Below are 107,437 nucleotides of genomic sequence, written 5' to 3' on the forward strand. Positions count from 1 at the left end.
AACAAAACCAAGGAGATTGTCGTCGATTTCAGAAGGAAAATTCAGCCCAGTCACACTCCACTTTGCATCAACAACTCAGCAGTGGAGCAGGTGAAAAAGATCAAGTTCCTGGGGGTGCATATAACGGACACCTTAAACTGGTCCACAAACATTACATCTCTGGCAAAACGGGCACAGCAGCGGTTGTACTTCCTCCGCAGGTTGAGAAGTTTACACCTCCACCCTCCCATCCTCGCCACCTTCTACAGAAGCACAATTGAGTCGGTCATGACCACCTGCATCTCTACGTGGTGCGGCAGCTGTACAGCTGCGGACTGGAAGTGCCTTCAGAGAGTGGTGAGGACAGCGGAAAAAATCATTGGGACTTCTCTTCCTTCAATCATGGACATGGGGTACAAGCGCTGTCTGATTAGAGCTAAGGGCATTACCAGAGCCCCCACACACCCACAATTCGGACTGTTTATACGGCTTAACTCTGGGTGGAGGTACCGCAGCATGAAGAGCGGGACAACCAGGTTCTGCAACAGCTTCATCCCCAGGCCATAAGATTACTGAACAATCAACAAAACCGAGGCTAGAACTTTTAAAATATCGACACTTTTTAAAAAAAACTTTTTATATATATTTATTTTACAGAACCATGCACATGAGGAATTTTTATGGACGCATCTAGCACTTTTACTTTTACTATTTACCTGATTGGAGAGTCAAATGCAACGAAATTTCGTTCAAGGTGCACTGTGTCTAGGTGTATATCTGAATGACAATAAAGTTTTCATTCATTCATTCATTCATTCATTCATTCATTCATTCATTCATTCATTCATTCATTCATTAAATAACAAGAACGCTGTTTCAAGGGAACAAACTTGCCACATTTCTAGCATCAATTCAATGAATTTACTGAACGATAGTTTGGAGGATGAGAAATGTGGATTTGCAACAAAAGATAAAGTATGTTGTTCGTTTGAAGGCGTATTGCAATCCACACCGGCATTTCGGACATCTGGCTTCTGTATCCTCAACTAATCATGGCACATTCATTTCTAACGTGATTGATGCAGTGAAGAAAAGGAAGCCAGTTGCTTGGATTGGTCTAAACGACAGCATCCAGGTACAGTTAACGATGATACCTTCACCTGCAGGTCGTCATGACACTGGCCGAACCTGCATTTGTTGTCTTTTCCCTGATCATCCACTGACCAATGCAGATGTGTCTGCTCTGCTATTTACATCCTGTTCTTTACTGCTGTGTCCTTGTCTCTGATCAACACCTTCCACATTTCCCTTCATTCTGTCTGACCCCCTCTGCAGTCCTTCCCCAGTTAATCCTTCCTCAAATAAACAGAATTAATTTTGTTCTCATAATGTGGAAAGAACATGGGACAAGCCAGGTGTGCACAGTGATGTCATAGAGCAGTTGTCAAGGCATCTGAAAATTGAAAGATTAGACATTATAATATATTCAAATAAAACGCATGAGCCAACCTAAGCTGAAATTAAGACAGTTCAAGGTGCGAGCAATCTTTTTGAACTAACTCATCACAGAACTTTGCAATCAATGCTTAAAGAAACCAGACGGATCAAAACATGGGAGACACTTGGCAAACCAAATATATGAAAGCAACAGCAACAATATTGGACGTTACTCAAGGAGTTAGTTGTTGAAATGATAAGATTTGCACATATAGATTAGAACCCATGGTCTTTTAGTAATAATTCTATGGAGGAAACACCTTGTGCCTTCGTCTCCATGGTGGGGGGGGGGGGGAGAAAAGAGAGGGAGGGGAGAAGGAGGGGTAAGAGAGGGAGAGAGGGAGAGGGGGAGAGGAAGAGAGTAAAATGTAAAAACTACTGATTACATACTGATTATATAAAGTACATATAGTATGTATCAATAAGCTGGAGGAAGTTCAAACATAGCCCGGGTACTTTATGGTGGGCTTATAGATGTGACATGCACACACGCGTACGGTAGTCCTGCATCATCTCCCATCATCGGAGACACGATCGGTGGTAAAATAGGCGCAGGAAAATGAAACAGCATTCCCGGTGATGAAACACGAGAGTTTGGCACAGATGAAGGCGGTGTGGCCATAGGCACAGGGACTGGATCAGAAATGGATGGTCGTGTTGGTATCGTTGGGCCAATGTCCCTTGATGAGGATGGAAGTCAGACCTCTCACTTCTGAGGTCTGAGGTCCCCACCTGCTTTAAAAGGGCATCAATTATACCGGTGCCCAAGAAGAGTAAGGTGACGTGCCTCAATGACTATCGACCAGTGGCACTAACGCCGGTGGTGATGAAGTGCTTTGAGAGGTTGATCATGGAGCAAATCAACTCCTACATCGACAAAAACCTGGACCCACTGCAGTTCGTGTACCGCCACAACAGGTCAACGGTGGATGCGATCTCGCTGGCCCTCCATTCCGCACTGGACCACTTGGACAACAAAAACTCATATGTCAGGCTGTTATTCATTGATTACAGCTCGGCATTTAACACAATCATCCCCTCCAAACTGGTTACCAAACTCGCAGAACTGGGTCTCTGCGCATCCCTCTGCAACTGGATCCTTGACTTCCTCGTCCACAGACCACAGTCTGTTCGTATTGGTGGAAATGTGTCAGCCTCGATAACAATCAGCACGGGAGCACCTCAAGGCTGCGTGCTCAGCCCCCTGCTGTACTCACTATATACCCATGACTGCGTAGCGAACAACAGTGCGAACTCCATCATCAAGTTCGCTGACGACACCACTATTGTGGGGCGTATCACTGATGGGGATGAGTCAGAATACAGAAGAGAGATCGAGCAACTGTCCATATGGTGCCAGTGCAATAACCTGGCCCTCAACACCAGCAAAACCAAGGAACTGATTGTGGACTTTGGAAGGAGTAGGAGGGGGACCCACAGCCCTATTTATATCAACGGGTCGATGGTTGAAAGGGTCAAGAACTTCAAATTCCTGGGCGTGCACATCTCTGAAGATCTTTCCTGGTCCGAGAAAACTAACGCAATTATCAAAAAAGCTCAGCAGCGCCTCTACTTCCTGAGAAGATTACGGAGAGTCGGATTGTCAAGGAAGACTCTCTCTAACTTCTACAGGTGCACAGTCGAGAGCATACTGACCGGTTGCATCGTGGCTTGGTTCGGCAATTTGAGCGCCCTGGAGAGGAAAAGACTACAAAAAGTAGTAAACACTGCCCAGTCCATCATCGGCTCTGACCTTCCTTCCATCGAGGGGATTTATCGCAGTCGCTGCCTCAAAAAGGCAGGCAGTATCATCAAAGACCCACACCATCCTGGCCACACACTCATCTCCCTGCTACCTTCAGGTAGAAGGTACAGGAGCCTGAAGACTGCAACAACCAGGTTCAGGAATAGCTACTTCCCCACAGCCATCAGGCTATTAAACCTGGCTCGGACAAAACTCTGATTATTAATAACCACTTTCTGTTATTTGCACTTTACCATTTTATTTATTCATGTGTGTATATATTTATATCATGGTATATGGACACATTTATCTGTTTTGTAGTAAATGCCTACTATTTTCTGTGTGCTTAAGCAAAGCAAGAATTTCATTGTCCTATACAGGGACACATGACAATAAACTCACTTGAACTTGAACTTGAACTTTAAACAAGAAACATTGAGAAATATATTTTGGCAAATAATAAAATGTCCTGACAGCTTAAACACCCACTCCCTTTCAAAGATATTGTAAATTTGCTGAAGTTGATTATGTCCAATTAGCAGCTGACAATTATCCCATTCCTTAGCTTGCATCTGAGTAAAATTTATTTCAAAACGCATTTATGGTTTACGATTATTTAAATGGTAAATTTAGCTTCAGTAGCATTTTCTTTTTGCATGTTAAAACCCACCTGAGAACCATGGGCGATTTTGCAATTTTACTGATGGATTTTTCACTTTTAAAACTTTTTATATAACAAATGAATAAAGAAAAAACATCAATAATGCCTTACTTTTGATGAAATGCAGTGAGAAAACGCGATAATTCCCGATATTTTGTATCTTTATATCTGCACGGCGAATGTCCGCTAACCACTTCTGCTGTTGTTGCCCCTTCAGCTCTCTCTTCTCTTTACCTTTGTTTTTCTTAATCTTTGGAACTCTAAAGTAGGATAGCTGTGTCTCACGGTCACCCCGACTTGCACAGTTATTTACAGCGCAAAAGTTAACCGTTTTAGCGGTTTTTAACAGGTTTGAAAGTACGCGTTTCTAGCATTAATAACATGTACTGGAAGTGATGTATGTACCCCAGTTGGATTTTGTGGCTCCGTGCGTGGAGACCTATGACCCAGCGACCATTCGTGCAATCACCCTATACCCACAGGAAGGGTTTTACAAATGGATTGATGGATCTCCGTTGATTTTCCAAAACAGGGATATCAAACAACTCAGCAATGGCACACTCCATGAAAACTGTGTGCAATTTAATCATTGTATGAGTAACGCTGGCAGAAATGTACAAAGTCCCCAATCCACGATGATGTTTTGGTACGAGACCCTTCTTCGGACTGAATGTGGGATGAGAAGGAAGTTGGAAAAGGGGCGATACAGGACAAAGCATGTCAAGGATTAGGCAAAGGAGGTTTTGATAGGCAGATGGTTAGAACAAAGGCCAGAGATAAGAAAGGATATATCTGGTGACCATAAAGTTTGATGAGGCCAGAACTGTATATATTGCATATATGGATTTCAGCAAAGCATTGGACAAGGTTCTGCTTAGGGTAGACTGATTTGGAATGTTAGATTGCATGGGATCCAAGCAGAGATAGCAAAATGGATAGAAAATTGGGGTGGGAGATTGCAACCTTCACATGGTCCACCCTGTTTCAACTAATGCAATCAACCTGATGTGCACAAACACATAGATCAAATAGAACAAGTTGACCTACAACTTTAGACCGGGCATGCCATACTCAAGAAGAAGATAGAAAATTGACTTATTTTGGTGGCTCGGTGGCGCAGCGGTAGAGTTCCTGCCTTACAGTGGCTGTGGCGCCAGAGACCCGTGTTCAATCCCGACTACGGGTGCTGCCTGTACGGAGTTTGTATGTTTTGCCCATGACCACGCCAAGTGGGTTTTCTTCAAGAAGTTCGGTTTCCTCCCACACCCCTGGCTAAATTGGACCAATCAGGGCTTCAAAATGGGGTTAAGTTTCAGGGCTTGCTGGGATATTTGGTCAAATTGGGAATGCTCTCTGCCGAGCTTGAACAAGCTGCGAGAGGTGCGAGAAAGACTGGAGCTTAGATACAATTCATATGCAAAAGGGCAGGGAAGCTGCAAGCCTTGTCAATCCGATACATAGAAACATAGAAAATAGGTGCAGCAGTAGGCCATTCGGCCCTACGAGCCTGCACCGCCATTCAATATGATCATGGCTGATCATCCAACTCAGTATCCCGTACCTGCCTTCTATCCATACCCCCTGATCCCTTTAGCCACAAAGGTCACATCTAACTCCCTCTTAAATATAGCCAATGAACTGGCCTCAACTACCCTCTGTGGCAGAGAGTTCCAGAGATTCACCACTCTCTGTGTGAAAAATCTTTTTCTCATCTCGGTCTTAAAGGATTTCCCCCTTATCCTTAAGCTGTGACCCCTTGTCCTGGACTTCCCCAACATTGGGAACAATCTTCCTGCATCTAGCCTGTCCAACCCCTTAAGAATTTTGTAAGTTTCTATAAGATCCCCCCTCAATCTCCTAAATTCTAGCGAGTATAAGCCGAGTCTATCCAGTCTTTCCTCATATGAAAGTCCTGACATCCCAGGAATCAGTCTGGTGAACTTTCTCTGCACTCCCTCTATGGCAATAATGTCCTTCCTCAGATTTGGAGATCAAAACTGTACGCAACACTCCAGGTGTGGTCTAACCAAGACCCTGTACAACTGCAGCAGAACCTCCCTGCTCCTATACTGAAATCCTTTTGCTATGAAAGCTAACATACCATTCGCTTTCTTCACTGCCTGCTGCACCTGCATGCCATTCAATATGGGAGGCAGCGGGACTCGGAGCTGAGGCAGCGGGACTCGGAGCTGAGGCAGCGGTGGCCTGACTCGCTGAGGCAGCGGGACTCGGAGCTGAGGCAGCGGTGGCCCGACTCGCTGAGGCGGCGTTCCAGCTTTAGGCAGCGGCCTGACTCGGAGCTGAGGCTGTGGCGGGCCGACTCGGAGCAGAGACGGCATTCCGGCTTTCGGCAGCGGCGACATCACCACGGATGTCCGCTGGACTGGAGGGCGGCATCTTCGGCCTGGATCGCCTCAGCGCAGAGGGAGAACAAGGAGGGAAGAGACAGAGACTAAGACTTTTGCCTCCATTACAGTGAAGAGGTGCTTGGTGAACTCACTGTGGTGGATGTTAATTTGTGTTTATTGTATGTTTTGTTATTTATTATTATTGTGTATGACTGCAGGCAACGAAATTTCATTCAGACCGAAAGGTCTGAATGACAATAAAGGAATCAATCAAATCAAATCAAATCAATGCCTACTTTCAATGACTGGTGTACCATGACACCCAGGTCTCGTTGCATCTCCCCTTTTCCTAATCAGCCACCATTTAGATAATAGTCTGATTTCCTGTTTTTGCCATCAAAGTGGATAACCTCACATTTATCCACATTATACTGCATCTGCCAAGCATTTGCCCACTCACCCAGCCTATCCAAGTCACCTTGCCGTCTCCTAGCATCCTCCTCACAGCTAACACTGCCTCCCAGCTTAGTGTCATCCGCAAACTTGGAGATGTTGCCTTCAATTCCCTCATCCAGATCATTAATATATATTGTAAATAGCTGGGGTCCCAGCACTGAGCCTTGTGGTACCCCACTAGTCACTGCCAGCCATTGTGAAAAGGACCCGTTTACTCCTACTCTTTGCTTCCTGTTTGCCAGCCAGTTCTCTATCCACATCAATACTGAACCCCCAATACCGTGTGCTTTAAGTTTGTATACTAATCTCTTATGTGGGACCTTGTCGAAATCCTTCTGAAAGTCCAGATACAACACATCCACTGGTTCTCCCCTATCCACTCTACTAGTTACATCCTCGAAAAATTCTATAAGATTCGTCAGACATGATTTACCTTTCATAAATCCATGCTGACTTTGTCCAATGATTTCACCACTTTCCAAATGTGGTGCCATCCCATCTTTAATAACTGACTCTAGCAGTTTCCCCACTACTGATGTTAGACTAACTGGTCTGTAATTCCCCGTTTTCTCGCTCCCTCCCTTCTTCAAAAGTGGGGTTATGTTAGCTACCCTCCTATCCTCAGGAACTACTCCAGAATCTAAAGAGTTTTGAAAAATTATCACTAATGCATCCACTATTTCTGGAGCTACTCCCTTAAGTACTCTGGGATGCAGCCTATCTGGCCCTGGCGATTTATCGGCCTTTAATCCATTCAATTTACCCAACACCACTTCCCGACTAACCTGGATTTCACTCAGTTCCTCCATCTCCTTTGACCCGAGGTCCCCTGCTATTTCCGGCAGATTATTTATGTCTTCCTTAGTGAAGACGGAACCAAAGTAGTTATTCAATTGGTCCGCCATATCCTTGCTCCCCATGATCAATTCACCTGTTTCTGATTGCAAGGGACCTACATTTGTTTTAACTAATCTCTTTCTCTTCACATATCTATAAAAACGTTTGCAGTCCGTTTTTAGGTTCCCTGACAGTTTTCTTTCATAATCTATTTTCCCTTTCCTAATTAAGCCCTTTGTCCTCCCCTGCTGGTCTCTGAATTTCTCCCAGTCCTCAGGTAGGCTGCTTTTTCTGGCTAATTTGTACGCTTCATCTTTTGCTTTGATACTATCCCTGATTTCCTTGTTATCCATGGATGCCCTACCTTCCCTGATTTATTATTTTGCTAAACTGGGATGAACAATTTTTGTAGTTCATCCATGCAGTCTTTAAATGCCTTCCATTGCATATCCACCGTCAACCCTTTTAGAATTGATTGCCAGTCAATCTTGGCCAATTCACATCTCATACCCTCAAAGTTACCTTTCTTTAAGTTCAGAACCATTGTTTCTGAATTAACAATGTCACTCTCCATCCTAATGAAGAACTCAACCATATTATGGTCACTCTTGCCCAAGGGGGCACGCACAACAAGACTGCTAACTAACCCTTCCTCATTACTCAATACCCAGTATAGAATAACCTATACCAAAAGCATAGAATGGATTGGATGGTTGCAAACTAGATATACATTTTGTAAATAGGTTTATATAATGTTGCAGAATCTGACTGCTGCATAGGTGCTAAACCTTGTCTGAAAGTTCTGTAAATCTGGGCACATGTTTCAATAGTTTACTTCATCTCGAAGTCCGATGTGAATACTGAGCTGTTGTATTATTGGGTTAGGGAAACATCTGTTATGGATGGGGCTAATCAATACCTGTTATTGGGCGATTGTAAGACAACCCCCTGTGTGGTTTGGCCCTCAGGTTCGCAGGGCAAATAAAAGGCCGTGATCACGAGGCTCAGGGTAGGTTAATTGGTTTGGTATGTGTAAAAATTGTCCCTAATGTGTGTTTAGGATAGTGTTAATGTGCGGGGATCATCTTTGGTGTGGACTCGGTGGCCCGAAGGGCCCGTTTCCACGCGATATCTTTAAACTAAACTAAACTAAGGCAAGAAGGAAGTGGAGGATGATGGTGAAAGATTATCTTCTGGAGAACTTCTGGAGTGTCTTTGTCTGCGCGAGGCCTAGAAGGCTTGAACAGACAGGCGCAGGATCTAACCCGCGGTGGGGAGAGGCACAATGTTTGATCTGTGATGCGCTTTTTGTTCCTAAACCATGCAGTGAAGCATCCCGAATAAAAGCTTTCTACAGTGCATCTGTAGAAATTGTTGAGAGATGGAGAGGACATGCCAAACGTCCTACGTTTTATAAGGACGTAGAGGCTCTGGGTGTGCTTTCTTGGCCATTGCTTCAATATGGGTGGTCCAGGAGAAGTTATCAATGATATTGACTCTGAGGAATTTGAAGCTTTCAACCATCTCACTTGAGCACCGTCAATGCACACCAGGGTACTAGTACCGCTCTGCTTCCTGAGCTCGATCACTATCTCCTTTGACTTGCTGACATTGGAATGTTGTTGTCTCAACACCAGGTCATGAGGTTCTCAATCTCCTTCCTGTACTCCGCTCATTATTATTTGATATCCGGCCCACAATGATGGTGTTGTCAGCAAATTTGTAAATTGAATTGGATTTGTACATGGCCCCACAGTTGTGGGTGTACAAGGAATAAAGAAGGGGGTTGAGAATGCCCCCGTGTTGAGGATTGTTGTGGATGATGATTTGTGCCCTATCCTCACTGATTGGGATCTGTTGGGCAGGAAGTCAAGAATCAAGTCCAGTCATAGAAACATAGAAATTAGGTGCAGGAGTGAGCCATTTGGCCCTTCGAGCCTGCACCACCATTCAACATGATCATGGCTGATCATCCAACTCACTATCCTGTACCTGCCTTCTCTCCATACCCCCTGATCCCTTTAGCCACAAGGACGATGGTGTTAAAGGCAGAGCTGTAGTCTATGAATAGGATTCTAACGTAAGTGTTTCTCTTATCCAGGTGTCCCATGGATTGCGTATAGGGCCACGGAGATGGCATCATCCATGAACTTGTAGTGGCGGTAAGTGAATTGTAGTGGGTCAAGGCTGCTTGGAAGACTGGGTTTAATGTGTTCCCTAACTAACCTCTCAAAGCACTTCATGATGATGGATGTCAAGGCCACTGGATGCAGTCATTAAGGCATGAGATCATGCTTTTCCTGGGCACCGGTGTGACGGTGGTCTTTTTGAAACAGATGGGTACCTCAGTACAGAGAAGGGAGAGATTAAAGTGGTTCATTAATACACTGAAGATTCTGGAGTAACTCAGTGGATCAGGCAGCATCTCTGGATGGAAGGAATGGGGGATGTTTCAGGTCGAGATCCTTCTTCTGACTGACTGACTACACCCACTAGCTGGTCCCACGTGGCCACTAAATTCATGAGTTCAAAAGTGATAGGAGCAGAATTAGGCCATTTTGCTCATCAAGTCAACTCTGTCATTCAATCATGGCTGATCTACCTTTCCTTCTCAACCCCATTCTTCTGCCTTCTCCCCATAACACCTGGCACGCATACTAACCAAGAATCTATCTATATTTCCCTCAAAAATATCCATGGATAAACTCCACAGCTTTCTGTGGCAATGAATTTCACAGATTCACCACACTCTCAGTAAAGAAATTCTTCCTCATCTCCTTCCTAAAGGAACATCCTTTAATTCTGAGGCTATGACCACTGGGCAGACTCTCCCACTAGTGGAAACAGCCTCTCCACACCTGCTCTATCCAAGCCAATTACTCTGGCTTGTCCAACCTATCCATCCAAACTACCTGTCCAGGAACTCTGTCTGGACCAGTTGCTTTCTCTTCAAGAAGGCCGATCTAACCTTTGCTACAATGACCCTGAAAAGAGGCATACTTGCATCTGAAGGAATGGGTTTCATCGGCCATTGACCTTCTGCTCAAAGCGAGCTTAGAAAGTTCTTCATGTAGGTCCATATTATCTCCAGGAATGTTACCTGACTTCGCTTTGCCAGTTCAAAATATTCAAACATTGTCACATTTGGCGTTTGTCCGAGTGATTATACCGTTGTAAGTTTATAAGTTCGTCCAGTGATGCCCTGTGACACCCGTCCAAAGGAGCTTCACTGAAGAGTTGGGTTTATACAACATTCCGACAACTTCAATTACGGAGACTCCCCACGGAATACGATATTGGCAGCACAGTCCTCACACTGCCACAGACCTGCATTTGATCCTGACTTCAGCTGCAGTCTGTGAGAAGTTTGGACAATCTCACTGTGATCTCGTGTGTTTCCTCCGCATGCTCCAGTTTCTTCTCACATCCCAAAGTTGTGCGGATATGCAGGTTAATTATAAAATTGCTTCTCATTTGCAGGCAGTGGATGAGAAAGTGAGATAACATGGAACAAGTGTGAATGGATATTGATGGTCAGTGTAGAGTCAGTGGGCCAATGGTACTGTTTTCAGTGTGTATGTCTAAAACTAAATCTTAAATGAACAGTGACATTCTTTGTCTTCTGACAATCCACAGCCCTCTGAGTGAGAGCATCTGGAAGATTCTCCTTCTGCAAAGGAAAGTTTTTCTTCTCATAATAGCCAAATGTCGACACCATCCCAGTACCAGGCTTCATAATTGCATGTTCCAGCTGCAGATTAACTTTCTACATCTGGTGAACCAACACGCCTGCACCCCTCCACACACCAACATTTACTAGCTTCTCACCACTTGAAATGGTCTGTTTTGCTATTTCTCCCATCAAACAGCACAACCTCCCATTATCCTACAGTACGCTCCAAGTATAACATTTACACAACCATTTACACAACCTAATTCAGGAGACTTGTCTGTGACCACAACAATCACTGTGGGTACAGGTTTGTTGTTTACATGGAGAAGATTTATGATATAAGTTGCATCCAATACAAAGGAACAACACGTAGCAAAGATGACAGTCACAGTCTGTTCCTTGAAACCTCAGAGACTCGCCCTCTGAGTGCCGTGGTTCAGGACACTTCCTCCCACCGTGTCCTGTTCATGACAAATGCTGTCCCTCCTGGTATCTCTTCTCTCTCTCTCTCTCTCTCCCCCAAGCCCCACATTTTGTACACATTTACCTTTTGAACGAACAAAGCAGAAAGCGGTGGAGAAACTCAGGCAACACCTGTGGAGGAAATAGACAGACAACGTTCGGGATGGGACCCTTGTGCAGACTGATTGGAGTCGGGGGAGAAAGCTGGAAGAGGGAGATGGACATGGGGGAATGTCTGGCAAGTGATAGGTGGATAGATGTGATACATAGAAATTAGGTGCAGGAGTAGGCCATTCGGCCCTTCGAGCCTGCACCGCCATTCAATATGATCATGGCTGATCATCCAACTCAGTATCCCGTACCTGCCTTCTATCCATACCCTCTGATCCCCTTAGCCACAAGGGCCACATCTAACTCCCTCTTAAATATAGCCAATGAACTGGCCTCGACTACCCTCTGTGGCAGGGAGTTCCAGAGATTCACCACTCTCTGTGTGAAAAAAGTTCTTCTCATCTGATAGGGTGTGATTGGCAGATGGTCTCAGAAGGAGTGAAATGTAAAGCCAGAGGGAGGGATATGGTGGAAGAGGACATGGGGGTGAGGAAAGAGATGATAAAAGAAATATGGGACTAGGGGATGGGAGAGGAGCATACAGGAGGGATGGGAGGGGAAAGGAGCGAAATGGTGCAAGATGGAGGGAGAACTGTAAAAACATTAGTGTGAAAGGGACATGGGAAAGAAGGGGTGAGGATGGTGATGTGGGTATTACTTGAAGATTGGATAATTAAATGGTCATGCCATTGGGTTTGTAAGAGGCCAAGGACAGAAATGTTGATATATGAATGAGAAGAGGTATTCAAACGGTTGGCCACCAGCCCATGGCAGACAGAGTGTGTGATTGGCTGAGACAGTCACCTGGCCTATCCTTATCTTGCTGATGTACAGGGGGCCACATCACGAGCACCAAATGCAATTGACAAGATTGTAGGCCATGAATATTAATCTCTGATTTACCTGGAAGGGTTGCTGAAGTTCCGGGATGGAACTGAGTTAGGAAGTTTAGGGACAGGTGTTACATCTTGTGTGGTTACAGGGCAAATGGCCTCCTTCTGGGTAGATTTGTATTATTCTATGATCCTACCAGAGGTTGCCGATGAAGCTGAAAGTACAATGGGTCCAAGAGACCACTTGCTCTGCCTTCAGAGTGTGAAGTGTTTGGGAAACAAGAGAAAATTCAGAGAAATAAAGGACCATTTGGCCCATCAGTCCCACCCCACTGGAGATTCTGTTGATTCTTTCCCACATCATGTTCCTGCAGGGATCTCCCTCAGCTGTGCCTGGAAATGCACCAAGCACCAAGCAGTCCATTATCTCCCCATCCTTCCATGCACCTTCTGAGCAGACCTTACTACAGCTCCTTGTAGAAGAATGGCCAAGATGCTAACTTGATCCAGTTCCTTGCAAATGGATTACAAACTTTCCCGAGCCAGTGATGGAGGGGAATCTTAACTCGGTGATGGAAAACGGAGAAGAAACAGACCAGGGTGAGTAGAGGAGTGAGTGAGGTGTTCTGGGTCAATAATGTTACTTTTGAAGTATTTGCCTGTTGTTACATTTTAATTGTTCATGTTGATAATATTCATTAAATCCTAATATCATAAACACATAAAGGGACCATAAATACTTTCTACAGTTTCCATCCCTCAGTGTTCAGATACAGTGCCACATTCTACAGTCACACTTGGAGCTCACAAGACATTTATGTGACTTCCAGTTCATTTTGTTCCGTGTCAGTCGGTGATTGGTCAACAGGAGTTTTATGTAGATTGCTGCAGCCAATTGAGTTTGATTCCAATGGTTCCAAAAGCCTCCAAGATGCCAGAACTACACGTATATAAGGATGCAACAGCATTGGAAACCTCATCGACACAGAGAGCTGGGAGAGAGAGAGGTGTGAACGGCAGCAGGATATGCCCACCTTCACTGTGAAACTTGAGACTAATGATGAATTGTTTTCTTGTGTTTCAGGTTCGAGGAAGGAAACATGATGTTGGTGTGGGTTTTGGTGCTGACCGCACTGCTTGCCAGTGATGTGGCAGGTAAGGTCCATTGATTTCAGGAGCTTTAGAAATATATTGGTGTGAGGAATTAATTCACAGGCACTGTGTTGGGACTGTGGAACATGGGAATTTGTGGACTTTGGGACTGGTCGGGATGTGGTAGGAAATGTCTCTTGTCTGGGATACTCATCTCAGAGCTGCTGAGTTGGAAGGTGAGTTGGAGACTCTCCTCCACATCAGGAGACAGAGATTTCTCCACGGTGACGCTTCACAGGAAGACAGAGTTGCAGGAAGAGGGATATGTGTCTCTGTCATAAACCCAGGGGATGCAGAGGAGAAGGTTCTGCAGGCACTGATCCAATGCAATGGATGCATTGTACTTGCCCACTGTGAGGGTGAGGATGGAGGCTTGAGGGAGGATGGCCAGAGTGTTGGCAATGGTACAAGAGGAGTGAGTCCTGGGGGTGGGGAGTGAAAGAGACAGAGGAAGGTTGGAGTTAAGAGTGATTTGATAATCAGACTGACATGCAATAAACATTGCAGTTGCTGGAAATCTGGAAGGATACAATCTTGTTTGTTTCAATGAGATAATATCATTCTAATGAAATATTGTGTATAATTTAAATAATACTGAGTGTGTCTTAAATGGCTCTATCTCGGTTATGCCAACCATTGCTTTTCTCCTGTCTTACCTGTGAATGTATTCTCCCAATCACCTGACCGACCAAAGTTGACCCGTGCCACACAGCTTTGTAGCTTGCTCACCCTAGTTGTCTTGATTTGTCCAAGACCAGTGGGAATTTTAACATAAAACCTCATGACAAAGATCAATGTACCTGAAGGCCCTTCAACCAAAACATTATTAATTAACGCTTTCTCATTGCACAATACTGGAGATTTTTTAGTCCCTTAACGGAATGATCTAGAAAGCCACCAGGAATACTCAGTGCATACGTCTCTCCATATTTACTGTTAATTTGTGTTACCTAATCATTCTGAAGATCATAATCCCTTATATAATTGTTATTACTGTTCCTAAATGTGCCTCTAAATTCCTGATATGTTCCCTAGACTACCAGACCACTGGTGGTTGACCACGAGCAAATCCAACCAATGTCTTCTGCCCATTGTCGTTTCTCAGTTCAACCCAAACTGATGCTGTGTCTCCATTTTCTGAACTAAGATCCTTTCTCTCCACTGACTTTATCCCGTCATTTATTGTCAGGGCCACCTCTCCTTTTTCACTTTGCCTCTCCCTATACGGAGTTTAACCTAATAATTAATTCCAAAACTTGGTCACGTTGCAAGCACAAGAGAATGACACCCATTGACTTATGTTTGTGGCACAAATATGTCCAAGGAAGGTGGACTGAGGGAGGGGATCAGGGGGAGGGGAGATGAGGAAAGAAGATTGCACAAGAAATTATGTCTGTGATCACAGCGAATGTGTCTGTGGGTGGTCAAAGTAATGTTATTTCTGTGTGGCGTGTGTGTGGCCTGTGACCAGTGGCGGAGTCTTGGGGGTAGAAAACTAATATTATTCAAGTGCTGGGGTCATTACGGATCAAAGAGTCCTCGGATACGATGACATAGCTCAGTGAGTGGTACAGGTGGACAAGGTGGTGAAGAAGGTGTTTGTCACGCTTTCCCTCATCAAAGATTAAAGGAGTTGGGGTCCATGTTACAGCTGGATAAGGTGTTGGGTGAGATCCCACAAGGAATTTATGTTGCCAGGTCTGGTGGGCTTGAGTTATAAGGGATGGGATTATAAATTAATGTGGTGCATTGATAGAACATAAATATCACAGTGTAGGGGAGGGCATGTTATTCACTATGAGGGTGCCAGAGTAAGTGGTACAGGCAGGTACATTTACAATGTATCAAGGATACTTGGATAGAAAAAAGATGAGAGGATATGGGCCAAATGCAGACAAACGGGACTCGCTGCGGAAGGCCCTTTGGTCGGTGAGTTGGTTTAAATCCAAATTCTCTTTAACTGACAGAGACAACCAATTCCTTGGGACCGGAGGAGACTCAGCATCACCTTGAAAAACGCTTCGTAAAGAGAGGACCGTGTGATGAAGACTGGTTTTATTTTGTTCCCTTAAAAACTTGTCATCGTTATTTCCCTCTCAAAAAGACATGGTCAGATGCTGAGGTAAGTCCCTGAAACCAGTGGTTGCTCTGGGAGGCCTGGGGAACATTGCTCTCTGCTGGTTCATTCCCATGAACTCACAACACAGCCTCTCATTGAATTGTCTGCGATGAGTCCCTGTGTTCCTGGGTGTGCTTCACTGCAGCCGTGGGCTCCGGTTTCTATCACTCGGTCCAGTGGGTGAAATATTGGGGATTTGGCGGAAATTCCACATCTAGGAGTTAACACGGAGCTGGGGTTGACATCAGAGAGATTAAAGAACAAGAACTCTGATTCAAGTGGACAATGTTGCCCAATTTCAAATGTCTAGTCGGGTGATTTATTTGGAGGCTTGTGAGAGGATAAAACTCTGCAACAGATAAACTATTTTGTTTGTTTAAAGGTGATGTGCAATGCCCAAACGCCTTTTGCAAATCTGATTACCATTGACTCGGTAGCACACCACGAATTCATTGGCGATGTGATTATTTCAGCGAGAGACGATTACGATTACGCTTGGATTGGCCTAAACGACTTAAGCGAGGTACAGTTAACGATGACACTTTACCTTACAGGACGTCACCACACTGGCCAGACCTGCATTTGTTGTCCTTCCCTGATCATCCGCTGCCCTTTTCAGAGGGCAGGTTACAGTCAAGACATTGAGGGATCTCTGATGTCACATCGTTGTTCAGAGATAGAGTTACACATGACGCCCTGCAGAGCAACAGGGTGCGGCAGTGTAATGGTTAAGTACATTGAATTTGGATCCAAGTAAATAAACTGCAATCACTCTGGAGAAACAAGTTACCATCAGTAATGGGGACTGAAACTACCGGACTGTTGTAAACACTCCTCTGATTCACTGTTATTCTTCGGGGTAATAAATCTGCCCTCCTTTCCCAGTCTGGCCTCACCACGACTCCAGAGATTCATCAATGTGTTGACTCTTACCTGCCGTCTGAAATGGTCAGAGGATGATCAGGGAAGGACAATAAATGCAGGTCCGGCCACTGTCACCACGTCTTGTGAACAAATAAGATCCCACAAGTTCATGTGTCTGTTTCTGCTCCACATTAGCCTTCTCTCACACCAGCACTGGGGCTTTCCTTTCCTCTCATCAGCTGATATAATCAGTATTATAAAGGGATTAATACTGTACCAATGTATAAATATAAAATATTAATTTACATAATACAAGAAAATGGGAGCAGGAGGAGGCCACTCGGCCCGCCAGACTGCCCCGCCCTTCAATACGACCATGCCTGACCAGTGTCGGCCTCAACATTTCCCTTCATTCTGCCCGATCCTCTCTGCATTCCCTTTCCCATTAATCCTTCTCCTGAAACTGAATTATTTTTTTCCCCAAAATGTGGAAAGGACATGGGGCAAGGCTGGTGTGCTGAGCGATGTCACAGAACAGCTGTGAAGAAATGTGACAACGACAATTTAGAGATTTGGGGATATGAAATTGAAATCAATCACATCAGTTCTCTAAAGCTGAACAGAAGACAGTTCAGGCCAATCCTTACAATTTAATTATCACGTTTTTTTTCAATCAAAAATTAATAGAATCTATCCAATCAATACATTGAGAATATTTTGACCAAACAATGATAGCAACGGCAGACTTTGTTCAATGTTTCATAATTTCTTATAACAGAGAAGTCAGTTCAGCCCATCGAGTCCACGCAAAATCCCAGTACAATCCCATCAACCCCATCCATTCAGTCATTTAATAGTAAGATTAAACGAGAACTTACCAGTTTGAAGTTTGATCTTTATTTTATGAGGAGTTACGTCAAGGGATTATGTGCCCTCCACGCCCACCCTCTATCATAAAGGTCAACTGGTATTCTAGTTCCTCTTATATTACTATGTTTATTTCATCTACTGTTGTCTGTGATTTCACACCGCTGCTTTGAAGAATGTTGCGCATGCGTGCTGGCGGGGTCTTCACGTATTTACTTCGGAGTCACGTGAGTGACTACGTGAAGATTTTAAAGATCTGTGATTTCATGCCGTGGATCGAGTCCGTGCTTCACTCACTGCCGTAGTTGTCCAAGGGAGGAAGTATGTTATCGTATTCAAACATGAATCAGAAATTCAAACAATAATGAATTTATTTTAACAAAAATAATAATGATCCCTTGAACTTGGGATAAATCATATTACAGAATTTAAAATTGTTTCTGCAAACACCGCAGGTTTGGTGATCAGTTTATTAAAGTTGGAAGGTCTACTCCCTAGACCATCCTGCTGTAGCCAGGATATGGTCCATAGGCACTTCCATATCTCTAGCTGCCAATGTCGCTGCAGCCCTGGTGGAATGAGATTTTAAAATGTCAGTATTCACCCCAGCAGCTCCCAAAACCTGTCTGAGCACTCTAGAGATGGTCTGCACTGATACCCTGCTATGAAGCTGTTTATGGCTGATCCATAATCCCAATTTACTGCCTCTTATGTTTATAGTGGTCTCTAAATATAGCAGAAGGTGTGTCATAACACACAGTCGGGTATCTGAAGGGTATGCCCGAAATTCCAAATTAAGTCCTGATGATCCTGGCCTGTTTTGCTTTACCAACTCCAAGATACAAAGATTTATCTTGTTTCTTGATATTATCATGTTATCCAGCCTCAGTTTATGTAGGGACTGGACCCTTTGAGCTGAGACCAGTGCCATCAGCATGACTGTTTTAAGAGTCAGCTTCTCCAGGGACAGGGACATTGCTGGTGACCAACTCCTGAGCAATGTTAGAACAACGCTGACATCCCATATCTGGGAATACCTTGCTCTAGGAGGGTTTGTGTTGTATATACCCCTCATAAGTTTAGAAACTAGAGGGTGAGATCCCATGGAATACTGTCCTAGTCCCTACCACAAGTATGCTGACAGGGCACTCCTAGCGCAATTGATAGCGCTGTAGCTCAGACCTTCATCGAAATGAAGGCTGGCCAGGAATTCTAGGATATTGGTAACTGTAGCTGTGTTGTACGTTATACCAGTCCTTGTGCAATACAACTACCATTTCCTTATATATGAGAGGTATTGCTTCTTCGTTGATTCCCGGTAGGCCGCCGTGATCATGTTCATAGTTCTATCCGTCAGCCCCAGATCCAGGAGTGGTCTCTTTAATTCTGCAAATCAACAGATTGATCCTGTCATGGCATGGGTGACTCTCGCCTATTACAGGATGGACCAATAGATCTGTTCATTTGGCGACGGACATACATGGTTCCGAGACCATGTCGAGAACCACAGGGAACCATAGCTGAGTAGGCCAATCGGGTACCACCAAAATACCTGACGCAGAGTCTAATTGTATTTTGTGTAGAACCCGACTGATGAAGCAGAAGGGGGGAAAAGCATAGAAAAACAATTTCCCCCAGTCCAGCGAGAAAGCGTCCATCGCTGCTGCCCCAGGGTCTGGTTCCCAAGCAACATATGTTGGCAACTGGTGATTAAGTCTAGATGCAAAGAGATCGATATCTGGTGTTCCATATCGCATTACAATATCAGCAAATACTTTGTGGTCCAACATCCATTCAGTGTTGTCATTAAATTTCCGTGACCTGGTGTCTGCCACTGTATTAAGCTTACCTGGTAGGTAAGTCGCTGATGGCCAAATATTTCTGTTGATACACCACTGCCAGATTGTATTAGCCAGATTGTCACATGATATGGATTTTATTCCACACATATGATTAATATATGCCACTACTGTGGTATTATCAATTTGTAGGCGGACATGCAGATGGTGCATTGTTGAGCAATAAGCTTTTAGCCCATAAAACGCACCCAACTCTCTAAATAGTTTATACCCAGTGTTTGTAGTAACGATGATTCCTGTGTATTGAGAAAGTTGCCTCCAGCAACTTAATCACTTCCTGGCTTCAACTGGCTGCTACGACAACTTCCAGTCAGGATTTCGACCTCTTCATAGCACCGAGACCACCCTTATTAAAGTTGTAAACGACGTCCGTCTTAACACAGACTCTGGCAAAGTTTCAATATTAATGCTATTAGACCTCAGTGCTGCATTCGACACTGTTGATCACTCAATACTTTTGGACAGGTTGGAAAAATGGGTGGGGCTCTCAGGCACAGTCTTAAGTTGGTTCAGGTCATATCTACAAGATAGGAACTATTTTGTTTCCATTGGTGACTTTGTATCAGAACCAACCAACGTGACATGTGGAGTCCCGCAAGGTTCGATCTTAGGGCCCTCTTTATTCAACACCTACATGCTCCCACTAGGGCAAATCATGCAAAATAATAATATTGACCACCACTGCTATGCCAATGACACTCAAATCTATGTAGCGCTATCACCAAATGACTATCGCCCCATAGATCTGCTGTGCCAGTGCATTGAGCAAGTCAAAGACTGGATGTGCCAAAATTTTCTCCAACTAAATAAGGACAAAACGGAGATAATTGTTTTTGGTGCTAAAAAAGAAAGGCTTAAAGTAACCCAACACCTTCACTCTCTGTCCCTGAAAACTTCAAACAAAGCCAGAAATCTTGGGGTCATTATGGATTCAGATTTAAATTTCGACAGTCACATCAAATCAGTAACAAAATCGGCCTACTATCCACCTCAAAAACGTAGCAAGATTAAGAGGACTCATGTCAGCTCAAGACTTAGAAAAACTTGTACATGCCTTTATTACTAGTAGGCTAGATTATTGTAACGGTCTCCTTGCAGGTCTTCCGAAAAAAACTGTCAGGCAGCTACAGCTTGTTCAGAACGCTGTTGCTAGAGTTCTAACAAAGACCAAAAAATTTGAACACATTACACCAATTCTTAAATCCTTACATTGGCTCCCTGTATGTCAGAGAATTGATTTTAAAATCCTGTTGCTCACCTATAAATCACTACATGGTTTAGGACCAAAGTATATCACTGACATGCTTCCACTATATAAGCCTTCTAGACCGCTAAGACCTTCTGAAACCAATCTGTTAGTGATTCCCAGAGTAAATACAAAACATGGGAAAGCAGGATTTAGTTACTATGCAACAAATAGCTGGAATAAACTTCCTGGAGATTTAAGACTTGCCTCAACTTTGACCACTTTTAAAACAAGACTGAAAACTTTTATGTTTACTTTAGCTTTCAGCTAAATCTTAACTACATTGCACTTTCAACTTTTGCACTTTTTATAATGCATTTTTAATTTTGCCTTTCTTTTCTTTTAGTTCTTCTTTTTATCTCATTTTATTATTTCATTTTATTGTATGACATGTTTTTATGTGAAGCACTTTGAGTCTGCCTCGTGTATGAAATGTGCTATATAAATAAAGTTGCCTTGCCTTGCCTTGCCTTGCCTTGTATTCCATCTACCACCACTACTGGGTATGGTATTAGTAGCTCCCCAGCCGTGAGTGCTGGCATCAGTTTGTAATATGAATGATGGGTTACTGATAATGATGGGGCTGGAACTATGCCAAATATTTTGCTTCCTCCATTGTAACTCCAAAATTGCTTTGTAAATTTTGATAATGCAAAGGTCCAAACTGTGTTGCTGGAAATGCTGGTTCAAGTTTCCCAATTACCCTTGCTACCTGTCGAATGGATGATTGACTGATGACAACCAGGTTGTTACAGGTCTCCATTAAGTCTGCTGCTTTATTCTTTGGCAATGTTACAGACATGTGGATAGAGTCAATTGTGAAGCCCAGATAATCCATAGTTGTGGATGGCGTCAACTTCGATTTATCTGGATGGATGATAAACTCCAGTTTTTCAAACAAAAGTTTGGTAGCTAAAACAGCTCATTTAGCTAGTTCCAGGGTTTTCCCCACAATTAATATATCATCAAGATATGCCATGACAATATGTTTTTGTTTCCGGAGTAGTGCCAAAGCTGGTTTTAATATCTTGGTAAATAGTCTTGGGGCTGATGTTAAATCATTAGGCAACGCTTTATACAGTCAGTGTTGCCCCATCCAGTTAAACTTTAGGTATCGGCGATGATCCCTCCATGTCTCCCAAAACATGTGTAATATTCCCCCTGTTAGTACAGGTCATACACCTTTATGTTCTGGAAGGAACCAGATCCACCTACTTACCAATTGCTTGGCAGTAACAGATGTTTCAATTTTGAAATGAATATACTTTACAAAAGTATTCAGTTTGTCAAGTCAATGATGATGTGGCATCCACCATCTTTTTTGTTTTTTGTGAATATGTTGGATACAAATTCTACAGAGTCATGTTCTGATCTCTCTCTTACTCCTTTGGCATATAACCTCCCCAGCTCTGTCCTTCCAGTTTTTCCTGTTGTGAGAGCACAAAATCTCGGCAAGGCACATGTTGAACTGGGGGCATGTCTTTTTGGATAAATTCAATGTCATATCCCTGAATACTTTGTAGTATATAAGGGTCAGTAGTAATAGACCTCCATGCCTCCCAAAACAGGTGTAACCTACCCCCTGTTAGTACAGAACCTACACGTTTTATGTTCTGGAAGTAACCAGACCCACCTACCTCCATGGTTACCGGTGGAACACTCACTTCTTCTGTTTCTGCCTCTTCTGGGGAAGAGGCACTGGAGTGCGGGGTTGTCGCATCTTCCATGAGGGTCGCTCTGGGCCTTGGCCTAAAAAAGGCCTTTGTGGTTGTTGTGCGGCCCTCATGCTTTCACCAGCGTCCTGGTGTCGTTTCCTGCTGGTGGACGCATTGGGGTGCTGCCGTCTGGGATAAGTGGTCTTGCTCGTTGATGATGATGCCCTCATGAGCCCGACGGCTTTAGCCTCCTCGTCAAGCTCTTTGACCTGTTTGGATAAATTATCTCCAAATAGCAATATTTGTGGTTGTGTAGTAGCAGTCTTACACAACCCAGCAAATTTGGGGTTTAATGCAGGTCTAATTGTGCTCTTCCTTAGGCAATTCATTTCATATTGCGTATTACAGAGCAACGCCAGTGTCTTGTTGAGTGTCCGTCATCTCCGTTCTATCCACGGAATGAGCAAATGTCGTTATGCCCGATGTTAGAAGTTTCAATATCTTCTGCATCTTAACCTCCTGGGTTCTGATGCCGGCTCCAATGTAACCCCAGATAGCACTATTCACTGCAGGGACATTTAATGAGACACAGTTCTCAGGTGGCATGTATTTTGCTGTTGTCTCATTGACTACCTGCTCCTGTAGTGGATGAAAGGACAAGTAGTCGATGCTGGCTGCCAGCATAGGTTGTAACGGCTGTCCTGTTTGCGCTGGCACCGCAAATTTTGTGACTACCCCCAGCAGCTCTTGTGGATCCTGCACTCCCAGCACACTGCCGGTTTCTTCAGCCATACCACCTTCTTCGGAGCCAGCCCAGCCCTGGCCCGTAATGCTCCCCCCTGTCGAGGAAGATGCATTATACAGCCCTGGGTAAGGTGCTGTAATGGGTTTCCTAAGACTCCCATGGTGACCATACTCCATCTCATGGAGCATGTCACGTTGGAGCATTTGCTCCATCAACCGCTCCATGCGGGAAATGCGGTCACCTCCACTACTCCCCGGCAGCGAGTCCTCCTGGCCCGACTCATCCGAGTCAACCGGCCGGACCGACTTCTGCTTGGCTTTCCCACCAGTCCACTGCGCTGGTTCGGGCAGTGCAGCTCACGGTGCTGGTCCCAGCTGAGCAGGATTAACGTTGGTGACTGCGGTCCAGGTGCCGCTGGTCGCTGTTGGCTGCCGGAACTTTTGTGGTCCCCCCCAGCCAGTCGAGATGCGGCCCGTTTTGACTTCTTGCCCTTGTCCATGGTTTACTGCAACAGAAAACACAAGGGCAAAATACACAACCTCAGGTTAGTAACTTACCTGCAGGTCCCGTTTTTAAACTTGCCGCGGGAGAACTCTTCACCCCGCCTGTCGCTGTGCAATGCGTGAGATGATATGTCGCGTATGCATGTTGGCGGGGTCTTCACGTAGTCATTCACGTGACTCCGAAGTAAAATTGTAGGCTACTTCCTCTCACATAAACCGGAGCACTCGCTGGAACACCACTCCATGCGGGAAATGCACGTCACAGGGAGAAGGTGCAAACTCACACGGAAAACACTGGAGGTCAGTACACTCATCATAAATGTATCTTTGACAGAAATGTTACTATGCTGCCAGTTAATTTCAGACACGCTATTGAACGGGAGGTTACTTACTGTTTCACAGAGAGAGTGAACCAAGCCCATGGGTCCTGTGCTCTGCAGAACTGGACTGACTGCCCAGCAGTGAGAGGAGGATATATGGGATGTAATGCAGGAGTCAGGGGAACAGGCACTGAGTGTAACTGTGCAGGAGGAAAGTACAAGGGGGTAACAATGGAGTTAGTCGAAGGTACAGTGTGACACGGCACATAAAGAAAGAATTGCACACAGACATGAAACATAGAAACATAGAAACATAGAAATTAGGTGCAGGAGTAGGCCATTCGGCCCTTCGAGCCTGCACCGCCATTCAATATGATCATGGCTGATCATCCAACTCAGTATCCCGTACCTGCCTTCTCTCCATACCCTCTGATCCCCTTAGCCACAAGGGCCACATCTAACTCCCTCTTAAATATAGCCAATGAACTGGCCTCGACTACCCTCTGTGGCAGAGAGTTCCAGAGATTCACCACTCTCTGTGTGAAAAAAGTTCTTCTCATCTCGGTTTTAAAGGATTTCCCCCTTATCCTTAAGCTGTGACCCCTTGTCCTGGACTTCCCCAACATCGGGAGCAATCTTCCTGCATCTAGCCTGTCCAACCCCTTAAGAATTTTATAAGTTTCTATAAGATCCCCTCTCAATCTCCTAAATTCTAGAGAGTATAAACCAAGTCTATCCAGTCTTTCTTCATAAGACAGTCCTCACATCCCAGGAATCAGTCTGGTGAACCTTCTCTGCACTCCCTCTATGGCAATAATGTCCTTCCTCAGATTTGGAGACCAAAACTGTACGCAATACTCCAGGTGTGGTCTCACCAAGACCCTGTACAACTGCAGGAGGGAAAGGAATGTCCTGAGATTCATTCAATACGAATTAAAATTATACACAAAAACATTATGCTCAACCTCTGTCCTTCTCTGGGAGATCCTACTTTGTATTTGTGTTCAATTACCATCTTTTCCCTCTTTTTACCATTAGTTGTCATCTGTGACCTTACTTTCAGAACATGTCACTTATATCCCAATGATTCTGTTAATTTTGTGAGATTTCCCAACCCTGCCCGTCCATAGTTTAAACTCCCATCCACTGCAATACTTGTCCGGGCTACTCGTATTCTGCTCTCACTCCGGCTCAGATACAGCTCCTCCCTGTACTGTTATGTGGCAGCTTACTCAGCATTCCAACAGCAATGAGCAATGATTTATAACCACAGGAAGGGACTGACAGATGGGTCGACGGATCTCGATTCAAAGACTATATGTCGTATTTTAAGAGGACACGACCCGGCAATCAAACTGGCCATGGAAACTGTGTGCTAATGGAAAATGACGGTAAGTGTAACTATGACAGAAATATAGAAACAGTGAACTGCATATGCTGGTCAATACACGAAAGGACACATAGTGGGGGTGGGGGATGGGGGTGGAGGAGGGGGGTGGGGGAGGGGGTTGATAGGCAAATGATTGGAACAAAGACCAGAAATATGAAAGGAAATGTGAACAGGTTTGAATGTGGATCGTAAAGCCAGAAGGAGGGAAGTAGCATAAGGTGTAAGCTGGGGAGGAATCTGGGGATGGGGAGGGGAGTGATTTGAAGGGGCGGGAGAGTGGTTTGAAAGTGCAAAACTACAATTGGAGAATTCAGTGTTCATATCTTTGTGTTGTTAGCTCCCCAAAGTAAATATGAGTTGCTGTTCCTCCAATTGCATGTGACCTGATTCTGGCAATGGAGCAGACATACGACACAAATGTCAATGAAAGAATAGGAAAGGGAGTTGAAATGAAATGGTTAACAACCAACAGTTACAGAAGGAATTGGCGGACCAAGCATAAGTGCTCAGTGAAACAGTTGCCAAGTTTACGCTTGGTCTCACTGATGTACAGAGTCCACATTGGGAATACCGGATGCAGTAGATGAGATTGGAAGAAGTGCACATGAAACCTTTGACTCACCATGGAAGGACTGCTGGGGTCCCTGGATAGAGGTGAGGGCGGAGGTGAGGGCGGAGGTATCGGGACAGGTGTTGAGTGAGAAGATGTGAGTGAACCATGTGAGTTGCCTCTGGCTACACCTTTCACTTGAACAAAGTGAGAGGAGTCTAAAGAGAAGTTGTTGAGGGTGAGGCCAAGTTCCACCAGGTGGAGAAGAGTGTTAATAGTTTAGTTGAGTTTATTATCATATGTACCGAGGTACAGTGAAAAGCAATCAAAATGTGTAGAAAGAAACTGTAGATGCTGGTTGAAACCAAAGAACTCAAAAACCTGCAGTAATTCATTTGGTCAGGCAGCAGGGTCTCAACCCGAAACCAGTATTGCTTTTCCCCAGAAATGGTGCTTGATCTGCTGAGGTACTTCAGCTTTTTGTTTCTATCTTCAGTGAAAAGCACGTTTGATGCGTGCTATCTAGTCAAGGAAAGACTACGCATGATTACAATCATGACAACCACAGTGTACAGATACAGGATAAAAGGAATAACATTTAGTAGAAGAAAGTCCAGAAAAGTCCGACTAAAGATAAATCGAATTGTCTCCAATGAGGTAGATGGTATATAATGAACGCTCTCTAGTTGGTGATAGAATGATTCAGTTGCCCAATAACAGTTGGGAAAAAGCCGTCCCTGAAACTGGAGGTGTGCGTTTTTGCTCTTCTGTACTGTTTGCCTGATGGGAGAGGGGAGAGGGGAGAAGAGGGAGTGTCCGGGGTGAGACTCATCCTTGGTTATGTTGGTGGCCTTGCCGAGGCAGTGTAGATGGATTCAATGGAAGGGAGGTTGGTTTGTGTGATGGTCTGGGCTGTGTCAACAATTATCTGCAATTTATTGCGGTCCTGGATGGAGTAGTTCCCAAACCATCCTATGATGCATCCTTAGGAAATGGCACATCTGTAGATGTTGATGATAGTTGTTGGGGACATGCCTAACTTCCTAAGCCTCCTAAGGAAGTAAAGATGTTGATGTGCTTTCTTGGCCATTGCTTCGATATGGCTGGTCCTCGACAAGTTGTAGGTGATATTTCCTGATATTGCCTTTTCGCCTCTGACCATTTCCCAATTATTTGTACGTCAAATCCTCCCCTCTCAACTGTACCCACCTATCACTTGCAGAGTTTGTTCTGCCACAACCCCCCCCCCCCCCCCCCCACCTCTCTTCCAGCTTTCTTCCACCTAATCAGTCTGAAGAAGGGTCCCGACCCAAAATGCCACTCATCCGTGGCTTCTAGCAATGCTGCCCAACCCATGGAGTCACTATCATCACATTATATCTTGATACAGAGGTTTATTCTGGTTAGCATTTTAGCCATGTAAGAATGGGTTACTCATTTGCAATGTAATATAATATGTATATTTATTGTAATAAACCCACTTTCATCTGGGATAATCATTAAAAAAATGTGATGTTTTTGTTTAACCCAAGTTATGCTTGATCGGTTCTCTGTTGGTGGAAGAAACGGAGGGCCTTGAGACCTTCCTGGTTTGGGAGTGGGGCGTAGAGGGACTGGGCGTCCGTGGTGTAGTTGAGGCAACGGAGGCCTGGAAATTGAAAGTCATTAAATAATTGAGGGGCGTGTGAGGTGTGTTGGACGTAGGTGGGCAGAGTATGGACATGGGGAAATGGGAAGGAATCAAGGTGGTGTGGAGATGAGTTCAGTTGGGTGAAGCTGGCAGAGATGATGGGTCTGCTGGGGCAAACCTGTTTGTGGATATTGGGGGGAGATAGAAGCAGGCAGTGTAATGGCAGATTATTATATCGTTCAAGGAATCTTTCCTCTAGCCACTATGATTGTAGACAGGGGTAAGGAGATAATTTCGATATGCATGAGAGCTCTCCATGATACATTAAAAGCTGTCCAAAGATAAATCTTCAAAACACAGTCTCTTGATTAATAGTTTCTTTATTGTCGTAGTAAAAACAGTAAGATATTCATCCAAACTTCTTCTTGTTTAAGTACATTTTGATCTTACTCGTAGTCAAAATCGTGGATGGTTGAACTCGTGCATGTTTGAAAGTTGTGCCTACACCCCCATGCTTCCTACAAACTAAAACTAAAACTACCAGCCCGTCTGCGCGAGGATCCCAGCCTCAAACACACCTCCAGCTACGTAATGAATCCCACCCACGTAATTACAGGCAGACAAAATTTAAAGGTAACTGGTTATAGTTATAACATACCGAGTTAAGCTAAATGGCTACTACAGGCAGTACGAGGCTGGGGAATGAGAAAATTACAGGCTGTGAAGGGGGGATCACCAGAGGCAATTAGATCAGAAACAGTTTGCGAGATGATATTTTACTGGAAGTTAATTTCAGACACGGTATCAACAGACCTGCTGTTACAAAGAGGGAGTGAACCAACCCCATGAGTCCTGTGCTCTGCAGAACTGCACTCCTGCAGTGAGAGGAGGATATATGGGATATAATGCAGGCATCAGGGGAACAGACACCAAGTGTAACTGCACAGGAAGAATGTACAATGGGATATCACTGGAGCTAGAGGAAGGTACAGTGTGACATGGTACATAAAGAAAGAACTGGACAGTATAGTGAAAGGAATATCCTGAGATTCATTTCAATTGAATTAAAATTAAACGTGTAAACATTATGCTCAACCTCTATATATCCTGGTTGGAGTGGACATGCTGTACTGTGAACCGTTCCATGTCACTGTTTGATAAAAGACTGCGAGGCAGTGGAGCAGTGAACTGATCACAAAACAGAGCAGCAGTGAAGATCCAACGGGCTGAGGCTTGTTCTGAACGAGAGAGAAGATTGAGGGGTGACTAGCCAGGGCCGATCTCACTGTGAAGGATTTGTAGGGGAGCACAGATATACTTAAGGGAGAGGTAGATGGAGATAGGAACAGACAGATGTGTTGATGGGGTCAGACGAAGGGAGGGGGGAGGCTTGTGTGGAGCAGCAACAATAGCACGAATCCATCGGCCAAGTGGTTCTGTGCTCCACATGCAAGGGAACACCTTAATTCTAAAAACACTGGATGTAACTGTAAAGGTTAGTTTTTACTTCAAAAAGATAACAACACAAAGATTAGTAAAAATGCATTAAAATCTTTATTTCGCCCAGACAGGTGAGACAGTAAACTCTTATAGTAGCAATGTTACAAAATGTTGAGATTTTAAAAATCAAGTCTACAATTTATCCCATCAGATAATGCATAAAAAGAAGTCTCATTTGACACCATTTTCATATCTTCAGTATTAAAAAAGTTATGGCCATTTTCATACTCGGAAATTAGCATCTTGTTCCCCATTGCTTTTCCATTGACAACACAAAAGCTGTGATCGAGGACAGTCAAAAGCCCATCTTTCTTAAAAATTAAGAGAACTAAATGAAATTTTCAGTTATTATAGATTGAAGCATTCTGAAACAAATGAAAACCATCTTACTTGGATGACCTGAAATTAACGCATATAATTAGTTAATTATCTAATTGTAGCTAATTACAAAATTGACCGTTGTGACGGAAATAGTAGTAAACACCCAGACTGCCTTGAAAATTAAAAAATGTGATATTCCCAAGACCAGAACTTTAATATTATTGTAGTATATGCTGTGTCCGTAACAGATAGGTAAATAAATTACAATTTCTAGCAATAGACCAAGTCTTTATGGAGAAGATCAGTTGCTAGCTGGTACATTGGCATATCATAATCAGTAGCATCATCATACTCCTCAGATTGTAACCAATAAGCAACTGTGTACACCTTGGTTTTCCTCAACTTTTCAACTTTGGCATTGTAAACTACAAGTTTTTGCTCTTCAAACTACGCTTGACATGCCTTTCTGCCCATTACTTTCCCATTACGAAGGTACTATAGATTCCATATCTTAAGAAAAGGATAATTTTTTTAAATCGCCTAAGAATCCAAATAACAAACTAATCCCATTCACACAAGAATTCACAATGATACATGATTTTTAAATCTCACTGTCATGAACCTATGTGCCAGATGGAAGGAATTTAATGTTTAATTCCCATAAATTAATCTAGAAACATCCACCCAATATAATCAAAATTATTATTTTTTGCACAATACATGTGGCTAAAACTGTTGTGTATATTTAGTATAAAGTATTGACTATGGATAGACAATACACAAAATATAGACAATTTAGATGCTCTTATGACATGATTGTCCAAAAAAAATTAGCATTTAAATCATCTTGCGAGTGGTTGTTTCTGGAACTCGATCAGTTGGAACGTTGCCGCCGCAATGCGTTTTAACCCCATTTCGGCAGGAAAGACACTGCCGGTTCGTATGGGACACAAATAACATTTTTGCAACGTAAAATTAGATTAAAGCCATCCAAAGAAGCAAAATTATATGTAAAATACATGACTTACCCTTTGTTTTGTCCTGTTTTTGCGATCCCGTCACGTTATAGGCGTTGAGGGCGTTCAAAGTCGCCTTTTATTTTAATCCAATTATTAAATTGTCCAACAATTTTTACATTAACCGGGAACGGAATTCCGATCGATTTTTCTTCATCAGCTAGCAGTCCGAGGAAATTCCTCTCCGACAAGAAATACAAACCTGCATTTTAATTCCGCACCCCCCCCCCCCCTCTCAAAGGCACTAAAGTCGCACACACGGCCAGTGGCAGAACTGCAGCACAGCTCAAGGTAGGTTTTGTAACATCGCTACTTATAGTATGTAAGATACAGACTATGAGTCACACAAAGAGGTAATGTTCAATCAGATATATGTATACCCCAATAATCAGCAATTCAGCAATTCTTTATTTTCCAGAGCATTGTACAGCCTCTTGCCTGTTAGGATTGACAGGTTCTTCCAATAGAGGAAAGGTTTGCCCATATATGGTTAAGCTGAAGAAGGTATTTTTTTGGCTGATTCAAGCATTCGTTTTTTCACCTTGTTGACGCACATTACAATCTTGTAGAGTAAAGGGTACGAGCCAAATGTCTGAACATTCTCTTGATTGTTTATATCATAGAGAAAACATCCATGTATTTGTGCTGTTATCTCGCTAGTGTTATGGAAGAAGGGCGAAAACATTTTTGTTATGATGCTGCAGGCTTGCTGGTGTAATAGGAGAAAGCTGAAAGCATCCATTTTATTGCTTCTAAATCTACAGCTGAATCCATTTTGTAACTTTTAAATCTTTAAACTTTTTCTTCCTCTTTATCATTTATGATAACATTATCAATCCTCGGTAGGTACATAATGGTTGCAAGCAGTTAACAATAAAAATCAGAGCAATGATTAATAAAATGATAGAGCCATAATGTAACACAGTACCCCAGAGTCCACCAAACCAATTTAATGGCCAGCAGCTCACATTTTCTTCATTGTCCTATGAATGTCACAGCCAACCTTATGGATTTTCTCAATTTCATGGGAAATGTGGGTGTTCGAGGATTCATCAGGGTTCTAGTCACAACACTGATCTTATTATAATACAGGTGCCTCTTTGTTGATCTTAATGATCAATACTTATTTTATAGTAAGAAAGTTTTTTTAATAATCTCTCTCTGTTGCTGCTGCTACTGCTCCTCAGACACAGGTCAATTCATTAACGCTTCAAAACGTAAGCTACATTCCACATTCCCTCCCTTCCTTATCAGCATGCATAAGGAAGTATATATAGTGTACAGGAAGTGACTCCCTTTATTTACAATGCAAACTCACCGTTCAAGAGTCCGGGAACATTAATGGCTCACAGACTCTGACTCAAATAGATGTAACATTTAGACCAAACGGAAAACAGAAAATGCTGGTAACTATCAGCAGGTCAGGCAGCATCTGTGGAGAGAGGAACTGAGAAAAAAATTCCAACAACGACCTCCTTGTTTCCTCGCCACACATGCCACCTGACCTATTGAGTATTTCCAGCATTTTCTTTCAGATAATTAGCATCTGCAGCATTTTGCTTGTGGACTAACAGGTAAATGCTTTTCTCTTTTCCTGCTAAACATAGGATATTGGTATCATGCGGAATGTGGCGAAGGACATGGTTTTGTTTGTTCCTACACACCGAGCATACAGTAGAAGACTCCAGAATCATCCCCTCATCCTTTCAGCAGTGGATCCAATGCTTTGATTTCTTTGTAGCCGCTCTCACTGTCTGTGGTGACTGTACTCACTGAGCTTCTCAGCCAATAATAAAGAGAACTGCATCATAAGCTGTGTGTTTGGTGCTGTGTGAGTCCAGTTTATCGCTGCCTTCCTGTCCCACTGTTGCTTCCTCCCCACCTCTGCACTCAGTGCTGCGCTGAGGAGAAGGCGGCACAGACTTTACACAATGAACTCTTGTCCTTCGGCCGCACCTGGTGTGTTGGGTCCCGGACACCGCACCTGGGAGAGAAATAAAGGCTGTGGAGAGGGAGTTAGTGGAATAGTTGCAGGGAGAGAGCTTTCACAGTCTTGTGGGTGAGCTGCAGAAGATGAACTGGGACCAGAAATTCCTCAGCACATCTGTAAGAAAACCACTGATGTCTGTTTATAAATCAGTTCAACCGGGTGTTGGGCAATTTCCCCACAATTCTAGCTGTCTTGGCAGGTGTCGGGACATGATGTGAAGGAAGTCAAGCCTTGCCCAACTCTCCAGTCAATGTCGTGAGGGAGAGAGTGAGAGAGATGGTGGGAGAAACTCAACATTACACCACTCTCACCCACTTGGTATATTCACTCCACTCACTCTTATTTCCCATTTCATTGCATTTTAGACATACATTAAAAAACAAGAGGGTAACTAAGGAGAAGGCAGGACCAAACTTGGATAAAGGAGGAACTTAATGCTTGGAATTAGAAGATGTAAGAGAATTACTAAATGAGGTGTTTGCACCAATATTCCAAGAAGAATGTCCTGGAGATCAGTGTGGGGTACACTGATACACAAGAGTATTTTATTATCAAGAAGGAGGGGGCACTGTGTTGTTTGCAGAAGATTAACGAGCTGTGGGATTTGGGAATATAACCGGGTCAACACTGACCTCACCGACATTTGCGCTATAGTTTATTTATAAGGACAAGGAAGTTCACGTCTGCATGCGGGATGTCCCCGGTAATCTCAGGCTTGTTGCGGGAAGTCAGTCCTGGTCTTGAAGGAGGAGGCACTGCAGTCTTGTGCTTTTCCCTCCGTTTCTGCCCTACCTCAGGTCGGACCTTTTGCCTCAATTGTGATGCTTGCCACATTTACTTAGTCTTGGCCTGAGAAACAACACTGGCTGACTAGGGCTTTTCCTGGCAGTTCAGTGTTGACCACAACTTGTGTCAGTGGGCTCGGATTTGTCCCAGTGGCTAAGCCTCCCTCCAAACCTGCAAAAGGGGAGCATATCTTACTAACGATTGATTTAGTCATCTGTGCAGTTGACAAGAGGGTAATTAATGAGGGTAGAGCAGTGAAGGTTGTGTACTTGGACTTCAGGAAGATATTTGATAAGGATCCTCAAGGTCAGCTGATCCAGAAGATTAAGATGCATGAGATCCACAGTAACTTTGTAGTCTCATAGTTTAGAGTGGTAGTCAAATCAGACATATGGTACGCTTACTTTCACAAGTCTGTTCTTTGAGTTTCTGAATCAGGTAGCCATGTTGCAGCTTTTATAGCCACTGATTTGGCTGCATTTGGAGTAATGCGGCAGTTGCCATAGCAGGAAGGATGAAGAGGCTTTGGAATGAATGCAGAAGAGGTTTACCAGAATGCTGCCTGGACAAAAGGCTTTTAGCTATAAAGAGAGGATTGACAAACTTGGATTGTTTCTCTCGAGCATTGCAAGTTTAGGTGGGCCTAATAGAGGACAACAAAATGGTGTGAGGCACAGTCAGAATCAGGGAAACAAGGTATGGACAACAAATGCTGGTCTTGCCAAAGACATGTTAATAAATAACCATAAGTAAACCACAACAAGCTTTGAATTGGCCCAGTCATGTTCACCCTTGGACTACCCAACACAAACCTCCACTTTAAACCACTGGCCCAATTCTCGACTGCTTTTCAATGTAATCCAGCATTATGGAACTGTACCTCACGGGTTGGGAGACTGCTGGGGCCCAGGAAGGACAGAGATGCACAGCTGAAGAATGCCCACTGAACAAACACTGTTACAAACTCCTGCAAGAATACCTGTGGCCTAGATATCAACTCCTTCATGCAAGGAAACAACCTTGTGAACCTTCTCTGTCCTGCCTCCAGTTCAAGCAGATCGTTCCTGATAACCTGAGCCTGTAACTGTTCATGTACTCCAGGAACACTTTCACCAGCAACCTGTAAAAGTGCAGGACTTCCCTACTTAGACTCCATACCTCTCACAATAAAGGCCAACATCCCATCAGCTTCCCAATTCCTTGCGGTACCTGCATGCTAATTCTGCATTTCATGTCCTCCACTCCGTGAACCCTTTATAACACAACATTCAGTTCTCTCATCCACTGATCTACTGCATCCGCTGCTCTAGATGTCAGCTGATTTACATCGGGGAGACTAAGCGGAGTTTGGGCGATCGTTTCGCCGAACACCTCCGCTCAGTCCGCAATAACCAACCTGACCTCCCGGTGGCTCAGCACTTCAACTCCCCCTCCCATTCCCAATCCGACCTCTCTGTCCTGGGTCTCCTCCATTGCCAGAGTGAGCAACAGCGGAAATTGGAGGAACAGCACCTCATATTCCGTCTGGGGACCTTGCGTCCGGATGGCATTAACATTGAATTCTCCCAATTTTGCTAGCCCTTGCTGTCTCCTCCCCTTCCTTAACCCTCTAGCTGTCTCCTCCCATCCTCCCATCCGCCCGTCCTCGGGCTCCTCCTCCTCCCCTTTTTCCTTCCTTCTCCCCCCCACCCCCCATCAGTCTGAAGAAGGGTTTCGGCCCGAAACGTCGCCTATTTCCTTCGCTCCATAGATGCTGCTGCACCCGCTGAGTTTCTCCAGCAATTTTGTGTACATTCAGTGCTCTCACTCTATTTAACATAGAAACATAGAAAATAGGTGCAGGAGTAGGCCATTTGGCCTTTCGAGCCTGCACCGCCATTTAATATGATCATGGCTGATCATCCAACTCAGTATCCCATACCTGCCTTCTCTCCATACCCCCTGATCCCTTTAGCCACAAGGGCCACATCTAATTCCCTCTTAAATATAGCCAATGAACTGCCCTCAAATACCTTCCGTGGCAGAGAACTCTACAGAGTCACCACTCTGTGTAAAAAATGATTTTCTCATCTCGGTCCTAAAAGGCTTCTCTCTTATCCTTAAACTGTGACCCCTTGTTCTGGACTTCCCCAACATCGGGAATAATCTTCCTGCATCTAGCCTGTCCAACCCCTTAAGAATTTTGTAAGTTTCTATAAGATCCCCCCTCAATCTTCTAAATTCTAGCCTGTACAAGCCGAGTCTATCCAGTCTTTCTTCATATGAAAGTCCTGACATCCCAGGAATCAATCAGTCTGGTGAACCTTCTCTGTACTCCCTCTATGGCAAGATGTCTTTCCTCAGATTAGGAGACCAAAACTGTACGCAATACTCCAGGTGTGGTCTCACCAAGACCCTGTACAACTGCAGTAGAAACTCCCTGCTCTTATACTAAAATCCTTTTGCTATGAATGCTAACATACCATTCGCTTTCTTCACTGCCTGCTGCACCTGCATGCCTACTTTTAATGACTAGTGTACCATGACACCCAGGTCTCGTTGCATCTCCCCTTTTCCTAATCGGCCACCATTCAGATAAAAGTCTATTCCTGTTTTTGCCACCAAAGTGGATAACCTCACATTTATCTACATTATACTGCATTTGCCATGCATTTGCCCACTCACCCAACCTATCCAAGTCACCTTGCAGCCTCCTAGCATCCTCCTCACAGCTAACACTGCCCCCAGCTTCATGACATCCGCAAACTTGGAGATATTGCATTCAATTCCCTCATCCAGATCATTAATATATATTGTAAATAGCTGGGGTCCCAGCACTGAGCCTTGCGATACCCCACTAGTCACTGCCTGCCATTCTGACCCGTTTACTCCTACTCTTTGCTTCCTGTCTGCCAGCCAGTTCTCTATCCACATCAATACTGAACCCCCAATACCGTGTGCTTTAAGTTTGCATACTAATCTCTTATGTGGGACCTTGTCGAAAGCCTTCTGAAAGTCCAGATATAACACATCCACTGGTTCTCCCTTATCCACTCTACTAGTTACATCCTCGAAAAATTCTATAAGATTCGTCAGACATGATTTACCTTTCATAAATCCATGCTGACTTTGTCCAATGAATTCACCACTTTCCAAATGTGCTGCTATCCCATCTTTAATAACGGACTCCAGCATTTTCCCCACTACCGATGCTAGACTAACTGGTCTGTAATTCCCCGTATTCTCTCTCCCTCCCTTTTTAAAAAGTGGGGTTACGTTAGCTACCCTCCAATCCTCAGGAACTACTCCAGAATCTAAAGAGTTTTGAAACATTATCACTAATGCATCCACTATATCTGAGATTAGCTTCGGGAAAATTGGACACCGAATAGTGGTAAGTGAAGACGACCTCCTTCGATCTCCTTCGACCTCCCTTAGACTATGTTGAAGACTATCTACGACTACCTTTGATTACCTTTGACTACCCTCAATTACCTTTGATTACCAATGAATAACATGCCGACCTACTAGGACCTACTATGACTAAACCTACAAGTAATAAAGGGTATCAATTTTTTACCATGGCGACCTTTTTTTACTCGCAGGCATTTTTCAACATGTTGAAATATACGTTGCGACCTAGCTGAGGCCTTAAGTACATGGGGACTACTCTCCAGCATGAAGGAGAGTTAAAAAGACCTCATAGGACATCGTGTCGACCATGAGCGAGTATGAGTCGAGGGCAAACCTGCACGAACTCGCGGATTAGGTCACCCAAGTGGGGCAGGCCCTTTACAAAGACCTCCTAGGACCACCTAGGACCTCGTGTCGACCATGCTGCGAGTATGAGATGAGGACAAACTCTCCTGAACTGCGGATTAGGTCGCCGTAGTGGGACAGCTCCTTCATTCCTGCCTCCCATCTTGAATGGTGGCAAATCATTTACCAGCCTCCATTCTCCCGGGACCTTTCCTGTATTCAATGATGACTTGTAAATTTCAACCAGGTCTCCCACAAGTTCCTGACGAGAGGAGAAATATTAATTGTCCTGTAACTCTCCTTGAGATCACCTGCAATCTTTTCTAATTTCCAGAGAGTTTATTCCAATATTCCACCATCTCTCTTCACTGGACACTTCCCTAATTCTAAACATCCATCCGGTAAATCAATACTGCACAGACTCCAAAGCAAACATTTCCTGCCTTCGATATGGAGATCAAAACACACCCGAAACTCCAAATGTCCTCTCACTGAAACACTGTGGAATATCAGCAAAACATCTTTGTTTTTGTCTCCAAACACCTCACAAGAGTATAGGAGCAGGGAGGTTCTACTGCAGTTGTACAGGGCCTTGGTGAGACCACACCTGGAGTATTGCGTACAGTTTTGGTCTCCAAATCTGAGGAAGGACATTATAGCCATAGAGGGAGTGCAGAGAAGGTTCACCAGACTGATTCCTGGGATGTCAGGACTTTCATATGAAGAAAGACTGGATAGACTTGGCTTATACTCGCTAGAATTTAGGAGATTGAGAGGGGATCTTATAGAAACGTACAAAATTCTTATGGGGTTGGACAGGCTAGATGCAGGAAGATTGTTCCCGATGTTGGGGAAGTCCAGGACAAGGGGTCACAGCTTAAGGATAAGGGGGAAATCCTTTAGGACCGAGATGAGAAGAAACTTTTTCACACAGAGAGTTGTGAATCTCTGGTACTCTCTGCCACAGAGGGTAGTTGAGGCCAGTTCATTGGCTATATTTAAGAGGGAGTTAGATGTGGCCCTTGTGGCTAAAGGAATCAGGGGGTATGGAGAGAAGGCAGGTACGGGATACTGAGTTGGATGATCAGCCATGATCATATTGAATGGCGGTGCAGGCTCGAAGGGCCGAATGGCCTACTCCTGCACCTATTTTCTATGTATCTATGTATCTAAGAACAGACATGGTGTTATTTGACTTCATAATTGCTTGTTCCAGCTGCAGATTAACTTTCTACATCTGGTGAACCAACACGCCTGCACCCCTCCACACAACAAGATTTACTGGCTTCTCACCACGTGAAATGTTCTGTTTTGCTATTTCTCCCATCAAAAAGCACAACCTCCCATTATCCTACAGTACGCTCCAAATATAACATTTACACAACCATTGTAACCTAATTCAGGAGACTTGTCTGTGACCACAACAATCACTGTGGGTACAGGTCTATTGGTTACATGGAGAAGATTAATGATATAAGTTGCATCCAATACAAAGAAACAACACATAGCAAAGATGACAGTCTCAGTCTGTTCCTTGAAACCTCAGAGACTCGCCCTCCGAGTGAATTGTGGTTCAGGACACTTTCTCCCACCGTGTCCTGTTCATAACTACTGTTGTCCCTCCTGGTATGTCGCGCTCTCTTTCTCCTCCCCAATCCCACATTTTATACACATTTACCCTTTGAACTTGAACAAAAACTCAGGCAACACATGTGGAGGGTTTCGTGTTCGTTTTCTAGGTCTGCACAAAACTTGAGAGTCTTCAATTTACAACAGAAGCCTTGAATACTTTACTCAATGCTGGCAGCAAGGCGCCAAAAATGACTGTACACATAGGATCTGACTGCACACTCACACTGTCTACAGGCAGAATCAACTATATACAAAACATCTTCCTTTGTACTGTGCAGTGCCACCTGCTGCATGGGAGGAGCAATGGGGCATCCCACCCCACACAGTGCACCGAACATCACAGAGGGAATAGACAGACAACGTTAGGGATGGGACCCTTGTGTAGACTGATTGTATTTGGGGGAGAAAGCTGGAAAAGAGAAATGGACATGGGGAAATGTCTGGCAAGTGATAGGTGGATACAGGTCTATTGGTTACATGGAGAAGATTTATGATATAAGTTGCATCCAATACAAAGAAACAACACGTAGCAAAGGTGACAGTCACAGTCTGTTCCTTGAAACCTCAGAGATTCACACTCTGAGTGACCGTGCTGACTGCCACCATCACTTAGAAATATTTCATAAATGTCACTCAGAAGACGAGTCTCCGAGGAACAGACTGTGACTCATCTTTGCTACATGTTGTTTCTTTGTATTGGATGCAACTTATCTCATAAATCTTCTCCATGTCTTCAAATCTTCACCATCAGTCACATCTGGCTTCACCCCTTTATTCTTTCCATCGATACCATTCACTCCACAATGTCAACCAATCCTTCTCTGCAGAGATGCTGCCTGACACGCTGAGATACTCCAGCATTTTGTGTCTCCCCATCACAACTCCTTGGTTCACTTACCTCTCCCCACACAACCTGCCTCCTACCCAAGGACATTGTCTTGAAATTGCATGTGATGCATTCAGGATATTGCCAACCAGTTCAGTGGCAGCCCACTCCCCACCCTGAAGATACCCCGACTCCACCACAGGCAAACTATGGCTATAGTGTGTGTCATCCGCAAAATGCACTCGGTGGTGTAAACGATGAGAAACTGTTTCCGGTGTCTGGTCACAGAGACTACAGGGGAACAATGTTGTGGAAATCTGGCTCCTTCACAAACTTCTCAATGTGTGGAAATGATTGTCCAATGAATCAGAGGTGAGGTGACAAAATGATTTCCCTCAGCGAGTGTCTCCCAGCTGGCTAAGGTGATGAGGTAACAAATGCTGCTGCACTTCGTTCCGTGTTTTCTAGTTTCCAAGCTCGGCCAGGCAGTAGGAGCATGGACTAGAGTTGCAACACCTGTCCTTATACCTCCTCCCTCGACTCTGTCCTGTAAACCCGACAGTCCTTTCAGGTGAGGCAGAGATTCACTTGCATCTCTTCCAACCTCATCTACTGTTTCCATTGTTCAAGTTGTCACTCTTATACATCGGCAAGACCAAGTGTAGACTGGGCAATTGTTTTGCTGCACACCTTCGCTTAATCTGCCCTGACCTACCTGATCTCCTGGTTGCCAAACATTTTAATTCTCCTTTTCATTCCCACACAGACCTTTCTTGCCTTGGCCTCCTCCATTGTCAGAGTGAGGCCAAATGCAAATTGGAGGTTCCAGCTCCAGAGATTGCAGACTCTGCTCCCATTGTGTGAGGTCCATGGAATGGGGAGGGCTGGATTTATCTCTGACGGCACAGGGTTGTTGTCCAGCCCACACAGGGAGTTCCAGCCCAGGGTGAGCCCAGGCACTTCAGTCTGGGACAGTCCAAACCCCCGTGAATATTGGGGGCTTCAGGTTTGGACGGGAGGAGACCGATTTGTTGATTGGACGGGAATTTTAAGGGAAGCTGGTCGGTGATTGGTCTCAACCAAAAGAGATAGCGGTTGATTGGCTCTACTTCCCTTATGAAAGGATAGAACAACCTTGGCTATTTTCAAGTTCTCAGTGGTCTCAGCTTTAGTTGGTGAAGATACAAGGTACAAAGATCTTCTTAAATCACCTATAATTTCCTATGATGCCACTTCCATAAAAAGTGTTGGGGCTTGTAAAGTTCGATTCGCTACAAACAGATAACAACACAATAAAGTTACTAATATGGTAACGTCTTTATTTCACCCAGGCGGGTGTGGGAGGTAACTCTAAATATGAACACACAGACACAGAGTTCCTCATGTTCCACACATAGATGCAAAGCACATGCGTATGCTTATACGCGAACCAGTCTGCAATTCAGCAATTCTTTATCTTACAGAACATTGTACGGCCTCTTGCTTTGTCCATATGTGGTAATATTAAAGATTGTTAGTTTCTCCCAATCTTAGAGGAAAAGTTATTTTTTCATATACTTTTGCTCGAAGGAGCTACTCTTTATCTCTGCAGATTCAAACAGTCTTGTTTTTTGACCTTGTTTATTCATTTATTCATCAACTGTTCATTACAATCTTGTTGAATATTCAGAGTAAAGGGTAAGGACCCAGTATCCTGTACATTTAGATCATAGGGCAAAGCATCCAGTGTTTGTGCACTTTATTCTTGTTGAATATGGAGAGAAAATGGCAAAGCACCCATTTTCTATACCTAAACTAAAAGCGGAGTCTATTTTGTAACCTTACCTAACTTCTTCAGGTTCTTCTGAATGTTCTACCTCAGAGGACTGTGGAGCTCAGAATACACAGACTGTCAATATTAAATCGTGGGAGCGTCTCAGTAAATGAAGCTGCCGGAATGTTGTAAAAACCCAACTCTTCAGTAAAGTTCCTTTGGATGGAACTAGCTGGTCTTCACTGCTCTGACCTCTGTGTGACTCTAAACTCTCACCAAAATGCTTGTCCCTTTATCAAACGTCATCGGAGGTTACCAAAAAAGACACAGGAATATCTCAAAACCTGCACATCTCCATACACAGGTATTGGCAGTAATTTCCATTTTCATCATCCATGCTCATATACTAAGGAACTCCTGAGGTGATGTCCTGGGGCTGGGATGTTCAACCACAGGCATCGTTCTTTGTGTGGGGAATGTATCCAACCATTGACGTATTCTCTCCTTGACGATCCTTGTCTCAGAATGGCCAGGTCTCCTCGATGCTGCACTCAGTCAAATGCTGCCTTGTCTTCAACGAGCCTCACTCTGGCCTCACCTTTGGACCAAGGCTGTGATGTGGTTCAGAGCTGAGTGATCTTGGTGAATTTATTTGCCTGTTTTGATGCAGCTAACACCACACCCAAGGGGAGAGCCAGGCCCTGCGCACAAACTGACCAGCCAGTCCTGATCATAGACGCAATGGACACACGGAGAATCCTGTCCAAGGTCAACCCGTGGAAAGCAGTTGGACCCGACAACATCCCAGGACGGGTGCTCAAGGAATGTGCGGATGAGTTAGCAGAAGTGCTAACAGACATCTTCAACATCTCCCTTAGTCAAGCCATTGTCCCCACATGCCTCAAAACTTCCATAATAACCCCAATAGCAAAGAAATCAGTTGTGGCCTACCTAAATGATTACCGCCCTGTTGCCCTAACCCCCATAGTAATTAAGTGCTTTGAATGCCTGGTTAAACCTCACATTACTGCCAGCCTCCCCTCATCGTTAGACCCCCTCCAGTTCGCCTATCGCCCCAAACGTTCTACAGAAGATCCCATCTCCACTACGCTGCACACAGTACTCACTCATCTGGAAAACAAGAACACCTATGCCAGAATCATGTACATTGACTTCAGCTCAGCCTTTAACACCATCATCCCACAGAGACTTGTGGAGAAACTAACCCTGCTGGGCCTCAACACCACCCTGTGTCACTGGATCCTGGACTTTCTGACCGAGAGACTGCAGTCAGTCCGTGTTGGCAAGAACATCTCAGGTTCGATCACGCTGAGCACTGGCTCCCCTCAAGGCTGTGTGCTCAGCCCGCTGTTGTTCACACTGCTCACACATGACTGTGCTGCTAGATTCAGGGACAACAGGATTATAAAATTTGCAGATGACATCACAGTGGTGGGACTCATCAGTGGAGAGGATGAAACAATGTACAGGGAGGAAGTGAAACAACTAGTGGACTGGTGCGGCAACAACAATCTAGAATTAAACGTAGAAAAAACAAAGGAGATGATTGTTGACTTCAGGAAGTTGCAGTCCAAACACACACCCCTCGGAGTGCAAATCACAGACAGTCTCACCTGGTCCAGCAACATCACTGGGATTGTCAAACGGGCCCATCAGCGACTGCACTACCTGAGGAAACTCAAACAGGTCTCACTTCCCACCAACATCCTCAGGACTTTTTTCAGGGGCACGGTGGAGTCTGTACTCACGTACTGCATGAACACGTGGTACTCCAACTGTAACTGCTCAGACAGGAAGTCTCTGCAGAGGGCAGTGAGGGGAGCAGAGAGGATCATTGGCGTCTCGCTACCCTCGGTACAAGAACTGTTCCAGAGTCGCTGCCTGAAAAAAGCACTGAGCATAGCAAAGGACAGATTGCACCCACTCCACACACATCTAGATCTCCTGCCATCAGGAAAGAGATACTGCAGCATCAAAGCCTGGACAACCAGACTGCTAAACAGCTTCCTTCCACAGGCTGTGAGGCTGCTAAACAGTCATTCCATCTGATTCTGCTGCTTTTGCACTGACAATTTAATAACTGGCACTGAGTAATAACTCTGGCACTGGCTCAGGCCACTTAAATCAGCTGCCCTGGACATTTTATGACTTTTTTAATTGTATTTTAATGTTGCTTTTTTACCTGCACTTTTTAAAAACTATTCGTACTGTTTTTATCAGGAACTGGATTGTTTTTATTTATGTGTGAAATGTTTAAGTTTTAAGTGCGATGCTCCGGTATTCCCTGAGAAACGTCTTCTCATTTTGCACTGTACAGTTTGTTGCTTTGCATGATGAAAATAAAGGATGATGATGATGATGATGAAACCCACACTGAGCGTGGGCAAGTTGATTATTGGAGGGGAAATGACACTTGCCCGCACTGTGGACAACCTCTGATGATTGGGAGCAGCCTGGTTGTCTGGTCATTAGCTGGACTGGATTAGTCCAGCTTTATTGTGGGGTCCAATTTATGGGCCAATACCTGGTGAAGTCTTTGGAGCAGAAGGGATGGTTGGAAACAGGGTGGCTGGAAGGAAGGTTCAGGAATGGTTGTTGATTGGAGGGGTGAAGATGCTGGTTTGAAGGTGAAGGACTGGCCCTGTGTTTGACCTCTGGATGTCACCAGTGGTTTTATCAGCACTAAAGGCTGAAGAACTCATAATGCTGATGTTGAAGACTTTGGCAATGTCCTCGAGTGTAGATGCAGGGTTGAAACTAAAACAGCGACTATGCCTCTGCAGATGCTGCCTGACCGGCTGAGTTCTTCCAGCAGCTTTTTATTCATCCTGGAGAAATTATTTAGAAAACCGTTCCAAACCCCTCAAAATAACAGACATTGTCCTATTTGACTTCATAATTGCTTGTTTCAGCATCTGGTGATCCAACACACCTGCACCCCTCCACACACCAACATTTATCGGCTTCATCACCACGTGAAATGTTCTGTTTTGCTATTTCTCCCATCAAACAGCACAACCTCCCATTATCCTACAGTACGCTCCAAATATAACATTTACACAACCATTGTAACCTAATTCTAGAGACTTGTCCATGACCACAACAATCACTGTGGGTACAGGTCTATTGGTTACATGGAGAAGAATTCTGACATAAGTTGCATCCAATACAAAGAAACAACACGTAGCAAAGATGACAGTCACAGTCCGTTCCTTGAAACCTCAGAGACTCGCCCTCTGAGTGAACGAGGTTCAGGACACTTTTCCTCCCACCGTGTCCTGTTCACTGAGCCAGCTGCCTCTATCTGTCAAGCACTTTCTTTGTCCTGACCTGAGCCTCAATATCTCTCATCATCCAGGTTCTCTACTTTTGCCTTCCTTGCGCTTCACTCAAACTGGGATATTCTCATCCTGAGATCATCTGATCTCACGTTGAAAAGCCTCCAACATCATAGACATCCCATTACCTGCTAGCAGCCTCTCAAAGTCAATATCTGCAAGTTTCACCAGAGCCAACAGAACTGACGGAGATGCAACGCAACCTTGATCATGAAGGAACACCCTAGAGAAGAAGGAAGTTCTGGGGAACCTGTGGAGGAGGCTGAGGGTGGGCATAATTGAGGTTTAAAAATTATGAGAAGAATTGAATGAGGAGATAGGAAGAATATTTTACTAGTATCAGAGATGTTTAAAACCAGGGGGCACAGATTTAAGGCAGGGGTAGGGGTAGGGGATTAATTATTTATACAGAGGGTATTAGGAATGTGAAATGCCTGCGGGAGGTACAGGCAGAGATTGTCAGAATGGTTAAGAAATATCAAGATGATCAATGAAATTGTCAAGATACAACAGGTGGGTACAAGACAGTCGGCATAAATATGGTGGGCCAGAGACCCTGTTTCCATGCAGAATGACTTGTGATTGTGAATCCTTTCCTTGTGCTTCACGCCCAAGGGAAGAAACCTCACGTCCCCTGGTGATTGCACAATGTTCAGTTCCATTCACAACTCTTCACTAAATGAAGCAGTTCATCCAGCAAAATCGTTCCGTCCTGGGCCAATAAATGGCCAGTAGCATTTGCACCACATGATTGTCAGGCAATGACCAACTCTAAAGGTCAGGGTCTACCCGTAACAGCCAATGACATTAATCTCACCAGTTCTCTCACCATTTACAGCTTAGGGGTCAGCATTGACCTGAAAACCTACAGGACCTGCCGCATTGATTCTGTGTCTTTAAGGGAAGCTGAGGTACTGCGGAAACCTCAGCACGTGATTCACCTTTGATGCCAAACTATTCCCATCATCTACAAGTTGTGAGATCAGGAGTATTGTGGAATCCCTCTGCGCTCCTGGATGAGTACAGATCCAACACTCTGGAATGCATTTAGGATACTGCAGGCCAGCTCATGTGGCAGTCCCCTCCCCACACTGTAAATTCCCTCTCTCCACCACAGACAATCCATGGCTATTGCGTGTGCCATCCACAAAATAGATTCAGTGAAGCAAATGATGAGAAACTGATTTGTTGTCCTTGATCACAGTACGGGAGAGCAATGTTGTGGAAATCTGAGACCTTCACAAACTTCTCAATGTGTGGAAATGATTGTTTAATGAATCAGAGGTGAGGTGATGAAGTGATTTCCCTCAGCGAGTGTCTCCCAGCTGGCTGAGGTGATGAGGTAACAAATGCTGCTGCACATGGCTCCGTGTTTTCCAGTTATTGAGCTCCCAACCAGCAGCAGGAGCACGGACTAGAGGATGGAGATCTGAGATCATTGGCAAATGGGGCAGAGGGGACAGGAGGAATCAGGTTTGTTCAGGAAGTTGTCATGATTTGAAACTCATGGACTGAAAGGCTGGTGGAAGCAGAATCAACAACGACTTTCAAAGGATTTATCTAAATGTATCCAGGAGCAAATTCCAGTGGTTCGGGGAAAGAGCAGGAGAATTCTGTTAAATAGATCACACGATCCAAGAAATGGCACAGATAGGATGGGGCAAATGGCCTCCTTCTGTGCAGTATCAATGTATCATTCTATGATTCCACCTGGCCTCTAGAATGTGAAGTGATTGGGGAATGAGAAAATCCAGAGAAAGAAAGAGGCAGTTGGCCCATGGTTCCCACCCACTGGAGATCCTGTGGATTCCTTCCTATATTGCGATCCTGCAGGGATCTCCCTCAGCTGTGCATGGAAATGCAACAAGCATCAAGCTGTCCATTATCTCCCCGTCCTTCCATGCACTTTCTGAGCAGACCTTACTACAGCTCCTTGTTGAATAGTGGCCAAGATGCTAAATTGAACCAGTTACTTACAAATGGATTACAAACTTTCCCAAGTCAGTGACGGAGGGGGACCTTCCACCGTGATGTGAAATGGAGAGGAAACAGACCAGAGTGAGTAGAGGAGTGAGTGAGGTGTTCTGGGTCAATAATGTTGTTTTTGACTATTCGCCTGAACCTTACATCTTAATTGTTCCTGTTGATAATATTCATTAGATCCTAAAACTATGAACACATAATGGGACCATACATACTATCTACAGTTTCCATCCCTCAGTGTTCAGATACAGTGCCACATTCTACAGTCACACTTGGAGCTCACAAGACATTTCTGTGACTTCCTGTTCATCTTGTTCGAATCTGTCAGTCAGTGATTGGTCAGCAGGAGTTTTACATAGATTGCTGCAGCCAATTGAGTTTGATTCCAATGGTTCCAAAAGCCTCCACGATGCCAGAACTGCACGTATATAAGGATGCAACAGCATTGGAAACCTCATCGACACAGAGAGCTGGGAGAGAGAGAGGTGGGAATGGCAGCAGGATATGCCCACCTTCACTGTGAAACTTGACACTAATGATGAATTGTTTTCTTGTGTTTCAGGTTCGAGGAAGGAAACATGATGCTGGTGTGGGTTTTGGTGCTGACCACACTGCTTGCCAGTGATGTGGCAGGTAAGGTCCATTGATTCCAGGAGCTTTAGAAATATATTGGTGTGAGGAATTAATTCACAGGCACTATGTTGGGACTGTGGAACATGGGAATTTGTGGTCATTGGGACTGGTAGGAAATGTCTCTTGTCTGGGATACTCATCTCAGAGCTGCTGAGTTGGAAAGTGAGTTTGAGACTCTCCTCCACATCAGGAGACAGAGATTTCTCCACGGTGACACTTCACAGGAAGACAGAGTTGCAGGAAGAGGGATATGTGACTCTCTGGCGAGACCCCAGGGATGCAGTGGAAAAGATTCTGCAGGCACTGGTCCAATGCAATGGTTGCAGTTTACTTGCCCACTGTGAGGGTGAGGATGGTGGCTTGAGGGAGGATGGCCAGAGTGCTGGCAAAGGTACAGGGGGAGCGAGTCCTGGGGGTGGGGAGTGAAAGAGACAGAAAATGGTTGGAATTATGAGTAATTTAGTCATTAGGCTGGCACACTTCGAAGTGCAAAGGCATTGCAGTTTCTGGAATTCTGATGACATAAGTGTATAACTATAATCTGTTTAATGTCTCCTCAAATGGCAATACATGTCCCTGGAATCAATCAGGTGAATCTTCATTTCACTCCCTCTACAGCACTGATATTCTTCTGGCGGTCAGTAGTCCAAATCTTAGACCGATATTCCAGGTACAGTCTCCACTAGACCCAATATACCTGTAGTAAGATGTCTTTGCTCATCCACGCAAACTCTCTGACAATAAATGCGAACAGCTTTGCGTCAGCAGCAGCCTTGATGCATGTCTCTCGGTCACTTCATACTGATGTTGTTTGTAAAGGTTGGGTCTTATTCTTGCGGCACACTCCAGTGTATCAGTATTATTAAACGTCAGTTTCTCTTATGTCAATCTGCAAGGGATGTACATAGATATTGATCATCTGAGTTAACCAGGGTTAGATAGAGCTCTTAGGGCGAACGGTATCAGATATGGGGAGAAGGCAGGAACGGGATACTGATTGTAGATGACCAGCCATGATCATATTGAATTGCTCGAAGGGCCGAATTGTCTATTCCTGCACCCATGTATGTATCTTTTTTTTCACTTGCTGTAGAAATATTTATTCTTATTTTTTATTTTTCCACGTTATTCATCTCAAATTCTACTTTTCTTTTCGTTCTGAAAACATTGGTTTATTTTTGGTGAAATTTGTTGTTATTTTTCAGGTTGCTGAAGAAAATTTGGAATTGTTCACAATTCCCCAGTTTTCTTCTGATCTTTTTGTTTAAACAATGGCTTTGGCTGGGCCACATGTTCTTTTGTATTTTAGTATCTTAAATCATGTCTATCTCCAATAGTTGCGTTGAGCTGATTCTCATTTCTTTCACCTCCTCATTCTTGCTACATCTGTTGGCCTCCGTTTATTTGAGTTTTCTGGGGTGTTTCTTCCATAAAGATATAAAAAAAGTTTTATTTTTTAAATATCACGGTCATTTGCTTATTCCCCAGTATAATTTCTCCTGTCTCAATCTGCACTGGATGCACATAGATTTAATCAACTTTTTATTTTTGCTTGATCTACTTTATTTGATAACTTTTTCTTTTTTTAGCACTCTCAAATTCTACTTACATTTTTCCAATCAAAACCTTTGTTTATTTGTTATTAAATTTGTTTTTATTTGTTCAGGTTGCTGAAGAGAATTTTGAATTGTTCACAATTCATACCTTTCTGCTCTTTTGGAAAAAATACAAACCTTTTCTTCTGATCTTTTTGGTTCACTGATGGCCATGGTTGGACAACACTTTCTTCTGCAGTTTATCTATATTATACTAAAACTCTTCCCTTAGTTCTTAACATTCGAAATATCTGTGTGTTTACAGGGTTGTGTTGGCTTTCTTTTAATCTATTTAATTTGTATCTTCTTCCAAATGCTAGGCCACAGCCTTCCCATTTTCACACATTCTACTTACATGTTTTCCCTCGACAGGATAAACGTCTTCCCGTCGCATTCCAACCTATATTTCCAAAGTTTTTAAAGTTTTAATTGTTTATTTTAAAGAAGTAACTGATTTTCAGTGGGAGACTCTTGCTGCCTTTCCATTGATGATGTCACAGTGCCATCTCACGGAAGTCCAATCACAATGGATCTCATTTACATATGAGATGACAATGGGCAGGGGTGGGAGATTGCAAGCTTCACGTGGTCCGCCCATATCGATGAATGCAATCAACCTGGCGTGCACAATCAAATAAGATCAAATAGAACAAGTTGTCCTCCCCCTCCCTCTCTACCCCCCCCCCCCCCCCCCCCCCCCCCCCCTCCAGGATGTGGTAATTTTTTGGACCTAAGGGTGAATGGTGGAATATTGCGTTCGGGAACCAGCCCTCCCCTGAGACACCGCACTCCACTCTGCCTCCCTCCCCCTCTGCCTCCCTCCCCCTCTGTCCCCCCCCCATCTCTCCCCCCCTCCTTCCTCTCAACCACCACCCCATCTCTCCCACCCCTCCCTCTTTAGGGAGTGGAGAATATTGGGACCTATGGATGAGTTGTGGAGTACTGTATTCGTGGACCAACCCTCACCTGTGAAGCCATGCGCCCTGCAACCACTCCCTCTTCCTCATTACACTCCGCCCCCACCCTCTACCCTCCCTCTCTACCCCCACCCCTCCCTTTACCCTTCTTCTCTACCCCCATCACCCTCTCCCCCTCTACCCCCTCCCCCTCCCTCTCTACCCCCCTCCCTCTCCCTGTTTAGCCACGCCTGCACAGTTGGGAGCTATGTATGAGTGGATAGGGCGGGGGATGGGGGAAAGTAGCAAATGAATAATATTAATATAATAACGCGGGGGGGGGGGGGGGGATTAGTGTGTGTGCATGAGCGGAGGTTAGTTTGTGTGTGTGTGACGCTGTCTAGAATTATCTCAAAAACTTTCAGTTATGTACATAGTGAAGACATTCTCTATATATTGACTTAATTTGTTTTGCCCAATCTGTATAAAATCTGATTATGCTATTACTCTTCCTAAAAGTGCATCTAATTTCCTGATATGTACCCTAGACCACCAGACCACAGGTGTGTGACCACGGACAAATCCAACCAATGTCTTCCGCACATTGCTGTTTCTCAGCTCCACCCAAACTGATGCTGTGTCTCCATTTCATGAACTAAGATCCTTTCTCTCCACCGACTTCATCCTGTCATTTATTATCAGGGTCACCTCTCCATTTTCATTTTGCCTGACCCTATACAGAGCTTAACCTAATATTTAATTCCCAAACTTGGTCACGCTGCCAGCACAAGAGAATGACACCCGTTGACTTGTGTTCATGTCACAAATATATCCGAGGAAGGTGGACTGAGGGAGGGGATCAGGGGGAGGAGAGGTGGGGAGGGGAGATGAGGACAGAAGATTGCACAAGAAATTATGTCTGTGATCACAGCGAGTGTGTCAGTGGGTGGTCAAAGTAATTTAAATTTCATGTAGTGAGAATATGCATCTGTGTGGCCAGTGAAAAACAGAGCCCTCTGCTTGATGTTGAATAGATGGACCTCAATGCACACTAACATGGTTCTCTCCAAGTGGCGGTGCTGGCAGACAGGATGGTGAAGAAGGTGTTTGGTATTCTTACCCTTAGTTAAGATTAAGGAGTCAGTATTCATGTAACAGCTGTACAAGACATTGGTGAAACCCCACCAGTTAAATGTGTGCAGTTCTGGTTTGCCGGACTACAGGAAGGATGTGGTTAATCTAGAGACGATGCAGTAAAGATTTGCATTGATGTTGCTGGGCTTGAGTTATACGAGAAAAATTTATAAATTAATGAGGGGCATTGATAGAAGGTATGGGGAAGGGGGGAGGGGGGGGGGGGTCAAGAACTGGAGGGCATGGAGGTACAATTAATCAGGGAGGTACAATTACAATGTTTCAAAGGCACTTGGAGGGGTGGAAGATTGCAACCTTCACGTGGTCCGCCCTGTTTCGACCAATGCAATCAACCTGGCGTGCACAATCAAATAAGATCAAATAGAACAAGTTGTCCTACAACTTTAGGCTGTGCATGCCATACGCAAGAAGAAGAAAGGCACTTGGACAGGTACATGGATAATAAAGGTTGAGAGGATATGGGCCAAATGCAGACAAACAGGACTCGCTCTGGAAGGCATTTGGGTTGGTGAGTTGGCTTAAATCCAAATTATCTTTAACTGACAGGGACGAGCAATTCGTTGGGACTGGAGGAGACTCAGCATCACATTGAAAAGCGCAACGTAGGCAAAAAAGACTGCAAAGTTGACTGGGTTTATTATCCTCCCTTAAAATCCTGTTTCCGTTTCTTTTGTGACAATAGAACATGGACCAATGCTGAGGTAAGTCCCTAAAACCAGTGGTTACTTTGGGAGGCCTGGGGAACACTGATCTCTGCTGGTTCAATCCCATGAACACAGCACAGCCTCTCGTTGAATTGCCTGCGATGAGTCCCTGTGTTCCAGGGTGCGCTTCACTGCAGCCGTGGGCTATGGTTTCTATTTCTCGGACCAGTGGGTATCCAGGTAATACATTTCCCCAATTTCCGACATCACTTTGCATTATTTATTTGGATGATTTTTTTGCTTGCTTATCAGATGATAAATTCACTGAATTTACACTAATTTACGGAAACAGATAAACTATTTTGTTTGTTTAAAGGAATTCTGCAAACACCAACCTCATTCTGCACATCTGGCGTCTGTGTCCTCGAATGAACACAACATGTTCCTTAAGAAAATGATTGCTGCAGAGAGCTATGGAAGTCCAAAAATTTGGATTGGACTAAACGACATATTGCGGGTAAAGTTAATGATAATGCGTTAATAATAATTTGTTGTCCTTCCCTGATCATCCTCTGCCCTTTTCAGACGGCAGGTTACAGTCAACACATTGATGGATCTCTGGTGTCACATCGTTGTTCTGAGACTGAGCTACAGATGACGCCCTGCAGAGTAACAGGGTGCGGCAATGTAATGTTTAAGTAAAGCCCCTGTCCCACTTCCGTGTCCTTGGCACGCTAATGACGTGACCTCGTGGTTGCGTTGAGGCACGACTGTCCCGCGAAGGTTACGCGCGACTTAATGTGCCTGCACAGCCGTCTGCAGCGTGTGACGTCATTTGAAGATGGATACAAAATGCAGGAGCAACTCAGCGGGACCGGCAGCATCTCTGGAGAGAAGCAATGGGTGATGTTTCGGGTCGAGACCCTTCTTCAGTCTGAAAGAAGGGTCTTGACCTGAAACGTCACCCATTTTTTTTTTTTGTACATAGGTACCCGGGCCATGGGACCTGTGAACAATTCTGACTGAGCGGGGGAAAGCTCGTCCGCAATCGCTCCATGCACGCGCCTCTCCTCGATACCCACCGTCACGGCCATGACACCCCCTCCCCCTGAGGAGCAGGGCCCTGGCTGAAGGTGACCAAATTCCTGGCTTTCAGGAGGTCACGGTAAAAGCCAGGCAACTCCCGCCTAGCGCGTCGACTGAAGCCTGCTACCGGGAGCCGTGAGCCCTCCTGAAGACAGCGCCCCCTGGTGGAAAATGTACGTCGCCAGCTCGTGCCATTTAGGAGGGTAGTCCGAGTAGACGTACCTCCACAGGGTCCTGAGTCGGAGAGCCGCCACCTGGGTATGAACACAGACCAGCGCCTGACCACCCTCCTCCAACGGGAGAATCAGAACCCCAGCAGAGACCCAGTGGTTCCTCTCACCCCAGAAGAAGTTGACCAATCTCCTCTGTAACATGGTTATAGAATAAGAGGACGGGACCATAGTGGCCATCCGGTACCACAGCAGAGAGGCCACCAGCTGGTTTATAACTACAGCCCTGCCCCAGTAAGAGAGCACACCAAGTAGGCCGGACCAACGTCCCAGCCGGGCGATCACCTTCGCCTCCAGCTCCTGCCAGTTCGCCGGCCACCCCCCCTCATCGGGACTCAGGTAGACCCCCAGGTAGAGGAGGTGCGTGGTACTCCACGCAAAACCTGCCATCTCCTCCGGCAGGGAGTCCACCTGCCACCCACCCACCAAGAGACCAGAACACTTCCCCCAGTTGATCTTGGCGGAGGTAGCAGCCGAGAAAACCTGCTGGCACTCACGCATCCTCCGCAGGTCAACAGGGTCGGTGAACATCAAAATGACATAATCGGCATAGGCCGAGAGAACTACCTCCATCCCCGGCCCCGGTAAAGCCAGGCCTGTCAACCGCCTCCGGAGAAGGCACAGGAAAGGCTCGACACAGATGGAATACAGCTGGCCGGACATGGGACATCCCTGACGAACCCCCCTCCCAAACGGAATGAGGGCCAACAAAGAGCCGTTGACCTTAACAAGGCATTCTGTAGCAGTGTATAAAAGTCGAACCCAGGCCACAAAGTGCGGTCCAAATCCGAACGCCTGCAGAGTCCCAAGAAGGGAGTCGTGCTCCACCCTGTCGAATGCCTTCTCCTGGTCGAGGGAGAGAAAGGCGACTGACTGACCAGCCCCCTGGGTCAGATGGATCAGGTCCCGGGCCAGATGAATATTGTCTTGGATGGACCGGCCCGGGACTGTGTTCGACTGGTCAGGGTGGATCACCTGGGACAGCACGGGGCCCAGGCGATTCGCCAATGCCCGTGCAAAAACTTTATAGTCCGTGCTGAGGAGAGAGACCGGGCGCCAGTTCTTCAAAAGGCGGAGATCGGCCTTCTTGGGCAGCAGGACAACAACTGCCCTGCGCCACGAGAAGGGCATCTCCCCAGTCGCCAGGCTCTCCCCCAGGATCTTCATATAGTCACCCCCCAGGACATCCCAGAAGGCTCTAAGGTACTCCACAGTCAGCCCATCCAGCCCTGGAGACTTGCCCCCCTTGAGCTGGTGCAGGGCACCAGTCAACTCCTCCAGAGTTAGGGGATCATCCAAGTGTTCAGCCACATCATTGCACACAGCGGGTAAGCCCTCCCACAGGACCTCTTGCGCCTCCCCACTCGATGTGCCTGCCGAGAACAGAGTCTTGTAGAAAGACCGAACCGAGGCACCAATGCTCTCTGGATCTGTGACAGAGGAGCCATCATCCGCAAGCAACTCAACAAGCTGCCTGCGGGCTCCTCGCCCCTTCTCCAGAGAAAAGAAAAAGGGGGAGGCACGGTCCAGATCGTACAACATCTGGACTCGCGACCTTACATACGCACCCCGGGCCCTCCTAAGCTGCAAGTCCCTCAGTGCTCCCTTCTTCTCCTGGTACTCCTCCCACTCACACGAAGCCCCACCAGTCTGATCCAGACGTGCTTCCTAGTCGAGTAACTCTCTCTCAAGCCGTCCGATCTCGGTGTCTCGCCCTTTGGTCGACCCCATCGCGTAGTCCTGGCAAAACAGACGGACGTAGGACTTCCCCACGTCCCACCACTGCCTTAGGGAAAGGAAACGCCCCTGCCTTTAACTCCACTTCGCCCAGAACTGCCTGAATGAATCCTGGAATCGGCGATCCTCCAACAGCTGGCTATTAAAATGCCAGTACGCGGACCCAGCCCGTGTGCACATCGGGATAAAATCCACATCCACTTCCACCAACCGCATGGAGGCCGCCGAAACACAGGAGACATAGGCCTTGGACACGTATAAATGATCAATACGGTCACCACCACCCTCAAACCTGTACGAGAAGGCGTTAGAGTCGGGATGCAAATTTCGCCAAGCATCTACCAGCTCAAAAGAGTCCACCATCTCCCTTAAAGTCTTTTTAAGTGGCCCCCTTCCCACTCCAGTGGCCCCCTTCTCACTCCAGGAGCCAGGTGGGTTCATCACTAGGCACTGTGTGTTTCCTGCAGGAAGCTCACCGCATACCTCCCGTCCCTGAGCACTGAGAGAAGGTGAAACTTATGGAGAGACCCCCTGCCCCCATTGATATTAAGACTGACTATAGTGAGCTTCATTTTGAAAGTACACTAGATCTTTTACCCGCCCCCGGTGAAGGATTGGAGCCGCCCCTAACCTTCTGCCCTCTCTGTAGGGCCATAAAAAGCTCTTGGAACTGACGCCTCTCATTTCTTATTAGCCCCGCCTCATTCCCCTTCTTCTGAAGGATGGCATCAATGGACTGCATGGGCGCACTCAGGTCCGACCAGCGGTCGACAGCCAAATCCACCTTGTTCCTACTCCCTCTAGTGCCCTTTAAGAACTTCCGAAGTTCCCAGACTTCGCCAAGTCGAGACACGGGGCCGCGGGTGGAGCAGTCCGTCAACTCACTGTCGATGAACTCCGCGTACCCCTCCTCCTCGCACTCAATGTCCGAGCCCGAGTCTGGAAGGTTACTACTCTCAGCCGCCTCGCTCACCCCTCCCTGTGAGGTGGGCATTCCAGCCACATCACACAGTCCCTCCTCTTTCACCATCCCACCCCCAGGATCAGTGACAGGGGCAGGTACCAGTGCCTCTGACTGCGGCAAGCTATCTGATAATTGGCCAGTCTCCTGCACGCTCCCACCACCAGATTATGAACAGTGAAGTCGGAGCAAGTCTCCGGGTCTTGCTGTAAGCGGGTCTGTCTGGAGTCCGACCTAAAGACACGCTCCGAAACGATCTTGCCCTCCTCCGCACCCAGAGTACCCGCCCCTGCACCATCACCCAGAGAGTCCCCGTCACCCACCACCAGGTGAATCACCTCACTGTGGCCCTCAGGGGCCGATGTTACTGGAGTCTCCCCTGCTCCCTCAACCAGTGGGGCATCACACCCCTCATCTGAGCTTGTAGCCTCAACGGGGAGCTCACGTTGAGGACCCACCCCCTCACCCAAGTCCCCCCTTCAGGCTGCCCCATGTCATCCACTAAGCTAGCAGACGCGTTCTCTGGAGGAACAGCCCCCAAGAGTAATATATCACCACTCTCAGGTGGTCCCTGACCTACAGAGGCATCCTCCCCCTCAGAGGAAACGTGCCCTGGGTTCTCCACCTCAACAGGAGGGGAAGGCTCCCCTTCAGGTTGCCCCTGAACTTCAGGCCCCCTCTCTGTATCGGAGGACCCATGCCTCCTCCTCTTCCAACCACTGGCGTGCGGTGTTACGGTAAGCTCCATAGCGGAAGCCTCTACCTCCGCACTACCGTCTACCTGCTCAACCTCTCCCGTTGGACCCTAGACCCTTATGCTTCCCTGGGCTGGGCTCAGAGGCGAGCACGAATTTATCTGCTGCCTGGGGTCCCGCTTGGAGGTGATCATCTTCTAGGGGACCCCCATGGAGAGTTTTCTTCTTTTTCTTGACTTTCCTCCCCCGCTGTTGCTCCCAAACCTCCCCATCCACCCCACGCACTTCACCGGCATCCACCGCCACAGGTACGGGACATGGAGGTGGTGGGGGGATGGGGGTTGGGAGTATGGGAGTAAAGCCTTCATGGGCCACCGTGGTAAAACCAGCAGCCCCAGATGGGCCAGCAGTGCTTTCCCGGGCCATTGTGGTGGAACTAACAGCCTGGGTCCTGGGACAATTCCTGCGAAAATGCCCCACCTTTTTGCAAGCGTGACAACGCACTTGGCCCGCGTTCCAGAACACGCGATAGGAGAAATCATCCACCTCCACCTCAAAACTCCCCTCCGTGTCCGTCCCCTGTGCCAACTGTATATACACGCGACGCTTGAACGTATATATATGTTGCATCTCAGGATCGTCAAACCTGTACAATAGTTTAGTGAGCCCTGACCGCACCTCCCCCAGTTTCCTTACATGTGGGATCAGGAGTGCATCCGGAACAAAAGTGGGAACGTTGGACATAATGAACGGCAAAACGGGACCCCCCCAAGGGTCCACCGCCGCGAAATTCCCGCATGCTGTTACCCCCCTTTCCAGAGCCAGAGCCACCGCTTGTTCAGTCTTTAGTAGAACAACAACCTTTCCACTGACCACCGCGCCCGAGACTATGGCTTTCTTGCCAACAGTCTCACCCAGCGCATCTAGAAAGGCCTTGAAGGACAGGTTGCTCTGCATGTACATTTTTATACCATATGTGTGCCCCATCAACTCGTGACCCTCAGTCTCCGAGACTGCCGACCGTGCGACAGCTGCATAACTCTGAGGGGTCGCCATCTTTAGGGCGTGGCACAACACACAAAGTATCAGTACTTTATAAATCCAAGCAGTCTTTCTGCTGTTGCTGCACCTCCACTCTTTTGCAGCAGTTAAATAGTCTTGTGAAGGCTTTCTTGGCAAGCAACAGAAGCAGTCTCCTCCTGATAAGATAGGAAATGTCCGTGCCAATCCTCCCGTCGTTAAAAATGGAGCTTCCAGAGGCTTCTTCCCCAGGTCTCCGTCGCCTCCCCGGCTTCAACGAAATCCAAGGCACTGTTGCCGTTCTTACCCAGCACACCTGGACCGGGCAAGTCGGTGAGGCAGGGAGCTTTCCGATGTTGCTAAACACAAACACCGCTCCAGACTCAGCTCCCACTTGTACAAGTTAAACTTGGCCTTCCGCTAACCACAGGCACTCCTACGACTTTCCAGATACATGGACAAATCCTCACAAATTAGAGGAATCCTTGAACAAAGACAGTCTCTGCAGATCGACAAAGCTCTGAACTGCAAAATCTGACTGCTTTTGTTTCTCCCCGCCAAACAAAACCTTCCGAAAAGTTCATCAAATCCTCCCCGCCAGCAGAACAGCTCCTCTCCTGGCCCCGCTCTGGGAGTAGAAGTGGGGGCCGACCGGATCCGCAACAGCTGTGAGCCCCAGGCTGAGTTCGACAATCGTTTGCCTGCTTCTGTTGCTGTTGGAGGTGGGACGTTGCGTCGCGCCAGGGTCTTGGGCCTGTTCCACTTTGGCCGTCAGTTACGCGACAGGCCGGTGGCGTGCGAAGATTTTGTTCACTACAAAATTTTGGAGCGCCATAACAATACCGTGCACAACTCCATACCCCTCCGCGCTTCTCAGTGGGACCGGCCTTTACCGGACGAGGTCGCGTAATTTGCGTGCCAAGGACAAGTAAGTGGGACGGGGCCTTTACCCGGTGATCCAGGCACGCGAGTTTGAAACCTATCCCAGACACCAGAGAATTTGAATCCAAGTAAATAAACTGCAATCACCCTGGAGTAACAAATTACCATCAGTAATGGGGACTGAAACTAGCGGACTGTTGTAAACACGCATCTGGTTCACTGTTGTTCTTCAGGGTAATAAATCTGCCCTCCTTCCCCAGTCTGGCCTCACCACGACTCCAGAGATCCATCAATGTGTTGACTCTTACCTGCCGTCTGGAATGGTCAGAGGATGATCAGGGAAGGACAATAAATAAAATTCCTCATGTTCATCTGTCTGTTTCTGCTCCACATGAGCCTCCTCTCACCCTCCTTCATCTCACACCATCACTGGGACTTTCCTTTCCCCTCATCAGCTCATGGAATCAGCATTATAAAAGGGTCAATACTGTATGAATGTATAAATATAAAATACACACTGACACAACACAAGAAAATGGGAGCAGCAGTAGGCCACACGGCCCCTCAAGCCTGTCCCGCCCTTAAATACGGTCATGCTTGACCAGTGCCGGCCACAACATTTCCCTTCATTCTTCTCGATCCTCTCTGTAGTTGCGTTCCGGATAATCCTTCTCCCGAAACTTGATTTTTCCCCCCCCCCAAACTGTGGAAAGGACACGGGGCAAGGCTGGTGTGCAGAGTGATGTCACAGAGCATCTGTGAAGAAATCTGGCAATGAGAATTTAGAGATTTGGGGATATGAAATTGAAAGGATCAGCCAACTGAAGCTGAACAGATGACAGTTGGCTGATCCTTACAAGTAAATTATCAGTGATCATTGTAACTAATACTTGATGGAACTTCATGGAAAGGATGGTCCTGCGAGGAGCCACGTATAAGAACAGACCTAGCGGACGCTGAGAACAAAGACCCTGAAGCCATCGAGAACAAAGAGCCTGTGGTCGGCTGAGAACAAAGACCTTGTGGCCACCTGAGAACGGACTTGGCAACCACCAAAAACTGAGAACAAAGGGCTGAGAACAAAGACCCTGTGGCTGCTGAGAACAAAGATCCTGTGGCCGCTGTGAATGAAGACCAATTGGATCATACAGGGCCACATGCGGAGGCAAATGTGGTCCACCACTGCCAAGAAGGGCCCGCTGGGCCACTGCCTGCATGGGGAAGCTTGCATACCCCGAAGATCAGAGAGTCGAGGAGGGAGCCGCCGCGACTATGAACACGAGTAGTGGGCTGGGAGGACAGTGACTGGGCACCTTCAAGGTCGGGTGAGGACTGGGACACTGGGCCTTCTTCAAAAATATGATATTGGCTCAACCAAATTTATATTGTTTTCTATTGTTGTTCACATTTTACTTCTATGTGTCTGGGTGAGGCAAAACAAATCAGCTGAGACTTTCTATGATTTTCTCTAATCGGGATATTTTTATTCCAAGGCTTCTGTTACTTTCATCAGAGTTTAGTTTTGTTTAGTTTAGTTTAATTTAGTTTAGTTCCTTATTGTCACGTGTAGCAAAGTACAGTGAAAAGTTTTTGTTGTGTGCTGTCTCATCAGCGGAAAGACAATACATGATTACAATCAAGCCACACACAGTGTACAGATACAGGATAATGGGAATAAGGTTTAATGCAAGATAAAGTCCAGTGAAGTCCAATCAAAGCTAGAGCATAGTTTAAACTCCCATCCACTGCCCTACTTGTCCCAGCTGTTCGTATTCTGCTCTAACTCCGGCTCAGGTACAGCTCCTTCCTATACTGTGACGTGGCAGCAGGAATGATCATTGATTTATACCCACAGGAAGGGACTTTCGCATGGATTGATGGATCTAATCATATTTATCGACACTGGCTTCCGAGCCAACCTAATGACTTAAGAGGCAATGAAGATTGTGTGGTCATTAACAATGATGGTAAGTGTAACAGTGAAAGAGATGTTATTTTGTTGGAAGGTACACAAAAAAGCTGGAGATACTCAGCGGGTGCAGCAGCATCTATGGAGCGAAGGAAATAGGCAACGTTTCGGACCGAAAACCTGAAGAAGGGTTTCGGCCCGAAACATTGCCTATTTCCTTCGCCCCATAGATGCTGCTGCACCCCCTGAGTTTCTCCAGCTTTTTTGTGTACCTTCGATTTTCCAGCATCTGCAGTTCCTTCTTAAACACATTATTTTGTTGGAAGTATATTGTCGTTGTTGGAAGTTTCATTTCAGACTCAGTATTGAACAGGACGTGACCTCAACAGACCTGCTGTTACACCAAGGGAGTGGACCAACCCCATGGGCTAGGTGCTCTCTGACTGTCCAGCAGTTAGAGGCGGATATATGGGGTGTAATGCAGGAGTCAGGGGAACAGACACTGAGTGTAACTGTGCAGGAGGAATGTACAAGGGGGTAACACTGGAGTTAGAGGAAGGTGTCAGTCTGAAGAAGGGTTTCGGCCCGAAATGTTGCCTATTTCCTTCGCTCCATAAATGCTGCCTCACCCGCTGAGTTTCTCCAGCATTTTTGTCTACCGTGTAATGTGACATGGTACTGTTGACCCTATTACCTCTATAAATTATCAACTAGTCTATTGAAAAAAGGACTCGAAACCAGGGTTTAGTACAATTTAATCTTTATTAACACTCAAGCTACTTAAGCATGCATGGAAACCGTTGACCTCTAATAACTAGTCATTACTTTACTATTCCAGCTTATCACTTCTCAAACTAAATCACAAAAAACATGACGTACAAATATGTTATCCGTATGGATGAATTGGCCAGATTCACTCTGTTGGTAGGAGGTAGTCTTCTCTGAGTTTTGATCCGGCTCTCTGGATCTGGATCTGGATGTAATACGCTGAAAAGCTCTAGGTAAAGCATCACTCAGATCCTTCTTGTGATGGTTGTTCCTGGTGTTGTCGCTACTAGACTGCCCGTCTTTTAAACTATTTTCCCTTCCATCTTTGGATGGAAACCATTGTTCTAACCCAAGCCTCTCATGACTTTGAAATCAATAATTTCAAGTTGTTACAGCTCCAAGAGCTGAATAAATAAAACACATCTCAGTCGTTATCAGGCTAAAGAGCTCTTAATTACGTTACCTGTTCATATTTCCTTCTCATCATGCAGTAATTTTGCAATATGTCCATCCCGAGTACTTTATCTAAAGGCCAAACTGCATAGCCATGAAGTTATCTTCACCTATGGTCCTACCAGATGTCAAACTCACGACCGTTTTCACAGTGATTGCCTCCATTCATCCTCCATGGCAGCTAAACACATGTCCTGTTACCCTATCAGGCTTTTTGACCAAGTTGAGGAGATCTAGTTGTTCACCCCCTTTTTAAATGACAACATCGGGATTAACATTGTGCATTGAAAGCCTTTCAGAGTCCTTAAACAAAGACTCAACTTGTTCTTCTGCATTCTTCAGTTGTAGTCATGCGAGTCACGGCACCAACTCTGTTAAAAAAACCTTTAAAACACACCACCAAGATCGGGCAGGCAATGAAGACTTTAATTAGGAACGCCAATTACATCGGCCATTGGAAACAACCAAACAAGGTTGTTCACCAAACAAAGATTCATGTGATCCTTATATGCAGAACTCGTAACAGATTTCACAATTTCAGCATCCATTTGTTGTCATATTACTCTGACAACTACTGAAAATTATACACCACAAACAGACACAGAACAACAAACACTGCTCAATCCAACCTAATTTTACTTACGTTATTTTTACGATTGCCATTTGTTCCTCCACAAACGCTACAGATATTGGAATGTGCAGTGGTGTAATATCCCCAGATTTAGACATGACATCGGTTGCAGAAGTTCCAGCTCCAGAGATTCCAGACTCTGCTCCCATTGTGTGAGGTCCCTGGAATGGGGAGGGCTGGATTTATCTCTGACTGCACAGGGTTGTTGTCCAGCCCACACAGGGAGTTCCAGCCCAGGGTGAACCCAGACACTTTAGTCTGGGACAGTCCAAACCCCCGTGAATATTGGGGGCTTCAGGTTTCAGCAACACACACTCTGGCTGCACCTGGCACCTCCACAGGAAGTGACTCCCTTTATTTACAAGGCAAACTCACCGATCAAGAGTCATGGAACATGAATGGCTCACGGACTCTGACTCAAATAGATGGAACATTTATTTTTTATTTATTTATTAGAAGTAGACATATTATAAAATGTAGTTACATATTATAGTAAAAAAACTTTTCATATACATCAGTCATACATTATTAAAATTTTCCATTATCAATTACTTCTGCTTCTAGTGTTTTTATTTTTTATAGAAAGAGGGAAAAAGAGAGGGTAGAAAGTTACAAATAAAAAAGAAAGCAAAAAAAAAACACAACAGAAAAACAAGGGAGGTGGAATGGGTTACCTGTAATACATCAATGGAGATAGGTTCGTAGGTTATAAAGTATAGCTTTTCATCTATTCCTGATTTCAAGTTTCAGCTGGGTCCTCGCGCTGTGCCAATCTATCCCTTCAGATAGTTAATGAATGGAGCCCAAATTTTATGGAAAAGATCTTGTTTGTCCATTAAGACAAGTCTAATTCTTTCTAAGTATAGGGTCTCCGACATTTCCGTAATCCACATTTTAATTGTGGGGGTTGTAGGGCCTTTCCAAAATTTTAATATTAATTTTTTTCCGGTTATTATACTGTAGTTGAGGAAATTTCTTTGGTTTGTTGTGAGTGTTAAGCTTTGTTCTGATATTCCAAGTATTATTAATTTTGTGCCTGGGTCCAGTTTTGTATTAATAACTTCTGAAGTTATTTCAAAAATATCAGCCCAGAAATGTTTAAGTTTTATACAGTTTGCAAATGTATGTGTTAAATTAGCCTCTAAATGTAGACATTTATCACAAATAGGAGAGATTTGTGGGAAGATTCTATTTAGTTTTATTTTAGAGAAGTGTAGTCTATGTAAGACCTTGAATTGTATTAAAGTATGTCTGGCATTTAATGAACATTGATGTATTTGTTGTAAACTTTCGTCCCACATATCTTTCGTGATAGGATGACCTATTTCATTTTCCCATTTGTATCTATATGGTTCGGTCGGTGGTACCTCGTTGTTTAGTAGGGTGTTATAAATATAAGCTATTAGTTTTTCAGTATTAGGATGCTTGTTCAGACATTCATCAAGAATTTCTGATTCCCTATTCCTGTAGACTTGTGTATTAGATTTAACATAATCTCTAATTTGTAGATATCTGAAGAAATTATTTGAGTGCAGTCCATAATTCTGTTGTAACTCTTGAAATGAAAGAAAAGTACCTTTCCCATAAAGATGTCCTATATTTTTGATTCCATAATTTTTCCATTGTGTGAAACCTTTGTCCATAAAGGATGATTTGAACAAAGGATTATTTACAATGGGAAGGCAGAGTGGTATATTATTCAATTTTAAATCTTTTTTTATTTGTTTCCAAATTCATATTCTACTATGTATTATGGGGTTTTCTTTATAGGTTTTTTTGTACAGTTTTGTGGGGGCAAATATGATCGGTCCAATTTCAAAAGGTAGACAGTCTTCCTTTTCCATCATTAGCCAATCTGGTTGTTGATCCATTTCTTCCAGCCAGAAATTCATGTTTTTAATATGGACTGCCCTAAAATAAAATAAGAAATTTGGCAAAGCCAGACCTCCATTTATCTTTGATTTACATAAATGTTTTTTACTTATTCTATGATTCTTATAATCCCAGACAAAACTTGTAACAATGGAATCGACTTTTTTGAAAAAAGTTTTTGGGATATATATCGGAATTAGTTGAAGTAGGTACAGCAGTTGCGGTAAAAAAATCATTTTTATAGCATTAATTCTCCCAAGCATAGAAATGGGGAGTGTTTTCCAGTATTGAATATTCTTATTTAGTTTATTCAGCAAGGGTGGGAAATTTAGTTTAAATAAAGAGGTATATGTCTTAGTTACATAGATTCCTAAGTATTTAAATTTATCTTTAACTATTTTAAAAGGGGATTGTTGTATTGTATGTAAATTGAATTTTGTTATTGGCATGATTTCGCTTTTATTCCAATTGATTCTATATCCCGAAAACTGACCAAATTGAGTTATTAGATTTAATAGGTTTGGAATACTAGTTTCTAATTTTGTAATATATATTAGTATATCATCTGCATATAAGGAGATTTTATTCCTTGTGTCTCTAGTATTGTATCCAAATATTCCTGGATGGTTTCTAACGCTTTCTGCTAGGGGTTCGATTGCAAGAGCAAATAATAGTGGGGATAGTGAGCATCCTTGTCTACAGCCTCTAGAGAGATTAAATTTAGTTGATAACGTTTTGTTTGTTAATATTCTAGCTGTTGGATTAGAATATAACAATTTAACCCATGTACAGTACTTCTCTCCTAGTTGAAATTTTTCCATCACCGAAAATAAATATGGCCATTCTACCTGGTCAAATGCTTTTTCAGCATCTAACGAGATAATTGCTAGCTCTGCGTTAGGGATTCTATTGGAGTATATAATATTAAATAATCTTCTCAGATTATAAAATGAATACCGTTTGGGGATAAACCCTGTTTGGTCGGGATGTATTAATTTGCTGATCACTAAGCTCAATCTATTAGATAGAATCTTAGTTAATATTTTCTGATCAGTATTTAAGAGGGCTATAGCTCTGTATGAACCTGGGTCTTCAAGATCCTTGTCCGTTTTTGGTATAAGTATGATTGTAGATTCATTTAGAGTTTCTGGGAGTTTCTGTTGAGTATATGCGTATTTGTACATTGTCTGTAGGCGTGGGGAAAGCAAATCATAATTTTTTTTATAAAATTCCGAATTTAGACCATCGGGTCCTGCCGACTTTCCGTTTTTTAAGGACTTTATTGATTCTTCAATGTCTTTTATCGTAATTTCAGCCCCTAGCAATTCTCTCTCTTTCTGATCTAGACCCGCAAACTTACAATTTTGTAAAAATGTTTCCATTCCCGTTGATTGTTCTGTTATTTTAGATGAATACAATTTTTGGTAGTATTGTAGAAATCTATCATTAATATCTTTAGGCAGTGTTAATGTTTCTCCCTTGTCTGTTCTAATTTTGTATATTGTTTTTTCCCCATCCAATTTGCGAAGTTGACGCGCTAATAGTTTTTGTGGTTTGTCACCAAATTCAAAATGTAATTGTTTTGTATGTTGGTAAAGTTTTATAACTTGGTCTGAATAAATCTTGTTTAATTTATATTTCAATACTGCAATTTTATTGTGTTTTATCGTGGATGGTGCTGCTGCATTTTCTGTGTCTAATTGCTTTATTTCCATTTCCAGTTTCTGTTGTTTGGCCCTATTCTCTTTATTAAAAAATGATTGGGAAGAAATTAATGCTCCTCGTACAAATGCTTTAAATGTTTCCCAAAGAAGGGAGGCAGAGATTTCAGGGCTATCGTTAGCCTCAAAAAACATTTTAATCTGTTTTACTAGGTATTCATTACATGACTTATCTTTTAAGATTTGGGGATTAAATCTCCATTGTGACTGTGTCTCTGCCATTCCGTTTACTTTGATCATAAATGTTAATGGAGCGTGGTCTGAGATTATGATGTTATGATATTGTGAGTTATAGGTAAATGGGATAAGTTTTGAATCTACTAAAAAATAGTCTATCCTTGAGTAAGTTTTATGTACTGGTGAGTAAAATGAATATTCTCGGCCCGATGGATTTTCAATTCTCCAAACGTCCTTAATATTAGTAGTATTAATGTATGAATTTAAAAATTCACTTGATCGAGATTTTAGTTTTCTTTGAGTTGATGATCTATCCAAACAAGCATCCAAAGTGCAATTTAAATCTCCACCGATTATTAAGTTTTGTTCTGTACCTTCCGGGATATTGTTAAGAATTCTCTTAAAAAACAGAGGGCTATCAAAATTTGGTCCATACACATTGAGGAGAGTCACCTTTTTAAAGTATAACTCCCCTATTATTACCATATATCTGCCTTCAATGTCTTCTATCATTGATTTATGTTTAAAGGGTATACCTTTACGAATTAATATTGCAACACCTCTTGATTTATGTGAGAATGAAGAGTGGTACGCTTTAGCAATCCATTTTGCTTTCAATCTGTGTTGTGCTTCCTTTTTAAGATGTGTCTCCTGGAGAAATATTATATCTGTTTTCAATGACTTTGAAATCAATAATTTCAAGTTGTTACAGCTCCAAGAGCTGAATAAATAAAACACATCTCAGTCGTTATCAGGCTAAAGAGCTCTTAATTACGTTACCTGTTCATATTTCCTTCTCATCATGCAGTAATTTTGCAATATGTCCATCCCGAGTACTTTATCTAAAGGCCAAACTGCATAGCCATGAAGTTATCTTCACCTATGGTCCTACCAGATGTCAAACTCACGACCGTTTTCACAGTGATTGCCTCCATTCATCCTCCATGGCAGCTAAACACATGTCCTGTTACCCTATCAGGCTTTTTGACCAAGTTGAGGAGATCTAGTTGTTCACCCCCTTTTTAAATGACAACATCGGGATTAACATTGTGCATTGAAAGCCTTTCAGAGTCCTTAAACAAAGACTCAACTTGTTCTTCTGCATTCTTCAGTTGTAGTCATGCGAGTCACGGCACCAACTCTGTTAAAAAAACCTTTAAAACACACCACCAAGATCGGGCAGGCAATGAAGACTTTAATTAGGAACGCCAATTACATCGGCCATTGGAAACAACCAAACAAGGTTGTTCACCAAACAAAGATTCATGTGATCCTTATATGCAGAACTCGTAACAGATTTCACAATTTCAGCATCCATTTGTTGTCATATTACTCTGACAACTACTGAAAATTATACACCACAAACAGACACAGAACAACAAACACTGCTCAATCCAACCTAATTTTACTTACGTTATTTTTACGATTGCCATTTGTTCCTCCACAAACGCTACAGATATTGGAATGTGCAGTGGTGTAATATCCCCAGATTTAGACATGACATCGGTTGCAGAAGTTCCAGCTCCAGAGATTCCAGACTCTGCTCCCATTGTGTGAGGTCCCTGGAATGGGGAGGGCTGGATTTATCTCTGACTGCACAGGGTTGTTGTCCAGCCCACACAGGGAGTTCCAGCCCAGGGTGAACCCAGACACTTTAGTCTGGGACAGTCCAAACCCCCGTGAATATTGGGGGCTTCAGGTTTCAGCAACACACACTCTGGCTGCACCTGGCACCTCCACAGGAAGTGACTCCCTTTATTTACAAGGCAAACTCACCGATCAAGAGTCATGGAACATGAATGGCTCACGGACTCTGACTCAAATAGATGGAACATTTATTTTTTATTTATTTATTAGAAGTAGACATATTATAAAATGTAGTTACATATTATAGTAAAAAAACTTTTCATATACATCAGTCATACATTATTAAAATTTTCCATTATCAATTACTTCTGCTTCTAGTGTTTTTATTTTTTATAGAAAGAGGGAAAAAGAGAGGGTAGAAAGTTACAAATAAAAAAGAAAGCAAAAAAAAACACAACAGAAAAACAAGGGAGGTGGAATGGGTTACCTGTAATACATCAATGGAGATAGGTTCGTAGGTTATAAAGTATAGCTTTTCATCTATTCCTGAGTTCAAGTTTCAGCTGGGTCCTCGCGCTGTGCCAATCTATCCCTTCAGATAGTTAATGAATGGAGCCCAAATTTTATGGAAAAGATCTTGTTTGTCCATTAAGACAAGTCTAATTCTTTCTAAGTATAGGGTCTCCGACATTTCCGTAATCCACATTTTAATTGTGGGGGTTGTAGGGCCTTTCCAAAATTTTAATATTAATTTTTTTCCGGTTATTATACTGTAGTTGAGGAAATTTCTTTGGTTTGTTGTGAGTGTTAAGCTTTGTTCTGATATTCCAAGTATTATTAATTTTGTGTCTGGGTCCAGTTTTGTATTAATAACTTCTGAAGTTATTTCAAAAATATCAGCCCAGAAATGTTTAAGTTTTATACAGTTTGCAAATGTATGTGTTAAATTAGCCTCTAAATTTAGACATTTATCACAAATAGGAGAGATTTGTGGGAAGATTCTATTTAGTTTTATTTTAGAGAAGTGTAGTCTATGTAAGACCTTGAATTGTATTAAAGTATGTCTGGCATTTAATGAACATTGATGTATTTGTTGTAAACTTTCGTCCCACATATCTTTCGTGATAGGATGACCTATTTCATTTTCCCATTTGTATCTATATGGTTCGGTCGGTGGTACCTCGTTGTTTAGTAGGGTGTTATAAATATAAGCTATTAGTTTTTCAGTATTAGGATGCTTGTTCAGACATTCATCAAGAATTTCTGATTCCCTATTCCTGTAGACTTGTGTATTAGATTTAACATAATCTCTAATTTGTAGATATCTGAAGAAATTATTTGAGTGCAGTCCATAATTCTGTTGTAACTCTTGAAATGAAAGAAAAGTACCTTTCCCATAAAGATGTCCTATATTTTTGATTCCATAATTTTTCCATTGTGTGAAACCTTTGTCCATAAAGGATGATTTGAACAAAGGATTATTTACAATGGGAAGGCAGAGTGGTATATTATTCAATTTTAAATCTTTTTTTATTTGTTTCCAAATTCATATTCTACTATGTATTATGGGGTTTTCTTTATAGGTTTTTTTGTACAGTTTTGTGGGGGCAAATATGATCGGTCCAATTTCAAAAGGTAGACAGTCTTCCTTTTCCATCATTAGCCAATCTGGTTGTTGATCCATTTCTTCCAGCCAGAAATTCATGTTTTTAATATGGACTGCCCTAAAATAAAATAAGAAATTTGGCAAAGCCAGACCTCCATTTATCTTTGATTTACATAAATGTTTTTTACTTATTCTATGATTCTTATAATCCCAGACAAAACTTGTAACAATGGAATCGACTTTTTTGAAAAAAGTTTTTGGGATATATATCGGAATTAGTTGAAGTAGGTACAGCAGTTGCGGTAAAAAAATCATTTTTATAGCATTAATTCTCCCAAGCATAGAAATGGGGAGTGTTTTCCAGTATTGAATATTCTTATTTAGTTTATTCAGCAAGGGTGGGAAATTTAGTTTAAATAAAGAGGTATATGTCTTAGTTACATAGATTCCTAAGTATTTAAATTTATCTTTAACTATTTTAAAAGGGGATTGTTGTATTGTATGTAAATTGAATTTTGTTATTGGCATGATTTCGCATTTATTCCAATTGATTCTATATCCCGAAAACTGACCAAATTGAGTTATTAGATTTAATAGGTTTGGAATACTAGTTTCTAATTTTGTAATATATATTAGTATATCATCTGCATATAAGGAGATTTTATTCCTTGTGTCTCTAGTATTGTATCCAAATATTCCTGGATGGTTTCTAACGCTTTCTGCTAGGGGTTCGATTGCAAGAGCAAATAATAGTGGGGATAGTGAGCATCCTTGTCTACAGCCTCTAGAGAGATTAAATTTAGTTGATAACGTTTTGTTTGTTAATATTCTAGCTGTTGGATTAGAATATAACAATTTAACCCATGTACAGTACTTCTCTCCTAGTTGAAATTTTTCCATCACCGAAAATAAATATGGCCATTCTACCTGGTCAAATGCTTTTTCAGCATCTAACGAGATAATTGCTAGCTCTGCGTTAGGGATTCTATTGGAGTATATAATATTAAATAATCTTCTCAGATTATAAAATGAATACCGTTTGGGGATAAACCCTGTTTGGTCGGGATGTATTAATTTGCTGATCACTAAGCTCAATCTATTAGATAGAATCTTAGTTAATATTTTCTGATCAGTATTTAAGAGGGCTATAGCTCTGTATGAACCTGGGTCTTCAAGATCCTTGTCCGTTTTTGGTATAAGTATGATTGTAGATTCATTTAGAGTTTCTGGGAGTTTCTGTTGAGTATATGCGTATTTGTACATTGTCTGTAGGCGTGGGGAAAGCAAATCATAATTTTTTTTATAAAATTCCGAATTTAGACCATCGGGTCCTGCCGACTTTCCGTTTTTTAAGGACTTTATTGATTCTTCAATGTCTTTTATCGTAATTTCAGCCCCTAGCAATTCTCTCTCTTTCTGATCTAGACCCGCAAACTTACAATTTTGTAAAAATGTTTCCATTCCCGTTGATTGTTCTGTTATTTTAGACGAATACAATTTTTGGTAGTATTGTAGAAATCTATCATTAATATCTTTAGGCAGTGTTAATGTTTCTCCCTTGTCTGTTCTAATTTTGTATATTGTTTTTTCCCCATCCAATTTGCGAAGTTGACGCGCTAATAGTTTTTGTGGTTTGTCACCAAATTCAAAATGTAATTGTTTTGTATGTTGGTAAAGTTTTATAACTTGGTCTGAATAAATCTTGTTTAATTTATATTTCAATACTGCAATTTTATTGTGTTTTATCGTGGATGGTGCTGCTGCAATTCTGTGTCTAATTGCTTTATTTCCATTTCCAGTTTCTGTTGTTTGGCCCTATTCTCTTTATTAAAAAATGATTGGGAAGAAATTAATGCTCCTCGTACAAATGCTTTAAATGTTTCCCAAAGAAGGGAGGCAGAGATTTCAGGGCTATCGTTAGCCTCAAAAAACATTTTAATCTGTTTTACTAGGTATTCATTACATGACTTATCTTTTAAGATTTGGGGATTAAATCTCCATTGTGACTGTGTCTCTGCCATTCCGTTTACTTTGATCATAAATGTTAATGGAGTGTGGTCTGAGATTATGATGTTATGATATTGTGAGTTATAGGTAAATGGGATAAGTTTTGAATATACTAAAAAATAGTCTATCCTTGAGTAAGTTTTATGTACTGGTGAGTAAAATGAATATTCTCGGCCCGATGGATTTTCAATTCTCCAAACGTCCTTAATATTAGTAGTATTAATGTATGAATTTAAAAATTCACTTGATCGAGATTTTAGTTTTCTTTGAGTTGATGATCTATCCAAACAAGCATCCAAAGTGCAATTTAAATCTCCACCGATTATTAAGTTTTGTTCTGTACCTTCCGGGATATTGTTAAGAATTCTCTTAAAAAACAGAGGGCTATCAAAATTTGGTCCATACACATTGAGGAGAGTCACCTTTTTAAAGTATAACTCCCCTATTATTACCATATATCTGCCTTCAATGTCTTCTATCGTTGATTTATGTTTAAAGGGTATACCTTTACGAATTAATATTGCAACACCTCTTGATTTATGTGAGAATGAAGAGTGGTACGCTTTAGCAATCCATTTTGCTTTCAATCTGTGTTGTGCTTCCTTTTTAAGATGTGTCTCCTGGAGAAATATTATATCTGTTTTCAATGATTTTAAATGAGCTAACACTTTGCCTCTCTTGATAGGTTCATTAATTCCCTTAACATTCCAACTACAGAATTTAATTCCCTCACCCCCAATTTTTATATTCATGTCTTGCATCTTGTGATTAAGTGGTAGAGCAGATGATTCAGCACACTCAACCCTACCTTATACTTGAACTTCAGGTAGATGAATTTTAGGTCACATTTAGACCAGATAGAAAACAGAAAATATTGGAAACACTCAGCAGGTCAGGCAGAGTCTGTGGAGAGAGAATCAGATATATCATTTCCCTCCATGACCTTCCTATTTCCTCACCACAAATGCTGCCTGACCTATTGGATATTTCCAGCGTTTATTTCACATTTCCAGCATATACAACATTTTGTTTATGGGCTCTATTTGTGCTTCTAGGAGAGGGAGTTTGGAATGATTTGTCCTGTGAGTTAAAATTCTGATTCCAAACCCCGGGGGCAGCACAAAGGTACAGATAGTAGAGGTGCTGCCTTACAGCACGAGAGACCTGGGTTTGATCCTGTTTACTGATGTTCTCTAGACGGAATTTGTACATTCCCCTTCTCTGACCACGTGGGTTTTCTCTGGGTGCTCCGGTTTCCACCCACATTCCAACGACGCCTAGGTTTACAGGTTAATTGGCTTCTGCAAATTATCCGTATTGTGCACAGGGGTGATTAGAACTTGGAGAACTAGTGTATGGATGACCGATGGTCGGGATGGACATGGTGGGCTGAAAGGCCTGTTTCCACGTTAAATCTCTAAAACATAAAGATAAATCATTTGAACTGAATGATAAGCAGAAAATGCTAGAAGCATTCAGCAGGTCAGACAGCATCTGTGATGGGAAGAACAGGAATAATTCATTTCTCAATCACTTCCCTGTTTCCTCTCCACAAATGGTAACTGGCCTATAGGTTATTTCAAGCATTTATTTCAGTTTTCCAGCATCTGCTTAATTTTACTTGTGGACTATCAGGTAAATGCTTTACTATTTTTCTGTTTCTAGGCAGGGGATTTTGGAGTGGTCGATCATGTCTTGAAACGGCAGCTTTTATTTGTTCCTATAAGTGAACCAGCGATTAGAAGACTCCAGAATCATCCACTCATCCTTTCCAGCAGTGGATCCAGTGCTTTGATTTCTTTGTAGCCGCTCTCACTGTCTGTGGTGACTGTACTCACTGAGCTTCTCAGCCAATAATAAAGAGAACTGCAACATGAGCTGTGTGTTTGGTGCTGTGTGAGGGAGGGGGAGAGAGATGGTGGGAGTAACTCAACATTACACCACTCTCACCCACTTGGTATTTTCACTCCTCTCACTCTTACTTTCTATTATGTGACTGAGCTGGGATTCAGTCCTTTAAGTCAGTCAGTAACCACATGAGGCTGTGGGCCACACACTTATTCCAGGAGCTGACCAAAGTACGGGCATGATGCATTCGAGACTCCGCACAGCCCAGTTTTACCTTCTCCCCAAAATCCATAAACACAATGCCCTTGAAGACCCATTGTTTCTGTCTGCTCCTGTCTCACTGAAATGATTTCCACATACCTCAACTCCATCCTATCCCCCCTGGTCCAATCTCTCCTGACCTATGTCCAAGATGCCTAACATGCCCTTCGTCTCTTTAATGATTTCCGCTTTCCAAGCCCCCACTCCCTCATCTTTACTCTAGACATTCAGTCACTACACAATCCCCCACCAGGAAGGCCTTATAGTCTTCTGCTTCTTCCTCATCTGCAAAACCTGCCAATCCCCTCGACTAACACTCCCCTCTGCCTGGTGGAGCTGGTCCTCATCCTCAACAACTTCTCCTTCGACATTTCCCAGTTCCTCCAAATCCAAGGCATAGCTATGGTCCAGCTATGTCTGCCTCTTTGTAGGGTATGCCGAACAATCACAGTCCCTGGCGTACACTGGCCCCATCCCAGAACTCCACCTCCACTACAGTGATGACTGCATCGGTGATACCTCCTGCACCCATGCAGAACCCATCAACTTCATTAACTTCCCCACTAATGACAATCCTGCACTCAAATCCACTTGGACCATCTCCCACACCTCCCTCCTGTTTCTTGATCTCACTGTCTCAATCACAGGAGATAGACTATTGACTGACATCTATTAGAAACCCACTGACTCCCACAACTATCTCGACTACACTTCTTCCCACCCTGCTTCCTGCAAAGACTCTATCACCTACTCCTAACTCCTCCATCTGCGCCCAAGATGTGTTCCATACTAGGACATCCGAGATGTCCTCATTCTTTGTTGAATGGGGGTTCCTCTCTCCCATCATAGATGTGCCCCTCACTCATGTCTTCGCTCTTGCTCCCCCTCCCTCCAGTCGCAAGAGGTACAGTTCCCCTAGTCCATATCGATTACCCCATCAGCCGTCACACACAACACATAATCCTCTGACATTTTTGCCACCTCCAACGGGATTCCACCACCTGTCACATCTTCCCATCTCCACCCTTTGTCAGAGTGAGGTTAACCACAAATTGGAGGAACAGCATCTCATATTTCGTTTGGGAAGCTTACATCGCAATGGTATGAATATTGACCTCTAACTTCGTAACCCCTACATTCCCTCTCTCTCCATCCCCCTGCACCCAAGTCGCATCAGCTTCTCATTCCCACTTAGCAAGAAGCTAACAATGGCCTGATTCCTTTATCATCATTACTTTTTTGCATATCTTTCATTCATTTGTTCTATATCTCTCTGCATCGTCTATAACTCTCGTTTCCCTTTCCCCTGACTGTCAGTCCGAAGAAAGGTCTCGACCCAAAACGTAACCTATTCCTTCTCCCAGAGATGCTGCCTGAGCCGCGGAGTTATTCCAGAACTTTGTGTCTATCTTTAGAACAAATCGAGGACAGGTGAGAGTCGCTGTTACCTGCAGCACACGACTGAACAAATCCAAATGGGTAGCCTGACTGTTGGCAGCTGTGTTCTCCATTGCCTCTCTCTCAGTGTTAGCAGCATCAGTGGTGCTGAGATTTGTCCTGAGAGAGAGGCAATGCAAGCTTTATTTATTAAGGTGAAAAAAGTCAATGAAACTTGATCAGCAGCAGGAATGAAAATGGAAACGGGTCACGTGGCAACGGTGGAGAGAGAAATTATACATTGCAACTCATTGACTTGAAAAACATTTTTTTTTTCTCCGTGTCACACCACTGAAGAATTACAGTTGTGAGTTGTCCCAGTTCAAGTTTCCAGTATTTCCTTTTCTTTCAGCAGCAGGGACCTGGACAGTTATCCCTTGCTCAAATTTACAGGCAACGTCCTTGGAGACAGCAGCTGATTGGACGGGAGGAGACCGATTTGTTGATTGGACTGGAATTTTAAGGGAAGCTGGTTGGTGATTGGTCTAAACCCCCATAGAGATAGCGGTTGATTGGCTCTACTTCCCTTATGAAAGGATAGAACAACCTTGGCTATTTTCAAGTTCTCAGGGGTCTCAGCTTTAGTTGGTGAAGATACAAAGATCTTCTTAAATCACCTATAATTTCCTATGATGCCACTCCCATAAAAAGTGTTGGGGTTTGTAAAGATCGATTCGCTACAAACAGATAACAACACAATAAAGTTAGTAATATGGTAACGTCTTTATTTCACCCAGGCGGGTGTGGGAGGTAACTCTAAATATGAACACACAGACACAGAGTTCCTCATGTTCCACACATAGATGCAAAGCACATGCGTATGCTTATACGCGAACCAGTCTGCAATTCAGCAATTCTTTATCTTACAGAACATTGTACAGCCTCTTGCTTTGTCCATATATGGTAATATTAAAGATTGTTAGTTTCTCCCGATCTTAGAGGAAAGGTTATTTTTTCATATACTTTTGCTCGAAGGAGCTACTCTTTATCTCTGCAGATTCAAACAGTCTTGTTTTTTGACCTTGTTTATTCATTTATTCATCAACTTCATTACAATCTTGTTGAATGTTCAGAGTAAATGGTAAGGACCCAGTGTCCTGTACATTTAGATCATAGGGCAAAGCATCCAGTGTTTGTGCACTTTATTCTTGTTGAATATGGAGAGAAAATGGCAAAGCACCCATTTTCTATACCTAAACTAAAAGCGGAGTCTATTTTGTAACCTTACCTAACTTCTTCAGGTTCTTCTGAATATTCTACCTCAGAGGACTGTGGAGCTCAGAATACACAGACTGTCATTATTATATCGTGGGAGCGTCTCAGTAAATGAAGCTGCCGGAATGTTGTAAAAACCCAACTCTTCAGTAAAGTTCCTTTGGATGGAACTAGCTGGTCTTCACTGCTCTGACCTCTGTGTGACTCTAAACTCTCACCAAAATGCTTGTCCCTTTATCAAACGTCATCGGAGGTTACCAAGAAAGACACAGGAATGTCTCAAAACTTTGCTGCACCTGCACATCTCCCTACACAGGTATTGGCAGTAATTTCCATTTTCATCATCCATGCTCATATACTAAGGAATTCTTGAGGTGATGTCCTGGGGCTGGGATGTTCAACCACAGGCATCGTACTTTGTGTGGGGAATGTATCCAACCATTGACGTATTCTCTCCTTGACGATCCTTGTCTCAGAATGGCCAGGTCTCCTCAATGCTGCACTCAGACAAATGATGCCTTGTCTTCAAGGAGCCTCACTCTGGCCTCACCTTTGTGCAGATGATATGTGCATGTACCTTTAATATAGTTACCTCACCACTACTAACCACTCCCCATATCACAAGTATAATTACAACCTCCTCACACACTTCTCTCTCTCTAGTTCCCGTGACAGACCACGTACAGCTAGTGCTCATTGTAATGTTACAGTATGTTACAGTAAGAATAAACGAAGTAAAGTTACAGTGTGTTGATGACACTTCTTTACACTTTGGACCAAGGCTGTGATGTGGTCGAGAGCAGAGTGATCTTGGTGAAACCCACACTGAGCGTGGGCAAGTTGATTATTGGAGGGGAAATGACACTTGCCCGCACTGTGGACAACCTCTGATGATTGGGAGCAGCCTGATTGTCTGGTCATTAGCTGGACTGGATTAGTCCAGCTTTATTGTGGGGTCCAATTTATGGGCCAATACCTGGTGAAGTCTTTGGAGCAGAAGGGATGGTTGGAAACAGGGTGGCTGGAAGGAAGGTTCAGGAATGGTTGTTGATAGGAGGGGTGAAGATGCTGGTTTGAAGGTGAAGGGAACTGGCCCTGTGTTTGACCTCTGGATGTCACCAGTGGTTTTATCAGCACTAAAGGCTGAAGAACTCATAATGCTGATGTTGAAGACTTTGGCAATGTCCTCGAGAGCAGGGTTGAAACTAAAACACCGACTATGCCTCTGCAGATGCTGCCTGACCGGCTGAGTTCTTCCAGCAGCTTTTTATTCATCCTGGAGAAATTATTTAGAAAACCGTTCCAAACCCCTCAAAATAACAGACATTGTCCTATTTGACTTCATAATTGCTTGTTTCAGCATCTGGTGATCCAACACACCTGCACCCCTCCACACACCAACATTTATCGGCTTCTCACCACGTGAAATGGTCTGTTTTGCTATTTCTCCCATCAAACAGCACAACCTCCCATTATCCTACAGTACGCTCCAAATATAACATTTACACAACCATTGTAACCTAAATCAGGAGACTTGTCTGTGACCACAACAATCACTGTGGGTACAGGTCTATTGGTTACATGGAGAAGATTTCTGACATAAGTTACATCCAATACAAAGAAACAATACGTAGCAAAGATGAATCACAGTCCGTTCCTTGAAACCTCAGAGACTCGCCCTCTGAGTGACCGTGGTTCAGGACACTTTTCCTCCCACCGTGTCCTGTTCACTGAGCCAGCTGCCTCTATCTGTCAAGCACTTTCTTTGTCCTGACCTGAGCCTCAATTCCCTCGTCACCCAGGTTCTCTACTTTTGCCTTCCTTGTGCTTCACTCAAACTGGGATATTCTCATCCTGAGATCATCTGATCTCACGTTGAAAAGCCTCCAACATCATAGACATCCCATTACCTGCTAACAGCCTCTCAAAGTCAATATCTGCAAGTTCCACCAGAGCCCACAGAACTGACGGAGATGCAACTCATCCTTGATCATGAAGGAACACTTTAGAGAAGAAGGAAGTTCTGGGGAACCTGTGGAGGAGGCTGAGGGTGGGCATAATTGAGGTTTAAAAATTATGAGAAGAATTGAATGAGGAGATAGGAAGAATATTTTACTAGTATCAGAGATGTTTATAACCAGAGGGCACAGATTTAAGGCAGGGGTAGGAGTAGGGGATTAATTATTTATTCACATAGGATATTAGGAATGTGAAATGCCTGCGGGAGGTACAGGCAGAGATTGTCAGAATGGTTAAGAAATATCAAGATGATCAATGAAATTGTCAAGATACAACAGGTGGGTACAAGACAGTCGGCATAAACATGGTGGGCCAGAGACCCTGTTTCCATGCAGAATGACTTGTGATTGTGAATCCTTTCCTTGTGCTTCACGCCCAAGGGAAGAAACCTCACATCCCCTGGTGATTGCACAATGTTCAGTTCCATTTACAACTCTTCACTAAATGAAGCAGTTCATCCAGCAAAATCGTTCCGTCCTGGGCCAATAAATGGCCAGTAGCATTTGCACCACATGATTGTCAGGGTCTACCCGTAACAGCCAATGACATTAATCTCACCAGTTCTCTCACCATTTACAGCTTAGGGGTCAGCATTGACCTGAAAACCTACAGGACCTGCCGCATTGATTCTGTGTCTTTAAGGGAAGCTGAGGTGCTGCGGAAACCTCAGCACGTGATTCACCTTTGATGCCAAACTATTCCCATCATCTACAAGTTGTGAGATCAGGAGTATTGTGGAATCCCTCTGCGCTCCTGGATGAGTACAGATCCAACACTCTGGAATGCATTTAGGATACTGCAGGCCAGCTCATGTGGCAGTCCCCTCCCCACACTGTAAATTCCCTCTCTCCACCACAGACAATCCATGGCTATTGCGTGTGCCATCCACAAAATAGATTCAGTGAAGCAAATGATGAGAAACTGATTTGTTGTCCTTGATCACAGTACGGGAGAGCAATGTTGTGGAAATCTGAGACCTTCACAAACTTCTCAATGTGTGGAAATGATTGTTTAATGAATCAGAGGTGAGGTGATGAAGTGATTTCCCTCAGCGAGTGTCTCCCAGCTGGCTGAGGTGATGAGGTAACAAATGCTGCTGCACATGGCTCCGTGTTTTCCAGTTATTGAGCTCCCAACCAGCAGCAGGAGCACGGACTAGAGGATGGAGATCTGAGATCATTGGCAAATGGGGCAGAGGGGACAGGAGGAATCAGGTTTGTTCAGGAAGTTGTCATGATTTGAAACTCATGGACTGAAAGGCTGGTGGAAGCAGAATCAACAACGACTTTCAAAGGATTTATCTAAATGTATCCAGGAGCAAATTCCAGTGGTTCGGGGAAAGAGCAGGAGAATTCTGTTAAATAGATCACACGATCCAAGAAATGGCACAGATAGGATGGGGCAAATGGCCTCCTTCTGTGCAGTATCAATGTATCATTCTATGATTCCACCTGGCCTCTAGAATGTGAAGTGATTGGGGAACGAGAAAATCCAGAGAAAGAAAGGGGCAGTTGGCCCATGGTTCCCACCCACTGGAGATCCTGTGGATTCCTTCCTATATTGCGATCCTGCAGGGATCTCCCTCAGCTGTGCATGGAAATGCAACAAGCATCAAGCTGTCCATTATCTCCCCGTCCTTCCATGCACTTTCTGAGCAGACCTTACTACAGCTACTTGTTGAATAGTGGCCAAGATGCTAAATTGAACCAGTTACTTACAAATGGATTACAAACTTTCCCAAGTCAGTGACGGAGGGGGACCTTCCACCGTGATGTGAAATGGAGAGGAAACAGACCAGAGTGAGTAGAGGAGTGAGTGAGGTGTTCTGGGTCAATAATGTTGTTTTTGACTATTCGCCTGAACCTTACATCTTAATTGTTCCTGTTGATAATATTCATTAGATCCTAAAACTATGAACACATAATGGGACCATACATACTATCTACAGTTTCCATCCCTCAGTGTTCAGATACAGTGCCACATTCTACAGTCACACTTGGAGCTCACAAGACATTTCTGTGACTTCCTGTTCATCTTGTTCGAATCTGTCAGTCAGTGATTGGTCAGCAGGAGTTTTACATAGATTGCTGCAGCCAATTGAGTTTGATTCCAATGGTTCCAAAAGCCTCCACGATGCCAGAACTACACGTATATAAGGATGCAACAGCATTGGAAACCTCATCGACACAGAGAGCTGGGAGAGAGAGAGGTGGGAATGGCAGCAGGATATGCCCACCTTCACTGTGAAACTTGACACTAATGATGAATTGTTTTCTTGTGTTTCAGGTTCGAGGAAGGAAACATGATGCTGGTGTGGGTTTTGGTGCTGACCACACTGCTTGCCAGTGATGTGGCAGGTAAGGTCCATTGATTCCAGGAGCTTTAGAAATATATTGGTGTGAGGAATTAATTCACAGGCACTGTGTTGGGACTGTGGAACATGGGAATTTGTGGTCATTGGGACTGGTAGGAAATGTCTCTTGTCTGGGATACTCATCTCAGAGCTGCTGAGTTGGAAGGTGAGTTTGAGACTCTCCTCCACATCAGGAGACAGAGATTTCTCCACGGTGACACTTCACAGGAAGACAGAGTTGCAGGAAGAGGGATATGTGACTCTCTGGCAGGACCCCAGGGATGCAGTGGAAAAGGTTCTGCAGGCACTGGTCCAATGCAATGGTTGCAGTTTACTTGCCCACTGTGAGGGTGAGGATGGTGGCTTGAGGGAGGATGGCCAGAGTGCTGGCAAAGGTACAGGGGGAGCGAGTCCTGGGGGTGGGGAGTGAAAGAGACAGAAAATGGTTGGAATTATGAGTAATTTAGTCATTAGGCTGACACACTTCGAAGTGCAAAGGCATTGCAGTTTCTGGAATTCTGATGACATAAGTGTATAACTATAATCTGTTTAATGTCTCCTCAAATGGCAATACATGTCCCTGGAATCAATCAGGTGAATCTTCATTTCACTCCCTCTACAGCACTGATATTCTTCTGGCGGTCAGTAGTCCAAATCTTTGACCGATATTCCAGGTACAGTCTCCACTAGACCCAATATACCTGCAGTAAGATGTCTTTGCTCATCCACGCAAACTCTCTGACAATAAATGCGAACAGCTTTGCGTCAGCAGCAGCCTTGATGCACGTCTCTCGGTCACTTCATACTGATGTTGTTTGTAAACGGTTGGGTCTTATTCTTGCGGCACACTCCAGTGTATCAGTATTATTAAACGTCAGTTTCTCTTATGTCAATCTGCAAGGGATGTACATAGATATTGATCATCTGAGTTAACCAGGGTTAGATAGAGCTCTTAGGGCGAACGGTATCAGATATGGGGAGAAGGCAGGAACGGGATACTGATTGTAGATGACCAGCCATGATCATATTGAATTGCTCGAAGGGCCGAATTGTCTATTCCTGCACCCATGTATGTATCTTTTTTTTCACTTGCTGTAGAAATATTTATTCTTATTTTTTATTTTTCCACGTTATTCATCTCAAATTCTACTTTTCTTTTCGTTCTGAAAACATTGGTTTATTTTTGGTGAAATTTGTTGTTATTTTTCAGGTTGCTGAAGAAAATTTGGAATTGTTCACAATTCCCCAGTTTTCTTCTGATCTTTTTGTTTAAACAATGGCTTTGGCTGGGCCACATGTTCTTTTGTATTTTAGTATCTTAAATCATGTCTATCTCCAATAGTTGCGTTGAGCTGATTCTCATTTCTTTCACCTCCTCATTCTTGCTACATCTGTTGGCCTCCGTTTATTTGAGTTTTTCTGGGGGGTTTCTTCCATAAAGATATAAAAAAAGTTTTATTTTTTAAATATCACTGTCATTTGCTTATTCCCCAGTATAATTTCTCCTGTCTCAATCTGCACTGGATGCACATAGATTTAATCAACTTTTTATTTTTGCTTGATGTACTTTATTTGATAACTTTTTCTTTTTTTAGCACTCTCAAATTCTACTTACATTTTTCCAATCAAAACCTTTGTTTATTTGTTATTAAATTTTTTTTTATTTGTTCAGGTTGCTGAAGAGAATTTTGAATTGTTCACAATTCATACCTTTCTGCTCTTTTGGAAAAAATACAAACCTTTTCTTCTGATCTTTTTGTTTCACTGATGGCTATGGTTGGACAACACTTTCTTCTGCAGTTTATCTATATTATACTAAAACTCTTCCCTTAGTTCTTAACATTCGAAATATCTGTGTGTTTACAGGGTTGTGTTGGCTTTCTTTTAATCTATTTAATTTGTATCTTCTTCCAAATGCTAGGCCACAGCCTTCCCATTTTCACACATTCTACTTACATGTTTTCCCTCGACGGGATAAACGTCTTCCCGTCGCATTCCAACCTATATTTCCAAAGTTTTTAAAGTTTTAATTGTATATTTTAAAGAAGTAACTGATTTTCAGTGGGAGACTCTTGCTGCCTTTCCATTGATGATGTCACAGTGCCATCTCACGGAAGTCCAATCACAATGGATCTCATTTACATATGAGATGACAATGGGCAGGGGTGGGAGATTGCAAGCTTCACGTGGTCCGCCCATTTCGATGAATGCAATCAACCTGGCGTGCACAATCAAATAAGATCAAATAGAACAAGTTGTCCTCCCCCTCCCTCTCTACCACCTCCCCCCCCCCCCCCCCCCCCCCCCCCCTCCAGGATGTGGTAATTTTTTGGACCTAAGGGTGAATGGTGGAATATTGCGTTCGGGAACCAGCCCTCCCCTGAGACACCGCACTCCACTCTGCCTCCCTCCCCCTCTGCCCCCTCACTATCTGCCCCCCCTCCTTCCTCTCAACCACCACCCCATCTCTCCCACCCCTCCCTCTTTAGGGAGTGGAGAATATTGGGACCTATGGATGAGTTGTGGAGTACTGTATTCGTGGACCAACCCTCACCTGTGAAGCCATGCGCCCTGCAACCACTCCCTCTTCCTCATTACACTCCGCCCCCACCCTCTACCCTCCCTCTCTACCCCCACCCCTCCCTTTACCCTTCTTCTCTACCCCCATCACCCTCTCCCCCTCTACCCCCTCCCCCTCCCTCTCTACCCCCCTCCCTCTCCCTGTTTAGCCACGCCTGCACAGTTGGGAGCTATGTATGAGTGGATAGGGCGGGGGATGGGGGAAAGTAGCAAATGAATAATATTAATATAATACCGCGGGGGGGGGGGGGTTAGTGTGTGTGCATGAGCGGAGGTTAGTGTGTGTGTGTGTGACGCTGTCTAGAATTATCTCAAAAACTTTCAGTTATGTACATAGTGAAGACATTCTCTATATATTGACTTAATTTGTTTTGCCCAATCTGTATAAAATCTGATTATGCTATTACTCTTCCTAAAAGTGCATCTAATTTCCTGATGTACCCTAGACCACCAGACCACAGGTGTGTGACCACGGACAAATCCAACCAATGTCTTCCGCACATTGCTGTTTCTCAGCTCCACCCAAACTGATGCTGTGTCTCCATTTCATGAACTAAGATCCTTTCTCTCCACCGACTTCATCCTGTCATTTATTATCAGGGTCACCTCTCCATTTTCATTTTGCCTGACCCTATACAGAGCTTAACCTAATATTTAATTCCCAAACTTGGTCACGCTGCCAGCACAAGAGAATGACACCCGTTGACTTGTGTTCATGTCACAAATATATCCGAGGAAGGTGGACTGAGGGAGGGGATCAGAGGAGGAGAGAAGGGGAAGGGGAGATGAGGACAGAAGATTGCACAAGAAATTATGTCTGTGATCACAGCGAGTGTGTCAGTGGGTGGTCAAAGTAATTTTAATTTCATGTAGTGAGAATATGCATCTGTGTGGCCAGTGAAAAACAGAGCCCTCTGCTTGATGTTGAATAGATGGACCTCAATGCACACTAACATGGTTCTCTCCAAGTGGCAGTGCTGGCAGACAGGATGGTGAAGAAGGTGTTTGGTATTCTTATCCTTAGTTAAGATTAAGGAGTCAGTATTCATGTAACAGCTGTACAAGACATTGGTGAAACCCCACCAGTTAACTGTGTGCAGTTCTGGTTTGCCGGACTACAGGAAGGATGTGGTTAATCTAGAGATGATGCAGTAAAGATTTGCATTGATGTTGCCAGGTCTGCTGGGCTTGAGTTATACGAGAAAAATTTATAAATTAATGAGGGGCATTGATAGAAGGTATGGGGGAGGGGGGGGGGGGGGGGGGTCAAGAACTGGAGGGCATGGAGGTACAATTAATCAGGGAGGTACAATTACAATGTTTCAAAGGCACTTGGAGGGGTGGAAGATTGCAACCTTCACGTGGTCCGCCCTGTTTCGACCAATGCAATCAACCTGGCGTGCACAATCAAATAAGATCAAATAGCACAAGTTGTCCTACAACTTTAGGCTGTGCATGCCATACGCAAGAAGAAGAAAGGCACTTGGACAGGTACATGGATAATAAAGGTTGAGAGGATATGGGCCAAATGCAGACAAACAGGACTCGCTCTGGAAGGCATTTGGGTTGGTGAGTTGGCTTAAATCCAAATTATCTTTAACTGACAGGGACGAGCAATTCGTTGGGACTGGAGGAGACTCAGCATCACATTGAAAAGCGCGACGTAGGCAAAAAAGACTGCAAAGTTGACTGGGTTTATTATCCTCCCTTAAAATCCTGTTTCCGTTTCTTTTGTGACAATAGAACATGGACCAATGCTGAGGTAAGTCCCTAAAACCAGTGGTTACTTTGGGAGGCCTGGGGAACACTGATCTCTGCTGGTTCAATCCCATGAACACAGCACAGCCTCTCGTTGAATTGCCTGCGATGAGTCCCTGTGTTCCAGGGTGCGCTTCACTGCAGCCGTGGGCTATGGTTTCTATTTCTCGGACCAGTGGGTATCCAGGTAATACATTTCCCCAATTTCCGACATCACTTCGCATTATTTATTTGGATGATTTTTTTGCTTGCTTATCAGATGATAAATTCACTGAATTTACACTAATTTACGGAAACAGATAAACTATTTTGTTTGTTTAAAGGAATTCTGCAAACACCAACCTCATTCTGCACATCTGGCGTCTGTGTCCTCGAATGAACACAACATGTTCCTTAAGAAAATGATTGCTGCAGAGAGCTATGGAAGTCCAAAAATTTGGATTGGACTAAACGACATATTGCGGGTAAAGTTAATGATAATGCGTTAATAATAATTTGTTGTCCTTCCCTGATCATCCTCTGCCCTTTTCAGACGGCAGGTTACAGTCAACACATTGATGGATCTCTGGTGTCACATCGTTGTTCTGAGACTGAGCTACAGATGACGCCCTGCAGAGTAACAGGGTGCGGCAATGTAATGTTTAAGTAAAGCCCCTGTCCCACTTCCGTGTCCTTGGCACGCTAATGACGCGACCTCGTGGTTGCGTTGAGGCACGACTGTCCCGCGAAGGTTACGCGCGACTTAATGTGCCTGCACAGCCGTCTGCAGCGTGTGACGTCATTTGAAGATGGACACAAAATGCAGGAGCAACTCAGCGGGACCGGCAGCATCTCTGGAGAGAAGCAATGGGTGATGTTTCGGGTCGAGACCCTTCTTCAGTCTGAAAGAAGGGTCTTGACCTGAAACGTCACCCATTTTTTTTTTTTGTACATAGGTACCCGGGCCATGGGACCTGTGAACAATTCTGACTGAGCGGGGGAAAGCTCGTCCGCAATCGCTCCATGCACGCGCCTCTCCTCGATACCCACCGTCACGGCCATGACACCGCCTCCCCCTGAGGAGCAGGGCCCTGGCTGAAGGTGACCAAATTCCTGGCTTTCAGGAGGTCACGGTAAAAGCCAGGCAACTCCCGCCTAGCGCGTCGACTGAAGCCTGCTACCGGGAGCCGTGAGCCCTCCTGAAGACAGCGCCCCCTGGTGGAAAATGTACGTCGCCAGCTCGTGCCATTTAGGAGGGTAGTCCGAGTAGACGTACCTCCACAGGGTCCTGAGTCGGAGAGCCGCCACCTGGGTATGAACACAGACCAGCACCTGACCACCCTCCTCCAACGGGAGAATCAGAACCCCAGCAGAGACCCAGTGGTTCCTCTCACCCCAGAAGAAGTTGACCAATCTCCTCTGTAACATGGTTATAGAATAAGAGGACGGGACCATAGTGGCCATCCGGTACCACAGCAGAGAGGCCACCAGCTGGTTTATAACTACAGCCCTGCCCCAGTAAGAGAGCACACCAAGTAGGCCGGACCAACGTCCCAGCCGGGCGATCACCTTCGCCTCCAGCTCCTGCCAGTTCGCCGGCCACCCCCCCTCATCGGGACTCAGGTAGACCCCCAGGTAGAGGAGGTGCGTGGTACTTCACACAAAACCTGCCATCTCCTCCGGCAGGGAGTCCACCTGCCACCCACCCACCAAGAGACCAGAACACTTCCCCCAGTTGATCTTGGCGGAGGAAGCAGCCAAGAAAACCTGCTGGCACTCACGCATCCTCCGCAGGTCAACAGGGTCGGTGAACATCAAAATGACATAATCGGCATAGGCCGAGAGAACTACCTCCATCCCCGGCCCCGGTAAAGCCAGGCCTGTCAACCGCCTCCGGAGAAGGCACAGGAAAGGCTCGACACAGATGGAATACAGCTGGCCGGACATGGGACATCCCTGACGAACCCCCCTCCCAAACGGAATGAGGGCCAACAAAGAGCCGTTGACCTTAACAAGGCATTCTGTAGCAGTGTATAAAAGTCGAACCCAGGCCACAAAGTGCGGTCCAAATCCGAACGCCTGCAGAGTCCCAAGAAGGTAGTCGTGCTCCACCCTGTCGAATGCCTTCTCCTGGTCGAGGGAGAGAAAGGCGACTGACTGACCAGCCCCCTGGGTCAGATGGATCAGGTCCCGGGCCAGATGAATATTGTCTTGGATGGACCGGCCCGGGACTGTGTTCGACTGGTCAGGGTGGATCACCTGGGACAGCACGGGGCCCAGGCGATTCGCCAATGCCCGTGCAAAAACTTTATAGTCCGTGCTGAGGAGAGAGACCGGGCGCCAGTTCTTCAAAAGGCGGAGATCGGCCTTCTTGGGCAGCAGGACAACAACTGCCCTGCGCCACGAGAAGGGCATCTCCCCAGTCGCCAGGCTTTCCCCCAGGATCTTCATATAGTCACCCCCCAGGACATCCCAGAAGGCTCTAAGGTACTCCACAGTCAGCCCATCCAGCCCTGGAGGCTTGCCCCCCTTGAGCTGGTGCAGGGCACCAGTCAACTCCTCCAGAGTTAGGGGATCATCCAAGTGTTCAGCCACATCATTGCACACAGCGGGTAAGCCCTCCCACAGGACCTCTTGAGCCTCCCCACTCGATGTGCCTGCCGAGAACAGAGTCTTGTAGAAAGACCGAACCGAGGCACCAATGCTCTCTGGATCTGTGACAGAGGAGCCATCATCCGCAAGCAACTCAACAAGCTGCCTGCGGGCTCCTCGCCCCTTCTCCAGAGAAAAGAAAAAGGGGGAGGCACGGTCCAGATCGTACAACATCTGGACTCGCGACCTTACATACGCACCCCGGGCCCTCCTAAGCTGCAAGTCCCTCAGTGCTCCCTTCTTCTCCTGGTACTCCTCCCACTCACACGAAGCCCCACCAGTCTGATCCAGACGTGCCTCCGAGTCGAGTAACTCTCTCTCAAGCCGTCCGATCTCGGTGTCTCGCCCTTTGGTCGACCCCATCGCGTAGTCCTGGCAAAACAGACGGACGTAGGACTTCCCCACGTCCCACCACTGCCTTAGGGAAAGGAAACGCCCCTGCCTTTAACTCCACTTCGCCCAGAACTGCCTGAATGAAACCTGGAATCGGCGATCCTCCAACAGCTGGCTATTAAAATGCCAGTACGCGGACCCAGCCCGTGTGCACATCGGGATAAAATCCACATCCACTTCCACCAACCGCATGGAGGCCGCCGAAACACAGGAGACATAGGCCTTGGACACGTATAAATGATCAATACGGTCACCACCACCCTAAAAACCTGTACGAGAAGGCGTTAGAATCGGGATGCAAATTCCGCCAAGCATCTACCAGCTCAAAAGAGTCCACCATCTCCCTTAAAGTCCTTTTAAGTGGCCCCCTTCCCACTCCAGTGGCCCCCTTCCCACTCCAGAAGCCAGGTGGGTTCATCACTAGGCACAGTGTGTTTCCTGCAGGAAGCTCACCGCATACTTCCCGTCCCTGAGCACTGAGAGAAGGTGAAACTTACGGAGAGACCCCCTGCCCCCATTGATATTAAGACTGACTATAGTGAGCTTCATTATGAAAGTACACTAGATCTTTTACCCGCCCCCGGTGAAGGATTGGAGCCGCCCCTAACCTTCTGCCCTCTCTGTAGGGCCATAAAAAGCTCTTGGAACTGACGCCTCTCATTTCTTATTAGCCCCGCCTCATTCCCCTTCTTCTGAAGGATGGCATCAATGGACTGCTTGGGCGCACTCAGGTCCGACCAGCGGTCGACAGCCAAATCCACCTTGTTCCTACTCCCTCTAGTGCCCTTTAAGAACTTCCGAAGTTCCCAGACTTCGCCAAGTCGAGACACGGGGCCGCGGGTGGAGCAGTCCGTCAACTCACTGTCGATGAACTCCGCGTACCCCTCCTCCTCGCACTCAATGTCCGAGCCCGAGTCTGGAAGGTTACTACTCTCAGCCGCCTCGCTCACCCCTCCCTGTGAGGTGGGCATTCCAGCCACATCACACAGTCCCTCCTCTTTCACCATCCCACCCCCAGGATCAGTGACAGGGGCAGGTACCAGTGCCTCTGACTGCGGCAAGTTATCTGATAATTGGCCAGTCTCCTGCACGCTCCCATAACCAGATTATGAACAGTGAAGTCGGAGCAAGTCTCCGGGTCTTGCTGTAAGCGGGTCTGTCTGGAGTCCGACCTAAAGACACGATCCGAAACGATCTTGCCCTCCTCCGCACCCAGAGTACCCGCCCCTGCACCATCACCCAGAGAGTCCCCGTCACCCACCACCAGGTGAATCACCTCACTGTGGCCCTCAGGGGCCGATGTTACTGGAGTCTCCCCTGCTCCCTCAACCAGTGGGGCATCACACCCCTCATCTGAGCTTGTAGCCTCAACGGGGAGCTCACGTTGAGGACCCACCCCCTCACCCAAGTCCCCCCTTCAGGCTGCCCCATGTCATCCACTAAGCTAGCAGACGCGTTCTCTGGAGGAACAGCCCCCAAGAGTAATATATCGCCACTCTCAGGTGGTCCCTGACCTACAGAGGCATCCTCCCCCTCAGAGGAAACGTGCCCTGGGTACTCCACCTCAACAGGAGGGGAAGGCTCCCCTTCAGGTTGCCCCTGAACTTCAGGCCCCCTCTCTGTATCGGAGGACCCATGCCTCCTCCTCTTCTAACCAGTGGCGTGCGGTGTTACGGTAAGCTCCATAGCGGAAGCCTCTACCTCCGCACTACCGTCTACCTGCTCAACCTCTCCCGTTGGACCCTAGACCCTTATGCTTCCCTGGGCTGGGCTCAGAGGCGAGCACGAATTTATCTGCTGCCTGGGGTCCCGCTTGGAGGTGATCATCTTCTAGGGGACCCCCATGGAGATTTTTCTTCTTTTTCTTGACTTTCCTCCCCCGCTGTTGCTCCCAAACCTCCCCATCCACCCCACGCACTTCACCGGCATCCACCGCCACAGGTACGGGACATGGAGGTGGTGGGGGGATGGGGGTTGGGAGTAGGGGAGTAAAGCCTTCATGGGCCACCGTGGTAAAACCAGCAGCCCCAGATGGGCCAGCAGTGCTTTCCCGGGCCATCATGGTGGAACTGGCAGCCCGGGTCCTGGGACAATTCCTGCGAAAATGCCCCACCTTTTTGCAAGCGTGACAACGCACTTGGCCCGCGTTCCAGAACACGCGATAGGAGAAATCATCCACCTCCACCTCAAAACTCCCCTCTGTGTCCGTCCCCTGTGCCAACTGTATATACACGCGACGCTTGAACGTATATATATGTTGCATCTCAGGATCGTCAAACCTGTACAATAGTTTAGTGAGCCCTGACCGCACCTCCCCCAGCTTCCTTACATGTGGGATCAGGAGCGCATCCGGAACAAAAGTGGGAACGTTGGACATAATGAACGGCAAAACGGGACCCCCCCATGGGTCCATCGCCGCGAAATTTCCGCCTGCTGTTACCCCCCTTTCCAGAGCCAGAGTCACCGCCTGTTCAGTCTTTAGTAGAACAACAACCTTCCCACTGACCACCGCGCCCGAGACTATGGCTTTCTTGCCAACAGTCTCACCCAGCGCATCTAGAAAGGCCTTGAAGGGCAGGTTGCTCTGCATGTACATTTTTACACCATGTGTGTGCCCCATCAACTCGTGGCCCTCAGTCTCCGAGACTGCCGACCGTGCGACAGCTGCATAACTCTGAGGGGCCGCCATCTTTAGGGCGTGGCACAACACACAAAGTATCAGTACTTTATAAATCAAAGCAGTCTTTCTGCTGTTGCTGCACCTCCACTCTTTTGCAGCAGTTAAATAGTCTTGTGAAGGCTTTCTTGGCAAGCAACAGAAGCAGTCTCCTCCTGATAAGATAGGAAATGTCCGTGCCAATCCTCCCGTCGTTAAAAATGGAGCTTCCAGAGGTTTCTTCCCCAGGTCTCCGTCGCCTCCCCGGCTTCAACGAAATCCAAGGCACTGTTGCCGTTCTTACCCAGCACACCTGGACCGGGCAAGTCGGTGAGGCAGGGAGCTTTCCGATGTTGCTAAACACAAACACCGCTCCAGACTCAGCTCCCACTTGTACAAGTTAAACTTGGCCTTCCGCTAACCACAGGCACTCCTACGACTTTCCAGATACATGGACAAATCCTCACTAATTAGAGGAATCCTTGAACAAAGAAAGTCTCTGCAGATCGACAAAGCTCTGAACTGCAAAATCTGACAGCTTTTGTTTCTCCCCGCCAAACAAAACCTTCCGAAAAGTTCATCAAATCCTCCCAGCCAGCAGAACAGCTCCTCTCCTGGCCCCGCTCTGGGAGTAGAAGTGGGGGCCGACCGGATCCGCAACAGCTGTGAGCCCCAGGCTGAGTTCGACAATCGTTTGCCTGCTTCTGTTGCTGTTGGAGGTGGGACGTTGCGTCGCGCCAGGGTCTTGGGCCTGTTCCACTTTGGCCGTCAGTTATGCGACAGGCCGGTGGCGTGCGAAGATTTTGTTCACTACAAAATTTTGGAGCGCCGCACAAAACCGTGCACAACTCCATACCCCTCCGCGCTTCTCAGTGAGACCGGCCTTTACCGGACGAGGTCGCGTAATTTGCGTGCCAAGGACAAGTAAGTGGGACGGGGCCTTTACCCGGTGATCCAGGCACGCGAGTTTGAAACCTATCCCAGACACCAGAGAATTTGAATCCAAGTAAATAAACTGCAATCACCCTGGAGTAACAAATTACCATCAGTAATGGGGACTGAAACTAGCGGACTGTTGTAAACACGCATCTGGTTCACTGTTGTTCTTCAGGGTAATAAATCTGCCCTCCTTCCCCAGTCTGGCCTCACCACGACTCCAGAGATCCATCAATGTGTTGACTCTTACCTGCCGTCTGGAATGGTCAGAGGATGATCAGGGAAGGACAATAAATAAAATTCCTCATGTTCATCTGTCTGTTTCTGCTCCACATGAGCCTCCTCTCACCCTCCTTCATCTCACACCATCACTGGGACTTTCCTTTCCCCTCATCAGCTCATGGAATCAGCATTATAAAAGGGTCAATACTGTATGAATGTATAAATATAAAATACACACTGACACAACACAAGAAAATGGGAGCAGCAGTAGGCCACTCGGCCCCTCAAGCCTGTCCCGCCCTTAAATACGGTCATGCTTGACCAGTGCCGGCCTCAACATTTCCCTTCATTCTTCTCGATCCTCTCTGTAGTTGCGTTCCGGATAATCCTTCTCCCGAAACTTGATTTCCCCCCCCCCAAACTGTGGAAAGGACACGGGGCAAGGCTGGTGTGCAGAGTGATGTCACAGAGCATCTGTGAAGAAATCTGGCAATGAGAATTTAGAGATTTGGGGATATGAAATTGAAAGGATCAGCCAACTGAAGCTGAACAGATGACAGTTGGCTGATCCTTACAAGTAAATTATCAGTGATCATTGTAATCAATACTTGATGGAACTTCATGGAAAGGATGGTCCTGCGAGGAGCCACGTATAAGAACAGACCTAGCGGACGCTGAGAACAAAGACCCTGAAGCCATCGAGAACAAAGAGCCTGTGGTCGGCTGAGAACAAAGACCTTGTGGCCACCTGAGAACGGACTTGGCAACCACCAAAAACTGAGAACAAAGGGCTGAGAACAAAGACCCTGTGGCTGCTGAGAACAAAGATCCTGTGGCCGCTGTGAATGAAGACCAATTGGATCATACAGGGCCACATGCGGAGACAAATCTGGTCCACCACTGCCAAGAAGGGCACGCTGGGCCGCTGCCTGCATGGGGAAGCTTGCATACCCCGAAGATCAGAGAGTCGAGGAGGGAGCCGCCGCGACTATGAACACGAGTAGTGGGCTGGGAGGACAGTGACTGGGCACCTTCAAGGTCGGGTGAGGACTGGGACACTGGGCCTTCTTCAAAAATATGATATTGGCTCAACCAAATTTATATTGTTTTCTATTGTTGTTCACATTTTACTTCTATGTGTCTGGGTGAGGCAAAACAAATCAGCTGAGACTTTCTATGATTTTCTCTAATCGGGATATTTTTATTCCAAGGCTTCTGTTACTTTCATCAGAGTTTAGTTTTGTTTAGTTTAGTTTAATTTAGTTTAGTTCCTTATTGTCACGTGTAGCAAAGTACAGTGAAAAGTTTTTGTTGTGTGCTGTCTCATCAGCGGAAAGACAATACATGATTACAATCAAGCCACACACAGTGTACAGATACAGGATAATGGGAATAAGGTTTAATGCAAGATAAAGTCCAGTGAAGTCCAATCAAAGCTAGAGCATAGTTTAAACTCCCATCCACTGCCCTACTTGTCCCAGCTGTTCGTATTCTGCTCTAACTCCGGCTCAGGTACAGCTCCTTCCTATACTGTGACGTGGCAGCAGGAATGATCATTGATTTATACCCACAGGAAGGGACTTCCACATGGATTGATGGATCTAATCATATTTATCGACACTGGCTTCCGGGCCAACCTAATGACTTAAGAGGCAATGAAGATTGTGTGGTCATTAACAATGATGGTAAGTGTAACAGTGAAAGAGATGTTATTTTGTTGGAAGGTACACAAAAAAGCTGGAGATACTCAGCGGGTGCAGCAGCATCTATGGAGCGAAGGAAATAGGCAACGTTTCGGACCGAAAACCTGAAGAAGGGTTTCGGCCCAAAACATTGCCTATTTCCTTCGCCCCATAGATGCTGCTGCACCCCCTGAGTTTCTCCAGCTTTTTTGTGTACCTTCGATTTTCCAGCATCTGCAGTTCCTTCTTAAACACATTATTTTGTTGGAAGTATATTGTCGTTGTTGGAAGTTTCATTTCAGACTCAGTATTGAACAGGACGTGACCTCAACAGACCTGCTGTTACACCGAGGGAGTGGACCAACCCCATGGGCTAGGTGCTCTCTGACTGTCCAGCAGTTAGAGGCGGATATATGGGGTGTATTGCAGGAGTCAGGGGAACAGACACTGAGTGTAACTGTGCAGGAGGAATGTACAAGGGGGTAACACTGGAGTTAGAGGAAGGTGTCAGTCTGAAGAAGGGTTTCGGCCCGAAATGTTGCCTATTTCCTTCGCTCCATAAATGCTGCCTCACCCGCTGAGTTTCTCCAGCATTTTTGTCTACCGTGTAATGTGACATGGTACTGTTGACCCTATTACCTCTATAAATTATCAACTAATCTATTGAAAAAAGGACTCGAAACCAGGGTTTAGTACAATTTAATCTTTATTAACACTCAAGCTACTTAAGCATGCATGGAAACCGTTGACCTCTAATAACTAGTCATTACTTTACTATTCCAGCTTATCACTTCTCAAACTAAATCACAAAAAACATGACGTACAAATATGTTATCCGTATGGATGAATTGGCCAGATTCACTCTGTTGGTAGGAGGTAGTCTTCTCTGAGTTTTGATCCGGCTCTCTGGATCTGGATCTGGATGTAATACGCTGAAAAGCTCTAGGTAAAGCATCACTCAGATCCTTCTTGTGATGGTTGTTCCTGGTGTTGTCGCTACTAGACTGCCCGTCTTTTAAACTATTTTCCCTTCCATCTTTGGATGGAAACCATTGTTCTAACCCAAGCCTCTCATGACTTTGAAATCAATAATTTCAAGTTGTTACAGCTCCAAGAGCTGAATAAATAAAACACATCTCAGTCCTTATCAGGCTAAAGAGCTCTTAATTACGTTACCTGTTCATATTTCCTTCTCATCATGCAGTAATTTTGCAATATGTCCATCCCGAGTACTTTATCTAAAGGCCAAACTGCATAGCCATGAAGTTATCTTCACCTATGGTCCTACCAGATGTCAAACTCACGACCGTTTTCACAGTGATTGCCTCCATTCATCCTCCATGGCAGCTAAACACATGTCCTGTTACCCTATCAGGCTTTTTGACCAAGTTGAGGAGATCTAGTTGTTCACCCCCTTTTTAAATGACAACATCGGGATTAACATTGTGCATTGAAAGCCTTTCAGAGTCCTTAAACAAAGATTCAACTTGTTCTTCTGCATTCTTCAGTTGTAGTCATGCGAGTCACGGCACCAACTCTGTTAAAAAAACCTTTAAAACACACCACCAAGATCGGGCAGGCAATGAAGACTTTAATTAGGAACGCCAATTACATCGGCCATTGGAAACAACCAAACAAGGTTGTTCACCAAACAAAGATTCATGTGATCCTTATATGCAGAACTCGTAACAGATTTCACAATTTCAGCATCCATTTGTTGTCATATTACTCTGACAACTACTGAAAATTATACACCACAAACAGACACAGAACAACAAACACTGCTCAATCCAACCTAATTTTACTTACGTTATTTTTACGATTGCCATTTGTTCCTCCACAAACGCTACAGATATTGGAATGTGCAGTGGTGTAATATCCCCAGATCGGTTGCAGAAGTTCCAGCTCCAGAGATTCCAGACTCTGCTCCCATTGTGTGAGGTCCCTGGAATGGGGAGGGCTGGATTTATCTCTGACTGCACAGGGTTGTTGTCCAGCCCACACAGGGAGTTCCAGCCCAGGGTGAACCCAGGCACTTCAGTCTGGGACAGTCCAAACCCCCGTGAATATTGGGGGCTTCAGGTTTCAGCAACACACACTCTGGCTGCACCTGGCACCTCCACAGGAAGTGACTCCCTTTATTTACAAGGCAAACTCACCGATCAAGAGTCATGGAACATGAATGGCTCACGGACTCTGACTCAAATAGATGGAACATTTATTTTTTATTTATTTATTAGAAGTAGACATATTATAAAATGTAGTTACATATTATAGTAAAAAAACTTTTCATATACATCAGTCATACATTATTAAAATTTTCCATTATCAATTACTTCTGCTTCTAGTGTTTTTATTTTTTATAGAAAGAGGGAAAAAGAGAGGGTAGAAAGTTACAAATAAAAAAGAAAGCAAAAAAAAACACAACAGAAAAACAAGGGAGGTGGAATGGGTTACCTGTAATACATCAATGGAGATAGGTTCGTAGGTTATAAAGTATAGCTTTTCATCTATTCCTGAGTTCAAGTTTCAGCTGGGTCCTCGCGCTGTGCCAATCTATCCCTTCAGATAGTTAATGAATGGAGCCCAAATTTTATGGAAAAGATCTTGTTTGTCCATTAAGACAAGTCTAATTCTTTCTAAGTATAGGGTCTCCGACATTTCCGTAATCCACATTTTAATTGTGGGGGTTGTAGGGCCTTTCCAAAATTTTAATATTAATTTTTTTCCGGTTATTATACTGTAGTTGAGGAAATTTCTTTGGTTTGTGAGTGCTAAGCTTTGTTCTGATATTCCAAGTATTATTAATTTTGTGTCTGGGTCCAGTTTTGTATTAATAACTTCTGAAGTTATTTCAAAAATATCAGCCCAGAAATGTTTAAGTTTTATACAGTTTGCAAACGTATGTGTTAAATTAGCCTCTAAATGTAGACATTTATCACAAATAGGAGAGATTTGTGGGAAGATTCTATTTAGTTTTATTTTAGAGAAGTGTAGTCTATGTAAGACCTTGAATTGTATTAAAGTATGTCTGGCATTTAATGAACATTGATGTATTTGTTGTAAACTTTCGTCCCACATATCTTTCGTGATAGGATGACCTATTTCATTTTCCCATTTGTATCTATATGGTTCGGTCGGTGGTACCTCGTTGTTTAGTAGGGTGTTATAAATATAAGCTATTAGTTTTTCAGTATTAGGATGCTTGTTCAGACATTCATCAAGAATTTCTGATTCCCTATTCCTGTAGACTTGTGTATTAGATTTAACATAATCTCTAATTTGTAGATATCTGAAGAAATTATTTGAGTGCAGTCCATAATTCGTTGTAACTCTTGAAATGAAAGAAAAGTATCTTTCCCATAAAGATGTCCTATATTTTTGATTCCATAATTTTTCCATTGTGTGAAACCTTTGTCCATAAAGGATGATTTGAACAAAGGATTATTTACAATGGGAAGGCAGAGTGGTATATTATTCAATTTTAAATCTTTTTTTATTTGTTTCCAAATTCATATTCCACTATGTATTATGGGGTTTTCTTTATAGGTTTTTTTGTACAGTTTTGTGGGGGCAAATATGATCGGTCCAATTTCAAAAGGTAGACAGTCTTCCTTTTCCATCATTAGCCAATCTGGTTGTTGATCCATTTCTTCCAGCCAGAAATTCATGTTTTTAATATGGACTGCCCTAAAATAAAATAAGAAATTTGGCAAAGCCAGACCTCCATTTATCTTTGATTTACATAAATGTTTTTTACTTATTCTATGATTCTTATAATCCCAGACAAAACTTGTAACAATGGAATCGACTTTTTTGAAAAAAGTTTTTGGGATATATATCGGAATTAGTTGAAGTAGGTACAGCAGTTGCGGTAAAAAAATCATTTTTATAGCATTAATTCTCCCAAGCATAGAAATGGGGAGTGTTTTCCAGTATTGAATATTCTTATTTAGTTTATTCAGTAAGGGTGGGAAATTTAGTTTAAATAAAGAGGTATATGTCTTAGTTACATAGAATTCCTAAGTATTTAAATTTATCTTTAACTATTTTAAAAGGGGATTGTTGTATTGTATGTAAATTGAATTTTGTTATTGGCATGATTTCGCTTTTATTCCAATTGATTCTATATCCCGAAAACTGACCAAATTGAGTTATTAGATTTAATAGGTTTGGAACACTAGTTTCTAATTTTGTAATATATATTAGTATATCATCTGCATATAAGGAGATTTTATTCCTTGTGTCTCTAGTATTGTATCCAAATATTCCTGGATGGTTTCTAACGCTTTCTGCTAGGGGTTCGATTGCAAGAGCAAATAATAGTGGGGATAGTGAGCATCCTTGTCTACAGCCTCTAGAGAGATTAAATTTAGTTGATAACGTTTTGTTTGTTAATATTCTAGCTGTTGGATTAGAATATAACAATTTAACCCATGTACAGTACTTCTCTCCTAGTTGAAATTTTTCCATCACCGAAAATAAATATGGCCATTCTACCTGGTCAAATGCTTTTTCAGCATCTAACGAGATAATTGCTAGCTCTGCGTTAGGGATTCTATTGGAGTATATAATATTAAATAATCTTCTCAGATTATAAAATGAATACCGTTTGGGGATAAACCCTGTTTGGTCGGGATGTATTAATTTGCTGATCACTAAGCTCAATCTATTAGATAGAATCTTAGTTAATATTTTCTGATCAGTATTTAAGAGGGCTATAGCTCTCTATGAACCTGGGTCTTCAAGATCCTTGTCCGTTTTTGGTATAAGTATGATTGTAGATTCATTTAGAGTTTCTGGGAGTTTCTGTTGAGTATATGCGTATTTGTACATTGTCTGTAGGCGTGGGGAAAGCAAATCATAATTTTTCTTATAAAATTCCGAATTTAGACCATCGGGTCCTGCCGACCTTCCGTTTTTTAAGGACTTTATTGATTCTTCAATGTCTTTTATCGTAATTTCAGCCCCTAGCAATTCTCTCTCTTTCTGATCTAGACCCGCAAACTTACAATTTTGTAAAAATGTTTCCATTCCCGTTGATTGTTCTGTTATTTTAGACGAATACAATTTTTGGTAGTATTGTAGAAATCTATCATTAATATCTTTAGGCAGTGTTAATGTTTCTCCCTTGTCTGTTCTAATTTTGTATATTGTTTTTTCCCCATCCAATTTGCGAAGTTGACGCGCTAATAGTTTTTGTGGTTTGTCACCAAATTCAAAATGTAATTGTTTTGTATGTTGGTAAAGTTTTATAACTTGGTCTGAATAAATCTTGTTTAATTTATATTTCAATACTGCAATTTTATTGTGTTTTATCATGGATGGTGCTGCTGCATTTTCTGTGTCTAATTGCTTTATTTCCATTTCCAGTTTCTGTTGTTTGGCCCTATTCTCTTTATTAAAAAATGATTGGGAAGAAATTAATGCTCCTCGTACAAATGCTTTAAACGTTTCCCAAAGAAGGGAGGCAGAGATTTCAGGGCTATCGTTAGCCTCAAAAAACATTTTAATCTGTTTTACTAGGTATTAATTACATGACTTATCTTTTAAGATTTGGGGATTAAATCTCCATTGTGACTGTGTCTCTGCCATTCCGTTTACTTTGATCATAAATGTTAATGGAGCGTGGTCTGAGATTATGATGTTATGATATTGTGAGTTATAGGTAAATGGGATAAGTTTTGAATCTACTAAAAAATAGTCTATCCTTGAGTAAGTTTTATGTACTGGTGAGTAAAATGAATATTCTCGGCCCGATGGATTTTCAATTCTCCAAACGTCCTTAATATTAGTAGTATTAATGTATGAATTTAAAAATTCACTTGATCGAGATTTTAGTTTTCTTTGAGTTGATGATCTATCCAAACAAGCATCCAAAGTGCAATTTAAATCTCCACCGATTATTAAGTTTTGTCGTGTACCTTCCGGGATATTGTTAAGAATTCTCTTAAAAAACAGAGGGCTATCAAAATTTGGTCCATACACATTGAGGAGAGTCACCTTTTTAAAGTATAACTCCCCTATTATTACCATATATCTGCCTTCAATGTCTTCTATCGTTGATATATGTTTAAAGGGTATACCTTTACGAATTAATATTGCAACACCTCTTGATTTATGTGAGAATGAAGAGTGGTACGCTTTAGCAATCCATTTTGCTTTCAATCTGTGTTGTGCTTCCTTTTTAAGATGTGTCTCCTGGAGAAATATTATATCTGTTTTCAATGATTTTAAATGAGCTAACACTTTGCCTCTCTTGATAGGTTCATTAATTCCCTTAACATTCCAACTACAGAATTTAATTCCCTCACCCCCAATTTTTATATTCATGTCTTGCATCTTGTGATTAAGTGGTAGAGCAGATGATTCAGCACACTCAACCCTACCTTATACTTGAACATCAGGTAGATGAATTTTAGGTCACATTTAGACCAGATAGAAAACAGAAAATATTGGAAACACTCAGCAGGTCAGGCAGAGTCTGTGGAGATAGAATCAGAGATATCATTTCGAATTGAATTGAATTGAATCCTTTATTTGTCATTCAGACCTTTCGGTCTGAACGAAATGCTGTTGCCTGCAGCCATACATGTAATAACAACAAAACACAATAAACACAAATTAACATCCACCACAGTGAGTTCACCAAACACCTCCTCACTGTGATGGAGGCAAAAGTCTTAGAGTTACTGTCTCTTCCCTCCTCTTCTCCCTCTGCGCCGAGGCGATACCCCACCGGGCGATGGCATCAGTCCCGCGGTTCAAGCTCCGCGGCCCGGGGGTGGTCGAAGCTGCCCGCAGCTGTTGCAACGGGTGCTCCGGAAAACAGGCACTAGCCTGTGACCTGCGAGCTCCCGACATTGTCCTCCACTGGCCCGCGGCCGAGCCCCGGATCCAGGTCGCCGCCGCCAGAACGCCGCCTCAGCCGCCGTAGCACCGTCTCCGCCCCGCACCGGGCTGCCCACAAGGCAGCGTCTCAGCCCCGCACCGGGCTGCCCCCACGAGAGCACCTTCCAGCCGGGAGCCGGTCCGCCCACACGGCAGCGTCTCAGCCCCGCACCGGGCTGCTCACACGGGAGCGCCTTCCAGCCAGTAGCCGTGCCGCTCACACAGGAGTGTCTCAGCTCCTTTCCCTCCATGACCTTCCTATTTCCTCACCACAAATGCTGCCTGACCTATTGGATATTTCCAGCGTTTATTTCACATTTCCAGCATATACAACATTTTGTTTATGGGCTCTATTTGTGCTTCTAGGAGAGGGAGTTTGGAATGATTTGTCCTGTGAGTTAAAATTCTGATTCCAAACCCCGGGGGCAGCACAAAGGTACAGATAGTAGAGGTGCTGCCTTACAGCACGAGAGACCTGGGTTTGATCCTGTTTACTGATGTTCTCTAGACGGGATTTGTACATTCCCCTTCTCTGACCACGTGGGTTTTCTCTGGGTGCTCCGGTTTCCACCCACATTCCAATGACGCCCAGGTTTACAGGTTAATTGGCTTCTGCAAATTATCTGTATTGTGCACAGGGGTGATTAGAACTTGGAGAACTAGTGTATGGATGACCGATGGTCGGGATGGACATGGTGGGCTGAAAGGCCTGTTTCCACGTTAAATCTCTAAAACATAAAGATAAATCATTTGAACTGAATGATAAGCAGAAAATGCTAGAAGCATTCAGCAGGTCAGACAGCATCTGTGATGGGAAGAACAGGAATAATTCATTTCTCAATCACTTCCCTGTTTCCTCTCCACAAATGGTAACTGGCCTATAGGTTATTTCAAGCATTTATTTCAGTTTTCCAGCATCTGCTTAATTTTACTTGTGGACTATCAGGTAAATGCTTTACTATTTTTCTGTTTCTAGACGGGGGATTTTGGAGTGATCGATCATGTCTTGAAACGGCAGCTTTTATTTGTTCCTATCATTGAACCAGCGATTAGAAGACTCCAGAATCATCCACTCATCCTTTCCAGCAGTGGATCCAGTGCTTTGATTTCTTTGTAGCCGCTCTCACTGTCTGTGGTGACTGTACTCACTGAGCTTCTCAGCCAATAATAAAGAGAACTGCAACATGAGCTGTGTGTTTGGTGCTGTGTGAGGGAGAGGGAGAGAGATGGTGGGAGTAACTCAACATTACACCACTCTCACCCACTTGGTATTTTCACTCCTCTCACTCTTACTTTCTATTATGTGACTGAGCTGGGATTCAGTCCTTTAAGTCAGTCAGTAACCACATGAGGCTGTGGGCCACACACTTATTCCAGGAGCTGACCAAAGTACGGGCAGGATGCATTCGCGACTCCGCACAGCCCAGTTTTACCTTCTCCCCAAAATCCATAAACACAACTGCCCTTGAAGACCCATTGTTTCTGTCTGCTCCTGTCTCACTGAAATGATTTCCACGTACCTCAACTCCATCCTATCCCCCCTGGTCCAATCTCTCCCGACCTATGTCCAAGATGCCTAACATGCCCTTCGTCTCTTTAATGATTTCCGCTTTCCAAGCCCCCACTCCCTCATCTTTACTCTAGACATTCAGTCACTACACAATCCCCCACCAGGAAGGCCTTATAGTCTTCTGCTTCTTCCTCGTCTGCAAAACCTGCCAATCCCCTCGACTAACACTCCCCTCTGCCTGGTGGAGCTGGTCCTCATCCTCAACAACTTCTCCTTCGACATTTCCCAGTTCCTCCAAATCCAAGGCATAGCTATGGTCCAGCTATGTCTGCCTCTTTGTAGGGTATGCCGAACAATCACAGTCCCTGGCGTACACTGGCCCCATCCCAGAACTCCACCTCCACTACAGTGATGACTGCATCGGTGATACCTCCTGCACCCATGCAGAACCCATCAACTTCATTAACTTCCCCACTAATGACCATCCTGCACTCAAATCCACTTGGACCATCTCCCACACCCCCTCTTCTTTCTTGATCTCACTGTCTCAATCACAGGAGATAGACTATCGACTGACATCTATTAGAAACCCACTGACTCCCACAACTATCTCGACTACACTTCTTCCCACCCTGCTTCCTGCAAAGACTCTATCTCCTACTCCTAACTCCTCCATCTGCGCCCAAGATGTGTTCCATACTAGGACATCCGAGATGTCCTCATTCTTTGTTGAATGGGGGTTCCTCTCTCCCATCATAGATGTGCCCCTCACTCATGTCTTCGCTCTTGCTCCCCCTCCCTCCAGTCGCAAGAGGTACAGTTCCCCTAGTCCATATCGATTACCCCATCAGCCGTCACACACAACACATAATCCTCTGACATTTTTGCCACCTCCAACGGGATCCCACCACCTGTCACATCTTCCCATCTCCACCCTTTGTCAGAGTGAGGTTAACCACAAATTGGAGGAACAGCATCTCATATTTCGTTTGGGAAGCTTACATCGCAATGGTATGAATATTGACCTCTAACTTCGTAACCCCTACATTCCCTCTCTCTCCATCCCCCTGCACCCAAGTCGCATCAGCTTCTCATTCCCACTTAGCAAGAAGCTAACAATGGCCTGATTCCTTTATCATCATTACTTTTTTGCATATCTTTCATTCATTTGTTCTATATCTCTCTGCATCGTCTATAACTCTCGTTTCCCTTTCCCCTGACTGTCAGTCCGAAGAAAGGTCTCGACCCAAAACGTAACCTATTCCTTCTCCCAGAGATGCTGCCTGAGCCGCGGCGTTATTCCAGCACTTTGTGTCTATCTTTAGAACAAATCGAGGGCAGGTGAGAGTCGTTGTTACCCGCAGCACACGACTGAACAAATCCGAATGGGTAGCCTGACTGTTGGCAGCTGTGTTCTCCATTGCCTCTCTCTCAGTGTTAGCAGCATCAGTGGTGCTGAGATTTGTCCTGAGAGAGAGGCAATGCAAGCTTTATTTATTAAGGTGAAAAAAGTCAATGAAACTTGATCAGCAGCAGGAATGAAAATGGAAACGGGTCACGTGGCAACGGTGGAGAGAGAAATTATACATTGCAACTCATTGACTTGAAAAACATTTTTTTTTCCTCCGTGTCACACCACTGAAGAATTACAGTTGTGAGTTGTCCCAGTTCAAGTTTCCAGTATTTCCTTTTCTTTCAGCAGCAGGGACCTGGACAGTTATCCCTTGCTCAAATTTACAGGCAACGTCCTTGGAGACAGCAGCTGATTGGACGGGAGGAGACCGATTTGTTGATTGGGCGGGAATTTTAAGGGAAGCTGGTTGGTGATTGGTCTAAACCCCCATAGAGATAGCGGTTGATTGGCTCTACTTCCCTTATGAAAGGATAGAACAACCTTGGCTATTTTCAAGTTCTCAGGGGTCTCAGCTTTAGTTGGTGAAGATACAAAGATCTTCTTAAATCACCTATAATTTCCTATGATGCCACTCCCATAAAAAGTGTTGGGGTTTGTAAAGATCGATTCGCTACAAACAGATAACAACACAATAAAGTTACTAATATGGTAACGTCTTTATTTCACCCAGGCGGGTGTGGGAGGTAACTCTAAATATGAACACACAGACACAGAGTTCCTCATGTTCCACACATAGATGCAAAGCACATGCGTATGCTTATACGCGAACCAGTCTGCAATTCAGCAATACTTTATCTTACAGAACATTGTACAGCCTCTTGCTTTGTCCATATATGGTAATATTAAAGATTGTTAGTTTCTCCCGATCTTAGAGGAAAGGTTATTTTTTCATATACTTTTGCTCGAAGGAGCTACTCTTTATCTCTGCAGATTCAAACAGTCTTGTTTTTTGACCTTGTTTATTCATTTATTCATCAACTTCATTACAATCTTGTTGAATGTTCAGAGTAAATGGTAAGGACCCAGTGTCCTGTACATTTAGATCATAGGGCCAAGCATCCAGTGTTTGTGCACTTTATTCTTGTTGAATATGGAGAGAAAATGGCAAAGCACCCATTTTCTATACCTAAACTAAAAGCGGAGTCTATTTTGTAACCTTACCTAACTTCTTCAGGTTCTTCTGAATATTCTACCTCAGAGGACTGTGGAGCTCAGAATACACAGACTGTCAATATTATATCGTGGGAGTGTCTCAGTAAATGAAGCTGCCGGAATGTTGTAAAAACCCAACTCTTCAGTAAAGTTCCTTTGGATGGAACTAGCTGGTCTTCACTGCTCTGACCTCTGTGTGACTCTAAACTCTCACCAAAATGCTTGTCCCTTTATCAAACGTCATCGGAGGTTACCAAGAAAGACACAGGAATATCTCAAAAGTTTGCTGCACCTGCACATCTCCCTCCACAGGTATTGGCAGTAATTTCCATTTTCATCATCCATGCTCATATCCTAAGGAACTCTTGAGGTGATGTCCTGGGGCTGGGATGTTCAACCACAGGCATCGTACTTTGTGTGGGGAATGTATCCAACCATTGACGTATTCTCTCCTTGACGATCCTTGTCTCAGAATGGCCAGGTCTCCTCGATGCTGCACTCAGACAAATGATGCCTTGTCTTCAAGGAGCCTCACTCTGGCCTCACCTTTGTGTAGATGATATGTGCATGTACCTTTAATATAGTTACCTCACCACTACTAACCACTCCCCATATCACAAGTATAATTACAACCTCCTCACCCACTTCTCTCTCTCTAGTTCCCGTGACAGACCACGTACAGCTAGTGCTCATTGTAATGTTACAGTATGTTACAGTATGAATAAACGAAGTAAAGTTACAGTGTGTTGATGACACTTCTTTACACTTTGGACCAAGGCTGTGATGTGGTCGAGAGCAGAGTGATCTTGGTGAAACCCACACTGAGCGTGGGCAAGTTGATTATTGGAGGGGAAATGACACTTGCCCGCACTGTGGACAACCTCTGATGATTGGGAGCAGCCTGATTGTCTGGTCATTAGCTGGACTGGATTAGTCCAGCTTTATTGTGGGGTCCAATTTATGTGCCAATACCTGGTGAAGTCTTTGGAGCAGAAGGGATGGTTGGAAACAGGGTGGCTGGAAGGAAGGTTCAGGAATGTTTGTTGATAGGAGGGGTGAAGATGCTGGTTTAAAGGTGAAGGAAACTGGCCCTGTGTTTGATCTCTGGATGTCACCAGTGGTTTTATCAGCACTAAAGGCTGAAGAACTCATAATGCTGATGTTGAAGACTTTGGCAATGTCCTCGAGTGTAGATGCAGGGTTGAAACTAAAACACCGACTATGCCTCTGCAGATGCTGCCTGACCGGCTGAGTTCTTCCAGCAGCTTTTTATTCATCCTGGAGAAATTATTTAGAAAACTGTTCCAAACCCCTCAAAATAACAGACATTGTCCTATTTGACTTCATAATTGCTTGTTTCAGCATCTGGTGATCCAACACACCTGCACCCCTCCACACACCAACATTTATCGGCTTCTCACCACATGAAATGGTCTGTTTTGCTATTTCTCCCATCAAACAGTACAACCTCCCATTATCCTACAGTACTCTCCAAATATAACATTTACACAACCATTGTAACCTAAATCAGGAGACTTGTCTGTGACCACAACAATCACTGTGGGTACAGGTCTATTGGTTACATGGAGAAGATTTCTGACATAAGTTACATCCAATACAAAGAAACAATACGTAGCAAAGATGAATCACAGTCCGTTCCTTGAAACCTCAGAGACTCGCCCTCTGAGTGACCGTGGTTCAGGGCACTTTTCCTCCCACCGTGTCCTGTTCACTGAGCCAGCTACCTCTATCTGTCAAGCACTTTCTTTGTCCTGACCTGAGCTTCAATATCCCTCGTCACCCAGGTACTCTACTTTTGCCTTCCTTGTGCTTCACTCAAACTGGGATATTCTCATCCTGAGATCATCTGATCTCACGTTGAAAAGCCTCCAACATCATAGACATCCCATTACCTGCTAACAGCCTCTCAAAGTCAATATCTGCAAGTTCCACCAGAGCCCACAGAACTGACGGAGATGCAACTCATCCTTGATCATGAAGGAACACCCTAGAGAAGAAGGAAGTTCTGGGGAACCTGTGGAGGAGGCTGAGGGTGGGCATAATTGAGGTTTAAAAATTATGAGAAGAATTGAATGAGGAGATAGGAAGAATATTTTACTAGTATCAGAGATGTTTATAACCAGAGGGCACAGATTTCAGGCAGGGGTAGGAGTAGGGGATTAATTATTTATACACAGAGGGTATTAGGAATGTGCAGGCAGAGATTGTCAAAATGGTTAAGAAATATCAAGATGATCAATGAAATTGTCAAGATACAACAGGTGGGTACAAGACAGTCGGCATAAACATGGTGGGTAGGGAGCCTGTTTCCATGCAGAATGACTTGTGACTGTGAATCCTTTCCTTGTGCTTCAGGCCCAAGGGAAGAAACCTCACATCCCCTGGTGATTGCACAATGTTCAGTTCCATTTACAACTCTTCACTAAATGAAGCAGTTCATCCAGCAAAATCGTTCCGTCCTGGGCCAATAAATGGCCAGTAGCATTTGCACCACATGATTGTCAGGCAATGACCAACTCTAAAGGTCAGGGTCTACCCGTAACAGCCAATTACATTAATCTCACCAGTTCTCTCACCATTTACAGCCTAGGGGTCAGCATTGACCTGAAAACCTACAGGACCTGCCGCATTGATTCTGTGTCTTTAAGGGAAGCTGAGGTGCTGCGGAAACCTCAGCACGTGATTCACCTTTGATGCCAAACTCTTCCCATCATCTACAAGTTGTGAGATCAGGAGTATTGTGGAATCCCTCTGCGCTCCTGGATGAGTACAGATCCAACACTCTGGAATGCATTCAGGATACTGCAGGCCAGCTCATGTGGCAGTCCCCTCCCCACACTGTAAATTCCCTCTCTCCACCACAGACAATCCATGGCTATTGTGTGTGCCATCCACAAAATAGATTCAGTAAAGCAAATGATGAGAAACTGATTTGGTGTCCTTGATCACAGAAAGTACGGGAGAGCAATGTTGTGGAAATCTGGGACCTTCGCAAACTTCTCAATGTGTGGAAATGATTGTTTAATGAATCAGAGGTGAGGTGATGAAGTGATTTCCCTCAGGCGAGTGTCTCCCAGCTGGCTCAGGTGATGAGGTAACAAATGCTGCTGCACATGGCTCCGTGTTTTCCAGTTACTGAGCTATCTGCCAGGCAGCAGGAGCACGGACTAGAGGATGGAGATCTGAGATCATTGGCAAATGGGGCAGAGGGGACGGGAGGAATCAGTTTTGTTCAGGAAGTTGTCATGATTTGAAACTCATGGACTGAAAATCAACAACGACTTTCAAAGGATTTATCTAAATGTATCCAGGAGCAAATTCCAGTGGTTCGGGGAAAGAGCAGGAGAATTCTGTTAAATAGATCACACGGTCCAAGAAATGGCACAGATAGGATGGGGCAAATGGCCTCCTTCTGTGCAGTATCAATGTATCATTCTATGATTCCACCTGGCCTCCAGAGTGTGAAGTGATTGGGGAACGAGAACATCCAGAGAAAGAAAGGGGCATTTGGCCCATAGTTCCCACCCACTGGAGATCCTGTGGATTCCTTCCTATATTGCGATCCTGCAGGGATCTCCCTCAGCTGTGCCTGGAAATGCAACAAGCATCAAGCAGTCCATTATCTCCCCATCCTTACATGCTCCTTCTGGCCAGATTCACTCCAACTCCTTGTTGAAAAGTGGCCAAGATACTAAATTGAACCAGTTACTCACAAATGGATTACAAACTTTCCCAAGTCAGTGACGGAGGGGGACCTTCCACCATGATGGGAAATGGAGAGGAAACAG

At 44.4% G+C, this 107,437-nt stretch overlaps 1 protein-coding gene and 1 long non-coding RNA gene across 4 annotated transcripts; both read left to right on the forward strand.

The window, feature by feature from the left end:
• The first annotated feature begins 13,682 nt into the window (after positions 1 to 13,682).
• Positions 13,683 to 72,547, forward strand: LOC116985272. 2 transcript variants are annotated; one of them, XR_004415232.1, is made up of 5 exons: positions 13,683 to 13,756; positions 51,231 to 51,385; positions 51,705 to 51,845; positions 52,270 to 52,273; positions 72,340 to 72,547. It is a non-coding gene; the product is annotated as an uncharacterized LOC116985272 (long non-coding RNA). The 2 variants fall into 2 exon arrangements; XR_004415231.1 differs by lacking the exon at positions 13,683 to 13,756 and adding an exon at positions 46,881 to 47,038.
• Positions 72,548 to 79,600: 7,053 nt separating this feature from the next.
• On the forward strand, positions 79,601 to 100,740 carry LOC116985273 (snaclec 5-like). Of its 2 annotated transcripts, XM_033039957.1 has the most exons (4): positions 79,606 to 79,807; positions 83,991 to 84,145; positions 84,465 to 84,605; positions 100,529 to 100,740. In XM_033039957.1, the coding sequence occupies exons 1-4, from the start codon at positions 79,753 to 79,755 to the stop codon at positions 100,667 to 100,669; spliced, it is 492 nt and encodes a 163-aa protein (XP_032895848.1). In that variant the 5' UTR covers positions 79,606 to 79,752; the 3' UTR covers positions 100,670 to 100,740. The 2 variants fall into 2 exon arrangements, with proteins under 2 accessions (XP_032895849.1, XP_032895848.1); XM_033039958.1 differs by lacking the exon at positions 84,465 to 84,605 and having other exon boundaries at positions 79,601 to 79,807.
• The last annotated feature ends 6,697 nt before the right edge of the window (positions 100,741 to 107,437 follow it).

The sequence above is a fragment of the Amblyraja radiata genome, chromosome 21, assembly GCF_010909765.2.
Source record: "Amblyraja radiata isolate CabotCenter1 chromosome 21, sAmbRad1.1.pri, whole genome shotgun sequence".
Classification (NCBI taxonomy): Eukaryota; Metazoa; Chordata; class Chondrichthyes; order Rajiformes; family Rajidae; genus Amblyraja; species Amblyraja radiata.

What these genes read in the sequence shown, in the direction of transcription:
- LOC116985273 (XM_033039957.1), top strand. Translation starts at nt 79,753, where the DNA reads ATGATGCTGGTGTGGGTTTTGGTGCTGACCACACTGCTTGCCAGTGAT. An exon ending in GCTTGCCAGTGATGTGGCAG is followed by an intron (nt 79,808 to 83,990) that starts GTAAGGTCCATT and finishes TTTAACTGACAG; the next exon opens with GGACGAGCAATTCGTTGGGA. An exon ending in GACTAAACGACATATTGCGG is followed by an intron (nt 84,606 to 100,528) that starts GTAAAGTTAATG and finishes TTCTGTTTCTAG; the next exon opens with ACGGGGGATTTTGGAGTGAT.